The sequence below is a fragment of the Pinus tabuliformis genome, chromosome 6, assembly GCF_031772625.1.
Source record: "Pinus tabuliformis cultivar Carrire ecotype Pingquan chromosome 6, CPIR1, whole genome shotgun sequence".
NCBI lineage: Eukaryota > Viridiplantae > Streptophyta > Pinopsida > Pinales > Pinaceae > Pinus > Pinus tabuliformis.
The window spans coordinates 1,775,459,684-1,775,603,862 of NC_142292.1; the positions used below are offsets into that span (position 1 = coordinate 1,775,459,684).

The 144,179-nt window shown below is 37.9% G+C and overlaps 1 pseudogene; it reads left to right on the forward strand.

Moving 5' to 3' along the window:
- Positions 1 to 35,615: 35,615 nt before the first annotated feature.
- On the forward strand, positions 35,616 to 101,947 carry LOC149266077 (serine/threonine protein phosphatase 2A 55 kDa regulatory subunit B beta isoform pseudogene; annotated as a pseudogene).
- The last annotated feature ends 42,232 nt before the right edge of the window (positions 101,948 to 144,179 follow it).

Consider the following 144,179-nt stretch of genomic DNA (forward strand, 5'->3'; position numbering starts at 1 on the left):
CGATGCAACTGCTGCTGAAAATGATAATTATGACTAGAACTGAAGCTTGAACAAACTTCTACGGGAAAATCAAAAGAAACCCATTATGATGTTCCTCCAGCCCAAGGTTCATAATGTTGGTGTTCAACAAAATGGCTACTACTCTCTCTCTCTCTCTCTCTCTCTCTCTCTCTCTCTGGGTGAGCATATTTCTCTTGGATGTTGAGTTTTGTTGTTTCAACTATTGGGACAATGTTATCTCCTTGGACCTATGTTGTGTAAATTCTCTGTTCAGGGAAATGTTCCCCTAGGGCTTTTGGGTTGAAACCCTAGCACACTGAAAGTTGTCTATACAGAGAAACACACATTCACACAGCCATTATGCTATTATAAGAAAATTCTATGATAAGGGGGCGTACCTTAGGTCCTATGTTTGAGAAGGTCCTTTAGGGTCCAAACCCTTCTTTAAGTTCCTTTTGCTCCTTTGTCCTGCAAAACAACCAATTCCAAAGAACACAGCAGTATATGGACAAAACCTTACAAAGAAACCATCTTCATGTTATAAAGAAAAGGTAGTTAGTTATGAACTTTAAACAACCATTCACATATGAATTCCAACATGAATATCATAAACATAAAGAAGATTTATATCGGGAACCAAGACATGTGTTTCTTTTATTATAGACAAATAAAGTACAGAAAAGGAATAATTTCACCTGAGTCACCTTTCGCAGGCTCCAAGCAAAGCTTCCTTCCGGATTCGTCCAGCCTCAAGCCTTTAACAAACTCCTTCCATGACTTACTCCATGATGTCACAAGTGATGGATGAACATCAACACACAAGGAAACAAGGGTTTCCTGTACAAATGGGGGAAGTGCAGAAGGCACAAGGGTCTTCAGACCTGGTCAGGGGAAAAATCTCAGCATAATAACCTTTGTTTCTCCTCTCTCCTCCCTTAGGCCTTCCCATTGAGGTCTTTTTATACCTCTCCCAAAGTAGTTTTTTAGTTGGGAGTTGGTTGGGAACAGTTGGGCCACGGGCACTAACAGGTGATCAGAAGGTAAAACCCGCGATCTCCACCCAAAATTAAGGAGTTTTATATTTTTTAAGTGTTTTAATACATATACGCGGGTTGGGTATATACCTACCCGCGTATACACACATTTAACTTAGGGAAATGTCGCGTATAAGGGATAAACCATTGTTTTTTAAATTTTGGGACCAGGTCTGGAAGGAGGGGTTGCCCTAGGCCATGAGTGTAGCATCAAAAACCTTAAGAGTGAGATTTGGAGCTATAACAGATGCCCCCTAATATATGAGGTCAGAAGGGGTACATGATGGCTGAAATGTATTAAGCAAGTACATGGAAAGGAAATCTGTCAAAAGCCGAGGAGGACTTCACCAGAATTCAGCCTGCCAAGCCACAAAAGGAGATCAGAAAGAAACACTGTCTGAGGCGGGCATACCCATGCTCAGAAAAAGTAAAGCATGTCCGCATATCAAGTACAAGAGGATCCACTAAATATACAAGTATAAATGACTGGAAAATACATAATGGATCATCTGATCATGATTGAACAAGTACATGTCTGAATATCACATATAATACTGTCAATGATGTTGAAAGATGCAACGGATCACTGATATCAAAGACTGATCCCAAAAGATACCAACTGAACAAGATGGAATAGGATGGTACTACACTGCAAACTCAGGTGCCAGCATATAGAATGTCGTCATGACTGATTACAACATATAAGGTGAACCAATGAATGCTGACACAACCTAAGGTCTTCACCGACTGTCGTGGTACATTTATACACCATGGGAATAAATGATCTGAAGTCGAACATGTGAGAAATTGTTTGATTACCAGACATTGTGTATACCATTAAAAAACACGAGACTACTCACTGATAATGATAATGAGCATCAAGGTACCCAGTACAATCTAACAAGTGTGAATAGATGAGCTGGAGTCGAACACCTGTAAGAATCTATCGATCAGGAGACAATGATGGTTTCCCACTATCGATAGCGAAGGATCTGCCACTAATGACTGCAACCCCAAGGTGCTGCCAAATGGACTCTAGATCTTTGCCCCAGAGCAATGAGTCGGGAAATATTTGCTAGAAGGAAGGCATTAAGGCATCCTTCATTAATCTAGCGCGAGTGTAACCCGTAGGCCAATAATGTGGAAGGAATCAGACGAAAGAGATGTAGTAACCCAACCGAAGTACGTTTTCGGCGTACACAAGATGTGGCTAGCGCACGATAGAAACCCTCTGAACCAACCAATAATGAAAGCTGACACAGAGGCTAGGTATCCACCAATAGGGTCAAATGGAAACCAAGGTACTGCACGAATCCCAATGTGTGATAATGTAAGCTGATGTCAAACACAAGGGAAATCACTCAGTCAAAGACCCATGATACTGATCGATGCTGAGAACAAGGTGACCTATCAATAATGAAAATAGGGCTAGCATGCAGCTCTAGGCCTGTCCTCAAAGCAAGGTGTGTTCGTCGATAAGGACAAGACCCACTAGCAAGAAGTCAATGGGGACCTTCTCAAACTGGCACGAGTAAAGGACCAATATAGCTGATGTGATGATAGACATGATACTGAAAACCAGAGATGGTCGACTGAAAAATGAGTCAAAAGACATCGCAGAGAGGCCGACTCAGGCTAACTTCCCTTGAACAAAAGCACGACTCAATGTGACTATGTGGCAGCATATGATGACTCTGCATAAGTTTGTCATGCAGGAGGCACGAACGAACCCTCCATATGATTGGAAGAGATAACCAATCGGGGGAGAACTGACTCAATAACAAGGTTAAGTCATACCTAAGTCAAACTAAATCCCGCCCAAACGGAGGATACTTTGCTTTGAGTGCTTTGTTCAAGGGCAGCACGACTGACTCTAGCTGCCAACAATAAATGGAAATACTGTCCCGTTCCTGCTCTTTTTGGAATATTTAATTTTTTTGTCTTTTTCTGTTAAGCTTGAAAAATAATAAAAGAATGCTATGGTATAGTGGAAAGAACAAGTGTCGGTGAAACAGATGATCTAGTTCCTGGGAATGGAACGTTCCTATGCTCAATGCAAGGAGGTGAAAACTGGTCAGTGACACTCAAAGGTGTGTTCCTTCCACGGGTCAAGGTGTGTCAAGCTGTAGAAGTTAAAGGTATGCAAGGTTGATTTTTTTAGTCGTCATGGTCAAAAGTTGGCTTAAACACGAGTCCAAGTGAAGCCGGCTCTAGGCCAAAAGGTGCAAGTGGTCAACATGCAATGCAGTAGTGCAACTCAACACAAAGGAGCCTCTAGGGTATAAGGCTAGAACAACGCGAAGAAGCAAAGAGGAATGAGTCTTCAACGCATAAGTCATGGCGGGACTACAGAGGACTCCCGAGCCTACTCAAATCGGAGCAGCATGGGCAACAACTGTCATTGGGGTGCTAACTACGATGCCCATGTAAAGGATGGCTCTACCATCGTGTCATGATTTAAAGAATCGGCGAGTGAAGATGGCTTACGAACCATAACACGAAGGGGTCAACCCTATGGCAGATGTATCGAAAAATTGAGGCTAGTATGCATAATGCAACGAAAAAATGGTGTCCCTAACCTATATGCCAGTGGGAAAACGATACCTGCCATGACGGGTCAGCAGTCATGGAACCATCTCGAAACTGTCGAAAAAACGTCCAAAATGTCCTGAAAAACAAACCAATCTCTACATTCCAAGCTCCTAAGTTAAAAGTCACATGAGGCCAAACAAAATAAAATTTTGAAAAAATTTTGCATTTTCAAAACCTATAAAAGGGATTTTGGACTCACAATTTTTACCATTTGAGTTTGAGAGCAAAGAGCTGGAGCAAAAGGAGCAAATTTTCCGTACGCCAAATTCAACCGTTCAAATTCTTCAAAAACCTCCAGGTAACTCTTATACTTAGCTTGCAATTGATTGTGACTGGTTTTAAGATTTTTAATTGATGTTTCAGCGTTGAATTTTTTGCCAAAAATTTCACCGCGACGTATACGCGGGTTGGTAATTTGAAACCTACGTACACGCGGGCCCTATACGCGACTGTGTGCACAGGGACTCGCGTATACGCTGCGAACATTTTTGACCAAAAAACTAACGGTTGAAAATAATTTTTTGCTCAGAACGCCCATCACGTGGCGAGAAAGGGAGCATGCAGCGGTGGATAATGAAGTCATGAACAATCCTGATGCTTTGGAAGCCCTACAGGGATGTGGTTTGCTTAAATTCTTCAAACTGCCGAATATGAAAGAAGACACACGTCTGCTTGAGATGCTAATTGATTATTGGGATGTTGAGGAGGAAGCCTTTATGATTGACCAGATGCCACTCACGGTAGAAGTGGAGGATATCTATTTCATCACGGGCCTTTCCCGAAGGGGAGAGGTAGTACATTCCAGGGGCAGGACACGGAGCAATCTCACGATAGAGGACTATGTACAGATATATTGCCTGAGACATCCCAAGAAGGTTGGGAGCCAGATTTCCATCACACATGTGGCGAGTTTATCACTGAGGATAATCATGTTCACCATAGCTCGAGTGAACGGATCGGCCTCTCTGCATCAGGCATCACGGCTAACCATGAGTGTTGCAGTTGACTATCTCACCACTGTTTTTGACTAGTGTACTCCTAACCATGAGTGTTGCGATAGAATCAACTAAACAATTATGAGATCTTGGAATGTGAAAATAATTAATATAAGTAAATGATCTTTGCAACAACCTCAACCTTAAATACTGGCGATATAAACAGGGATCCCTTACCTGATAAATGTTGTTTAATTGTGACATTATCAATTGAGAATCAAGATAAACTACCAACGAGTCGATCCCATGAGAGATATCCTCGGATAATAAATTAATAACGGCAGTATACTCAGCCATATTGTTTGAAGCAGGACCGATGCATACGCCTCTTGATACTATCAATTGACCAGTTGGATAATAGAGTACCCAAGCTGCGAAAGCGAGATTCCAAGTGTGCCGACTAGCACCATCAGCGAATCCAAAATAGACCAAGTCATCCATCAACACCTGCCACAGCAGAACAAAAAGTGTTGATATCAAAAAACCCTCGATGATATATGTACAAATATAAATAATGTACAAAGAAGCCATTGCCTAACTTCTACTTAAGCAAAGTACTTCTTTAGGTAGAGCCCATTTCGGGGCTCCGCCAGCTTGTTTCCCTCAAAATCGATTAACTCATACGACCCTTTTTCTAAAACTCGTTTAATAATGAAAGGATCGTACCAAATAGGCTTAAACTTGCATGCCCCCAAGGTGTCTTTATCTTGGTCATAGACCAAGACAAGGTCACCTTCAGAAAAAACTTGAGGACGGACAGATTTATCATGTTGGGTTTTAACCCTTTTCTTATGAGACTCATTCATCATAGCGGCATCTCGACGCTACTCATCGAGATGTTCCAAGTGCAGGAGGCGCTCTTTGAGACTCGAAGTCTCTGGAAGGAGCTCAACAACTAACTTAAGATATGGAATTTCACATTCAACCGGAAAGATAGATTCCATCCCATAAACCAACTAAAAAGGTGTAAAACCAGTAGCAGTCTTTACGGAGGTTCGGTATGCCCAAAGAGCTGAATACAACATAATGTGCCAATTGGACCGATTTTTGTCGATTTTCCGTTGGAGGATCATCTTAAGAGTTTTATTGACTGCCTTTACCTGTCCATTGGCCTGAGGATAATAAGGAGACGAATGCTCCTGGCGAAAACCCAATTTGAGGGCCAATTCAGACATCAGTTGATTTTGGAAATGATTGCCATGATCAGTGACAATCTCTCTCGGGATACCGAATCTTGAGATAACCTGATTAAAAAGGAACAAGGCTGTCGTGTCACTATCATTTTTATAAGTGGGCATGGCCTCATCCCACTTCGTAAAGTAGTCTATGGCCACAATAATGTACCTATGATTCGCCGCTGAAGGCAGATTACAAGTCGTAAAATCAACACCCCACTTAGTAAAGGGACCGACTGTGACAACGGGAAAAAGAGGAGCTAGATGCGAGCGCATCTTCCGAGTAAAAATTTGACAGGGGTGGCAATGTTTGACCGCTTCCACACAGTCTTTAAAAAGTGAAGGCCAAAAATAGCCGACACGTAAGATGCGCTAGGCTGTAGAAAGCCCTGATAGATGACCACCACAAGCTCCACTGTGGCAGTCATTTAGAACTAACTCTGCTTCCTCTAAGGTCAAACAGCGCTGAAGGATTGAATCAACCCCTCGATGGTATAAGGTATCACCAATGATAACATAATTTTTAGCCAGGTGACATAATTTTCGACGTTCATCCTTGGAGAAAGTAGAGGGACACTTCTAAGTCTCGAGATAAACAATGATATCTCCATACCAAGGGTCGAGTGAAGAGATGAGGAATAAATGTTCGTCAAGAAAACTTTCCTCATAAGCAATATCCTCTCCACAAGGCAGCTCAGAAATTAGCTCAGCGAAAACCATGGATTTCTTAGACTTGGCAGACAAGAATTCGAAATCAAATTCTTGCAAAATGACTATCCATTGATTATATTTTCCCCCAATCACTCGCCTACTGAGGACAAACTGAAATGTATTGACCGCCGCTAAGACAAAATTTTTGCGTAGCAGGATATAATGACGGAGCCGCTGGACAACATGGACAGCTTCCAAGGCCAACTTCTCAACCAGAGAATAGCAAAGTTCAAGACCTATTAAGCCTCAGCTCAAATAATAAATCACATGCTCAATGAGAGCATCGTCCTCCTGAACAAGAACCATACCAATGCTTGATTCTGCTACAGCAAGATATAAAAGGAAGTCTCTACCATAATCCGGTGGACTCAAAAGTGGGGCAAAGACTAATGCCTTTTTCAAAGCATCAAACGACCGCTACGCAAAGTCATCCCACACAAATGGAACTCCTTTCCATAGCAAATGCATGAACCCTTTAGTAATCTCGGCATAGTTCGCTATAAACCGTCTTAAGAAATTAGCCTTCCCTTGAAGACTTTGAAGTTGTCGAATTGAGGACAGGGGAGGCAACTGAATTATTGCCTCAACCTTGAAGGGATCAACCCGAATCCCTTCATTTGACACAATGAACCCTAACAACCGACAGGACGTAACCGTGAAAATGCACTTGTTGGGATTCAACCGGATTTTATAAAAACGACATCGCTTAAAAACCATTCGAAGATGACTAGGGTGATCAGTTCTCTTTCAAGAATGAGCAGCGAGATCGTCCAAGTATGCTTCAATGACATGTTTGATGTCGTGGAAAGCATATGACATGGCCCGTTGAAAAGTGGCTCCAGCATTTTTAAGACCAAAAGCCATCTTTCTATATGCAAAGGTACCCCATGGACATATAAAGGTTGTCTTATGTTGATCTTCAGGACGGATAGAAATTTGATTATAACCCGAAAAACCATCCATGAAGGAAAAAATCGCATTACCCACACACTCGTCAATAATTTGATCAATGAATGGCGTGGGGTAATTATCTTTCAGACAAGCCTTGTTTAGGTCCCTAAAATCGATGCATACTCGGATTGTTCCTTTCTTTTTATCCACAGGGACTGGATTAGAAAACCAATCAGTAAGAGGAACAGGGTATATAAAACCCGCCTTTAGCAGCTTTTCAACTTCAGCTTTGATAGCTACTGCTTTCCTAGGGTTAACCGGCCGAAGCCTTTGACGAACCGGTTTGGCATTCTCATACGTCTTGATCTCATGTTGAATTATAGAAGGATCAATGCCAGGCATTTCTTCATAAGACCAAGCAAATACATCTCGAAATTCCTTAAACAAGTCGGTGTAAACTTGAATTTCTTCAGGGGAACATTCAAGTCCAATGAAGAGATTCTCGATCACGTTAGGGTCCCTAGAGATGTTTATAGGTATCGTTTTTGAAATCACCGACATATTACCTTCGGCACGAACGTGTGCTGGAGCCAAAGGATTTGACACCGTACAAACATCACTAGTAAAGAGCTAGGAGAATCTAGATTCTACTTCCTGCAATGGAGGAAGAAAGTATGAACGATGGTGTAAGTCTTCCCAAGGTCGATCTATACCCATCATTGATTCAAGGATTGCTTCTTCAGAAGGTAAAACCGAATATAAGTAGTCCAAGGCAGAGGTAGAATCAAGGCTCCAGGCCGGGGCCACATCACCATCTAACTCCTCTTTGGAAAAAGGAGTAGAGTGGTCATCTGCAGAGTTGACGATAGACTGATATCTAAGCTCAGCTGTAGATATAGGGAATTCCATTCCATTTACTTGTCCTTCAACTAATGTGGTCATAGGTGAAGGCAAGGTCCAAGGGTCTGAAAAATAACGAGTTCGGAAGAACTCTTCTCGAGGAGACTCCTTAGATGATGAAATGGCATTGATTCTAGCGAAAGGAGAGGGAAGATCAAAGGTACCCATCAATGAGGAATACATCCCTACTCCTAAATTCTCAGTAGGCGGACGAGGGTTATCCACTAAGGGAACAGTAGAGTCAGAGCTTGCTTGAGGATCGACTGGACAATAATCCAATTGATCAACCTTAACGATTTTCCCCTCATGAGGAAAGCAAATGACACGAAACAAAGTCGAAACAACAGCGTCCATTTCGTATATCCAGTTCCTTCCTAAGAGAAGATTGTAGTCTAGGTTAGCATCTATGACTTCTACTTCAATATTGACGACCTTCCCCCCAACACATATAGGAAAGGCTGGGATAATCCCATGCGGCTTGTGAGAATGACCATCAAATGCAGTCAAGACGGTAGGTGAAGGAACAGCTGAAGGTGATCCAATAGCCTTCCAACATGACATCGACATGACACACGTGGAAGCTCCTTCATCGATAACGTTACAAAAATGGTTAATTTTTCGGTATGTAGACTTTATTTGGAAAGCCATATGATGAGGGAGTCACTTTTTGACATTTAACATGTCAAAAGTGAGCTTTAAAGAGTTAGTTGGATCGACTGCCCCAATTGTGGAAAGTAAAGCGCTTCGCTGAGCTGAACACGACTGGAGAACATCTAAAGCGGACATGGCGCACGGACTCTGAGCCAGATCCTCAACAATGGAGTAATTCTGGGTGGCCCTAGCATTAGGATTAATAGTCGCGCGTTTAGCGGAACCTTTCGGTATCCATTGTATAGTCTCGATAGGGGGTCGTTCAATATGAAGGTCGGTATTTCCGGGAACAGTCTTGTCCTTGGAAGTTTTGGCTTCACCGTAATCACGTGACCGAGTAGCCACATGGACGTTAGAACCCATCATGAAAAAATTTGATGATTTTTCCCCTTCCTGGTTGCCCCCTACGGAGGTTCCAGGGTTTGAACTCGCGCCAGCAAGAAGTTGTTGCCCTTGGGGAAAAGGGTTGCTTAACACAGCTTGAGAACTAGAAGTCCCTTCCTGCCCTAACAAGCGCTGAGCGTCTTCAATCTTGGGGCAGAGGTGAGTTAAATGGTCTCCACTGCACAACTTGCATGGAAACTTGACTTTCTTTCTAGACTCATTTCTACCACCACTAGCATTATTGCCGGATTTATTTGTGTCAGCCTTCCCATCCTGATTCTTTTTCTTACCTCATCCTTTCTTTTTTCCATTGGAATTTTGATTTCCTTTGGGGTTATCAAATTGGACGGCATTAATCGAAGAGGTTTGGGAAGCCGGAGGGTTAGACGATGTGACTTGGTTGTTAGAAGCAGTTTGTAAAGACAACTGCTGCAATTGGTTCAACGAGTTCACCGCATTTGTGTCTACTGACCCAACGATACCATCCGCGTGGGGACCTGGCTTCGACTTAGCTATGTCAACCTTATACCCAAGAGCATCTGGCAAGTATTTTTGTAGGATCCCAGACTGAGAGTAGATCAATTCTAACTGTTGGGCCCTAAAAATGGCTTGCTCTTCAGAATAGACTCCAGACATGGAGACATCTTTAGAGATCTCAGGTTGTAAAGATTTCAAAAACCATTTGAGACGGTACTCTGGAGGGATTTTGGCTTTAATGAGCCTCTTTCTCCGTCTCCATTCCTAAATATGATCAGAAATGTGAGTTGCCTTATCCTAACGAAAAGTGGCCAGAAGTTCAGTTCCGGCTGTTAGGATATTCCGACACATAGGATATAGTTAAGTTCAACTTGGTCTAGTATAGAGTTAGGTTAGAGTTAGGTAAAGTGTGTTTCTTTACCGTTGTACATTTTGTAACTTACAATCCGACGGTCACGATATGTAGTGATCCGACGGTTCACTCTCACCTCGGTATTACCGACACTTGATCCGTGGCTTGACACCCGATTGGTCCATGAGTTCTATTTAAAGCGCATGGAGGGTCATTGTTCGGGTAATCCGTGCATGAGAGAAGCTTATGTAAATTTTCATTCTTTGATTAATAAATTGTCTGTACCCACGTTGGGACAGGCCGTGGACTGTTTCCCTCCTTGCACTCTGAGGGTTTTAACCACGTCAAAAATACTGGTGTATTGATTTGAGATCTGGTTGTGAGCGGTGTCCTTTTGGTATTCTTCTGTGGAACTTACCCTGTAAATTCCTACATGGTATCAGAGCAATTTGAGGGCCGCGTCCGTTGGTGATCCAAATCTGAAGCCGGTAGAACTGCATGCGGCTGTCGTTTCCTAGATCTGCTATTTCTGACTGCTTTCGGGCCGAGAGGACTGCTCTGTTGCATTCGGAGCATCTGTTTCAGTGAGGAACCCCTTTCGTTTCACGCGAAAAGGTTTCCGATAGCCCTAGCTGCGTCATTTTTCAGATCGGGAGGTATACAGTGTTTTTTTTTGCAGTTTACTGTCATTTTCTCTCTGCTTATTTCGGTTTCGGTTTATTTAGCCTTTTTTTTTCCCGGATCTATACCTTTCATTTCTGCGTATGCTCTTTGCCCTGCGACTCTGTGCGATCTGGGCAAATCAGAAACAGAAAGAAAGGATTTTTCTCATGCGTATGCTCTTTTCCCTGCACCTTAGTGTGATCTCGGAAAATCAGAAACATTGAGGAAAATATTTAGTTTTTCGGCTAAAAGCTAACTTTGAGATTTTTTTTTAAATTTCTAGTTTTTTGGCTAAAGCTAACTTCGAGCCGTAAGGTTCGTTTTTCTTTGGATATTCGTGTTGGGTTTTGTGTTTTGTGTTTTGTAGGGGAAAAGAGTCTTCCCAAGGCAAGCACGCAAATCGAGGCCCCCCCCCTCTCTCTCTCTCTCTCTCTCTCTCTCTCTCTCTCTCTCTCTCTCTCAAATCTTTTGTATAGATCAATTGGTTCAAAGACCTTTTAAGAGAGTAGAGGTCTTGGGTTCAAGTCTCCATTTTGTGGGGGCGGATTTTTTCATTCCCGCACATTCGCGCACTTTGCCGGCAACGTCAACAATTTTTTTTCAAAAAGCCATAACTTCTTCATCCGGAAGCCTTTTTCAGAGCCGTTTTTTTTAAAACCGCCTATTTTTTCGAGATCTATCCATTGGACCACTCACTTTCAGCATCTTCAGCTTCAGTTGTTTTTCAAAAATGGAAAGTCCATGCCAAGTCATTCTTGACAGCACTAACTACTTCCAATGGGTCGCCTACATGGGAGATTTACTTAGAAGTAAAGGTCTCTTCAGAATAGCCACAGACCAAGAGAAGAAACCCAAAGATGAAGACAAGGCCGAAAAATGGGAAAATCGACAAGATCAAGCACGTGGCTTGATAGGAATGTCTGTTTCTCCTGATCTTAGATTCCACATTGCAGAAATTGAAACTCCTCATGAAGCATTAGAAAAACTTGCTAAAGTTTTTGGGATTAAAAATGAAATTAGATCCCATCAACTTGAAAATGAGCTGCTTACTTTGGATCCTAATAATTTTTCTTGCATTGAAGATTTCTTGTCAAAATTCAAGAACCTTAGATATCTCTTGGAAGGTGTTAAAGTTAAGAAAGATGATGGTAACCTTATTTATTCCATCCTCACTAAGTTAGGGCCAGCCTACTCTGTATTTGTTTCCACTTTCCATTCTACCAGGGAAGCTTTCATTTGTCAAGGCAAAGACTACAAGCCCCCTTCCTTTGACTCCTTTTGTGATTCCTTAATAAGAGAACAAGAAAAACTCTTACACCTTGGTCTTCTTAATCTTGGAAACTCTTCCACAAAAGCGTTAGCCGCCCAGCAGTATCCAAATTCAAAGAATCCTAAGAAGTCTTATCCTCAAAGGAATGGTCCTAAACCAACTCAGCCTCAAGATGAAAGATCATTTCAGCAATATGATAAGCCCAATAAAAACAAATGGAAGAAGACTGAAAGACATTGTAACTTTTGTAATCGAGATGGCCACTTAGAATCTAAATGCTTTAAGAAGATGGAAGCCTTGGAAGCCGCAATGAAGAAACATAACATCCATCTGGAGCCTACTTCAACTTCAACTTCCGGAACGGCATTTTCTGCATGTCATCGTCAATCATCTCAGTCTAGTTATGCATTAAATGTATCTTCTTCTTCTTCTCATTCTCATGAGTGGCTCATTGATTCTGGAGCCTCTTGTCACATGGCCAAAAACCAAGCCATGTTTTCTTCTTTAAATGATTGTAACACCAAAAATATATATGTTGGTGATGATAGATCTCTTAATGTTGTAGGGACTGGAACTGTTCATCTAGACAATGGTCAGTTCAATGATGTATTATGTGTTCCAAACTTATCCTGCAACCTTCTATCTGTCTATCAGATAACTCATTCAGGTGAAGGTAAAATCGTTGAATTTTCACCTCATGATGTTGTAATCAAGGATCTAAAAGATCCTACACAGATTCTAGCTACTGGTCTTGCTGATGATTCCAAAAGGTTGTATAAGTTTCACAACTTTGGGTCATCCCATCTTCCCTCAGTATTTGTTGCTCATAATGATGAAGTGAGCAAACTTTGGCATGAGCGGTATGGTCACTTAAACTATCGCTCCCTTCAGCATCTATGTAAAGAAAACATGGTGACAGGTCTTCCTATGGTATCTTGCAAAGATGGTGTTTGTTCCGGATGTGTACTCGGAAAACATCATCGGGACAGTTTTGACAAACGTGCCTCTTGGCACGCCTCAGCCCCTTTACAGCTTGTGCACAGTGATTTATGTGGTCCTCTTCCTGTTGCTTCATTCTCTGGCTGCAAGTACTTCTTAACTTTCATTGATGATTTCTCTAGACGCACTTGGGTATACTTCTTAAAACTCAAGAGCGAAGTATTTACCACCTTTTTGGCCTTCAAAGCATTCGTTGAAAAACAATCTGGACATCAAATTCTTAAGCTAAGAACTGATAATGGTGGAGAATATGTTAAAAATGCATTCATCACCTTTTGCACCGAAAATGGAATTCAAATGCAACATACTGTTCCATACACTCCACAACAAAATGGTGTAGCTGAAAGGAAAAATCGCACTTTAAAGGAAATGGCTAATTGTATGCTGCAATCTAAAGGACTCAGTCTTAGTTTTTGGGCCGAAGCAATTAATTGTGCAAATTATATAATCAATCGCACTCCTACTAAGGTTCTAGAGAATATCACTCCAGAAGAAGCTTGGAGTTCCATTAAACCAGATGTAAGTCACTTTCGTGTGTTTGGAAGTGAAGCATGGGCCCATATTCCAGATGAAAAGCATAAAGCCTTAGAACCTAAGAGTGAGAAATGTACTTTTGTTGGATATTCTGAAGATGTAAAAGGCTATAGACTTATTCCATTTAAGTCCAAAAATGTTATCATTAGAAGAGATGTAAAATTTGATGAAAATAAATCGGCCTGCGAGCCTAGTCCGGCGGATGTGCCACCTCTTCCCATCTCTTCTATCTTTGAGAACATTTCTTCTTCTGATGATGAAAGCGAGGATGATAATCCTTCCCCACCTTCTCAGGATCCTCAACTTCCAAGATGGGTCCGTGCTACTCGGGATGCAGCAGGTGATCTTGCCGGTGATCCTACAGATCAGCGACGTACACGTTCTCAGTTTGAAAGAGCCTCTTCTTTACTGGCTCAAGCTCCAGTGAATCATGATCCTGACACTTTTGCAGAAGCTTCAGGCCATCCACATTGGGAAACAGCTATGAATGAAGAATATCATTCATTGATGACAAATGATACATGGGATCTTGTTCCTCTACCAAAGGGACGCAAACTTGTTAGATGCAAATGGGTTTACAGAACCAAGTATGGACCAGATGGGAAAGTTAACAAACATAAAGCTCGTCTAGTTGCTAAGGGCTTTTCACAGGTTGAAGGCATTGACTACACTGAAACCTTCTCTCCAGTTGCCAAAATGAACTCTATCCGCCTTGTTCTTTCCCTTGCTGCCTCTTTAAAATGGGAAGTACATCAAATGGATGTTAAATCTGCCTTCTTGCATGGGGACTTGCAGGAAGAAATCTATATGGAACAACCCATTGGCTTCATACAAACAGACTCCAGCCTCGTTTGTCGCCTTAAGAAATCCCTTTATGGCCTCAAGCAAGCTCCTCGAGCTTGGTATGCCAAAATGGATAGCTTTCTTTTAGAATCTGGCTTTTCTAGGTGTCATTCTGACAATACTGTCTACACCAAGAAAGTGGGCAACTCTCTCATCATCCTTGTTCTTTATGTTGATGATCTTATTCTTACTGGTAGTGATCCCAACCTTATAAACCATGTGAAGTCCAGCCTTAAAAAGAAATTTGAAATGACAGACTTAGGACACTTACACTATTTTCTCGGTCTTCAAGTCTTGCAATCCCAAGAGGGTATTTTCCTTTCCCAGTCCAAGTATGCTTGTGATATTCTTCGTCATTTTCACATGGAAGACTGTAAGCCAGCCCCTTCTCCCTTTCAGTCTGGAGTCAAACTTTCAGTCTCTTGTACTTCTCCTGAAGTTGATGCTACCTTATACCGTCAACTTGTCGGAAAACTCTTGTATTTAACCCATACTCGTCCTGATCTTTCCTTTGTTGTTGGCCTTGTTGCTCGTTTTATGCAAAACCCCCGTGAAAGTCATTGGAAAGCAGCTAAAAGAATACTTCGTTATGTTCGAGGTACAATACAGTTTGGGATTCATTACAGTGCCAAAGCAGCTCCTCTGTTAGTTGGTTTCACTGATTCTGATTGGGCTGGTGACCTTGATGATCGGAAGTCTACTGCCGGTTATGTCTTCACTCTTGGTTCAGGACCTATTACATGGGCTTGTAAGAAACAGGCTGCCATTTCTCTTTCGTCAGCAGAAGCAGAGTATCGTGGTGCCGTGGAAGCTAGTAAGGAAGCCTTGTGGCTTCGTCAGATCCTATCAGAGTTTGGCTTTGAGCAGCAGCATCCAACCACACTTTGGTGTGATAATCAAAGTGCCATTCAGCTATGCAAAGATCCAGTCCAGCATCAGCGCAGCAAACACATTGAACTACACATGCACTTCATCAGAAAGCTCATTCTTGACCATGTTCTTGAAGTGCAATATTGTCCAACGGATGATCAGGTTGCAGACATCTTCACAAAGGCTCTCACAGAGGCGAAGTTCACTAAACTTCGATATATGCTTGGAGTTCAGGAAGTTGTCACTAAGGGGGGATAGGCTCTAGTGCCTCCTTCCTTCTCCTATTGTGTCATATTTGTAAATCCTTCAATCCTATCCCAAGTTGTTCTTAAGGGGGGATGTTAGGATATTCCGACACATAGGATATAGTTAAGTTCAACTTGGTCTAGTATAGAGTTAGGTTAGAGTTAGGTAAAGTGTGTTTCTTTACCGTTGTACATTTTGTAACTTACAATCCGACGGTCACGATATGTAGTGATCCGACGGTTCACTCTCACCTCGGTATTACCGACACTTGATCCGTGGCTTGACACCCGATTGGTCCATGAGTTCTATTTAAAGCGCATGGAGGGTCATTGTTCGGGTAATCCGTGCATGAGAGAAGCTTATGTAAATTTTCATTCTTTGATTAATAAATTGTCTGTACCCACGTTGGGACAGGCCGTGGACTGTTTCCCTCCTTGCACTCTGAGGGTTTTAACCACGTCAAAAATACTGGTGTATTGATTTGAGATCTGGTTGTGAGCGGTGTCCTTTTGGTATTCTTCTGTGGAACTTACCCTGTAAATTCCTACACCGGCATCATAACGGACAGGCAACTGGAAATGATTTAGGAAAATATTAGCTAAGTCAGCGAAAGATGTAAAGCTACCCCCTGGAAACTCTATATACCATTTGGCCACATTACCAGTCAAGGTGCGTTGAAAAAGTCTCAACCTAATCGAGTCATCGATAAGGGAGTTCGATGAGCACCACAAATGGAATGTGGTTACATGGTTGCCTGGGTCTTCATCGCTCTTCCCTTCGAATTTTGGAATGTCCAAAGGGAGTTTGGTTGGGACCGGAGGCCAGGCTGGATTGTACTTGATTGGATCATTTGTTAACTTAGTGAGATCTGGTAAGTTCAAAGTTGCTAGAAATGGAAGCCTAGGAGGACCTTACGGATTCCACCCAGACTGGGCGGAGCTCCCAAAGTTCTAAAAAGATTGGCCTGGATTTTGGAAGGCACCAGGCTGACCAAAGTAACCAGCAAAACCGATTGAACCAAAAGGCAAGCCTTGTGATCTAGAAAAATTTGAAGTTTGACCAACTCCAGCTGCAAAGCCTCCATAACTAGCAAAGTTTCCTCCTAAAGGATTATAAGGAGTTGATAACCCTTGATACAGATTCCAAGCCAAAGCTAAGGGAAGAATACTTTGAAACGAACTAACTGTGGAGTACGGCCTATTCCCTTGTTGGCCGATAAACGGATTCCCAGTTCCCGCGCCACTAACCCCAGGGTTAGTCCAACCTTGGAAAGGATTGCTGCTTTGTCCTATAGAAGAAAAAGGCATGGATCCTATCATTGGGTTGGAATGTGGTATATGACCACTTCCAAAAGAAAAACCCTAGAATGAAGCCGATCCGCCCATCATGGACGTGGCAGCACTAAACGAAACTGATGGAATACCTTGTGAATGGGTGCCAAATGGGAAGAATCCAGAACCAAAAGCATTGGTTTGGGAATTTCCACTCATGGAAGGGATGGAGGTAGACCCAACTAAAGACGTGCTAGCAAAATATCCAAACAAAGAAGCAGAGGAGATGGAAATTGTTCCTCCCCCTTGTATCGATGTTGGAGTGTCATAGTTGTAGCAGTTGTAGTAGAAGCTATGCTTCCAGTAGTGGTCATCGATGGTAAGCACGTAGCATAACCTGGACTTGATGGTCTATGTGTCAGAGTCCCAACGTATTGTAATACGTCTGGATGACTAGATGGTAGGGGAGAATTCGGAGCCGCTAACGACTCTGAGAGTTCTTCTACCTCTATGTTATTCACCGCTTGAAAGAGAACTCGAGAAAGAACTGGAGTGTTCCTCTCTTATTCTGTGGAAGTGAGAGGCCTTGCTTGAACACTAATGCACCCGAGAGGAGGATCAATCCTCGATGCATCAACTGCCATGCGACGAAACCCACCAGTAGTATTACCTTTACGCCTTCTAGGAGAAGGCTCTAAACTTGGTGGTGAAAGACCACGAAGTCTTCGAGACCGTCTAGGAGATCAGTCAGCCACTTTGAATTTCTTGTTAAGATCTAACTAAAGACTCAAAAAATTGAAAGCTAGGGAAACTAAGAGCACAGAGCACACACTATAAAGTCAACAAAGATATCAGCCAATCAAACAACTTCCAAGTATTTCCGCTCTGGGTAATTAGGACCGGACACCAAAATACAAGAAACTGAATTAAGGGGCCTTCCGAAGATAGTCTGGGATGAGGGCCCAGTCCTATCAGCAAAGGTAACAGAGGAAGTTACGCTGACCTCCTAACAACAGCCTGTGTCGGTGCAAGCCCCCAAGCTTCGCAAGGGTGCCCTCCAGTAGTACCATTGAGAGTGATGCAACGTCGACCTCAGGTGCCACGGGATTCCCCTCCGCAACCACCTGTGTAGATCCGTAGGAGTAGCAACTATGGATACCAACTCGTCACAGAAGCCAGGCAGAACAGTCGTGAGGTAAGTTTGGACAAGTAGGAGAGGGGGTATCTCTCTTCCCTGTCTTCACAGACCCTCGTGCTTAAATCCCATATCCGGATCTTTCCTAGTCTTCCTAACACTATTGGATTTTTCACTCGCTATTTAGACTCCTACGTTTGACGTTTAAATGGCCTTGGAGAGTTAACTCTCCACTCGCCTAATCCAAGGCCCTAAAATCCTAAAACTTGTTGGTGTATCTAACTTAAAAAAAACGTTTTAGTGAATTTTAATTAGCGCTTGATTTTAAAATAGGCTGTTCTTTAAGTCATGGGATAATGGAAGTGAAACTAGTGGTGTTTTTGACGCAAAAGAAATTAATAAAAACCTAACTACATGCACATGCACTTGTTTTCGTTTTTCAATGAAAAGCAATTTCTACAGGGTTCAGAGGAACTTCTAATAAAACAAATTTTCTTTTCCTTTCTTTAATTCATGCTTCACACTCACAAAAGTTAACAAAGCTATGTATGCCTAAAAAGATATGCAAATCTATCCTAATGCAACAAATATATGTTGATGCAAGATTCAAAACTACTCTAAAAACAAGAAATGTAAGTTGCTTGCCTATCAATTTTTATTTTGCCACTTAAAATGTCTAGATGGAAAATGAGATGCTACCATTCATTTCGTCTAAACACTAAAAACAAGTTTCAAGACAAACATAAAGCACTTTCATTCACTAAAAGGAAACCAAATGAAAACAAAGTTCAAGAAAGCAAAACTAAGCTTTTCAAAAAGTTTTCTTCAAAAGGAACAACAACAATGTCTTTTCAAAAAATTCTCTCAACAAGACTGAAACTTTGTGATTGAAGAATAGGAAACAAACACTTTTGCAAGTTGACACCACACAATGGATGAAAAATCAACAGAAAGAAATGTGTTTAAGGATGCTCTTAACAATCAAAAGCAGTAATGAAATCTTTGGCAACAAAAACCAAAAAGATCAAAAAGACAAATTTCAAGAAAGTATCAATCAACAACTTTCATGAAACAAAGAAGTGGATGGTCACAAAAAGCGGTTTTGTCAAACAAACAAAAAGTCACCAAAAGCAAGATTTAACACAAAGATTGAGATCAATCTTCCTGCCCTGATGAATCAGAGCAGCCAAGATTCCTAGCAAGAAATCTTGCGTGTTTTAGCAAAAAACGATGACGCTTGCAACAACAAAAACAAGACCAATACTCCTTACAATCAAAGAGAATTTGGAACAAGATGCTTGCTGTAAAACAAACAACTAACACTAGAAAATGATTGTTTCAGACTGAATCAAACCACCAGACAGACCTTCAGAGACAAAAAGATTTAAAAATCTTGAAAATTTCAAGATATACGCGACTGTACTTATGTATAGATTGCGTGTATACACGATTGTGCCTAAGGAAACCTGCGTATATGTGGGTTCACTTAAGGAAACATGCGTATATACGCTTCTGTAACTAAGAAAAACAACGTATATAAAAGATTTCAAGAAAAATAAAAAACAAACTGAAGAAACTGGCAAAACTTAGAATTCAAGAACAGACCACACAGCAACAGCAAGCAAACAGGCAGCTGAGCCCTGATTGGCTTGAAAACACCCAAACTAGGAACAACAAGAGTGTTGTCCCCAGTGGAGTCGCCAATTATGTTGAGGGAAATGTTCCCCTAGGGCTTTTGGGTTGAAACCCTAGCAGACTGAAAGTTGTCTATACAGAGAAACACACATTCACACAGCCATTATGCTATTATAAGCAAATTCTATGATAAGGGGGCATACCTTAGGTCCTACGTTTGAGAAGGTCCTTTAGGGTCCAAACCCTTCTTCAAGTTCCTTTTGCTCCTTTGTCCTGCAAAACAACCAATTCCAAAGAACACAACAGTATATGGACAAAACCTTACAAAGAAACCATCTTCATGTTATAAAGAAAAGGTAGTTAGTTATGAACTTTAAACAACCATTCACATATGAATTCCAACATGAATATCATAAACATAAAGAAGATTTATATCGGGAACCAAGACATGTGTTTCTTTTATTATAGACAAATAAAGTACAGAAAAGGAATAATTTCACCTAAGTCACCTTTCGCAGGCTCCAAGCAAAGCTTCCTTCCAGATTCGTCCAGCCTCAAGCCTTTAACAAACTCCTTCCATGACTTACTCCATGATGTCACAAGTGGTGGATGAACATCAACACACAAGGAAACAAGGGTTTCTTGTACAAATGGGGGAAGTGTAGAAGGCACAATTGTCTTCAGACCTGGTCAAGGGAAAAATCTCAGCATAATAAACTTTCTCTCTCCTCTCTCCTCCCTTAGGCCTTCCCATTGAGGTCTTTTTATACCTCTCCCAAAGTAGTTTTTTAGTTGGGAGTTGGTTGGGAACAGTTGGGCCACGGGCACTAACAGGTGATCAGCAGGTAAAACCCGCGATCTCTGCCTGAAATTAAGGAGTTTTATATTTTTAAAATGTTTTAATACATATACGTGGGTTGAGTATATACCTACCTGCGTATACATGCATTTAGCTCAGGTCAATGTCGCGTATAAGGGATAAAACACTATTTTTTAAATTTTGGGACCAGGTCTGGAAGGAGGGGTTGCCCTAGGCCATTAATGCAGCATCACAAACCATAAGAGTGGGATTTGGAGCTATAACATTCTCTAGAAACTATGATTTTCTCCTGCTTATCTTTACATTCTCCCTCTCCTGGTGTCTGTGAGAAAAACCCAAGTTGGTGTGCCACTACCATCCCACAAAAACCAAAAAATTAACATATATAAATCATACATACTAAACTATTTAGTAGTAAGGCATAAAAACAAATGGAATACATAGAACCATACATGCCAAAGAAAAGATGTCCATTGTCGCCCAAGTCCCATACTCTTTCAACTTTATATTGACTATTTAGAAGATCTCATTTCAAAGTGATACAGGTGGTTGCCTTCTCTATGGGATTTCCAACTAGGATGTAAGATCACCTCACTTCTCTAGGTGCAATTATGGTTGAAGTTTCCATCAACAATTTATTAAAGGAATATCTTATACATCGCTCAAGATAGTTTTAGGTTGCACTATAAATATTTCACCTATGTAATGAATTTTTCATGGTAGTATGAGATACTATAGAATATTATTTTCATGTGATGAGTTTATACACATCTTAAGTTTTTGGGCATATTTTATTTCCGTGTATCAGAGAATAATAGGTTGTCACACAAAAAACATGTCCTCCTAGTTATAGCAAGGACCTTCCATAGTTTGAGGGGAACTCTTTTCCTACTTCCCCACATATCCTGGCATTTATGAAGCATAAATGGGAATTGATGGAAAGACATGAAGATTCCATGATAAGGTTATTTATGCTTTCTTTAGGACAAGGGCATGGTGGCTAGCTGAAGCATTATTGCATCCCAAAGAGCATACATTCTCTCAAATCTCTAATTGAAATCTTCCTCAAGCATTGCCACCAAGGTTCATAAATTTTATGGTACATATCAAGAGTTGTTGACAGCCCTACAAGAGGAAGGCCTCCTTGGTCTTTTTGAAGGCAATGATAACATTGTTGGGGATGAAAGTGGAGCATCTATGGAAGAGGGATTATGCTCAAAATTTGAATATGAAAACACTAGATATTTGTAACACGAACAACCTTGTGGCAACAATGACAGGAAGGAGGGCCATTTTAGCATCTAAAGTGATTGCTTAACACATAAATGAGTACCACCATGAAAATTGTGATGGCATTATTACACCACCTTCAAATTATACATGTGTCACTCTTTCTGGTGAGGATTGGCATCAAGTTGGTGATGTTTTTATTGGTTGCCCCATAGGAAATAGTGTTGCAGATACAGAAGAAGAAAGTAGTAGCAATTTTGAGATGAATTTGGCATGGGATTTATGCTCAAAACTAAAAACAAGAACACTCCCTTCTCTTATGGCTTATGTACATGATAATCATAATAATGAAAACATAAGCCTGGACACTCATAATGATCCTCTCATCAGTATGGATCAATCATCAGACCATATATTTGGGGTTGGGTAGAGGCAAGTCCTATACACTACTTGCATGGACCACTGATGTTTGGTGATCACGAAGAAGAGGGGAAGTCTGATTCTGAGCCCTTCACAAGCATTCGTCAGGAGAGTTTTGAGATTGTGTCATGTTATAAAAGTGTTGGACTAACCTCCCTAGACTTGTCACAAGATTTGAGGATAGAATATCCCTTTGAGGACAAGAGACTTTGCTCCAAATATGACAGCAATAATGATTTTGCACCAAACATTGGCATTGTTGATAATGAGTATCAACACTACACAAGTTATGAAGTCCTCGATGATGAATTTGTTTCTCTAGAGGAACACAAGTACTTCTATTTTTCACACCAATTTCCCCAAGTCTTGAACAATGAAAAGTAGAAATCAACAGAGTCCTCTTATCTCTACAATCAAGACTGAAAACCTTCTTTAGTAGAGAAAAGGTGTAAGGACCATATTTGTGAAGAGTCAAAGGAATTATCTAGCAGAATAATAGAAGCCACACCTCTTCACATTGGAGCGAAAAATAAAAAGGTTCCCCCTAGGTCTGCATCTTCTGAATCACTGAATTTATGAACATCTACGCAGACTTTGGTATGTAAATTACAGATTAGTGAAATTATTAAGAATGGATAGTTCTATTTTTGCAAGGCATTTAAGGCCCTCCTATTGGCAACTATATCAATCCTAGAAAGGAGTAAAACCCTCTGTCTATAGTTCAAAATTTGTGTATGGTTTTGTGCATAAGCCCTAGAAGGACAATCTCCAAAAAATCCACTCCTATGCATTAGTTGAAGTTCTATGTTGGGCATCAATCCTATTTTGAGACCACTATCAAAGGTTACCAAATTTTTGAAGCTCAAGATACATGAAGAACATTCTTAGCACATTTTGCAAAGTCAAAATCCAAATTGAAGAAGCTAAAATTTTGAAGTCTGAAGTCTATAGATTTTTCTTAAAAGAAGTCGAAATTGTGAGCATGTTTGTGAAGGAGCCAAGAGCATTATTTAAGGATGTACCTATATATTATAGAGATTCTCTAGGTAAAATATAATGCAACACTATGATCGGAAACACAAATAAACTGCTAATACTACTTGTTGCACTCCACAAAATGACTCCTCTGAATCAGCTGCTAATACCGCTTGTTGCACTCCACAAACCGACTCCTTTGAATCAATTTCTAATACGCTTGTTTCACTCCACAAGTCAACTCCTCGCCTCTTCTTCTGTTTATGTTGGGTGTTTGTAGAACCCATCATTTTTTAAATCCTTGATCATGAAGGTTACCATAGCTAGACAAAACACATTAATTTTGGGTTATGGACTCCCTCCGGAATGAGAATGAGAGAGTAGCTAGGTGGTTGGAAACAAGGTTGCTTGGTTGCAGAAGCAAGAAAACTATGCTCAGAGATTCGAATAAAAGCAGTAGGTCTCGCTCAGAGATTCAAAGCAGTACATCATTTTTTCTCTTGCTCAGAGGTTCGAATGAAAGGTGGTCTTGCTCTTGTTTAGTTCAAACTCAGAAATGCAAAAAGGATTAGGGTTCAAACACAGAAAGGCTTAGGGTTGCAGAGTGGTTGTAGAGAGTCTCGACTCCAAAATGCAACCTTCCCCACTCTTTCCCTCCATGGCTGATGTGTAGCCCGACATTCTCTAAAAATATGGTGTATTTTTCCCTTTGCTTGGCCAAAACATTGTATAAACAATACCTTAGAATACATATCTTATTGTATGGTATATTAAAACCCTTTAGGCCCTCATTATAACCCCAATATATTATTTTGTGTTTTTTCCATTTTTAATGCCCCAATATGAATGCACGTGATATAATATTGGTTTGTGAGTGACACCCCCGTGGAAGTTCCTAGAACTTCTTAAAATCATGTCTAATATGACGACGATGCTAAAAATCAATACTTAAGAAAGATATTAACAAATACATGCCTACTACATGATACACATTTAATCAAAAAGACAATAAGCGTAGAAGTTACCGGTCATGAATACATATCTGATCATAAACTTTTTAACTTCATCTAAGAATCACCAAGAATGCTCTATGCACTCTTAATCTAGCTGCAACAACACTTGTTATCCCATGGATTCATCAAACTTTCAATAACTTATCAAATCATGAACAAGAGTCGTAGCTTGAGCATATCATATGACCATGCATATAACCAATATGCAACCAGAATAAAAACCATGATAAATCATCCATAAGCTCAAAATAACAACCAGTACATGTTCTCATTAATCATAATAGAAAATAGCTCATATTAATGTATGCAAATGCTAACCAAGTCAGGGACTTCCATGTACCAACTATCCATAGATTGGGCTGAACCAAATATCTCTTTCAGCCAATAACCCCTACACCATATTCCAAGCATGAATGTGGGATCATATGGGTTAAACCAAAATAGAACCAACTAGATCTTATAGAGGTCAAACCACCTCAACCCTCAACCATAGTGATTTCACCTAAATGGTCTATAAATCACTAACACCAAACTAGATCGGTCTCACCCCAAGCTGTCCAGGGCTCCAATGACTCTTATCTCAACTCATAGCCTCTAGGGACCCAAGTTGTTACATGGCTCTAGAGAACTACCATATCAACCCACAGCCTCCAAGGACCCAAGCTATTCCAAGGCTCCAGAGATTCTATCCCAACCCATATCCATCGGGAACCTAATAACCAATCAGAAAATCCAAATGGGGAACCCACTACATCATTGTTATCTAGGAAATGGAAAGGTAGGGTTGAAACCACTATCAATCCAAGAAATCTCCATGCCAATGAAATAAAAATAATTGAAGAACCACATGCATATACCATGAATCAAAATACTAGCAAGGAAATCACACATACAACCTGCTACCTGCAATGCATCCCTATTGAAGTTGTTTCTCCAACTTTTTTTTTTTTTTGTGCACCAATTCCTTGCTTTTCCTTTGTTTTCTTTCTCCATGTCCAAGTGAATGTTAGAATGCTCCAATAATGCTCTAAGTTTACAAGAGTGTATGAGATAATGAAGCAAGAGTTGGACCCAAAATTGTAAAAAAGCTAGCAACTATTTCTCTAATGCCTTTTTATCATTGATCTCACATTTTATTTCATTTTCCTTCATTTTCTCTCTAATTTCCCTTGAATGCATATTTGTGTCTCTTCTCCTTCGTTTTCTCCTACTTTCCTTATTTCCCATAATTAAATGCCAAGTCTTTCATGTTCTCCTTTGCTAATGCCTTTGTGAGTTTCCATATCCATTAATAAACCACAATCGGTGCCCATTACATTGTTTGCTCGCCATTCAACTTGGAATAATTTTCCAATGACCTTGGTCTTATTTTATTTACATGGAAAATCAACCAGTGGTTGTTACAAAGCCATCCCCCTTAGGGGAACACCATCCTTGGTGTTATATGATGCTTATAACCAGGAAAACATGATGCCCATGGATATTTATAACACAACTCGATGCAACATTTACAACATACCAAATTGTTGAAAAATCATGGCCGCCATACTACTTATTGGAGCTTTATAATGCAGCTCGATGCATTATTTATAACATACAAAATTGTTGAAAAATCATGAGCATCATACTGCTTATTGGAGATTTATAACACAACTCGATGCAATATTTACAACATACTACTTGTTTGAGATTTATAACACATCTCATTGCAGTATATATATATATCTATATATATATATATATATATATATATATATATATATATATATATATATATATATATATATATATATATAGAAACAAAAACAAAAACACATATACCAAACACATTTGCTCAACTAGAAAATAAGCAAGGATACAAGGCCCGCATCTGATCATCCATCTCCCATGTAGCTTCATCGAGACCAAAGTGCTTCCACTGCACTTTAACCTGCTCTATTTCTCAGTTCCGGAGCATGAGTTGTTTCCACTGTAAAATGCATTGAGGCTTTGGCTAGAAATCTCCCTCTAGCTCCACCTACAGCACATACCAATGAATCACATTATCAACATCCTACATATATCTCTTAAGCAATGAATCACTCTATAAGTCATTGTTCCAATCCTCTCAAGGATCTCAAAAGGTCTGCAATACCGAGGTGCCAACATGTCACATGACCCAATCCTCTAGAAGCTCCTCTTGGGCTTGATGCGCAAGTATACATCCTCCCTGACTTGAAAATCCTTGAATGCTTATGCTAATCCGCATAGCTCTTCTGCCTATCCTATGTTGCTTTCAAGTTCCTTTTAATAACCTACATCTTCTATTCCATCTCAGCCAAAATATCTGGTCCAATAAACACCCTGTTCACTGGATCACTCCAACTAATAGGAATCAAAAGGACTCGTCTTCAAGGATTCCTGATGCCCATTATTATATTCAAACTTTACCAATGGAAAATAATCTTCCCACTTCCTCTACTGATGCATGGCATACATCCTCAACATATCCCAAAGAATCATATTAACCCTCTTCGTTTTCCCATCTATCTGTGATGATAAGTTGTACTGAAGGCTAAATGTGTCCCCAAGCCTACAAAAAACTCCTAAAACTTGGAAGAGAACTTGGTATATATGTCTAATATGATCTTCTCAAGAACTCTATGTAACCTCACTATCTCCTTGATGAAGATCTGAGCTACATCACTAGATGAATTCATAAACTAGTGTAATGAAGTGAGCTATCTTGCTCAGCATATCAACCACAACCATGATGGCATCATGTTGTATCGATTTCCTCAGCAAAACTATAACGAAATCCATGGAAATGACCCCCTATTTCCATTTTATAATTGGAATAGGCTATAATAGACTCATTGGGTGCTTACACTCAACCTTCACCTACTGACAATCCAAACATCTTGCAACAAACTCAACCACCTATTTCTTCAATTTTAACCAATAGTATAACTTCTTAACCACTATCAAAGTGTTTTGCTACCCTGGGTGGCCTTAAAATGGCTTGACATGAAACTCTCTCAAGATGAGCTTCTTCGACTCACTATTATCTGACACATAGATCATGTTCCTAAAACTCACCAAGATACTCCTCATCCCTATCACCTTCACCCTGTTGTTATAATCCCTGCTTCAATTATTGGTACTTCTCATCAGGTTTCCCTGCATGTAAGATCTTCTCATGTAAATATGTCCCATATGAACTCACAACTGAAATTTGGTTCACCCACACTCTCCTACTAAGAGAATATGCAAACCTATTCTCATTTCCTTTGATGTACCCGATCTCAAATTCAAACTCACTAAGGGTGGCCAACCATCTAGATTTCCTGGCATTCAGATTGGGTTGTTCAAACAAGTACCTCAACCCACTATTATCACTCATCAAGACAAACTTCCTACCAAGGAGATAATGTCTCTACATCTTCAATGAATTAATGAGAGATGCCAACTCAAGATCGTGAGTCACATAGTTTTTATCGTGCTCATTCAACGTCCTTGACTCATAGCATACCAACTTTCATTCTTGCGTTAGGACTCCACTAATTCCCTCTTTTCAAGCATCTGTACAAACCACAAACTCCTTATTAGGGTCTAAAATCTCATTCACATTTCTTGGATTCGAAGACTCCATGATAAATTTACTCTTTTACAGGTCCACTACTATCCCTTCCTTAGAAACAACATGTCTAAAGTAATGAATTTGAGACTAAAAGGAATTTCCCTTGTTAAGCTTGGCATACAACTGATGCTCTCTCAACAATCTCAATGTTACTGCCAGGTGCTCTGTAATATCTTCCTCGTTCTTTAAATATATCAATATATCATCAATAAAGACTATCAAAAACTTGTCCAAATAAGGATGCAACACATTCTTCATCAAACACATGAAAGTGGTTGGATCATTAGTAATATCAAAAGGAACCACCACAAAATCATAGTTCCCATACCTCATGTGGAATGTAGTCTTGTAGATGTATTCTTCCTTGATGTGCACCTGATGATATCCTCATCTGAGATTAATCTTTGAGAATACTATTTCTCCCTTCAACTGATAAAATAAGTCATCAATCTATGGCAATGGATACCTATTCTTGATGGTCACCTTATTCAACTTCCTGTAATTAATGCAAAATCTGAGAGTATCATCCTTCTTCCTTACAAACAACACTGGTGCACCCAAAAGCGACACACTTGGCCTTATGTGTCCCTTATCGATCATTTCCTTAAGCTGCAACTTAAATTCCACCAACTCTAGAGTGCTCATCCTGTAAGGTTATTTAGATGTTGGTGCTACTCTTGGCATCAACTCAATAGATAAGTCCACTTCCCTATGAGGTAGTAACTCTGAAATATTTGCAGGAAAAATATCCTGAAATTGTTGTAAAATAGGGTACTTCTTTAGGACTTCCTCATCCTCAACATCCTTCCCTTGATGATTGTTCTTTGCTTGCATAGTTGTGACACCCATTCTCATTGATGTAGGCTTCTTCTTTCCTTGAAATATTCTCCTTTCACCATCATCATCCAAACACTCAATAGCCTTATCATAGCATTCCACTTTAGTCTTGTGAATGATCAACCATTCCATGTCCAAGAGCATACTATATGAATTCAAAGTAAGTGCATTTAAATGTGTTGATGTAGGCATACCATTAAGCTCAAATACATAAGATTTCACCCAATGATGAACTCTTCTCTGGGTCCCTGTGGCCAACTACCCCAACCAAGATTCTACATGCACTTCTTTACTCAAGAAACACTTATCCACCAGATCAGGACTAACATAACTACAATTAGATCCAAGATCAATAAAAATGGAAGAAACTTCATCACAAAGCTTTCCTTACATCTCAGTAATGGATTCCTGGTGACCTTCCTGCCTATTATCAAGTCCTGCATAGATTCAAGGAATTCTCTGACCAACATACCCAACCGCCTGTGCCTCTTGGGCATTGTAGATCGGAGGCCTCACACCCTAGTATAATGTAAAATCCTTCTTGTGATGGTCTCCACCATAATTCCAACACCTCAAAGGCTTTCTACCATTGCTTTTGTTCTTCTCCTCAAGTTGAGACCCATGTCCTCTCTCAACTGCATTAAACTTGTTATAAGGAGCCACATTTTCTTTCTCACCTACATCTTGAGGTTTTCCCCTCTTCTTAGGTAATTTTCATTTATTCTTCTCATTTTGTTTCCAATCAAACTAAGCTCAGGCTTGCACTTTCACTATTCAAAACAATGATTCAACTTTCTGATGGCTTCCTCCAATAACCGAGGCTCATCAAACTCAAACTGCTCTTTAAATGCTACTAGCAACTCACTAATGAACCTTTGAATCTTTTCTTTCTCATCCTTAAGATAAGGTACATACCTCAAAAAATCCATAAATTTTGTTGTATATTATTCATCTGTCATAGAACCCATCTTGAGCTCATAGAAATCCTTAGCCTTTCCATCATAATACCTTTCAGACAAGTACTTATTTTTTAACAGTCTTTCAATCTCACTCTAGGTCAAATTCCTTTCTCTAATTCCTTTGACATTCTTCATGTACTCCCACCAAATATCTACTTTCCCTTTGAGATTGAAGGTGGTTATCTTGGCTTTCATGTTTTCTAAATAGTCGTGGAATTTGAAGAACTTCTTCATCCCAAGCAAGAATTCTTCTGCATCTTTATATTTCTTTAAATCCCCATCAAAAGTAGGAGGCTTGGCATTCTTGAAATCCTCTCACAAGTTCTCCTTCTCACTCCTCCTATAATGATGGTGGCGATGATGGTGATGAAGTCTCTCGGAACCGGAACTAGAGTGAAATCCATAAGTACTACCCCTCCTATTAGGTGTATCCAAAGATATACCACCTCTAATTGTATCATATTTGTCCATAATGTGTCCTCTATGAGACCTGCTACCCTATGCCCCATTAGTCTTCTCCTCCTATCTATAGTTAATCTCCATCTGTCCCTACGTCTGCAAATTTGAAAGACTCTAAATGATGACTGCATTAGCTTCTGCTAACTTTTCTTGAGTCCTGGAAATCCTTTCCTGAGCCTTAATCAGCCTATTATTATCTTCCTTACAACTTATGATCTCTTCCCTCAAACTTCTTAGTGTATCTACCAAATCAAGATAATACTATTCTCCTTGTTGCTCAACTGACCTTTCCCATTCCACTAAATTCACATCAGGCCTACAAGTGGAGTCATGTGAACTATAGTCCACCATTCTACTCTTCATCTCTGATCTTCTATTTCCTGCAAACGCGCCATGTTAGATAAACCAAATAGAAAAAGTAATCCAAAATCATACCTCACTATATCTCATGGGAGTCTATCTCATATCCATAAATCAGTCTGATATATATATATATATATATATATATATATATATATCAACATATCAACATCATGCATGATAACACAAAACTGTAACACTAACTCCATACATGATAACCATAACCACCACAATGCATGCACTGTAGATGTTGAAGTCTAAAATTGTTTCCTTTTTTACTACCCTTTTCCATCTCCTTTCACCTTTTTGTCACCATTTTTGTAGCAGTATCAACATGCTCAAGGTCAAATTAAAGTTATAAAAATGTATTTATCATCCATGTTTAGAATATTTGTTTCTTTATGAATTATAATGAAAGCATTCTTACAATAAAATAATCATAAACATTCCACAACTAATGTTGGATTCCGTGGCAATATCCATGGTTAAACAGGTTGCAATGCTTAAAAAAAGATGAAGAGTGTCTGGAGATGGAAAATTTTTACCACGTCGATGACCACCTATCGACATGACTTGGTAGGCTATGAATATTAAGAGATCTAAGAGTCAAACTCTGAGAATGATGGTGCATCCGTTAAGTAAAGGCAGCAAGATAATAGAATGACATCAAGAGAGCGTGTTGGAGACATGTTCAATCGTTAGGATATGGTTTGAGAAGAATCTCTTATGACTTCTCTTTCACTAGAAAGTCATGAGGAGATAGAGTTTTAAACTGAATCCATTTCGTAGATGCAAATTAGCTCATTTTGTATCAACATAGAATTCTTAAAAGTTGTTTAATGAAATTTGTATAACAGTCGTAAGGTGAGACCTAGAACACAGTTCGATTATTAAGTTTTAATTAGGTTTATTTTCAATACTAGTGATACTCTGTTCCATAATAATACAAGTACTTTGTTCTCAATGTGTGCATAAAAGATCCTTTGATTATTAGCATACTTGTGCTCATGGGAGGGCCCCCTGTCGAGTTATGAGGTTATTTATTTTGTTTCGCATTTCTAGTTTTCTCATAGCATATTAGTTTCTCTTAGAATTTTCTTAATCAGTTTCATCACAGAGATATTTTGATCAATTTTTGTTTTGATTTCAATATACTCATAAAAGGAAAATACCAAAAATAATTGATTTTTATATGCATTCTCTTTTCATATTTCATAGCTCAAGTTAATTTCTTAGATGACAATAGAAGTGTTATTTAGAGTTAACTACGCACACAAGTAATCATTTTAGAGTTACAAGTTTTCCATCTAATCTTTCTTCTGAAATTAGAAGTTAGCTCATTTTGATGCAATTTCCTTTTATGTAATTAGTATAGAAATTCCTTACTTGCAATTTAGTGTAGAAGTTCCTTTCTACAAAATAGTGATTGTAGTGTTTTCAATTTTGCAAGTAGCACTAGATTCTTTTTCTTGAAATTTATCATTTCCTTTTATGCAAGTAGAATTTGGTTTTGAGTTTTGCAGTTAAGATATATTTTCCATTATGCAAAATAATGAATTTCAAGTTAGTTAAGTAATTAGGATTTAATGTAACTTTAAATTGAAAGAACATGTGCATAATTATTCTCTAAATTTCATTAAAAACATTTGTCCATACTTAGGTTAATTTCATTTTTAGAGTCAATCAATCCATAAAAAGAATCCTAGCATATATGGTGCACATTCATCTCACAAGTACATGAACCTTGGTTGACAATTGATTAAGTAATTTAAGAACAATTAAGTTACCCAAAATTTTGGTGTCGTTGTTGGGGAGGTGTATATATGATTCTATTTTTTGTTTTCATATCATTTTAGGTACATTCAAATTTATATGCGTAATTAAATCATGGTAAAAATCATTTATGCATAGAGAAATGGATTCTAGGGGTAGATTTGTAAGTAGAGGTAGAATTTAAATTCCAACATCACTACTCACCCCTGATAGACCTCGTAGTGCCACACCACCCACTCATAGTTGCATTCCATCATTGGCAGGTAGACATAGACTTCCTAGGGTGCATAGATCTAAAATCCAACCAAAAGATTCACCAAATTCCTCTACCGAAGTTGTAGTTGAAGAACCTACATCCCCAATAGAAGGAGTAATTTTCCTCTCTTTAACATGAGAGAAACATCTAGGACAAGAACTAGAGGTTCCTAGTGAAGAAGAAGAAGAAACTTATTATAATATACCATTAGTAGAAGAACCATAAGAAGAATATCTAGACAATCCTATCATAGAACTTTATATTAGCTCTAAAGAATCTACAATGGTAGGAGAAGGAGAAGTTGGAGTACATAATGCAAATGGTGAGCCTAAGATTGGAGGTGGAAGAGTCAGAGGATGAAATAGAGGAGGAGGTGGAGGTCGAGGTGGTAGAGGTGGTAGGGGAGAGCCAGATCCTTATGGATTTCCCATATTTGATGAAGATGCCACAACTACAATGAAAAACATCTCACCCTCCATCTTTCCTAATTTCCATGGTTTGAGAAATTAGGATCCTGAAACATTTCTTTTTGAGTTTGAAGTTTTATGTAGAACTTATGAATACTTACTTGATCCTCAAAAATTGAAATTATTCTCGACAACTCTTAAAACATGGAGCACTTGAATGGTTCATGGGATTAGGAACACATACTATTAGAACATGGGAAGAAATGAAAAATGTGTTCTTAGAAAAATATAAGGGTTATTTCATGCCACATAACCTTAAGGATGAAATCTTTAAGATGATGAAAGACTTGAAGACCTAGTTGAAATATTTGCTTACAACATCAAAATGGAATGTATAATTTGGATGATGAAACACTAAAATCTCTTTTGTTAAAATCCATAGGATATGAATGGATTGATCTTCTTAATTTAGTGGGAAAGGGATATGTTTCACAACTTTCATTTGGAGAAGTTTGTGATTTGTGTAAACATATTTCAAGGGGTAAGGCTAGAACTGGCAAAAATCCAAGAGATCATGTGATGTCTATAATTAATAAATCTTCAAATGGAATAGTAAGTAGAGATGAAATAGTAAATTTTCTTGATAAATTCAAAACAGATATCCTAGGGAGTCTTAGTGAACAACTAGATACCCTCAAGATACAAAACAAGCAAAAATTCGAGAATGTTTCATTATCTATTTTATATCCCAAGTGAAGGAAGAAACATTCCTTAAGAAAAATTTCCCTTGATAGAATAGAAATTTGTGTCATATGAGCTGAAAATCATAATATGAAGGAATGTGCTTCGATACTTGGTCTTAAAGTTGTTTTTCAAGATGAAGCTCGAATGAGCCAAGTTGAATATCTTTGTTTTATTGCTAAAAGACCATGGAAAAATCAATAATCAAATATGACTCAAGGTTTCAATACTCAATCATATGAACAACAACAGAACAATTGGAATGTACCTATGCCATGGCAACCTTGTCCTCCACAATCTCAAAATCCATCTTGGGCATAAGGCTGGAAAAATACTTATGGTAAATATCCTCAATATCCTCAATTCCAACAACATTATCCTTCTTTTCCACCACAATATTATCCTCCTCAACCAACTCAACCTTCTCAATTTCAAAATCTAAATAACCAACTTTCATTACCATTTCCTCAAAAACACAATCAACTACCTGCTTTAACACTTCCAAATCTGAAACCCGGATGCGGGTGACACTTGTTGAAATGCATGTACAAGCAATGACAGGCAGCTGTAGGTTGCAGCCAGTAAGGCTGGACACTCCATTAACTAGCCCCTGCAAGTTATTAATGCGGATCGTCGTAGAAAGGATGGTCCGGCAGAAGGAAGGTGGCCTCAAGCGAGGCGAAGTAATGGCATTGTACGCAGTTCAATGGACCCTCAACTCCATTGCCGCCTTACGGTTCAGCTCTAATTTCTATATAATGAGGTATTTGTCCAGAGCTGTAAATTATACTCTGGTTCAGTGGTTAGAAGGTAAGAGTTATAAGAATCCCGGAGGAAGAGGGAAAGGCCATAGCCTACCCTCTGTTCCTTCCGCGTGGTTTGGGCAAGCTGTTTCGAGTGTTTTTGATTTGCTGTGTCGTCTGAGTGTCTTCACAGTGGGTTCTGGGCACTCTGTGTCTATTGTGTCTATTGCGTGTTCAATTGAGTCTCCAATCGTATATTCCAGAGGGTGTTCAATTCCCGGAGGAAGAAGGAACGGCTATAGCCTACCCTCTGTTCCTTCCGCGTGGTTTGGGCAAGCTGTTTCGAGTGTTTTGGATTTGCTGTGTCGTCTGAGTGTCTTCACAGTGGGTTCTGGGCACTCTGTGTCAATTGTGTCTATTGCATGTTCAATTGGGTCTCCAATCGTATATTCCAAAGGGTGTTCAATTCTGTGTACTCCGTTTCATAGGCGTCAATTATGTATTAAGCTAGAGGATAGTTCAGAGAGGAACCAGAAGGATGTTAGTGTTTCATCGGTGTGTTCTGTACACTCGGTGTTAATTGCGCATTCTTCGGGGTGTTCAATTGTAGGTTCTATTGTGTGGTCAGTTGGGTATTCTAGTGGGTATTCAAGTGGATGCTCAATTCAGTGCACGCAGCTTCATTTGTGTTCAATTCAGAGTACTCTGTTTCAGCTGTGCTATTCAGGAACAATGCCACCACGACAAAGGGGCGTCCCAAGACGTGGAGGGGTTTGGGGCATTAGTGCAAGACAAGAAGCCCAGGCAATTCAGCCAGTGGCCATAATGGAACCTCATTCCTCTCCCTCTGAAGAGTCCGATCAGTTGGACAGTCAAGTCCACACTTCTCGCTGCACCTTTCGATGCCGGAGAAATCAGACCCGGCTATCACTGCTTATTACTGTCCTTGCAACCGAGGAAGAGGACGACACGTCAGATAATGAGGAGCTGGAACAAACGACCCCTGCTCGGGCAATGAAGGACAATTCTGATCATGCACTTGAGGTTGATATTACTGTGTTGGAGCCTCCTTCGGATCTGAGAGCGCCCCAGCAGCCACCTCACGGATTGTCGAGGAATCTTGCTCCTGGCTCTCTTCAGCATCCTGAGTATTATGGCAATCAGCCCACCATCAATCTGAAGCCGAATGAAGAAATTCACCAACCAGAAATTGTTCCAGGTGAGCCATCAAAGGCTTAATTCATGCTTTCTCTGCTGTTTAATGCAACTGTTTTGGAATTTGGAGGGGACTCATTCTGGCATAGAAGAGTCAAGGCGTCGGTTTAGCGGTAGGGAGCCCTCAAGATATTTCAGCACTCCTAGTTTTTTGGAAAATATGGTCTCTGCAGCAAGCTACAGTGGAAAGGCAGATTTCTCTATTCAAAAGCTGTCATTTTGTATGGTTGTCGATGTCTGGTCGGATATGCTTTCTGATACTATCTCTATATGTGTAATCCAGGTCGCCTTGAGCACCTGTAGTTTTCTCTGACAGAAGATACTCCTTTGCATCTTCATAGGCTACGGCCTCTTTTGTAAAATATTTTCTTTTCCTTAATACAATAGTTTAGCCTTTATGCAGAAAAAAAAAAAACACTTCCAAATCTGAACAATAAAAATCAACAAGTCGTTTATAATACTGAAGGACAAAATTTTCAAGCTTGTATGATTACCCCATTAGGTCTAAATGATGTCAAACTTATATCTGGTAGGTTTTTACAAAATAAGTCACCAACAATTGCCATCCAAAAATCTAAAGGGGATGAAGTTCATGAAAAAGATGCAAATCTTGATCTAGAAAATATTTCTCTAAAGGAATATGTTCGTGTGCAATCAAGGGATGAGAAAATAAAGCAAGATCCTATGGTTCCCTATTATAACAACCTTATACTTCTTTACAAGATCCACCTTTTCCTGAAAGGATCAAAATTGATAAAGGAATATAAAGGAATTTTTTTTTACCAAATTATGATATGTTAGATGAACTTAAGAATATTTTCATTAAAAATCCTTTACTCCAAGCTATAACGGAAATACCAATGTTTTCAAAAACTATTAAGGAGATATGCATTAGAAAACCAGGAACAAAGAGAAAAGATGTTAAAAAAATCCAATAGGTAGGAAAAATTGCTGATATCGTGATGGGGAAACCTATTGCTCAAAAATATCTAGATCCTCGTAGTCCCATTATGAAAATTCATTTCAATGATGTTGACATTCCAAACACTTTAATTGATCTAGGAGCATTCATCAATATCATGAGTAAATAAACAATGGAGCAACTTAAGCTTCCTAATCTTCAATATACTCCTACATTATTACAATTACCATATATATTTGTTATCAAACCAAATGGAGTATTAGAAGATGTGTTTGTTTATCTATATTCTTGGGAATGTCTTGTAGACTTCATGATTTAAACTCCCAAGAATAATCAAGGAGGCCATCCGTTGATCCTTCGTAGACCTTGGCTAGCTATAGCTGATGCATTCATAAGTTGTAGATCTTGTGATATGTATATCTCTGATGGAAGTTCAACTAATAAATTTACATTTTATCCTCCTTCAAAAAAAATAACTAAAGTAGAAAGTCAAATTTGGATAGATGATGATAATGAATACTTTGATGATATGCAACCAGTTTATACTCTTTCAAAATTAGATGAAGAAGATCAATTGATAAATTTAATGAATAATAAGGATTCTTCTTCATACTGTGAGCAAGATCAAAGTTTTTAAGAACAATACAATATTGAATATCTATCATTTCACCCAATGGATTTACATTCTATGGATAAGTTTGGCAATTCTCAAGTAGAATTTTTTCCAGATAAAACACTAAATATTAATAATAATTTGGAAGAATTTCAAAAGAGGAAATTGATACAGATGCTATAAAAACACTCTTTTGCTTATGCATGGGAGTACAATGATATGAAATGGATTGATCCTAAAACTTTTATGCATCATATTTATATTCAAGAAAATGTCAAACCAGTTAGAAAACCTCAGAGAAGGATGAATCCTAATCTGAGAGAAATTGTTGATGAATTACAAAAGTTACTTAATGTGAATTTCATCTATCCAATATCAGATAGTCAATAGGTGTCACCTTTAGTGATTGTTCCTTAGAACAATGGAAAATTGAGAGTGTGTATTTACTATAGGGAATTAAATAAATCTACTTTGAAAAACCATTTTCCACTACCTTTTATAGATCAAATACTAGATACCTTGGAAGGAAAGAAGTATTTTTCATTTTTAGATGGTTTTAGTGGATATAACCAAATCCAACTAGCACCAAGAGATCAAGCTAAAACTAATTTTACATGTCCATGGGGAAAATATGCCTATAGGGTTCTTCCCTTTGGATCATGTAATACACCTACCACATTTCAGAGAGTAGTCTTAGGTATCTTTTCTAATCTAATACATGATTGTGTGGAAGTATACATGGATGACTTTACTGTGTATGGTGATACTTTTAAAGAAGCTATTAGAAATTTGGAAAAAGTTCTTATTAGATGTAAAGAGGAAAACCTTTCATTAAGCCATCAAAAATGTTTTATGATGTTCAATGAAGGGATTGTTTTAGGCCACCATATTTCAAGTGATGGAATTAAAGTGGAAACATCTAAAGTAGAAATAATTTCTAAAATTTCAATTCTTGTTTGTCAAAGAGATGTTAAAAGTTTTCTCGGATTTACTAGATATTATAGAAGATTCATAGAAAATTTCACAAAAATAACCTCTCCACTTTTCAAACTCCTTACAAAATAATGTGAATTTGTTTGGAATTCTGACTGTCATAAATAATTTGAGACATTGAAACAAAATATTACAGAAACACCAATTTTAAGGGGACCTAATTGGGCTCTTCCTTTTCACATTTCTATTGATGCTTTAGATATAGCTCTAGGAGCTGTGTTTGGACAAAAATATTTAACTTGTTATTCCATCTATTATACAAGAAAAAATTTGACTCCAACAAAGTTAAATTACACTGTAACAGAAAAGGAATTTTTATTTGTTGTGCATGGCATTAATAAATTTTGTCATTATATCACTCGTTATGAAACTTCCATTCATACAGATCATTCTTCCATTAGATATCTAATGAAAAAACTATTTACTAATGGTAGAATCACAATATGGTTTCTATTGTTACAAGAATTCAACATTACTATTCTTGATAGACCAATAAAAGAAAATATAGTTGCTAATTTTATTTCTAGAATGCAAAATAATAATGAGGATGTTCCTGTAAAAGATAAATTTCCTGATGAATATATTTTTGTAGTATTTACTAAAACACCTTGGTTTGCAGATATTGCTAATTAATTGGCTACAAGAAAGTTACCTCCACAATTATCATCCAAAGAAAATCAAAAAGTGATCAAAAGAAGTGCACCTTATTCTTGGGTAGATGGAGAATTGTACAAAACTGGACCTGATCTGATTATTCAAAGATGTGTTGGAGAAGATGAAGTACCTGAAATCTTAAAAGCTTATCATGATGAGCCACGTGGAGGAGATTTTTCTGACAAAATAACTCCTAAAAAAATCCTTCTTTTGGGATATTATTGGCCATCCATTTTCAAGGATGCCAAAGACTATGTCAAAATATGTGATAGTTGTCAAAGAATGGGGAATCCCATTCCATGAGATTAAATGCCTCTACAACCACAGGTATTCATAAAACCTTTTGAGAAGTGGGATCAATATTTTTTTGGACTAATAAATCATCCATATAAATAGAAAAGGTACATACTTGTTTGTGCAGATTATGTTACAAAATGGGTAGAAGCTAAACCTAATTTATTTGCAACTAAAAAAAGTTGTACTAGTATTTATTTTTTAGGATATTTTTACTCGGTTTGGTGTTCGAAGAGAAATTATAATAGATTGGTGTACTCAATTTACATCCAAGTTGGTGTAAAAGATCATGGAGCAATATAAGATCAAACATTAAAAGTCGACTCCATATCATCCACAAGCCAATGGACAAGTGGAATCCACCAACAAAGTACTTGAAGCAATTCTTACCAAGAATATGCATTTCTTAGGAAGGATTGGGTAGAAAAGTCTCTAGAATCATTATGGGCATATCGAACTACATGGAAGAATACAACTAGACATACTCCTTATGAGCTTGTTTATGGAAAGCAAGTTTTGCTTCCAATTGAGTTCCAAGTGGAGACCTTCATAACAACAGCTAAATTGGGCCTTGATCTATCAGAAGCTTAGAAATAGAGATTAGAACAATTGAATGAGCTAGATGAGATCTGGAAAGATGTTATTCAAAGAACTAGCATAGTTCAACAACAAAGATCAATGTGAAATGACAAATTCATCAAAGCTAAAAAGTTCAAGCAAGGTGACTGGGCTCTTCTTTTTTATTCCAAGTTAAAATATTTTCAAGGGAAATTTCAAACTCATTGGCTTAATCCTTATGAGGTTTATACTATTTTTTATAATGGAGAAGAAAAAATCAAAACTATTGATGATGAAAAAATTACTTTCCTTGTTAATAGTCATAGATTAAGGTTGTATCAATAAACCACTAATAAAGGAAGAATTTGTCAAATATTTGCAAGAGAATTATGAATTCAAGTTGGTCAAGAAAGGAGATTCTTCACCTCACTCTCCAACTTCATTGTAATTTTTCCAATGAAAAATAATAATAATAATAAATAAAAACATATATATATAGATATATATATATAAACATGAAAACCAACTATGTTGGCATGTTTATACAGAAAATATTAACTGAAAACCAAGATCTCTTAGTGGTTTAGATTTTCATAATCCTCTATTTCTTGTCCCTATTTCTTTCTACCCTTCTTTTTCTAATAAATTTCAGGTGGCAAGCAATATTTCTAAGGATTAGTACTTTCACTGACCACGGAAACCAACATTAGCAATAAAGAAGTCTTCTCCTGATCAAACAAGGAAAATTCAAGAAATGGTAAAGCAACAAACATAATTTATATCATTCTGCAACCGATCTTCAATTTTATAGCCAAGTTTGAATTTTACATTAGAAAATCCATGGCAAAAGAATGTAAAGGAATTCACAAAAGTAGGGGTATGTAAAATGTTGAAATTATTTTTCATATAAGAACTTAGGTTTTAATTCATGGATGATTTTATTAAAAAAAATGTTGAAGACCTTATAAAATTGCTATTACAGTCATGACCGTTATACCATACTCCCTCATCATTACTCTGTTGGTCACATCAGTCTGCTAAAGATCAAATACATTCCTTCGATCCTCTTAAATCAGATCTGAGAATTGTTGGAAGGTACAATTCAATCATAACACAACTCCTTCCATCAAGCACCTTATTTCTCTATCAGTTAACTCCATTTCATATTCATTTTTCTCACTTCAAAACCCCTATCATTCACACTTCGCTCATTCCCTTTCTCAAACTTCCATTATCCCTGTCAAAAGGAAACAATCAAAGACTGAAACTTCTTCTCTCCATGGGAACGATTGTTCGCTTTGACCCAAATGGAGTGAAATTTCTTCAAGCATACTCGAGGGTTAGAGACCAATTGTAGCAAGTAGGATGACACCAATTCTTTGAAAAAATTGACGGGCATGAGACAGAGGTTACCAAATTTTTTGCTTGAGCTTTTGATGAGGTTGAAGTAGAAATTAGAGACATCAAGCTTATTGATCTAGGTGGTTCTAGAGACCCTAAGAGGTCAAAGAGGGCTTATAATAGCTTGAAAATCAAAGTGGTTAGATGGCAGCAAAACCAGACCAGATCGAAGTGCTCATTGCCCGCATTCCAACGATGTGAACGACACTCCAATCGGAGTTCGTACGAAGGAGATAGGGTTGGTCAAATTTTTGGTCAAAGTGGGCATGTGGGCCAGGATTAATGATCCTAATAATTGACTAAGTCTGGGGCATGGAACTTGGCTCCCAAAAGTAGGCAAATTTGTCGAACACCTAATTTTTCTAATGACCCCTAGTTTTGGCCAAAATGACTATATATATATATATATATATATATATATATATATATATATATATATATATATATATATATATATATATATATATATATATATATATATATATATAGATATATATATATATATATATATATATATAATAAGGGGGGTGGTAGGCCACCACCCACGCCACCCCATGACACCCCGACATTGTATGACATTGAATTATAATGTGTGGGGTGGGCAGGCCTCCCCCGGTGGACCCGTCCCAACCTCGGTGGAACTCCAAAGCCCGAAGGCCATGGCAACGACATCCTAAGTGCAGTACCAGTGGGTTCAAACCTGCCCGGCCCACGTGGGTTGGCCCCCACCAAGCGGTCCTATAATTAAACTAACCACCAACATAACTCTGCACCAAATATAGCACATACTACAAAAATATAATAGATTTCAATGGTTATGCAATGACAGTCAACATTAAATTTAACATTTGGTTCAAAAAAACAACAAGGTGGGGTGTCGGTGGGATTGGAACCCCCGACCTCCCCGCCTCTACCTCATCAACTTAACCAACATGCCACGGTGGTGGCGTTGGTAAATTTGTAAGCATGCCCTTACTTAAACCCTGATTTTCATTCAACCGGGTAGCAAGAGGACGAAGGAGTGACCAACGAAGGAGAGTGGAACCGTGAAATGCAGAACCATGACACAGTTCCGGGAGGTGGAACCATGCCCAGTCAAAGATGTGGAACCTTGACGCAGGAGAATGAATTGATGCCTAAAAGATTCCTCGGGATGTAAAATTTTCACAGTGACAGAATTTGACATGCTTGTAGTCAGTTTTGCACGTTTCATGCCAGAAGTCCAACCGCACAGTCAAAATCTCCATCTAAGCAGCAAAATCGTAGATGTCCAGCAACTAAGAATCTTTAGAGAATCTTGTGGAATCTAAAAGATTCCTTGGAGATTTATTTTTTCCAATGTGCGAATGATGCTGACTTTATAGTCATTTTTCACAAAATTTTGTGAGGAGTGCAGTGGTGTGCTTAGAATCTTCATCTGAGAAGCAGATTTTTCGACCATCTTCAGGAAGGAATCTTTTGGGGAATCTTGAAGTTTCCCAAGGGTATAAAATTTGACGGTGTCAGAATTGGACAAGTTTAAAGTCGATTTTACACCACTCATCTCTAGGAATTCAATGGTGTAGGCCATTTCAATAGCTAACATTTGCATTTTTCGGCCATCACCAAAAGTGGGGGTATATGATACCATTATGTCATGTTTTTCTTCTTGAATTGCTGAGATTATGTATTTAGTGTGAGATCCCTAATTACCATTATGTTGAAGGATACTTGTTTCCACATCATGTGAGATTTGCTTAGTTTGTCATGCTGAAGGAGAACCCATTTGAGTGAGATTCATATAGGGAGAACGTCTAGTGGAGAGACATGCCACTTAGGTGGAGGGTATTTTTCCTTGTAATGACAAAGAACGTGCCATGTACATCTTCATCATTTGCAATATTTAATGAAGAAACCTCCCCAATCTTAACACCAGGGCCTAGAGACGTAGCCCACACTAGCTGAACTCTGTTATCAATGTGTTTTTGTTCTTGATTTAATGGTCGCCATTATGATTTCTTTCCTTTCCAGCATGTATATGTGGTTGTTTAATGTTCTTTCACATGAAATTATGCAAAAATCACAAAAGTAAAATATCTTGGATAATTCCAGTAGCTGAAGAGATCTGGATCAAGTTTGGTATCAGAGTGGTCTTCTCATTGATGTGAATTGCGAGTGTGAACGATTGAACGTGAAAAAATAAAGAAAATGGAGGATGAAAGAGATATGTACAAGGACCTCCTCGGGATGTCAAAAATGGTGGACATAATGTATGAAGCTTATGAGAAGAAAATGCAAAGAGAGGGATGGGAGAAAGAAAGAGTAGCGAACAATGCTCCATATACCCCCTTGAGTGTACATTCATCTTCTTCATCATCTTATCAACATTCAAATGAGGAGATTAGTCAGAGCATTCAAGTAGAGAATGATAAATTTAGGAGACTCCTACAAGAAGAAAAAGAGGAGAAGCAGAGATTACATCTTCAGTTACAAGCCGCAGAAGATGCCTTGAAATAATTGAAGAGTGACAAAGGCTTAACAAAGTGATCATCACCTATTTTAGAATTGATAGTTGAGGTAAACAATGTTGATCATTCTTCAGTTTCATATTCACATTATGTTATTTCTGTATGAAACGTTGAGGTACCCATTTCAGGAACTGGCATGAGACTCCTTACCAATGTAGAAATTTTGAATAATATGACACATATTCAATGGAGATTATCCTGATCATGTACTATTGCGGAATACATACACAATACATAAGCTCCTCTATGTTGATCATCAATTTATAGAAGCATAAAGATTCACAGGCACACATAGAAGCATCAATCAAACTTATTAACACGGTATGTATCCCATGGAAAGCATCTCGCTAAAAACCCCAAATATCTGTATATTATATTGATTGAATCATGTAACATTACAAAGTACAATGCTTATCACAAGAAATCTAGTACCAGCTCCACCTGTTACACACAATACAGCTCAAATCTGATCTCCAAATCTATTCCACTGCTTGCCTGCCTCCACAGCTCAATACCTGCTCAAGAATGAATGAGAATGGTTTACCAAACTCGTATTTAACCTCCAAAGGATCACTCACACTGGGAAAGACGTGAGTAGAGGCTATAATACTTGGTATCGGCCAATTCATTGGCATACTCAATCCCTTTGATTGTGCAAATCATCATGCACAACTATAGTCACAACTGATAGCAATCTAATCCTCTAACACCTGTCCCTGCTGAACTGAACATGCACTGACATGAAACTGAGTTAACTAATGTATTCTATAGTTACATTATGAATCAATAATTATTTTAGCAACTCATAATTAGTCTATTTGCAGTTAGACTAATTACAACTAGTTTAACCAAGTCAAACTGAACACAACTCCATCAACTCTACAATCAACTCCACCAAACTCAACTGATTGAGTTCTAACTGAAGTCATGCATGCAACAACTCAACTGACCCACAAAGAAAGCGTACTTCCTTCTAACAGCTGCATGTGCCACCTCTGTAGCTCAAACTGAAGTGCTCCAAGAGAATAAGATCAAGTTTATAGTCCAAATATTATTATGAGACAATAATATTTGACTTTTCTATTTTGGACACCCAGTCTAAAAATAGACTTTGATCACTCCTGTTGTGATCACTCCTGCTGTGATCACTCCTGCTATGGTCACTCCTGCTGTGATCATCCCTATTGTGGTCACTCCTGCTGTGATCATCCCTGTTGGGATCCAAAAATATAACTTGCGCCATAATTTGCCTGCGGGCCCACTTAGTGAAGGCGACTCCCTTCCACTAAGCTCCGTCATCTTGTTGCATTCTCAACAAGCATTTCTTGTTGCACACTTTTCAACACTCCCTCTCAACAAGAAAGGCTTCCTATCAAACCCGATCCTATAACTCTGGAATTTTCTCCATGCAACACATCTGGCCGGTCCACTTGCTCTATCATTAAAGTCTCTGATTGCTATTGCCTCTGTCGACTGAAAACTCTGCATCTCTGTGCTCTTCAGTATCTGACTGCTCTAGCCTCTATCACTTTGATCTCTGACTGCATATGTGCTGCTGCTAGTTCTATCTCCCAGCATTGCATCTGCACTGCACCTCCCAACTGACCTCCCTATTGGGCTAGAAACATCCTCTGATGCTGAAGCTCTACCTGTTGCTGACAAGTTCTACCTCTCTGACATCTGCGCTACTGCAACATCTCCATGCATCTCGCACCATTGCACACCTCTCTGTGCCACCTAGCACTGTGCAAAACAGTTGTGCCTCTCTCATTGCTGCAGCCTGCTAGCTATGTGTTGTCCTGGGATTCCATGCACTGTCGCTCTCTCTGCCACTCCATCTGAATTTGTCTCTACCCAATCAGTCAATTCCTGCTACTACACATTGGGGCTCCCATAGCAAGGTCTCATCCAAGAGGTTGGGTACCTCAAGGATCCTGCCCCTCCTCCTTGGGATGATCAATCCACATAACCCCACCTCCTACCTGGAGGTATGGCTACATGCGATCCCTCAGCCCACCTGGCTCAAAGTTCCCCCCTACTAGAGGTCTCTGCATGAGTAGATGTCTCTACTCGATCTCCTCTCAGCTTCCCTTGTTGTGGCTCCTCCACAACCTCCTGAAGCTACTGCACCAATCGTGGCTCCTCCATAATCGTCTGAGACTTCTTCTAGCTCTGCATGTTGAAAGGCAACATACCTTCCCTCTCAACCACCAAGTCTCCATCAATTGCCTCGCTTCTCAAGGCTTTGCATGCATCTTGAACCTCAAGAGCATACGGGTTCTTGACCCGTGAACCAATCTGCTTCACGTGTCTAGTGATGACGTCTCTAAGGAAAACCTTTCCCTTACTGAAGACTACATCATAGCCTCTGTCTTCCAGCATCGCGATCGACACCAAGTTTCTCTTCAGTCCTGGTACATACTTGACATCGGTCAAGGTAAGGCGAGCTCCATGCTCCCTCTGAAAAATAACCGTGCCTACACCTGAGACACTATACTTCTCATCATTACCCATCCCTATGAGTATCTGGAGATCTTTCTCCTCTAAAGTACTGAACAAACTTTTGTCACCGGTCATGTGGAAAGAAGCTCCACTGTCAAGAAACCAACCACTTCCCACCATGGATGAAACCATGCATGCGAAGAGTGTGAAGTCCAACTCAAACTGTGAAGCAAGTGAGGCTGCCTCACCTTCAGATCCTTCCCCGGATCCCTTCTTGGACTTCTTCTTTGGGAAATTAGTAGCATAATGGCCCAACTCATGACAATGAAAGCATCTCACCTTCAACTTTTCAACCTTCTTCCCACCACTGGAAGAACTGGATTCGGAAAGAGAACCCTTCTCCTTCCCCTTCTTCACCTTACTCGCTAAGGCACAGTTCTCCTCATCCTGCATGGATGAAGAACCATCTTTGGTGCTTCGTCTAATCTCCTCCTGCACAAGATATGACCAAAGTCTCTCCCATCTTGGCAGTTTCTCCCTTCCATTCACCAAGTCCTGGTAGTTATGCCAACTCCTAGGAAGGTCAAGGAGTGCTAAACTCACAATCCTCATCCGACAGTCACCCCCACACTTCCCAGCTCATCCCGGCATTGGGTGAACTTCGTGAGATACTGGGGCATACTGTCTCCATTCTCACACTTAATGTTTCTAAGTTTCGCCCTTGCTTTGGAATTAAATTCGAATTCCACCAGCTCAAAACTCAACCGCTTCTGATCTAGAATTCGTGAGAACAAAGTATTTCTTGTACGAAGATCGACTGTATGGGCATTCATCGGATATCTCACCTTCCAAAAGAAGGATGAATCCAGAGGCTACCTGGCCCGATCGCAGACTCTGCCTGAAGAAATAAAATGTAAACACTTTCTGAATAATAGATCCGATGATCAATCCTCGTTTGATATCCTATAAAAATCTCTTCTACAAATCAAGCAGCTCCAATACCATGTAGAAATTTTGAATAATATGACACATATTCAATGGAGATTATCCTGATCATGTACTATTGCAGAATACATACACAATACATAAGCTCCTCTACGTTGATCATCAATTTACAGAAGCAGAAACATTCACAGGTACACATAGAAGCATCAATCAAACTTATTAACACAGTATGTATCCCGGGGAAAGCATATCGCTAAAAACCCCAACTATCTGTATATTATATTGATTGAATCATGTAACATTACAAAGTACAATGCTTATCACAAGCAATCTAGTACCAGATCCACCTGTTACACACAATACAGCTCAGATCTGATCTCCAAATCTATTCCACTGCTTGCCTGCCTCCACAGATCAATACCTGCTCAAGAATGAATGAGAATGGTTTACCAAACTCGTATTTAACCTCCAAAGAATCACTCACATTGGGAAAGACGTGAGCAGAGGCTATAATACTTGGTATTGGCCAATTAATTGGCATACTCAATCCCTTTGATTGTGCAAATCATCATGCACAACTATAGTCACAACTGATAGAAATCTGATCCTCTAACACCTGTCCCTGCTGAACTGAACATGCACTGACATGCAACTGAGTTAACTAATGTATTCTATAGTTGCATTATGAGTTAATAATTAGTTTAGCAACTCATCATTAGTCTATTTGCAGTTAGACTAATTACAACTAGTTTAACCAAGTCAAACTGAACACAACTCCATCAACTCTACAACCAACTCCACCAAACTCAACTGGTTGAGTTCTAACTGAAGTCATGCATGCAACAACTCAACTGACCCACAAATAAAGCATACTTCCTTCTGACAGCTGCATGTGCCACCTCTGTATCTCAAACTGAAGTGCTCCAAGAGAATAAGATCAAGTTTATAGTCCAAATATTATTATGAGACAATAATATTTGACTTTTCTATTTTGGACAGCCAGTCTAAAAATAGACTTTGATCACTCCTGCTGTGATCACTCCTGCTGTGATCACTCCTGCTGTGGTCACTCCTGCTGTGATCATCCCTGTTGTGGTCACTCCTACTGTGATCATCCCTGCAGGGAACCAAAAATATAACTTGCGCCATAATTTGCCTGCGGGCCCACTTAGTGAAGGCGACTCCTTTCCACTAAGCTCCATCATCTTGTTGCATTCTCAACAAGCATTTCTTGTTGCACACTTTTCAACAACCAATACAGGGTATAAAGGAGGAGGAATTAGTGTTAATGGTCGAGGCATGACTCAGCCATTAGAGGTGGTGCAAAGACCTCGATTTGGTGCTTCCAAGACATTATTGAAACCGCCAAGGAAAGATAATGGTGGGAACACATCACCATCCTCCCATGACAGGGAAAATCACAGAGGAAGAGCTAAGGAAAGCTCTCATCACCATAATTACACTAGAAATAACCAAGAGAGGTATAAAAAGTCTCATTATTCCAAGGTTCATCTTGAATATAAGCATGTTAATGATGAACATAAATCATGGCGTAGAAAAACATGTAGTTTTTGTGGTTTACATAATCATGTGTTTATAGAGTGCTGGAAGTGAATGGCAGCACGAAATAGGATGAGGCATGAAAGGCCTTCTCCACATCAGGGAAGGAAGCATGCTAAATAGGTCTGGAGGAAGAAGACTTTTTGTATTCATTACAACAAAGGTGGTCATCAAAGATCCACATGTTGGAGGCTCCATCTAGAGTAGTGTTTTAAGGACAAATCACCCGTGCAGAAACCAGTCAATGAAAATGTTCAACAAATAAATTCGCCACATTCATCGTGGTTCACTTTGTTGAGTAAGAGACGGTTTTTCTATATATGGTAGCTTGTCATGGCCACATTTTTGTAAATCATGTGTTGCGATATAAATGTAAAAGTGATGATGTGTTTTCCATCACCTGTTGAAGCAACAATGATGTTTTGGCCTTGTATTGATAACTGGGGTATTGTTTCCATTTTGATGTAAACTTGACCACGGAGTATGTGTTACAAAATCGTGGAAAGTATGGGATGATGGGGTCATAATTGGTCATGTAATTAAGCATGTAATTTTCAAAGAATAGAGGTGAAGGAGAAGGAAGGGTGACCTATCAGGACACTTATGGTGCAAATATTTTACACATCAGTTGTAGATTTTGTTCATGATTTTGGAGGACCGGGGATTTTGGTGCAGAGTTATCTACCTCATCAACTTAACCAACGTTCCACGGTGGTGGTGTTGGTAAATCTATTAGCGCGCCCTTATTCAAACCCTAAAGTTCATTCGACCAGGTAGCAACAGGAACGAAGGAGCGTCGAGCTACCAACAGAGGAGAGTGGAACTCTGAAGTGTGGAACCATGACATAGTTCAACGAGGCGGAACCATGCCCAGTCAGAGATGCGGAACCTTGACGCAAGAGAATCAATTGATGCCTAAAAGGTTCCCCGTGAGGTAAAATATTTACAATGATAAAATTTGACATGCTTATAGTTATTTTTTCATGTTTTCTTATCAGGAGTCCAACCGTGTAGTCAGAATCTCCATCTGAGAAGCGGAATTGCAGGTGTCTAGCAGCTAAGAATATTTAGATAATCTTGTGGAATCTAAAAGATTCCTTGGAGGCTGATTTTTTCCAGTGTCAGAATGATGCTGAATTTATAGTCATTTTTCACATAATTTCACAGGAGCATAGTGGTGTGCTGAGAATCTTCATCTGACCAGCGGATTTCCCAGCCATATTCAAGAAGGAAACTTTTGGAGAATCTTCAAGATTATCAAGGGTCCAAAATTTGACGGTGTTAGAATTGGACAAGTTTATAGTCAATTTTACACCACTCATTGCCAAGAATTCTATGGTGTGGGCGATTTCTGCAGTTGAGCTTTGAACTTTTTCAGCCATCACCGGAAGTGGAGGTATATGATACAATTATGTCATGTTTTTCTTCTTGATTTGTTGAGATGATATATTTATTGTTGAGATCCCTGATTACCATTATGTTGATGGTTACTTGTTGCCACATTGTGTGATATTTTTTTACCTTGTCATGCTGAAGGAGGACCCATTTGAGTGAGAGTTCTTGTAGGGAGAACGTCTCATGGAGAGACACACCACTCAGGTCAAGGGTATTTGTCCTTGTAATGACAAAGAACATACCATGCACATCATCATCATTTGCAACATTTAATGAAGCAGTCTCTGTACTCTTGACACCAGGGCCCAGAGGTGTAGCCCACAATGGGTGAACTCTGTTATCAATGTGTTTGCGTTCTTGATTTAATGGCTGCCATTATGATTTGTTTCCTAGCATGCATATGTGGTTGTTTTATGTTCTTTAACATCCAATTTTGATAACATCATAGAAGTAAAAGATCTTGGATAATTCTGGTAGCTGAAGAGATCCAGTTCACTTATCCTAATAGAGTCCATTGTGGCAGAAGCTATGGGATTGCCTAGAAATGGAGAAAGTTGGTTAAAGAACAAAAAAATTAAAGAGAATGACTGGATACATTTCCTCATAGAACTAGGTATGGATATATCCATCTTTAAAAAGGGAATTCCATTCACTTCATTAAAAGGGGAATGGAGAAATCTATTGTTGGCTATCCAAAAGTTTATAACTTATGAAGGTATATTTGGAACTATATTTTTCTACCATCCAAAAGTATCCAAAAGTGGAACTATATTTGGAACTATCCAAAAGTTTGTAACTTGTGAAGGTATATTTGGAACTATATTTTTCTACCATGCCCAACTCCTGATGCATTTTATTGACAGAAATGAAATCAATTTTCCTTACTTCTTGCTCCAAAGTCTTAGAAAAATGGCATCTAGTATACAAAGAGAGTTTATGTCCATTGATAATTGCCTTTATCGCCATGGACTCATAAAAATTCTTATAGAGGCACATATGGAAACCAAGGGAGATAATTGGCAAGATTTATTAGTCATAAATCATTGTGTAGAAGTCTAGGAGGAAGATGTTAGAGCCTAGATTTGTCTCAGGTTGAAAAGACAAGGTTCTAGGTCCACATCAAACCACGCTCAGCCTCGTAGCTAGCCCTACGAGGACAGGAGAGGGCTCTCTCCGGGTCAATCTCGGCAAAAGGTAATCGATGAGGCTCAAGATGACTAAATTTGCAACTGATCTTAGGCTAGGTATTAAGTGCAGGGATTTTACTTGGTTTTTTGAGGGTTTTGTTGAAAAAATGGGAAAGGCAAATTTGGGCTCAGGGATGAGGCACAGTTTCTGCAGAGTTCCAATTGGGGCAAGGAAGGCAATTGTTTTGATGCTTTAAAGTGAGTGAGATGGATAGATTAGACCGGTGAGGAGCTAAGGAGAGCAAGAGAGTTTCAAGAATTCTCCTTAAACAAATGAAAACATGAAAATTTAAGCAAATTCAAAGGCAAAGCATAGCAGTTATGAATTCTACCTTAATAACTCATTTGTTCAAATTCAGAAGAAGAGGCAAGAAAATGATACACATAACACTAATGAACTTACAATTACTCAAAGAAGCACACCATCAAAACATAAAGCCACATGGATCCCAAACAGTGCTGCAAAACCCTGGTCTTTCCTTAGCCAAAAATGCATAGATAGAATGTACAATAGAGTGCCAAGCTTTTACCAAGAGTCCAACCCTGAAAATGACTTAGAAAATAAATGATATAGACTAGCCCAACCCATTCCCTTGCCTCTAGGGGTCGAGCTCATCATTCTAGGAGTTGTTTGAACCAATTCTAAACAAGGAAGTGAAAATTAGGTAGTCAAACAGCTTACCCCTATATGCTAGGAAACTGATTCATTCACTCACATTTCACCTTTTAGTGAATGAATCTTCTAGAACAAGTAAAAATGTGCCAATATTATATCACGATTGTCAAATTACATCATGAAAAGTCAAGAATAACTTCAAGAAGCAAAACTAGTCAAAACTGGGCGAATTGCTGAGCTGAACAGTGAAAATCAAGCCAAAATTCTCTGTGTGCCACGCCAATTTCTCTATGTGTCACGCCACTTTGAGGCTGAGTTTGAGGCACTTCCTGAAGTCCAAATTAAGCCCAAGTGTTCTTGTTGGAAATCCCTGCCTATCTACTTTCCAACCCAAATGGAATTTTTGAATTTGGTGCCAATTTGCCCCTCCAAAAACTCAATCTCCCAAGACTGTTTTCTGTGTGTGAAATTAGGGGCAGAGAGGTCATTTTTAGGGTGTTTTTGACCTTTTGAGGACTCAAAACTTGGCCAAACTTCTTGGCCATACACTCATGATTTTTCATGAAAAATCCAAAACTATAAAAAAAATTGCATTTGGAGCCTCCTATCATAAGCGCGCGCCACATGGCGCGGCGCACTAGGCTTGAGGCGCGGCGCATAGAGCCTGTGCGTGGCGCTTTTTGTAGGAGACGGTTCGAGGCCTTCCTAGTGTCAAAATTGGGCGCAGGATAGCTCGTTGGAAATTTATTTGAGTCTAATTTCCAACCCAACTATAATTTTTCAATTTTGAGTTCATTTTCCCTATCAAAAATCAAATTTCCCAAGACTGGTCAAAATGTGCCAAATGAGGCTGCCTAAAGGCAGAGTGCTGTTACAGTCAACTTTTGGATGCCTTCCTCAACTCCAAATTGAGCTCATGATAGCTCATTGGAAATCCCTTTATGTCTAGTTATCATTTGACTCATCAATAAAGTAATTTTGCCAACAAAGCTAGGAGAAAACTTGATTTTCCCAAGGTCACTTTAGAGGTGCATTCAGTTCTCATGAGGCAGCGGTATTTTTGAAATTTCTCTAAAACCATGACACCTGTGTAAAACGTGAAGGAGGTTTTTCTTCCTTGGCCTGTTTTGGACAAAAACCTCTCTCATTTTTTCCAAATTCATCTTTCCTTGCTCAGAAACATCATTTGAGTAAAACCTACCCTGATGTGTGGAACAAGATATTTGTCGAAATGAAGCGAAATGAAGGGGATAGGGAGCTTTTAAATTCTTGAGGAAATTTTGGGAAGTAGGGAGGGATGTTAGGAAGTAGAGGAAAGTGGAATCTCAGAAATTGAGAGAGGGGAAAGGGTCTAAAAGGGCAAAACACAGGCCCAACCTAGAAAATAGGGTTTGTAGCAAGAAACTAGGGTTTGTGCGAAAATGAGGAATTTGGGGAATCTCAGTGATGGGAAGTGTTTAATAAGGTACATTAAGGATAGGGGAAGGTGGATGAACATCAGGATACAATTTTTGCAGATGATTTGACCATCCAAGAGAAATTGCCTTCAAAACCCTAGGAGAGGGAAATGAACCTTATCTAGGCGCAACTGAAGCATGAGCAAGGTGTAAAATGACCCAATGGAACTTAACATCATGATGAAAACCCTCTGAATGACAGTACACTCAGCTGAATGGTGACAAGGACTGACATTTGGACAACTTTGACAGGAGTAAAAGCAAACCCTAGACCTAATGCCTAGTGACCAAATTTTGCTTGAAGACTCACTGAAATGATAAAATTTGACCTTGACACTTCAAAATCACTTTGTAAGAGCACGTTTGATCACTGGAGGAAGTTTGGAAAGACTAACACTAACATTGGCTCCAATGGGGATGGTAGCTCCTTGGAGGTGCCAAGAACGGCAGATCTCTGGAAGAGCTAGACCAGTGCCTTATCCATTGGGCAATGGTGTCATTATTTCGACAAAAAACACAAGACTTTGACTCATTTATTGACTGAAACTTGATTCAAACCGACTCAATTATGAAACCAACATGACTGAAAACTGACTCACAAATGACTCATGACTGACTTAACTAAAACAAGAACTTACAAAGCTTATTGAAGGGCAGCAGTCCATCAAGATTTCAAATCATGATGACAACCACTTGCGTACTAATGAAATATGTACAATCATGTGTAATGAGCTTTCCAATGTAACCAATCCAACAGATGCCTTCTTGATTGATTCTCCTGATCAGATCTTCTGGTCAACAATAGATACTTGTAACTGGGCATCCAGAAACATAATTGACCATGATCTCCTTCATCACTGAACACTGCAATAATCACCTTCACTGCTGACTGCAGCAGATTTGCCATTGGATCCTGAAAAACATGAAGATTTGCCATTGCCACCTCCTGCTGAGAAAACAAGATGTCTTTTTCTTTTGATTCTGATCTTCCTTCATAATGTACTTCAGAAAAAGTATGGTCCTGGTCCTCAAAAAATTTTGAACAAGTAGATGAGCAGATCTCCTCTTGAAAGAACATTTCAAAACATGAGACATATGAAGAAAAAGTTGAAAGGGAATCCTGAATGGTCTGATCTTCGGCAGTCTGAATATATTGTAGATCATCTTCATATGATATGACAACCGGATTCTCATTACATTCATCAATCATAAGAAAAGAAACTTCAGATGTTTCGTGAAACCCAACACTATCATTTATATCATCTACCAACGATGCATCCAAAGAAACTTTTTCACTTACTTGAACAAAGATTTCATCTTGTTTTTCATGAACTGACTGGATTACCTCGTTATGAAGCCTGTGTTCTGATGAGATGAGGGCAGTTAGGTCTGTAACTCTATCTTCTTCATATGAGGTGGCTCCAACAATGCAATTCTCTTCTATGAGATCTGGAACAACATTTTTTTCCTCATCACAATGTGTCTCTCGATCTGATTTATCATCATCGTTTTATGAGATTGGAACATCATTTTCCTGCGTATCCTCTTTTATTTCAACCAGATCTGAAATAAAAATTCTTCTTTCATCATTTTCAGCCATATGGAAATCTTCAGCCTGCTGATCTATTTCATGTAATTCCTGTTGACTGTCAAGATGCAAAATTCCTTCAACTTCCACCGTACTAAGATCTTGATCCTGCTGCAACTTTTCATGATTGTCTTTTTGCTGCTGAAACGGATTTTCGTACAGGGCCTCCATGATCTCATCATCCATGAAATTATCATCCTCATAATATTTCTCAAGGCTTTCAATAAAAGTAGAAGCATGTTTGCAGCAGTCATGAACTAAATTTAATGATGGATAAGAGTCTTTATATCTTTCAATGAACATGGCATGAAAATCCTTTAAACAGTAAATACAAGCAGGCGGCAAACTTTCATACCAAGATTGGGCTTTACCTTCCAGAGTGGCCAAGAATATCTTCATCAAGCAATCTTCAGGAAAATCAACCTTCAACTTGCGAATATGCATGTGAAATATAACCAGATGTAAAGTGGCATCCTTCCTACCATCATCTTTAAATGTAGGCAAATTCCTTGACCAATCTACCTTCGGAATCTTATTTGGAAAGCCTGGAATGTGATATTGGCAAATGGGAGCATATCTTCTTGCAACCCAATCCATCTTGAAAAGCTCAAAGCTACTAATCTTCCTGCAGTGGAGTCACCATGAATCATTGATCTCTGGATTTTTTAGTGAATGAAGTTGCCAGGTGAATGATTTCAGCCTTCTTATGCCTGATCATTGTCCACCATCAACAATCAGATCTGAACTTCATACATGTACTGGGGCAATTAACAAGTTATATGTCACGTTTACAAGCTAGACCGAGATTGACTGAAGCAGCGTTTATCTACTTGCGCTAATGCAAAGCAAAAGCGTTCCGAAGGCTACCTGGCATAACTTCAGGCTCCGTCCGTAGCTTAGAAAACCAATGACATCAACAAGCAAACAATTTTCTTTCCCAGTATGGTCGCCACTATGTTAGAGCCTAGATTTGTCTCAGGTTGAAAATACAAGGTTCTAGGTCCACATCAAACCACGCTCAGCGTCGTAGCTAGCCCTATGAGGACAGGAGAGGGCTCTCTCCGGGTCAATCTCGGCAAAAGGTAATCGATGAGGCTCGAGATGACTAAATTTGCAACTGATCTTAGGCTAGGTATTAAGTGCATGGATTTGATTTGGTTTTTTGAGGGTTTTGTTGAAAAAATGGGAAAGGCAAATTTGAGCTTGGGGATGAGGCACAACTTTTGCAGAGTTCCGATTGGGGCAAGGAAGGAAATCATTTTGATGCTTTAAAGTGAGTGAGATGGATAGATCAGACCAGTGAGGAGCTAAGGAGAGCAAGAGATTTTCAAGAATTCTCCTTAAACAGATGAAAACATGAAAATTTAAGTAAATTCAAAGGCAGAGCATAGCAGTTATGAATTCTACCTTAATCACTCATTTGTTAAAATTCAGAAGAAGAGGCAAGAAAATGATACGCATAGCACTAATGAACTTACAATTACTCATAGAATCACACCATCAAAACATAAAGCCACATCGATCCCAAACAGTGTTGCAAAACCCTGGCCTTTCCTTAGCCAAAAATGCAGAGATAGAATGTACAATAGAGTGCCAAGCTTTTCCCAAGAATCCAACCCTGAAAATGACTTAGAAAATACATGATATAGACTAGCCCAACCCATTCCTTTGCCTCTAGGGGTCGAGCTCATCATTCTAGGAGTTGTTTGAACCAATTCTAAACAAGGAACTGAAAATTAGGTAGTCAAACAACTTACCCCTATATGCTAGGAAACTGATTCATTCACTCACATTTCACCTTTTGGTGAATGAATCTTCTAAAACAAGTAAAAATGTGCCAATATTACATCATGGTTGTCAAATTACATCATGAAAAGTCAAGAATAACTTCAAGAAGCAAAACTGGTCAAAATTGGGCGAATTGCTGAGCTGAACAGTGAAAAACAAGCCCAAATTCTCTGTGCGCCACGCCAATTTCTCTATGCGTCGCGCCACTTTGAGGTTGAGTTTGAGGCACTTCCTGAAGTCCAAATTGAGACCAAGTGTGTTTTTCGGAAATCCATTCCTGTCTACGTTCCAACCCAAGTGGAATTTCTGAATTTGGTGCCAATTTTCCCCTCCAAAAACTCAATCTCCCAAGACTACTTTCTGTGTGTGAAATTTGGGGCAGAGAGATCATGTTTAGGGTGTTTTTGACCTCCTGAGGACTCAAAACTTGCCCAAAATTCTTGGCCATGCACCAACACTCATGAAAAGTCCAAAACTATAAAAAAAAAATTCATTTGGATCCTCCTATCATAAGCGCGTGCCACGTGGCGCGACGCACAGGGAGAAGGCGCGGCGCATAGAGCCTGTGCGTAGTGCTTTTTGCAGGAGACTTTTGGAGGCCTTCCTGGTGTCAAAATTAGGTGCAAGATAGCTCATTGGAAAGGTATTTGAGTCCACTTTCCAACCCAACTAGAATGTTTCAATTTTGAGTTCATTTTCTCTGTCAAAAATGAAATCTCCCAAGACTGGTCAAAATGTGCCAAATGAGGCTGCCTAAAGGCAGAGTGTTGTTACAGTCAACTTTTGAATGCCTTCCTCAACTCCAAATTGAGTTCATGATAGCTCATTGGAAAGATATTTGTGTCTACTTATCATTTGACTCATCAATAAAGTCATTTGGCCAACCAAGCTAGGAGAGAACTTGATTTTCCCAAGGTCACTTTAGAGGTGCATTCAATTCTCCTGAGGCAATAGTATTTTTGACATTTCTCTAAAACCATGACACTTGTGTAAAACTTGAAGGAGATTTTTCTTCCTTGGCCTGTTTTGGACACAAACCTCTCTCATTGTTTCCAAATTCATATTTCATTGCTCAGAAACATCATTTGAGTAAAACCTACCCCAATGTGTGGAACAAGAGATTTGTCGAAATGAAGCGAAATGAAGGGGATAGGGAGCTTCTAAATTATTGAGGAAATTTTGGGAAGTAGGGAGGGATGTTAGGAAGTAGGGGAAAGTGGAATCTTAGAAATTGAGTGAGGGGAAGGGGTCCAAAAGGGCAAAACACAGGCCCAACCTAGAAAATAGGGTTTGTAGCAAGAAACTAGGGTTTGTGCGAAAATGAGGAATTTGGGGAATCTCAGTGATGGGAAGTGTTTAATAAGGTACATTAAGGATAGGGGAAGGTGGATGAACATCAGGATACAAGTTTTGCTGATGATTTGACTATCCAAGAGAAATTGCCTTCAAAACCCTAGGAGAGGGAAATGAACCTTATCTAGGCGCAACTGAAGCATGAGCAAGGTGTAAAATGACCCAGTGGAACTTAACATGATGATGAAAACCCTCTGAATGACGGTACACTCAGCTGAACGGTGACAAGGACCGACATTTGGACAACTTTGACAGGAGTAAAAGCAAACCCTAGACCTAATGCCTAGTGACCAAATTTTGCTTGAAGACTCACTGAAATGATAAAATTTGACCTTGACACTTCAAAATCACTTTGTAAGAGCACGTTTGATCACTGGAGGAAGGCTGGAAAGACTGACACTAATAGAATAAACAAGTAGTAGGCTTAAGACAAGTCGAGAAAAGTTAGTACCAAACCCTAACCCTGAAAAAAGAGAAAATTGAAGAAGAAATTCAAGAACAGAATGCGACAGAGGTACTAGAAGAACCATTTGAGGATGATACTCCATTTTCTCAGTATTTTTAGAAATGTAAACAAATAAATGAAAAACAAAGTCTTAGAAGAAATAAATCCAACTCAATCTCTAAGTTACTTGAAGAAAGTGAGAAAGCAGAGAAAATAAAACAAGAGGTTAGTAAAATAAAAAAACAACACATTGGAGGATCAGTAGAAAAATTGAGAAGAAGCAAATGAATTTCAAAACTTTCAAGTACACAATCTTCATAAATGATAGATATTGAAGAGGAAAGATACAGAACACCACCTCACACAGTCAGCCCGACAAGAAAAAATCTAGATATTGACCCAGTCCAATAGGAAATTTATGATTATGTAGAATTTCTAGAACAAAGAGAACAAGAGAAGGAAAATATATTTTAGTATCAAAAGAATGAAATTAGTGAAATTTCCTTGAAACAAAATACTCGAGAACAAGAACGTAGAGTTGAAGATGCTTTGACATAGGACATATATGAGCTAGAGGTTCTAGATAAACAACTGATATAGGAAAGGGAAGAAACAAAAGTTCAAAATTATATACTTAGAACCCAGAATCGTAATATACTTCTACATATTTTCCATTGGTATAAGAAAAATAAGAAACTTTAGGCTAATAACAAGTTTCTTAAGAATAGAATCAGGGGTTTGTAGAGTAAAATTTTGATGAAGAGACCAAGGGCCACCTTCAGCATTAAGAAGAAAAAGGAAATCACTAGTTTGGATGTGCTTGCACAGGCTTCATAAATCATACATTGAAGGAGAAAAAAAGAACCAAATTTGAATTTCTGGTGCATGAGGACATGCAATACCTTTGGTGTGGGGGAATGTTGAAGTCTGAAATTGTTTCCTTTTTTACTACCCTTTTCCATCTCCTTTCACCTTTTTGTCACCATTTTTGTAGTAGTCGTAGTATACTCAAGGTCAAATTCAACTTATAAAAAGGTATTTATCATCCATGTTTAGAATCTATGTTTCTTTATTAATTATAATGAAAGCATTCTTACAATACCATAATCATAAACATTATGCAACTAATGTTGAATTCTGCAACAATATCCATGGTTAAACAGGTTGTAGTGCTTCAATAAAAGGATGAAGAGTGTCTCGAGATGACCAATGTTTACCACATGGATGACCACCTATTGACACGACTTGGAAAGAGATGAATATTAAGAGATCTAAGAGTAAAATTCAAAGTCAAACTCTAAGAATGATAGTGCAGTGGTTAAGGAAACATGAGAATAGAAAGATATCAAGTGAGCGTGTTGAAGACCTATTCAATCATTACGATATGGTTCGAGAAGAATCTCTTATGAATTTCTCTTTCAGTAGAAATTCATAAGGAGATATAGTTTTAAACTAAATCCATTTCATAGATGTCAAATTAGCTCATTTCGTATCGGCATAGAACTCTTAAAAGTTGTTTAATGAAATTTGTATAAAGGCCATAAGGCGAGACCCAGAAGATAGTTTGATTATTAAGTTTTATTGTGGTATATTTTTAAGGTTGGTGATACTCTGTTCCAGATTAATACAATTACTCTGTTCTCAATGCATGCATAATATATCTTTTGATTGTTAGTAGACTTGTTCTCACGGGAGGGCCCCCTGTCGAGTTGTGAGGCTATTTTATTTTGTTTTACATTTCAAGTTTGCTCATAATGTAGTAGTTTCTCTCATAATTTATTTAATCAATTTCATCACAGAGATATTTTTATCAATTTTTGTTTTGATTTCAAAGTACTCATAAAAGGAAAATACCAAAAAGAATTGATTTTTATATGCATTCTCTTTTCAGATTTCATAGCTCAAGTTAATTTCTTAGACGATAACAAAATTGTTCTTTAGAGTTAACTGCACACCCAAGTGATTGTTTTAGAGTTACAACTTTTCCATCTAATCTTTCTTCTGCAATTAGTAGTTAGGTCATTTTGACGCAATTTCCTTTTATGTAATTAGTATAGAAATTCCTTATTTACAATTTACTGTAGAATTTCCTTTCTGCAAAATAGTGATTGTAGTGTTTTCAATTTTGCAAGTAGAACTAGATTCTTTTTCTTACAAGTTAACATTTATTTTTATGCAAGTAGAACTAGGTTTTCAATTTTGTAATTAAGATAGATTTTCCATTCTGCAAAGTAATGAATTTCAAGTCAGTTAAGTAATTAGGATTTAATGTAACTTTAAATTGAAAGAACATGTGCATAATTATTCTCTAAATTTCATTAAAAACATTTGTCCATACTTAGGTTAATTTCATTTTTAGAGTCAATCAATCCATAGAAATAATCCTAGCATATATGGTGCACATTCATCTCACAAGTACATGAACCTTGGTTGACAATTAATGAAGTAATTTAAGAACAGTTAAATTACCAAACAATAGACACGTATACAATTAGCATGTATGCATAACAATATGCATTTAGCCCATCCAGTCCATGTGTTTGAACCTGGAATCTCTGATACCACCGTGTGGTATCAAATATCATCCAAAGAGAACATAACCCACTCGGATACCACCCTGTAACAACTCACCCCACATTTACCCACTTTTACAAGCTCTCCAAGGTAAACATGAGCTCAGTGCCACTATGATATGACATGACCTCAAAGTTCCAGTTATGGAAGTGGGGCCTACAAATCGAAAGCTTAGTGATACCTCTAATGAGCGTCAAATCACTCAAAAGTCAGCCCACAACCTTTAATGATCAAATCCTAAGATGAAACTTCTTTATCATAACCTCACCCACAACACAACATGCATGCAGTTGGGAGGCTACAGCCACACCCATAAGCTTGTCTCCATGTGGTTATGATGCAAATTCCTTAGTTCTGTGAGAGTGGTTGTGAGATTTGTGCTACATTTTCAGGGATGGCCTTCAATCCACGACATAGAAGTGCCCAAAACTTTTCAGAATCATGTCTAAGATGATGACAATTCTAAACAATCAATAGTCAAACAAGATCTTGACCAAGACATGCCTAATACATGATACACATTTCGTCAAACAGATAGTAAGCATAGAAGTTATTGGTCATGAATGCATATCTGATCATAAAATTCTGAACTTCATATCAGAATCACCAAGAAGGTTCTATGCCATCTCAAGTTAGATGTAACAACACTTGTTATCCCATGCATTCATCAACCATTCAATAACTTATCAAATCATGGACAAGAGCCATAGCTTGAGCACATCATATAACCTTGCATATAACCAACATGTAACCAAAAAAGAAACCATGAAAAAAGAGTCATAAGATCAACAAAAAAACTAGTACATGTGCTCATTAATCACAATAGAAAATAACTCATATTAATGTATGGAAATGTCAACCAAGTCAGGGACTTCCATGTACCACCTAACCATAGATTGGGCTGAACCAAATCTCTCTTTCAGCTAATCCCCCTTGCGCCATATTCCAAGCATGAATGTGGGATCATATGGGTTAAACCAAAATAAAACCAACTAGGGCTTCCATAGGCCAAACCACCTGAAATTTGAGTAAAACCATAGCAAAATAAGTTGAAAATACGAGTTGAAAAAGTAGTTTTTATTTATTTATTTATTTTTATATTTTTTTACCTTTTTACTCCAAAACTGGTGAATGATCCCCCATGGTTGACATCATCATCTTGAATCCTATTGTTTCTTATAAAGTTGATTTTGGTTCTACAATTTTGTTTGATGCCCATTTTTTGCCTCAAAATTTCTCTAATATAAGTCTGTAATTTAATTAGAGGATTTTTATGATCTTCAACGTAGGATCAATAATTTTGTAAATACTAAAACCAATATTTCCACCATGATTTATGAAATCATCAATTTAGGTAGAGACTAAAATGCGCAAAATGTCAATATTGGATTAGGATGTCTACCTTTAGAAAGAAGCACTTTAAGCAATCTTCTTAAATGGTATAAGGATGTTTTTTCTTGGCCATACAATGATTTAAAAACTTTTGATACATCCATTATTCAACAAATAATCCCAATCATGCCACAATCAAAACTTGTTCAATAAAAGTTACGAATATTCCATCCAATCTCGACCCCGAGATTAAGGCTGAGCTAAATAAATTGTTAAAAGCCAAAATTATCTTCCTTGTAAGACATTTCAAATGGGTTTCTAACTTAGTTCTCGCTAGGAAGAAGAATGGTGATATCTGACTATGTATCGATTTCTGGAACCTGAATAAGGCTTCCGAAAAAGACAACTTCCCACTTCCTCCTATGGAACAAATTCTTCAAGTCATGTTTGGATCTAAGATGTTATCTTTTCTTGATGGGTTTTTCGATTACAACCAAAACCTAGTTCAGCCAAACGATAGGCTTAAAACAACTTTCCGAACTAAATGGGGCACATACACATATCAAAAGATGCCTTTTGGGATCATCAATTTGGGTGCAACTTTCCAAAGGGAAATGGACATAGATTTTAAGAGATTAGTTAAAAAATATGTTGTTGTTTACTTGGATGACATCACCATCCACTCAAAGAAGTGATCTGATCACTTGCACCATCTGAAACAAATTTTCTAAAGATGTCAAAGATATGGAATCTCAATGAATCCTAAAAATTCATTCTTCGCGCTCATTAAAGGTGAATTACTAGGGTTCATTGTGTCAAGAGAAATTATTTCAAGTGATCCTAATAGAGTTGAAACGATATCTAAAATTCCACTTCCTAATAACAAAAAATCCATGCAAAATTTTCTTGGACAAATCAATTTTGTTAGGATATACATTCCTAATTTTATTGAAGTTGTACTACCTCTCCAAAACATGATTAATAAAAACAACACATTTAAGTGGAACAATCTCGAAAAGAATGCTTTTAATTCTATTAAAAAATCCATCATATATGCTCTTGCTTTACTCTCTATGAATTATGAAAAATAATTCATCTTGTACACTTTCACATCTAATTTATCGTATGCAACTATACTAACACAAAGAAATGATAAAAATGTTGATCTACCAATTACTTTTCATAGTTATAGTTTCCATGGAGCAGAATTAAAATACTTTGATGTTGAGAAACACACATATGTTGTATTTAAAACCATTAAACATTTCAGGCCTTTCTTAACTAAGTCACACATTAAAGTCATTGTTCCATTTTTTTTCTGTTTGAAATTTGTTGGTACAAAAATATCTTGGAGAAAAACGGACCCATTGGGTTACTTCTCTTCAAGAATATGATATTGAAATTAAACCTTCCAACATTATGCGTGGTCAAGGGTTATGCAAATTAATGACTAAAAATATGGATTCTAGCTCTGATCATGTGACTGATGAACAAGAAGTGCAGGAAATACAATAGGTAAACTCAAACCCTAAATCATCATATGTTGATTTAATATATTATTTGACTCATGGTAATGCACCTTTACATTTAGATTCTACAAAAAAGTGTGCTTTGATATTAAGAGATAATCAGTATCAACTCATTAATGGTGTTTTATTTCGAAGGAATTATGATTCTGCATTGCTTCATTCTGACCTCGCTCCCTTCACTCAATTGCGAAATTAAATACTAAAAGTGATTCTCTAAATTAAATATCAAAATGGTGGTAAAAGAGAGTTTTGGAAAGTGTATGTAAACCCGTCATGCCTATGGACGCTCACTCGCCACGGGTAAATGAATGCATTATATTAAGGCAACTTCATCAGGGCTATGGACACTCACTGACAACGAAGCGATGCCAGGTTAAGGAAGTCAAATATGAACAAAGTATTCATTTGATTGGTATTAGATATTTCTAAGTAGTCAAATGTTAATCCACTTCTTCGCATCCAATTTTCATGTTATTATATTACAAATAAATATAGATTGTAAAGTATTTTGAAGATCTCTTTTCCTATCTTTTTAATGATCATAATTGATTTTGACATGAAAATATTTAAGTTACAAGTTTCTCTTTTTACAAGCTAATCTTTATTCTCTTCCTTTTGGTGTGAACATATATTCTGGGTTCTCCCATTTTGTCACCAATTGTTGTGGCGGAGACAACCCCCCCATTTTTTGGTTTTATCTTTTCATAATAAATGGAGGCCTTCCTCCTATTATATCTTCATCTCGTTTCCAGATTGCTTTTGCTCTTAGTTTCATTTCCATTAGGTGTTATCTTCCTCCCATGACCATTTTCTCATGTAAAGACACTTGCAACACTTTACTTCCTTACTCCTCTCTACAAGATGACGCTTGTGCCACTGGTCTCACTTTGCCACTTCACTTTACATTTTTCATTTTCCATGCTTGTGGGTGTTTTCCTCACTTTACATCCACTTTTGATTTTGTGGTTTGGCTAACTTCTCCCTACACAATCATAGGACTAAAATGTTGTATTAGTTGTACATATTTCAATTGTAACATAAATTTAACATTTTGTCCATTTTTGTTAATACTTTTGTAATTTTTCTTAACGTGTTTTTTCTTAATGTATTTTTTCTTAAATATTTTTTTTATATAAAAAATATAACAATAAACCATTAATAACAAATATAATTTTTTTATATATTATATATCATATAAATATATAATACTATATATCAAACATCAACCAAAAAAAATTATTGTATATTATTATGTAATATACTAATAATATTATACGTAATATTATTATAATAAATTTATTAAAGAGATTATTTTAAACCAAAACACAAGAAGAAATTAACGTTTCATAAAAATGACTTTTGTTTGTTTTAAATCACAAACCCAAGCCAAACCAAATTCTAACGAAGCTCTGACGTGACATTACACCATTAGGAAAGGAAACCAAGGTCATATATGAGCATTAAAAAATCTAATTTTTGAACATTAAAAATATTATTTCCTGCAAACTAAAGATGAAAACATAAATCGATGGCCCTATTGACTTTCACCCATACCTTTTAACGCACATAAGATCCTAACAAACCAATGCTAAAATTGCGACATTTGATTATGATGTAATTTCATATAAACCTATATTTCGAACAAGGAAAATGCATGTGGTATTACCGGTACCTAAATACAATGTTCATCCATAAGCCTTGACAATTCCATAACACTTGTGGTCATAAGAATTTACCAATAGCTAGTAAATAAACCAATGAAAGACTGTTATCCAGTTGCATGTGGAATAATAACACACAATCAAGAATGCAAAGTCGTATGTTAACCACATGGCATCCACGATGTCAACAATGGTCCAACCAAGACTATACACTTCATTTTAGTCAACAATTATTTGAATATTCTATTTTATTTGTATATGCATTGACTATCAGTTATCTTCGCATTGTTCGAAGATTTAGGAGGTATATTTAGTCAGTTGGTCGCATGTAATGACAAACTATTTCATCCTTGACATCACACCCAAATTCATGAGAATATCTCAGTTTGCAAGACATTGTTGGTGCATTTTGGAGATAACCACATCATACGCTAGAATTTGGATCGACATATTCTTCATCATTAAAATGACACACCAAGAAGAGAGATATACTTGCACGGCCCAACCATATCATCCTCCCTCTTGTAAAATGAATGGCGTAGCCTATGCAAGTATTTTCAATTAGTTTCACTATAACTATAGTAGAATCTTGAAGTAGTTCCAAAAAAATATAAAAACCAGTGTCTATTTTTAGGTCTGGGTTCAAAATTTTCTCCATTCTAGTGTATGAAGTAGCATTCATTGTAGCTCATTTTCCCCTGTCTCAAGCCCCTGAACCGATTCACTTAGAATATGGCTGAGAATTTGTACATTTGCATAACAACCTCTTCCCACATTTACCCACTTTTACAAGCTTTCCGGGGTAAACATGAGTTGAATGCTACTATGATATGACCTGAACTCCAAGTTCCAGTTGTGGAAGCGGGGCCCACAAACCAGAACACATACTACCATCCCTCAGGGACATTAGATCATTCACCAGCATGACAACCACCCTTGGTGATCAATCCCTAAGATGGAACTCATATTCACAAACTTGACACCCCAACCACGCCCATAACAGAGTGTGCATGTGGTTCAAAGGCTACGACCACACCCATAACATAGTGTGCATGTGGTTCAGAGGCTATGACCACACCCATAAGCCTTCATGCATGTGGTTATGATCAAGATCTCCCTATTTTGTGCCAGAGGTTGCGAGACTTGTGCCACTTTTTCAGGACTGGCCTTTAGGCCCCTGCCCAAAAATGCCCAGAACTTTCCATAATCATGTCTAAGATGATAGCAATTCTAAACAATCAATACTCAAGCAAGACCTTGACCAAGACATTCCTAATATATGATACACATTTTTTCAAACATATGATAAGCATTGAAGCTACAAGCCATGGAAGCATATCTGATCATGGATTTCTTAACTTCATAAGAGACTCATCAAGAAGGCTCAATAACCTCTCAATTTAGTTGCAACAACACTTGTTATTCCATGCATTCATCTATCATACAATAACTTATCAAATCATGAACGAGATCCATAGTAAGAACAGATCATATAACCATGCATTTAACTAACATATAACCAAAATAGAATCCATGACAATTCAAACATAATATAAACATAGTAACCAATACAAGAGTTCATCAATCACGAGAGGAAACTAACTCATATTAATATATGAAAATGTTAACCAAGTGAGGGACTTCCATCTACCACCTAACCATAGATTGGTTGAACCAAAATCTGTCTTTCAGCTAATCGCCCTCACACCATATTCCAATCCTGAATGTGGGATCATATGGGTTAAAAACAAATAGAACCAACCAGGGCTTTCAGAGGCCAAACCACCTCAACTCTCTACCACAATGATTTCACCTAACTGGTCCAAAAATCACTAACATTAAATTAGATTGATCTCTTCCCAAGTTGTCTAGGTCTCCAGGGATTCTACCTCAACCCACAACATCTAGGGAACCCAAGCTGTTACAAGGATCTAGAGAACTACCATCTCAACCCATAGCCTCTAGGGAACGCAATTTGTTCTAGGGCTCAAGAGATTCTATCCCAACCCACAACCATTAGGGAACCTAAAAACCAATCAAGAATCTAGATATAGTACCCAATACATCATGGCTATCTAGGAAATGGAAAGAAAAGTTTAAAACCACTATCAATCCAGGAAAAACTCCATGCTAATGACAACAAATAGCCAAGGAACCACATGCATGTATCATTCATTCAAATCTCAATAGGAAATCACACATGCAACCTAATACATGCAATGAAATCATGTTGTATTTGTTGATCCAACCCTCTTTTCCGTTCTCTGTAATCTCATTTTCTTTCCCTTTGATTTCTTCTCTCCAAGTCCAATTGAATGCTAGGAAGCTCCAATAATTTTCTAAGTGTGCGAGAGTGTATGAGAGCATGTAAGAGTGTAGAATAAGGGAGCCAAAAACTAAACCGACCAAAAGTTGTGAATTGTTTCTATGATGCCTTTTTATCAATGATGTATAGTCTCTTCCTTTCCTTTTTTCCCTTTTTATTCATTTTCCTTCATTTTCTCTATAACTTCCCTTGCATTCATATTTTTGTCTCTTCACCTTCCTTCTCTTCTGTTTTCCTTTATTTTCATAATTAAATGCCAATTATTTCCTCTTTTCCTTTGCTAATGCCTTGTGCCATTTCCATAGCCATTAATAGACCACAAGTGGTGCCCACTATAATTATTGCCCACCATTCATCTTAGAATACATGTCCCATGACCTTGGTCTTATTTTATTTACATGGAAATTCAACCAGGGGTTCTTACAGACCCCTTCCCCTTGGGGGAACACCATCCTCGACATTCTATGACACTTATGACCAGAAAATACATTGCCCATGAAGCTTTATACCACAACTCGATGCAACATTTACATCATGGAAAACTGTTAAAAAAACATCACCATCGTATTTCTTATTGGCTTTTTATAACACAACTCATTGCAGTATTTACAACACACACACACACACATATACATATAAAACCAAAACACATATACCGAACACATATGCTCAACCAACAAATAAGGAAGGATATACAACCCTCATTTGATCAACCATCTACCATGTAGCTTCATTGGGCCCAATGTACTCCCATGACACTTTAACTTGCTCTATTGCTCGATTCCAAAGCATGATTTGGTTTCACTACAAGATGCATTTTGGCTCTAGCTGGAACTCTCCCTTTGGTTCCACCTGCAATACAGACCAATCAATCACATTATCAACATCTTGGACATATCTCTTAAGTAATGAAACATGGAAAACATCATGGAATTTTACTATTGGCGGCAGTGCAATTCGGAAGGCCATTAGTCCAATCCTCTCAAGTATCTCAAAAGGCCCACAATACCAAGGTGCCAACTTGACACATTATCTAATCCTCAAGGAGATCCTCTTTGGCTTGATGCGTAGTTACACATGCTCCCAAACCTAAATCTCCTTGAATGATCTATGTTGATCTACATAACTCTTTTTCTAGTCCAAAGATTCCTTTAAATTCCTTTTAATAACCTATTCACTAGATCACTTCAGTTGATAGGAGTATTACAACTTCACCTGTCAAGAACCTCAACTAGACTCATCCTCAAGGATTCCTTATATCCATTATTATATGAAAAATCTACCAGTGGACGATACTCCTCCCACTTCCTCTGTTGATGCATGACATACATCCTCAACATATCCTCAAGGATCATGTTAACCGTTTTTGTCTGTCCATCTATCTGTGGATGATAAGTTGTATGAACTTCTAACTTTTTCCCCAAGCTTGCAAACAACTCCTTCCAAAACTTGGAAGGGAATTTTTCATCTCTATATGATATGATCCTCTTGGGAACTCCATGCAACCTCACTATCCCCCTGGTGAAGATCTCAACTACCTCACTAAATGAATTAGTAGACTTCACTGTAATGAAGTGAGCTACCTTAATCAATATATCAATCACAACCATGATGGAATCATGTTGCCTCAATGTCCTCGACAGAATTATAATGAAGTCCATGGAAATGACCTCCCATCTCCATTCTGGAATCAGAATAGGCTGCAACAAACCAGCTAGATGCTTACACTCCGCTTTCACTTACTAACAGTCAAACCAATGTAACAAACCCAACCACCTCTTTCTTTAAGTTTGGCCAATAATAGAACTTCTAGCAGTTTTCAAAGTCTTCTAGTATTCCCGGTGGCCTGAATATGGATTGGCATGAAATTCTCTCAAGATGAGTTTCTTCATCTCACTGTTATCTAGCACATAAATCGTGTTCCTGAGTATCACCAATCCATATTTCGTGAGGTTATACTCCTCATCTCTATCACCTTCACCCCACTGTTGTAACCTCTACTTTAGCTGCTGTTATTTCTCATCATTCTTCCTTGCATGCAAAATTTGCTCCTATAAATATGTCCCATATGAACTCACAACTGAAATGTGATTCACCTGCACTCTCCTACTAAGAGCATCTACAACCTTGTTCTCCTTGCCTTTAATTTACCTGATATCGAATTCAAACTCACTAAGAGTAACCAACCATCTATCCTACCTAGCATTCAGAATGGGTTGGTCAAACAAGTACCTCAACCCACCACTCATTAGAACAAACCTCCTTCCGAGGAGATAATGTCTCCACATCTTCAATGCGTGAATGATAGCTTCCAACGCAAGATCATGAGTCACATAGTTTTGCTCATGCTCATTCAAATTTCTTGACTCATAGCATACCACCTGCCATTCCTGCAGCAAGACTCCACCAATTACCTACTTGCAAGTATATGTCCAAACAACAAACTCTTTATCAATATCTACCATCTTCGAAATCGAAGCATTTGTAAGCTTCAATTGCTCAAAACTAGCGACACATTCCTTAGCCCATTCAATTTTTTTTCCTTTTCTTCACAAGGATGTGATAGGATAGCCAATATTTTAGAAGTTCCTAATGAACCTCTTGTAATAATTTTCTAGTCTCATGAATGATCTGACCTCATCCACATTCCTAGGAGTTGGCCACTCCATGACAGCTTTAATATTTTTCGGGTCCATTGATATCCCTTTCCTGGAAATAACATGTCCCAAATAGTGAATCTAAGACGGGAAATAACTCCACTTTCTGAACTTGGCATACAACTGATTCTTTATCAACAATCTCAACAATGTTTCTAGGTGCTTTGCATGCTCCTCTGTTAGGTAAAATTGACTTGAGGTTTGAGTCAAGGTTGACTTGGTTAAATAGTAGTGGTTTTGGTCACATGGTATAGTATACCCATGGTATTACTACCCATTGTATTGCATGTAATGGAGCCTATAAAAGGCAGGAAGACTTCAACATAAGGTAGGTTAGGGAGGTGAGTGGTGTAGGCTCACTTGGTCGGGTTGGCCAGGGTTTTCGCCAAGGATAATGAAATTTCATTATGTTTGGTTTTTTCCCAGATAAACATGTGTGTTTATGTGTTTATGACTATTGTTGGTTATTATTCAACTCGGTAAATCTCATGAATTAATTTATGTTCTATGGTAAATTTTTAACAATTAGTATGAGAGGCCAGAATTGGCTTCAGAGAGACGCTTTTGTCACCAAAGGTTTATGGCATGATAAATAAAATTGGGAATATATGTTGCATTGATACTATTTGGGATCAAGAAAGGATTTATGTTATCTTATACATGGTGAAAGCACTGCAGTAGAAAGGAAAATGAGTCATGGAGCTGCAGCATAGGGTAAATTTTTTTCTTGGGTCTGTGTCCAAAAGAGGCGATGAAGTCTTGAGCGTTATCAACATAACGAGATGCCCAAGTGTGGATTTGAGTGGAAGAGCATGCAGATTGTGTTTATGGTCGTAACTTGCCATCACTACAGATATCAAGGTCAATAGTGTGATCAGATCTGCTAGGCACAAATCTTGGAAGCAATGGTTGTGGCTCTCATAGCTGCGAAGAATATTCAAAGGGAGAAACTTGTTAATGTCTGGCTAGAATTAGCAGGCCCATGATGTCTGGTGGGAGAAGAATGTGCGGTGGCATGGAGGTATGCACAGAAATCTCTCCATGCTCGGGTATCCTGCGGATTTGTCATGGAAAGGAGAGGAGGCGCGCTGGCTACCGGAGGGAACATGATGGCATGAAAAAGAAATACAATGGTTGAAAGATGAAGCTTCTGGGGACATTGAAAAAAAATCCTTCAAGAAAAATGGTGTGGATCTATTTAGAAAAGCCTAGATCTGAGTAGTGAGCATTGTGGTTGGAGCATTTGAACTGTTAAGACACAATTTGGGTCTCAAAAGATATGATCTCGATGCAGTGCGCGAGATTACTATTGTAAATGGTGATAAGGGTGCTCATGGTGCAGAATGATGTTGATGATTCAGTTGTGGTTTATAACATCTTGGGTATGTGAAATGTGTTCGTTGTCGAAATCTATTCAATTTCTATACAACAGATCAAAATATGGTCTCTTATTTCTTGTAGCCGAACTCCATCACAATGGTCAAAGAATTGTTGATGTTTTGGGAAGAGTGGAAACAACTCTAGAGCATGTCCTGATAGAGGATCCCATGTGAAAGAGACCTGGAATGCGATGTGGGTGAGTGTGCCACGACCATAGGAAGTCACGTTGAAATGTTGCTTAAATCGATGGGATGTGGACTGAAAGGGCAAAGTAGACCAGATGGAAGAAAAATCAATAATGGCAGCGCAACACAATGAACATCATGTCGGGTTTCCTAAATTGAAGGGATGTGTTGGGGATGGAGATGACCCTCCATGTGGTCGTCTAGATTGAAGATCTCACAACTGTGGAGATGATGATGGCTGTCAGGGCTAGAACCAAGTAGGGATGATGGTGGTGTTCCAATCGATGATTAGAGACGTTTTTAAGGTACCTCGTGGATACCATGCAGGTTATGGTGAGAGATGAAAATAGTTAGGCTCACACACTGCAAAAGCGAGATGCTCAATTTGTACTAGTGAAGGAATCCATAGAATGTAGCTGGGCTAGGAGAGAATGAGGCATGAAGTGTGTCAAGTTGAGAGGATAGTTATACAAAGAAACAAGGAAACAAAAAAAAAATAGTTTTATAATGGAGTTAATATTTATTTTTACATATAAATGGGTATACTATTGTAAGACCTGGTAAGGCATGCGTACCCCTCGGTAATCACCAGTAAATTTTGGGTTAGACCTAGGTGATAGGGTGGATTTCAGGTTAACAATATCCCGGATAAAAACTTTGAGGGGGGTAAGGTCTAGAGTGAGCAGGGTTGTCTCACTTAGTAGGTTTGGCTAGAGTTAGTCAAGGAACCCCAAGTAAAGTTTAAGGGGGGAATTGTTAGGTAAAATTGACTCAGGGTTTGAGTCAAGGTTGACCTGGATAAACAATAGTGGTTTTGGGCACATGGTATAGTGTACCCATGGTATCACTTCCCATGGTATTAAATGTAATGGATCCTATAAAAGGCGAGAAGACTTCATTGTAAGGTAGGCCAAGGAGGTGAGTGGTGTAGGCTCACTTGGCCGGGTTGGCCACGGTTTTGGCCAAGGATAATGAAATTTCATTATGGTGGTGATCCAGGTGGATTTTGGTGGCCACCTATCTATTCCACTTGGACCCACACCATTGTCTCTTTCATTTTTTTTAGTTTCCTTATTTGTAGCACAATTTACTATTTTTGGCATTTTTCGGGTCCTGAACTTCCGGAGCCATTTTAAGGCCCTAAACGATGTTTTTTCTGGGAAAACGGGGGCCAACGTGGCTAATTGATTGACGTTGGCCACTTGAAAGTTTTAGTCCTTGGATATATCTTTCTAACGAGGTATTGTACGCGTCAAACGGAGATCGTATGCCAAAGTTACGACCCCGGGAAATTGATGGAGCAATTTACCCAAACGGGTCCCATAGTTTGGCGCTTCATCTCCTAGGGTTAGGTTTTTGGATGTTTAGGATTTTTCGTTGTTTCTCAAAAATAAGCAGGCCTTTAAGCCTCATTGTAACACAGTTCAGAGGCATGTAGCCGCCACATCTCTTCTCAGAGATAAGCTACCATCGCTCGAGCTAGTCTTATTTCCATTTTGTTTGTAAGCATATTTCAGTATTTGATATTAATGAAATTAAGTTTTATTTTTGCTGCATATCTGTATTTGTGGTTATATTTGTAATTTTTTTCATTCTTGTTTAAATCTGGATCAGGTGGGTTTTTTCCTAGATAAACATGTGTGTTTATGTGTTTATGATTGTTGCTGGTTATCATTCATCTCAATAAATCTCAGTAATTAATTTATGTTATCAGGTAAATTCTTAACACTCCTCCTCATCCTTAGAATATATCAACATATCATCAACAAATACTATCACAAACTTGTCCAGATAAGGAAGCAACAGATTGGTCATCAAACACATGAAGGTGGTTGGAGCATTAGTAAGACCAAAAGGAACCACCACAAACTCATAATTCCCATACGTCGTGCGGAATTTTGTCTTGTAGATGTCTTCTTCCTTGACGTGCAACTGATGAGATCCTGATCTTAGATCAATCTTTGAAAACATTATTCGTCCCTTTAGCTGATCAAACAAGTCATCAATCCTTGGCAATGGATCCCTGTTCTTGATGGTCACCTTGTTCAACTACTTGTAATCAATGCGCAATCTAAGAGTATTGTTCTTCTTCCTTACAAACAACACTGGTGCACCCTAAGGAGATACACTTGGCCTTATGTCTCCCTTGTCAAGAATTTCCTTAAGCAACAACTTCAATTCCACCAACTCTAGAGTGCTCATCATGTATGGTGCTTTATATGTTGGTGTTGCTCCTAGCATCAGCTTAATATAAAAATCCACTTCCCTATGAGGTGGTAACTCTAGAAATGTATGCGGGGAAAACATCTTGAAACTACTAGAAAACATGATACCTCTTTAGGACCTCCTCATCCTCAACGACCTTCCCTTTATCACTGGAAATATGCACTACAAATAACAAACACCCTTCCTACTACTGTGCTTTGCTTGTATAGTTGTAACCATTCTCACTGATGTAGGCTTCTTCCTTCCCTGCAAAATTCTCCTTTCTCCATCATTATCTTGGCACTCAATAGCCTTGTCATAGCAGTCCACTTTAGTCATGTGAATGAAAATCTAGTCCATTCCTAAGAGAATGTTATCTAAACCCAAAGGAAGCACATTTAGATGTTTTGATGTAGGCATACCATTAAGCTCAAATGCACAAGATATCACCCAATGATTAACTCTTCTCTTGGTCCTTGTAAACAATTTCACCAACCAATATTTTTCCATGCACTTATTTACTCAAGCAACATTTATCCACCAGATCATGACTATTATAACTACAATTCGATTCAGGATCAATCAAAATAGAAACAACTTGATCACAAAACTCACCTTCCATCTCGATAATGGGTGTCTGATGATCTTCTTGCCTATTATCCACCACTACATAGATCCAGGGAATGCTATGACGAAAATCCCCACCTGTCTGTGCTTCCTAAGCACTATAAATCTGAGGCCTTCCACCCTAGTGCGATGGGCATTCACTCCTGCGATGCTCTCCACCACAAGTCCAAAACCTCAAATTATTTTTGTCATTTCCTTTCTTCTGCTCCCTAGGCTGAGATCGTTGTCCTCTCTCAACTGCATTGAAATTATTATAAGGTGCCACATTCTCCTTATCACCTACATCGTGAGGTATTCCTCACTTTTGAGGTTGCTTCCATTTAGTATTCTTATTACCTTTCCAATCATGCTTGAAGTCGGACTTGCACTTTGACTTCTCACAACAATGCTTCAGCTTTCTGATGGCATCCTCCAATGATCGAGGCTTATAAAACTCAAACCGGTCTTTGAATGCTACTTGAAACCCGCTGGTGAATATTTGAATACTCATCAACCAATTCTAAACAATCAATACTCAAGCAAGATCTTGACCAAGACATGCCTAATACATGATACACATTTCATCAAACATATGATAATCAAAGAACTTATAGGTCATAAAAGAATATATGATCATGGATTCTTAACATCATCAAAGAATCATCAAGAAGGCTTGATGCCCTCTCAAGCTAGCTATAACAACACTTTCTAGTCCATGCATGCATCAATCATTCAATAAATTATCAAATCATGAACGAGATCCATAGTAAGATCACATCATATAACCATACATTTAACCAGCATATAGCTAGAATAGAATCCATGAAAATTCAACCATAAGATCAACATAATAACCAGTAAAAGAGCTCATCAATCACAAAAGGAAAATAACTCGTATTAATATATGTAAATTCTAGCGAAGTCAAGGAATTCCATGTACCACCCAACATCAGATTGGCTTAACCAAAATATCTCTTTTATCCAATTTCCCTCGCGCCATATTCGAAGCATGAATGTGGGATCATATGGGTTAAACCAAAATAGAACCAACCAGGGATTCCAAAGGCCAAACCACCTCAAACCTCCACCAGAGTGATTTCACCTAACTGGTCCAAAAATCATTAACATCGAACCAAATTTATCTCTTCCCAAGTTTCCCAGGGCTCCAGGGATTATCTCTCAACCCACATCCTCGAGGAAACCCAAGTGGTTACAGGGCTCCAGAGAACTCCCATCTCAAACCATAGCCTCCAGGAAACCCAAGTTTTTTTAGGGCTCCAGAGATTCTATCCCAACCCATAGCCACTAGGGAACCTAAGTACCAAACAAAAATCTAGATAGAGAACCCGCTAAATCATGGTTATCCAGGAAATGGCAAGGAAAGATTGAAACCACCATCGTTCTAGGAAAAAATCCATGCCAATGACAACAAATAACCAAGGAACCACATGCATGTATCATGCATTCAAATCTTACCAAGGAAATCACACATGCAACCTGATATCTGCAATGAACTCATGTTGTAGTTGTTGATCCAACACTCTTTTCTGCTATCCATAACCTCATTTATTTACCCTTTGCTTGCTTCTCTCCATGTCCAAGTGAATGCTAGGAAGCTCTAAGAATAGTCTAAGTATGCAAGAGTGTGTAAGTGTGTAGAGGAAGAGAGCTAAAAAATGAACTAACCAAAAGTTGTGAATTGTTTCTCTAATGCCTTTTTATCATTGATTTCTAGTTTCGTCCTTTTCCTTTTTCCTTTTTTATTTAGTTTCCTTCATTTTCTCTCTAATTTCCCTTGCATGCATATTTGTGTCCCTTCACCTTCTTTTTCTAATATTTTCCTTTATTTTTAAAATTAAATGCCAATTATTGCCTCTTTTCCTTTTCCAATGCCTTTGGCAATTTCCATAGCCATTAATATACCACAAGTGACACTCACTACAATACTTTCCCACCATTCATCTTGGAATACATGTCCCATGACCATGGTCTTATTTTATTTACATGGAAAATCAACCAAAGCTATTATAATTTTCATGTCAACATTTTTGTGTGCACAACACCGAAGTCTGCCACTATTCACCGCGGTCGCTACTAGCTTTGGAACAATCACAATATTTTGCGTTGCATATCTCTGTGTTGATCGTGTTTCCAAAGATTAGTTAACATGGTTGTATATATACATATTGCTTCCCTTTCGTTTTGTATAAAGATTTGCATCACACTTAATCGAACGTCACCTTTTGTTTATTTTAAATATATACATTACATTTGCATATATATATATATATATATATATATATATATATATATATATATATATATATATATATATATATGCAATCTATGTTCATTAAAAATGCAATATCTTATAAAACAATAACATAATACAATATAAATAATAAATATAACACAAAGAAAAAAAGAAGGGAGGAACTTGTTTTACAATATTGTTGCTTTTTATTTTATTTATTAATTCTTTTTAAAAGAAAAAGGATATTTGCGTGAAATTTTTCTATTTTTTATGAAAGGTTTTTTCTAACCCGTTCTCATTAAATGGAAAAACATGATATTATATTGACTCACAATTTCAAAATTTCTCTTACAATTGTTCTTATCATATTCCTTACACGTATTGATGGATGAAATATTAATCGATTTGAATCTATTGGTAATTTTATTCATCTTTTTACTTCACACATACATGTTACTATTAATTTGTGCATGGATGCTTCAAGTAGTTATGCACTCTTTTAAAATGATTTGACTTGAGCCTCGCTAACTTGTAGGATAGAGACAAAAATAATTGTAAGACTGTCACTGAAAGAAGTTTTCTTGCGTTCATACAAATGTCTTTTCATTATTTTGGATTCTTTTGTATGTTCTTGGAAATGTTTTAGATCTTGTATTTGCAATTATGCTTTCGATAATAGTCTTTCGATTAATATTCAATTGTCAAATTTGTTGGCATTCATGGAGAGTTTGTTGGCATGATGGTGTGCATGGATCTAGTTAGCTGACATTGGAATGGTTTATGATGACAGCTAGCTCATGTTGCCATTGATGTCAGCCATTGTAGACTACCTTATGTGTAGATGTCATTCATTGTAGTATGGTTGTAGCTTTCTAAGTTGGCATTGGGATCATTGTGTGTTGGCATTGATGTCAACCTTATGAGGTCATGCACTTATGTCAACCTCATGATGATGTAGTTTGATGGAGAAATTGGTGCACGTTGGTATGTGTTGGGGATGATGATTGATCATATTTATGATAACACACTTGATGGCATGGTATCAGATGATGGCATTGGTGGATGGTGATCAGACCTACATATGATGGTTGATGGTTTGATGGCACACTAGTTGAATTTTCAACTAGGTATTCATTAGGTCCTCATGTCTATGCTTATGAGGATGACTTGTTGTAGTGAGGTGATGACTTGATTATGGTGCTACAGAAGTGTTTGCAGGTCTGTCAGAGGTGTTTCACCTTGTGGAGATGATTGTTGGAGAGTGGAGGACTTATTGGCACTCTTTCCAAGCTTGTTTGTTGTCCTTTTAGGAAAACTAGGCAAATGACACTTAGGAGACATGTTTGATCCACTTGTAGATGTGTCAGAAGCTATTTCAAAGGTTTGGAGGCTTGTACAGGTGCTTAGAGAAGAAGAGAATCAGTTTCAGGAAGTTGGGAGCCAAGAAGTGTGGAAAACTTGAAGTTTTCTGGGTATACTCTAGTTTCCCTCATAGGAACCAGGTGAATACATAGGTTTACTTCACATGAGTAGTGCATCCATTATGGGAGTGATTTTTCTTCACATTTCTCTCGTTGTTTGGGTAAAAATTGACTTAGTAATTCCCAGAAGCTTCAAAATTAATTGGATAAGGTCGGAAATGGTTTGAAAAGGTCCTCCAATGACGTGAACACCCTTAGCACACAAGTAGTGATGTTAGTGGATTGATTTGGTCCAATTTGTGCACCTTTGATCCCAATCCCAAGCTCAATTTCACCCTACAAGTTTTATATATTTTATCTTGGAGCTATGTCATGGTTGGTTGAGTATGACAGTGAGCTGGAGAAGGTTGTATACTGATATTTTTCTTCAAACCTTGAATAGAGCATAGGTTCTTTGGTCTATGAGTGTTAATGGCTGAATAGTGAGTAGATCTAAAGCATGATTTAGAATAGTTCAAATTTGATGTTGTTGGATTAGAGATTGATTGGAGAGTTTTGTATGCTTCTGGTTAGAGCTTTTTATGGTGATTATCACACTTGTTTTGCAGGAGTTGTTGATGCATTTAGAAAATTAACCATGTGTATTATGATGTTATTTGTATTATGTATCATTTTATTTTTGTGAGGATTTGATAGTTTTCAGATTTATTGTTGTCACAATTTTTACTACTGGAGAGCATATGTTTTGTGGAGTTTGTTATTGTTTTGATTTAATGATGAGATTTGGTTGTTGAGAGCATGTATGCAAAGATGATTTATTATTGAGCATAGTTTCTTGGATCTAGTTTTAAAATATATGAAATGAGGTCCGCATAATGGTAGAGGAGCAGTGACTTCATGAGATAGGAGAAAGGATATCGAAGCTTTAGCAAAAGGAACAAGTTTCTCAATCCAATGGTGGTTAGATAGTCCAATGGTGGTTGGATCGTCCAATGGTAGTTGGGAGAGGATCGAGTGATCACAGTGGCCTTGAGTGGATGGTATTCCATAGATATCTGTAGACAACAGATTCTTCTGAGTTTATCAGTAGTATCGAGTCTCCTAGTCGATGGGTGTTGGCATTATGTATATCAGGTCGAATCTCCATGCTGATGGCAACCAACAAGCTATGTAAAAGACCAATTGCATGACTAATAGAAATTCAGAGAAGAGAAACAACATCAAGGGTGGTTTTTCTCCTAGAAGGGTTTCCACCCAAAATCTTGTGTCTCATGTATGATGATGATATATTTGGTTGTGCTTTGATGGTTTGCATTTAGTATATGTTTCTTATATGTTTATATGTTTATTGTTTACTCATATGCTACTAACATATTGTGAGTTGTTAAAATAAAAAGTGTGTAATTCAGTAAAAGTAATAATTAGAAAAAATTATAAAGAAGACCACACTATTGATTCACCCCCCCGCCCCCTAGTAGTGCTCAAAGGTTTCCCATAATTAGTATTAGAGTGGGGCTCTTGGTTGCAGCTTGATCGTTGGAGAGTAGATTTACATTTTGTTGGTAGAAATTTGAATTTTTTTTCTCTGAATGGGTAAGAGCAAGAGGAAACAATTTCAAAGAAAGAATGACCTTCAAAATAAGGAATATCAGCCACAAGAATCTCATCTTCCTAGTGCAAGAGGTTCAAAAAATAAAGTGCAGAAACCAAAAGATCAAGAACCAAAAGTATTGCAACAAAATGAATCCAAAGATATAATTGTTAATGATTTTCTTTTGAGTTATAATTTTGAGGATTCAGATTTTGATGAAGATGGGAATGTTGTTAAGAGACTTAGATCTGATATTTCTAGACTAACAGCTACATGCAAGGATCAATAAAAACTATCGCAGATATGTGATGATAAGGGGGCCAATTTCAAGGAAGTGATTGTGAGCTTAAAGGTTAAATTGGCAGAATTTGAGAAAGTTGAGCAAGGTATGTGGAAGAAATACCAAGTGAAAGTTGAAGAGGTTGAGAATTTAGAAGCATAAGTTGTTTCCTTGAGAACGCAACGAAAGATGGAGAAGAGTACATTTTCCTTCGATAATTTTCTTAAGATCCAAAGATCACCATTGGATAAATATGGTCTTGGATTTCAAAAGCGCAAGTTTAGTTTGCATGTAGGTAAAAACACCAAAGAAGAACCCAAGAAACTTATAGCAAACATTACCAGCAGAAAAGGTGAGATCCACGGAAAATCAAAAACAAAGAAGAAAATCTCAAGGAGCACCTACATTCAAAAGATCCTTTGCTCCTAGCGATGATCATGAGAGATTTGTAAAGTTTCAAAGGAATCAAATTCCTTTTGTTCCTTTTGTGAATAATGTAGAGTGTTACAAATGTCACAAGTTTGGGCATTTTGCATCTAATTGTTGTAGCAAAATATATAGACCATATCAATAGAGATTCCAATAATATTAGTAGTCAAGGAGAATGGCCAACATGTATAATTGTGATTTTTATGGTTATTGCTACTCAACATAGTTATCGATCAAACATGAAAATGACCTAGTGCCTGTTTTTTTTAGGTAACAATAAATCACTCAATTTTGAAAAGTGGTGGTTCAGAATAAACATTTTTTTATCATATTTTTGGCACTTTATATTTTCTTATGTATCAAGTATGAACATTTTTTTAAATGTTAGTGATTTTCATGTTGATTTTGAAAAGTGTTGATATAGCATCAACACAAATTTTTTTAGAGGGCTTATTTTTGACACTTCAATTTTTTTTATGTATCTAGTATGAACATTTTTTTTGTTAGTGATTTTCATGCTGATTTTGAAAAATGTTGATGTAGCATCAACACAAATTTTTCTAGACGGCTTATTTTTTGACACTTTAATTTTTTTTATGTATCTAGTATGAACATTTTTTTTGTTAGTGATTTACATCTCAATTTTGAAAAGTGCTAATGCAATATCAACCATTTTTGTTTAAAGGGCTTATTTTTTACACTTTAAATTTTCTAATGTGTTAAGTGTAGATTTTTTTTTTTAATGTTCGTGATTTTCATGTTGATAATAAAACATAAAAAAATAAAACATGACAAAAAAAAAAAAAACTTGTTAAAAAAAACAATAAAAAATATCAAAAAATTCAAATATTAAAAATAATAAAAAAAATACACAAAAAACAATGCAAAAGAAAACAAATATTCAAAAAAAATAAAAACAATAAAAAAAAACACAAAAAATAATACAAGTAATAAAACATAAATAAAAAATAAAAAAACATGACAAAAAATATCAAATATAAAAAATATATAACAAAGACAAAAAACTATAATCTGTTTAAAATATATATATATATATAGTCGTCAAATTTAAAAATTTTAAAAATAAAAACAAAATAATAAAATAAAAGAAATAAAAAATAAATGGAAAATATTTAAAAAATACAACACAATTTAAGAAAAATAAAATAAAATTAATAAAAAACAATTTTTTTGAAGTTAAAAATAAATAAATAAATAAAATAATGAAAAAATAAATAAAATTAATATTAAAAAGAATATATATATATATATATATATATATATAAACAAAAAATAAACATTAAAATAAAAAATATTTAAAAAACAAAAATTAAATATTAAACAGAAACATTAGAATATAAATCATTTAAAAAAAAAATTGAAAATAAAAAGGTTGTGGGGTGGCAGGGGCCGATTCGACCCTGTGGCCGACTAGGCTGCGGGGTTGGGCGGGGAGAGAGCGGGGTTGGGCCCAAGGGCGGCAGGGGCCGATTACGGAGTCAGCCCCTGCCACCCCCGGGCCGCTGGTGCGCGGGGGAAATAAATATTTGAAAAATAAACAAAAAAAAAAGAACCTGTGGTAGCAGGGGTCTATTCCGGGAATCGGCCCCTGCCAGCCTAGGTCCTTTTTGTCGGTATTTTTTTTTTAGTCGGGCTCTTGGGTGACAAGGGTCGATTCTCGGAATCGGCCCTTGCTACCTCAGGACCTTTTTTTCGATTTTTTTTCAATTTTTTTACATTCATTTTCATATTTTTATTATTTTGTGTTTTTTTTTAACTTAAAAAAAAAAGGTGTTTTTCATTTGTTTTTGTTAATTTTTTTTTCTTAAATTATGTTAAATTTTTGAAATATTTTCCTTTTTTTTTTGCTTTTTATTTTTTATTTATTTTGTTTAAATTTTTAAAGTAAATTTTGATTTTCTTTTACATTTTATAGGTTTTTTTTAATACATTTTTTATATTTGATATTTTTTTTGTTATGTTCTTATTTTTTATTTTATTTTTTATTACTTATTATTATTATTTTCTAAATTTAGTGTTTTTATTTTTTTGCAATATTTGAAAATTTGTTTTCTTGTATTATTTTTGTGTGTGTGTGTGTTTTTTAATATTTGAATTATTTAATATTTTATTTTTCTTTCCTTTTTTAAGATTTTTTTAGTCATATTTTTTTCCATAATGTCATGTTTGAAATATTTTGAAAACTTAATTTTTTTTGTAGTCATAATCTTTGGTTTTAATTCCATGGTTGAAAATTTGTCAATATTTTAATGTTTTTCTAAGTCATGAATATTTTATCTTTAATGTTATGGTTGAAAACAGTTATAAGTATTTTTTCTCAAGTTCATGCTTGAAAATTGTTGGAAATTTAAAGATTTTCAGAGTCATGATATTTTATTTTTAATGTCATTATTAAAAAATGTTGAAAATTAACACTGAAAAAAAAAATGTTATTCCAGCATCAACATTTTTTTTCGAGGGTGTTTTTTGCACACAAAAATTTGGTTAAAATTTGGTTTTTACTGCCATTTTTAAAAAACATTGAAAATGTACCCCAAAAAAAAATTGTTATCCCTGCATCAACACTTTTTGTTTTCAACCTGTTTTTTCATGTTTTTTGGGGGTTGGACTAGAGTGCCTGTTTTGAGGTAATAGTTCTCATTTGATCGGTAACTATGTTACTCATGTAACTTATTTTTCCATAAGGCAATAGAGTGCAAGTCTAACTAATGGAGAAGAAGCACATTGCATGCATGATTTAGATCTTGCATGAGAAGTAGGAGATCTAGCCCTCTTGCTACATATCTTGGCCATGTCGAGTGTTATATTTTCCATAGATTTGGCCATATGGAAAAAGATTGTTTGTTGCCCCATTATTCAAGCCAAAATCAACAAAGGTAGTAAAAGCAAAGAGGATCTAACACAAGGCAAGTGAAGAAAGAAAGGAAGAAAGTGAAGGAAGATAAGAAGAAAGTCAAGGAAGAGAAGAAGCAACCCAAGACTCTGTGGAGAAAGAAGGAGCAACAACTCTTCAAGTGGCGAAAAGCATTCCCTCCTGTAGTCCATCGTTATTTCATGCATATTCATAGAGGACTACATAATTCATGAGAGGTGCACAACCTCATGGGGAGTTTATGATGGAGTTTGCAGTAGCATATGATGAGTTCATGTTAGCCTTCATGCACTTTCAAGTCCACAGGATCAGTCTATGTTTTGGAGGTATATTGAACTCAAGGTGAGTTATGAATGGTTTTGAGATTCATGATTTATTTTGTCTCTTTAATTCCTTTTTGTGCATGTGTTTGTAGAAAATTTATATGTATTTCATGAGTAGAAAGAAGAGAACATTTTTCAACCATGTATATGTTTTTGGTTTCCACTAACATCTGGTTGAAAAGATGTGCAACCATGCATAGATTGTGATCATGACTCCAAGATGTATTGAGATGACATGTGACATGGACCAGCCATGTATAAGATGTTATATGATGATTTCTAGAACCATGTATTTTCCATTTTTCATCATTATGTATTGGTTGAGAGTCCATACATTAGTATGTTGAGTCATCATGGTGATAGACTTGTTTTGGAGGAGTCTTATGGAGTCATTTTGTAGCCACATGTATGGGCTAATGATAATGTAATAATCATGATGTATTATGTATTTGAGTCATTGATCCATAGGAGATGATTAGAGAAGCCATGTATTTCATTAATATATTCATGTAGTAAGCTCATGGAGCCATGCACTTATGTTGTACTACATTTTGGGTCTTATAGTCATGAATCATGAGGTCATGTTATGGTCATATATGATTTATGTATGAGGTCTTATGTCACTGCTACAACCATGTATTTATCAATGTATATGTCACTTGAGTCATGGTCATGTGGAGTCTTGGTCCATATGGTGCTTCTATTTGTTAAAGGAAGCATTGTTTATAGCGGAAGCGGACATTTCAATCCAACAATTGGTATCTCTACAGCTTGGAGATGGCACGTGTTGAGCGGGAGCACTATTTTCTCTTATTATTTTCGTTGTACATTATTGGCTTTACGATCCGCTTGGAGGTGTTCATGGTATGTCTCATGCTATGCTATTACAGTTGGGGTTTTTGGCCTCATGTGATGAGATATTTTGGTAGTTGTTGCTATGTAGTTATGGCAGAGATTGTGTGTGGTTGCCTTATGTGGATGGTGATGCATTTTATGATGATGATCATATGATGTTGCTATGAGGAGGAGAGATGGATTGATGCTTATGTGCATATTGATGCATGTACTTGATCTTGCTCATAGTTGCTATTATGATGATGTTGATGGTTGGATAAGTTACTCTAAATGTTGCTTGGATATATTTGTTTCTTACTGCTTCTGATTTGTGGAGAGATAGAGGATATTTCTTGCTGCTTGTATGGAGACATGGATGACCTCTGATGCATTATTTTTCAACCATGTTAGTTGCTCCAATATGTACTTCAGTTCTTGCTTCCTTACTATATGGATTTTTCCATTTTCCATTGATGTCAAGGGGGGAGAAATAGAGGATGATGGTTTGGAGTTTGCATATGGTTTACATCAATGCCAAAGTGGGAGATTGTTGGCATTCATGGGGAGTTTGTTGGCATGATGGTGTGAATGGATCCAACTAGTTGATGTCGGCATGGTTTATGATGATAGATAGCTCATGTTGGCATTAATGTCAACCATTGTATACTAGATTATGTGTAGGTGTCATTCATTGTAGTATGGTTGCAGCTAGTTGAGTTGGAATTGGTATCATTGTGTGTTGGCATTGATGTCATTCTTATGATGTCAACCTTATCAGGTCATGCACTTATGTCAACCTCATGTTGATGTAGTTTGATGGAGTAGTTCGTGTGTGTTGGTATGTGTTGTGATTGATGATTGATCCTATTGATGATGACACACTTGATGGCATGGTATCATATGATGGCATTGGTGGATGATGATCAGACCTACATATGATGGTTGATGGTTTGATGGTACACTAGTTAACTTGTCAACTAGGTCTTCATTAGATCCTCATGTATATGCTTATGAGGATGACTTGTTGTAGTGAGGTGATGGCTTGATGATGGTGCTACAAATGTGTTTGCAGGTCTGTCAGAGGTGTTGTAGCTTATGGAGATAATTGTGTTAATTTTTGGTAGCATCGAATGTGCTCTAGCCTTGAAGTTTGGTGGAGATGCTAAGGCACATGAGATCTCCAAGACCCAGAAATCATTTGGAGAAATTCCACTTGAATGGGGAGTTATTATAATAATTAATATTTTTAATGGTTTCCTAAGTCTAAACTTAGGAAAATTAAAATATTAATGGGTATTAATAAAGATAAGGGTGATAAGTTTCTAAGATACGAGGATCAAGTTTGTTTTAATCTTAGTCGTTGATTAGAAACTTAATCTTGGTCATTGATTCATCAACAGGAAAAGTATAAGAGAAGATTTGAGGATCATTTGGAGACACACTGGTAGATACTTAGTATCTCAAGGAAAATCGATTCTCAAAGAGAAGGAGATCGGTTTCAAAGGCAGAGTTGTAGGCTGGAGGAAGAGGAGGGCATCAACAACAGTCAGTGACTAAGGAGGAGGTGACACAGGGACATTGAGAGACACTGCATAGGGAGACACAGTCCAGGGGAGACGCAAACCTCACGTAGGATGAAGTAGAGGGACGCAGAGCCATGCAAAGCCACACAAAGTGACGTAGAAGTGACACAGAAGAGGGAGAAGGGTCTCCAAGGTGTCAGAAAGTTTCCATGGGAAAGTCTCATGTGTTTTCTCTCAGTTTCTTTGTAAAATAATTCCTTGTAAAAGTGATTGTTGTTGAAGATTAATAAAACTCTCATCTGTTGCACCGATTTTCCCGCATTGGGTTTTTCTAGGGACAATTGTCCAAAAACAACTGTGTTGATGTGATTGATTCTTGTGTATGTATTTTCTCTGTGTAATTATGTGATAACTGCTATAGAATTTATTTTAATATTTTCTGAAGGGATTTCGTAAATAAATTATTGTGAAGAATAAGTAGGTGAAATAAATCAGTAGTTGCAGTAGAATTTCAGGTTAGAAATGTTCACATGGTATCAGAGTAGAGATCTAGAAACAAGAGAGAAGAATCGGCTATGGGTCAAGCGCATGATGCAGAGGCATCAACTCAAAGGGACTCACGCAGATTTCCAGAAGATAGCACAAGGGACATGGATCACAATTATTCTATGTTAGCTTCCAGACTGGAAGAAGAAGTCACTTTCCTAGCAAGATTTGTCTCCTCTGAGGTTTGGTACTGTCACACGGAATAAGTCAATCTTGCGGACAAGATAGACCTTCCTAGAATCTAAAGAAGACCTAATAACAGGCAAACCAACCAGACACTATCTTTCTCTAAATATGCTTTTATAAACAAAGGAAAACAAGTGTTTTAGGGCCTACCTTAGGTCCAACGCAAGTTTGTGGAAGCCTTCGCTCCTTCGATCCAAATGAGCTCCTTTGTCGCGAATCTGCAAACACAAACAAGCAAACAAATTAAATAGCACCTGAAAAGCCAATATAATAAAACATATTTAACATGAAAGTCAAGGAGTTCATGAAACAAATAACATGAGATACTTGTTGAGAAAAATGAGTTTGATTGTATTAATGCAAAAGAAGAAGAAATTTACAACCTGTGCCTTGACGCTGTACAAGCTCCTCCCGGGGTCCAGCAAGAAGTATCCTCTACTTTGACAAGTTTCACTCACTTCCCAATGAAGCCAAAAAGGTATATGATCTCTCCTCTTAAGCTCAACTAGGAAGTCTTGATTTCACCAGCATTTACCCTAAAAAACGTTCAGCTTCTAACCTCTCTAGCAACCAACCCAATGCCTGAATTTATAGTGCAATGGAGGGAAGTTACTAGGTCCTCCTTCAAAGGGATAAAGCCCTCCTTCAAAGGGATAGCTCCTCTCATCAAGGGATTAGCTCCTTTTCTTTTGGGATGCATGAACCACCTAAGAGCAACAAATCCACGTCAAAATTCCTTCTAGAATCATCTAGAATTAACCCAAAGTGAGTTTTTTAGAATAAACTTGCGCCACAAACAGGCTCATTTTTCTCTCTTTTCCCCCACCATTTCTGGCAAGTACCTCTTTATTTTTGACAAGCTTGAGGAGGATAACATTTTCTTGATTATAAACTCATCCTTCGGATGAGTCCAACTTAGTTTAAATTCGAACCCTAAGAAGGAGTGGTTCGTTCCTGTTTGTAATTGAACAGGTCCTTTACTGTGAAATTTTAACGAGTCCAATATAGGAGAAACTTGGCGTTTTTAAATTTTAGAGAGTCTGAAAAAACTTAAGAAAACTCCAGGGTTGAATTTTTTCGTAAATTTGTGTCTCCCAAGCTTGAAAAAGTATAAAATAATACTTGAGAGAACCGCTTGATCTTTTACAACCAAGGAGTACTTTTCGTAATTAGTGCCCTTGATCCGGAAAAGTAAAAAAGCGATCAACGACACGTCATTTTATAACCAATATCGAATTTGAAATGACAAAAATCCGGCAAACTTTTCATGTTTTTACGGTCAGAAAAGCGATGTAAGTGGACTGTCTTTTAATTCCATTTTAACGAGTTTAAAAGAAAAACTTGGCAATCTTTTCATGTTTTAGGAGTCAGAAAAGAGCTTAAAGATGACTCTAAATGTTTTTTCGTCGAAAGTGATAGATTTCACCTGAATAATCTATTATCCTGAACAAAAACGCAAATATTACTCATACCTGTTTGAAATGGGTACAAATGTTGCAAAAATACCTTTCCAAAGTGAAACATAAACAAATTTGCAATTTATTTACTAAAAAAACTTATAAAAAGGGCCTTTATCAATTCATTTTTACCATTTGAGTTTTGGGTGAGAAAATAGTGCTTTTGTTCAAAAAACTTCCCATGAAGATTGCGGAAAATCCAACCGTCGGAATCGAACGTCGTCTTCTCCAGGTAATCCACATCATCCTACTCTTTATTTTTAACCGTTTCATTTCTTGTTTTAGGCTTTCATTTCATTTTTTGGAGGGTTTTTAGGCTTAAAACCCGCGCGCGGGGGCCCACAGGTGTACCACTGCTGGCCTGCGGACCCTGACTTTTTCTCCATTGGGAAAAAGTCAGGGGTCCGCACCTTCCATGTAGACAAGGTGCGGTCCCACGCACTGTGTCTAACCCGGAGGGTGCGGTCCCCGCTGCAAGGGTTTTTAACCCAAAATTTCTCAAAATTGGCCCAAACAAAATAATTTCTAGCATCCTAATTTATCTTTTTACTTGATGCAGAGAGTACATCATGCTAGATTGGCGTGAACGAGAGCATGAGGATGTGGATGCTGCCGCATGGAATCGTCAGGCTTCGCTTGATGCTTTGAAGGCGTGCGGCCTGTACAAATTCTGGGCCATTCCTGGCATGAGGGCTCAGGTGGATTTCTTACAGTGGTTGGTTGACAAATGGAGCATACAAGACCAGTGCTTCTTCATTGGTGGCCACCAGCTCGAAATCGAGCCAACGGACATATATTTCTTGACTAGTTTACCTAAGAGAGGCGAAGACTTGACTCTATTTGGGGCTAGGCCAGGTGGCCAGTCTGTCGATAGCCTCCGGCTAGAGTTCTGCAATAGCTAGGCTAGAGACAAAGGGATAGACATAAAAACCATATCCCGTCCTGAACTCATGGTGATCGCGTTTACTGTCACCAGAATTTGCGGGAGTGGCGCATTACATATTGCCACCGGATCCCAGATGTGTATGACAGTTGATTGCTTTCGAGGCACTATCTTCAACTGGTGCGATGCTGTGTTGGCCAATGTGAAAAGCCAACTGACCAGGGACAAGAACAGACAACTAAAGACCTTTGGTTATGGGGCTTTGGTTGTGAGTTTTGGTCTGAAGAGGGTTCCCATGTTGATCCTGCAGCACCTTACTGTTGGAGTTGGGCTTCCTCGAGAGCCCAAACTAATGCGATGGGTCGCAGTTATGGCCCGTCACCCAGACGAGAGGACAGAGGTTACTCGATTCAAACTGAGTATTTCCAATGGTTAGAAAACCAGGCCTTTTCTATTCAGGACTTCCCTTACGCTAGGGTAGATTTTCGTGGTGACCTAGACATGGCTCTTCCACCAGGAGAGCAATGGGATGACTCAGGTAAAATCATTTTCAACATTTTTTCTATTTTAATTTTTTTTTATTTTTCCATCGTTCCAAAACTGATAGCAAAAGTTTCAAATGCAGATGTGGGTCCACAACGACCAGTCGCTCTCCAGCCTTACAAGAGGAAACAACCATTTGCAGCCGCGCCAGCTCCACCGGACGAATCAGCAGAGGTTTTGGCCGAGTTGGAGGGTCATCTCGAGCGCTTGACAGGAGATATTCCGGAAACCACTATAGATGACATTCCTCGTCGACTTCAGCGCTATGTGATTGGGTCCCAGGACATTTTAGGAGGTTCCTTTGCAAGGTGGCCCATGCAGTGGTTTCTTATCGAGATCATCACCAGTGATAGGATGATTGCCTATTGTGGGCACATATGACATTTTTGTTTTTTGTACTTATCATTTTTGTCGATCATAAGGTGTTTTTCAACCTATGATTGAGGACGATATATTTTTTGACACACTCCTATATATATATATATATATATATATATATATATATATATATATCACTATTACCGGCTTATCTTGTAAATCATGTTATGGAATGGTTTTAAATTTACATGTATGATTATTGCAAATGTCTACTTAACATTCGAGAAGAAATTGCATCTGCTAATGTATTTAAAGATCTTGGAATATGCTGATATTAAATATAATAAAATTCACGTTCCAAGAGACGCACTCTCAAAAATAATCTTAATAACACTGGATTTCTAATGGCATACACTCTATTAAGTTGTAATACAACGAGTTCAGAATCTAACCTCACTATCAAACTCCGAATCCCAAATGAAATAGATTCAGATAATAACTCAATCACTGCACTATACTCGGCAATGTTGTTCGTTGTTTGAACGAGGCTTACCCCATGCATAGATACTAACTCGTCAGAGGGCGAATAGATAACCCAAGCTGCGGAAGAAATGTTCCTTGTATTACGACAAGCACCATCAACGAAACCAATGTATGTTTGGAGAGGCATCGAAATCTGCAATATCAAGAGTAAAACCAAGATAAGCAGGAATAATGACGAAACAACACTCTCTAAGCTAAGCACACTGTTTAAACTAAAACACACCAGATAGAAAGAAAAGATATCCTAACTAAAAATCTCCATACCCATCTTTAAGCATAATACCTCTTTAAGTAAAGACCATTTCTAGGTTTACCTAAAGAGTCCCTGTCAAAGTCTACCAATTCATAGGCCCCTTTTGCTAGCTTTTGCTTAACAACATCGGGACCATGCCACATAGGAACGAATTTTCCAGCACTTAATTTATCATTAGCTTGATCGTAAACTAAGACTAGATCTCCTTCCGAAAAATTTCGAGGGGTCACATTTCGATCATACTGAGCTTTCATACATTGTGCGTGAGTTTCGATCGCCAATGCAGCATTACGTCGATTCTCATCTAATTGCGCCAAGTATAACAAACACTTTTCCTCTTCGGAAGTTACTAGAAGTAACTCAATGGCCATTTGCAGTGATGGGATTTCGCATTAAATGGGTAACGCAGCTTCCAAACCATAGACTAGTTGAAAAGGAGTGAACCCTGTTGATGTTTTTACTGAAGTTCGGTACGCCCAAAGCACTGAAAATAGCATGTTATGCCAATTCGACCGATGAATCCCAATGATTCGTCGGATCATGATGACTAAAACTTTGTTGATGGATTCAACCAGACCATTAGCTTGTGTAAGGGGTTGAACATCGTGACGCAAACCAAGCTGGCCTGTAAGTTCGGTCATCATAACGTTTCGAAAATGATGCCCATGATCAGTGATTATCATTTGTGGGACACCAAACCTAGCAATTATATGATTGAACACGAAAATTGCAGCTGTCTTGTCGTCTGCCTTAAATGTAGGCATCGCCTCGACCCACTTGGTAAAATAATCAACTGCAAGGATGATATACGCATGCCCCCCGACCGAGTGAGGGTTACATGTAATAAAATCGATACCCCATTTGGCAAAAGGACCAACAACAATTATAGGGTGGAGAGGAGCAGGTGGAGCGTGCATCATTCGATCAAAAATTTGGCATTTGTGGCATTTCGAACCGTAGTAATACAATCTTTAAACAAAGACGGCCAGAAGTAGCCAGCGCGCAATATCTTTTGGGTTGTGGCATACCCAGACATATGACCGGCACACTCTCCAGAGTGACAGTCATTTAGAACCCTTTCAGCTTCCTCATGATTTAAGCAACGTCAAAAAATAGAGTCCGCCCCACGGCGATAAAGAGTATTTCCAATAATCCTGTATTGTTGGGACTGGAATCGTATTTTCCGATGTTCTGACCTTCAAATTTCTGGCCGAAAGGATTGGGTCTAGAGATAAACGATGATATCCCCATACCACGGATCTAAAGTGCTGATTAGAAACAAGGATTCGTCCGCAATGGGCTCCTTCGCCACAGTTTCCGTATCAGTACACGGGAAATCACACATTAACTCCGTAAAGACTAAAGATTTCTTAGACTTACATTTCTCAAATTCCAAGTTGAACTCCTGCAGGATGACAATCCATTTAGAGTACTTGCCCCCTAGCAATTGCTTGGTCAAAATGTAGATCATAGGGTTGCAATCCAAAATTACTGTAGTTTTACGTAGTAAAATGTAGTGACGAAAACATTGGACAGCTTGAATAGCTGCCAATGCCAATTTCTCCACATGTGAGTATTTTAGCTCAGTTGGATTTAAAGTTCGACTAAGGTAATATATCACATGCTCAGTTCCGAATTCATCTTCCTGAACTAAGACCATTCCAATGGTGGAATGAGAGGCGACGAGATACAAGAAGTAATCCTGGTTGTAGTTGGGAGGATGCAATAACGGTGCATGGGTCAACGCGTGTTTGAGTGCATCAAAATATTTCTAAGCTATCTCATCCCAATAGAATGGAGTATTCTATTTCAACAACCGGGTAAAACCCTTTGTAACCTCGGCGTAGTTAGGAATGAATCGTCGTAAAAAGTTTGCTTTCCCTTGCAAACTTTGGAGTTGGCGAAGACTCGAAGGAGGAGGCAATTTGACAATAGCTTCGACCTTCGAGGGATCGACGCGAATGCCGGCTTTCGAAACTACAAACCCCAGAAATCGACCCGTTTCTATACAGAAGACACATTTGTGTGGGTTCAACCGAATCCGATAATGCCTACACCTCATAAAGATTGCTCGTAAATGGACAAGGTGATCAACTCGATGTAATGAATGAGCAGGCAAGTCATCGAGATAGGGTTGCACAATGTGCTTGATGTCATGAAACGCATAAGACATGGCCCTTTGAAAAGTTGCTCCAGCATTCTTGAGCCCAAAAGGTAACTTGCAATAAGAAAATGTCCCCCATGGAGAAATGAAAGTCGTTTTTGGTTGATCAGCAGGTAGAATGTTGATTTGATTGTATCTGGAAAAACCATCCCTGAAGGAGAATATTTCGCTGCCGGCACAATCATCAATGATTTGATCGATATAGGGAGTTGGGTAATTTTCCTTTGGACAGGCTCGATTGATGTCCCTATAATCGATACATATTCTTATTTTTCCCTGCTTTTTGTTAACCGGAACAATATTCGATACCCAATCCGTTAACGGGATCAGATAAATGAAACCTGCGTTGAGTAATTTTTCAACTTCTGCTTTAATTGCAGCAACTTTTCTTGGGTGAATCTGACGCAAACGTTGCCGAACGGGTTTAGCGTCCGGGTAAGTCTTGATCTCATGAACAACAATCGCGGGATCAATTCATGGCATTTCCTCATAGGACCAGGCAAACACGTTGCGGAATTCTTGAAATAGGGCCTTATATATTTGAATTTCGTCATCTATACACGAGGCACCTATATGAATGTTCTCAACAATTCCAGGCTTAACCGAAATGTCAATAGGAATAGTTCGAGAGATGTTTCCCAAATTTAACTCTGAATCGGGATGTTTCATTGGATTCTAAGGTTCCTTGACATATTTAGTTGTAAAAATTGATGAAAAATCATTTTCAAAACGATCATTCTCGGGTAAAAACGAAGATCTGTGATGGAGATCTTCCCATGGTAAATCATCTACACATAGGATTTCACGAATTTGCTCATCAGAGTGAACAAGTTCAGAAAACGTGATCGAATCCGAGCTTGATGTGAAAAGTGATTCTTCACGGACCATATTCATTAGGTCAATTTCGGTTGAAAATGGGTTGGTGAACGATTGCACGGCCTCATATGCAATTTCATATGGACTCAAAGGCATGACATCACCAAATGAGTCTATCTCAGATTCAGAAGGAATGATCCAAGGATCATCATAAACAATGGTTTCTGACGTAATCATATGAATGGTTGCAAATGAAGACGATGCGTTGATCGGAGGAAAAGGAAAAGTTCCCAGTAAACCGGCATCTTTAACTAGTCCTACTCCAACATCCTTATACGAGATAGTCGTTTTACCGACATGCTGAATACTAAGTAATTTAGACTTCTGTGATCCATAACATTGTTTAGAAAATCTTCGGCAAAATCACATAATCAATCTTTTGTCGACGCGTTTCGAACCAACCAGTGTGGTTCATCGTCAGGACAAGTTGAAGGACTGATCTGGCTAAGCTTGATTAAATAGAGTGTGTAGAGATCCCAACGGTTATATTGCAACAATAACCGAGGAGTCTCTGCAACGTTTAAGAATACTTTCTAAACAATGCTGAATACTTTCAGAAGAGGCTGGGTCGGATGAAAAGTAAGTCAGCTGGTCTATTGTTACGATCTTTCCATTATGAGGAAACTTTATAACCCGAAAGACCGATGAAACGACTGCTGTCATAGCATAAGACCAACTTCGACCCAAGAGAAGGTTGTAATCTAGAGGGGCATCAACCACCTCCACATCTAGATTAACGATTTTTCCTTCAACCCCTATAGGAAAATCTTGTAGAATGCCAAAAGGATGAAACCCACGGCCATCAAAGGCCTTTAGAGTCGTCGGGGATTGATTTAGCGAAGGAGAACCAATCAATCTCCAACACTGTATCGAAATAATACACGTTGAGGCTCCCTCATCAATTACAGTCCGATGAATAGGCTTGTTTTTTACTATCACTGAAATCTGGAAAGCCATTTGATGAGGTAAGCGCGGTGTACTGTTTTCTAGATCGAAAATCATTAGGTTCGAGTCCTGAATGTCACAGCTCCTATAACCGACAAAAGTAATTTACGCTGTGCCGGACATGATTGAGCACCTCCAAAGCCGACATTGCTGAGGGTGAAAAAGTTAAATCCTTAACGATGTTATAGTTCTGATCCACTCTCGCATGTGGATTGAAAGCTGACTTTCGAAGTATACCCTTGGCGGGCGGTTTGATTACCAAGTCTGGATTAGGTTTCTCGATCTGTAGTGGATCGGAACCGAGAGCTGAGGTTGATGGATTAGAATGAGAAGATTCTGCTTCTTTACCATCAACAAGACTTTTACTACCATAATCATGCGATCGAGTCACAATCCTAACATGGGACATCATCAATATGGGTTCTTCATTGGCATTTGAGGAAGAACCTATCATCTTACTGTCTTGAGCTGGAAAAGGATCCTTCAAAACAGCAGGCGTTTGGGAACCTTTGACAATCTTCGCAACCTCTGCACGATGAGGACAGCCTCCTGTAAAATAACAATGTAAACTATGAAACGGGAACTATAAACTCAAAATGGGAACTCTGGCCAAAAAACCTCGAAAAAACATCAAAAATAGTGCTAAAAATGAAAAGTGTTGATGCTGGAATAACACCTTTTTTTTTCTTGGGTAAATTTTCAACATGTTTTAAAAATGGCGGTGAAAACAAATTTTTTGAGCAAAAAATATCCAAAAAACACCATCAAAACGAAAAGTGTTGATGCTGGGAGAACACTTTTTTTTTTCAACAGTAAAATTTCAACATTTAGAAATAATGGTGTAAAATATTTTATCATGAATCCGAAAAACATTAAATTAAAAAAAATAAAAATAAATAAATAAATTTAAACAATGAAAAAACACAAAAAAAAAGTTTAAAAAAAATAACAAAACATAGATTAAAATATATACTAAAAGGAAAATATAAAATAAAAATAAAAAACGAAAAAAAAAAAACAGTCAATCATAAAAATGTAAAAAAAACAAAATTAATGATAAGAATTAAAAAACTAAAAAAAAAAAAAAAACTATAAACAATTAAATAGTAAAAAAAATATTTAAAAAAATGGAGAGAAAAAAAGAAAAAGATTTATCTTGTAAAACATAAAAAAAAAATTGCCCAAAAAAAAAAAGGAAAAGAAAAAAAAAACATTAAAAAAAAACAAGAAAATTAAGTAGGTCAAAAAAAAAAAACTAAAAAACTAAAAATTAAAATTAAAAACCAACTAGATCTACAAAAATAGAAAATTAACAAACAAAAAAAAAATTACTAAAATTAAGATTAAAATGTTGATTACTTAAAAAACAAATATAAAAATATATATAAAAGATAAAAATAAAAATAAAAAAAATGTTAAAAAATATTATCTCACAAACCATAAAAAAATTCGGAAAACAAAAAAACAAAATTATATATATATATATATATATATATATATATATATATATATATATATAAACTAAGTAAGTAAAAATAGAGAAATAAAAAATAAAAAAAACATTAGCAAAACTGGAAAAAAAAATAATTAAAATTTAAAAAAACTAGTTTAAAAAAAAAATAGAAAATTAACGAAAAAATTTAAAAACTACTAAAATTAATATTAAAAAAAAAACAAAAATAAATTCAAATTATAAAAACAAAAAAAAACAAAAAAATACGTAATTTTTATTAAAAAAAAAAAATGTAATTATTTTTTAAGGAATTTAGACTGCTGTGATCCATAACATTGTTTAGATAATCTTCGGCAAAATCACATAACCAATCTTTTGTCGACGCGTTTCGAACCAACCAGTGTGGTTCATCATCAGGACAAGTTGAAGAACCAATCCGGCTTAGCTTGATTAAATAGAGAGGCCCTGGAGATTGAGAAAAGGCCGAACAATCTTAATAGGGATGATGGCTGGAAGATTAGCCGTTGCTGGGTCCCAGCCTTGTCTTCCTAGCCTCCTCATTCCCCTTTGTGTTAGGTCTTAGGGTTTCTGTCTTCCCCTCCTTTAATTTCTCTTTTGGCAGGTTTGTCCTATTATTATGGAGTGTTTAAGTCATTAATAGGTTATAATTTAGTTTCGGGCTACCTGGTGTATTAACCTTAACCTGTTTTTGATTCTATTGGACAATTTATAATTAGATTTGATTTTTTCCATAATTTCATTATTATTTCTATTATATCCTTAGAATCGAGTTTCCCTTTAACTAATGTCTAATAAAACCTTTTTAAACCTTTTTTATAATTATATATTTACCTAACCTTAATATTTTTATTGGAATAAATAATATTTGAATAAATATGGATTATTAATGGATATAGAATATTTAAGGATAAATTATGATATACCAATATTATTAGTGTTAATATATTTAAACTTGAAATATTGAATTTATATTGAGTATTTGACCATTATGTTTAAAAGATATTTATGATATACCATTAATATTAGTTATACTATGATTATTAAACATGGACTTTAACAACCCTAAAATCTTATATTTACCTTAGGGAGCAAAATTCTAGGAATAATTATGATTTAACAATTTGGTTGGAATTGTAAATTATTAAGTAGATTATTTAATAAACATATATAACTTACTATTTTAATTTTGAATGGACCATTATTTTTAAATGATAGATAAAAATAATATATTCTAAAGATCTAACTTACCATTATTACCAATTACCTAATGTTAATAGTGTTTATTACTTTTTACTTGTAATTAAAAAATATATTGGAATAATATCAAATATAAATTATCTATTAAATGTGAAATGACCATTATAACTAGATTATTAGGATATGGTTATTACCTAGGAATTCTCTTAATATTTAATAATAAATTTATTTATTTTTAAATTAACAAATGAATTCCTTTATTAAAATTTTTTTAAGAATATCAATTAACTAATTTGACTAAGGTCATTGGTCAAAATTAGCCGTTGGCATTATAAACGTTGGAGTCTCTGCACCTCTATTTAATCAAGCTAAGCCGGATTGGTTCTTCAACTTGTCCTGATGATGAACCACACTGGTTGGTTCGAAACGCGTCGACAAAAGATTGGTTATGTGATTAATTATTTTTTATTAAACATACATATTTTATTTAAATATATATATATATATATATATATATATATATATATATATATATATATATATATATATATATATATTAAAATTTAATTCTTTTTTTTAAACAACCTTTTTTATTATTTAAAAAAAAATTATAATTTTTTTAAAACAATTTTTATTTTTATTTTTATTTTTTCCTTAAAAATACAAATTATTAAATCTACGTTTTATATTTAAAAAAATAAATAAATAAATAAAACCTAAATTTAAAAAAAAAAAATTTACATTTCTTTTTTTATTTAAAAAAAATTAATAAAATTAATTTTCTTTTTTTATTTAAAAAAAATTAATAAAATTAATTTTCTTTTTTAAAAAATTCTTTTTTTATTAAAAAAAAATTATAACTTTTTTTTAAACATTTTTTTTGTTTTTTATTTAAAAATATAAATAATAATAATAAATGATTTTTAAAAAAAAATTATATATTTTTTTATTTCAATATAAAAAAATTATTAAAAAAAAATTAAAATTTAAAAAATTTAAAAATTAACATTTTTTTTAATTATTAAAAAAAAAAAATTTATGAGCCCCGACCGCGCCACCACGGGCGGCCGGTGGGCGGCCCGTCAATTCCGGGAATCGACGGGCCGCCCACCGGCCGCCCGTGGTGGCGCGGCGGTGGGCGGAGGGGCTGCCCGTCAATTCCGGGAATCGACGGGCCGCCCACCGGCCGCCCGTGGTGGCGCGGCGGTGGGCGGAGGGGCTGCAAGTATTCTTCATGGTTAAATTGTGCAAAAGGTGGCCGAAGAGAATATTTATATCAGTAACATGTTTCAAGTGGCTTGATGGGATGACAAGATGGTGCGTAGTGAAATCAGAGTTAGTTTATCAGGCATGGTTGTGTTGCATAATTTCAAGAAGTTCTTTATGAATGATGCCCATACAGGAAAGGACATATTTGGGTGCATGTATAGCTATTTCTATCTTCTTTCTCAAGGGTTAGCAAAGATTGTGGCTAGCATGATGCCAGTCAAGTTTAATAAGAGAAGCTTAAGGGGTCAAGTGTCAGGTCATGTGTCATCTGGACTTAAACCAAGTAATTTTCATTCTCTCGTCTGCTTGACTACCGATCACCATTGGTCAAGGTCAAACCAGTGGAATCTAAGAAATAAAAAGAGGAAGGTGAACATCTTTGGCATGTCCATCGCTGATAGCCAAAGAGGAACTGCTAAGAAACCAACGTTGATGGCATGCTTAACTGTCATTGATGAACTGTCATCAATGGGGTGCCAAAAAAACAATTAGCATATCTTGTGTGAGAATTAGCATATCTTATGCGTGGGTGAACTTACTTCTTGTAACACAATTTATTCAAATGGCATCCATCAAGCTTTAAAGGTAAGAAAATTTGAATACATGTAGATACATCGATTGTGGTGAAAAAAAATATATCAATCATTATCCAAACTTTCTCTCATTCTATCTGGAATGATTGGAACTATTAAAACATAAGAATCAATGATTGCATAATGTTTGGTTCATACTTGTGTGCCTTTCCAACAAAGCTTCATGGGCTGTAGTATACAACAATTAAATGATGATATTCCTTTCAATTTTAGTAATATCTACAGAGAATACACATTATCATAAATAAAAGAAGAGGATAAATTGGTTTGAGGTGGAAATTACTGATACCTTGAAGAAGTCAACTTCTCTGGAGGGATTGGCGGGGCTTTGTTTAGTTCATACACAGCCTCTTCCCGTTGCATAAATTGATTGAAGAAATGGAAGCATGCTTGAATGCAGTCACTGCCATGTCAACTGGCCATCTTGCTTCCAGTATGCAACAAGATTCTTGCACAAGCTCATGGCCTTAATGATGACAATATGCATGTTGCTCAGTGCAGCACTGATCCTGGCTCTTACTCATACTACACTTTTCGTGGGATGGGAATGTGCACTTGTTGATTACAAACCAAACGTTTGATATCAAAGGCCAAAGCTTTCTAATGAATCCATAACATTGGTTGTTTTACATGTGGTTGCAGTTATTTACATAATTATTTTTACAAATTTTAATGATGTGATGAGTGCAGAACATGCTACCACCATCGTGATAATGTGGAAAAATGGGGGTTGATCCCAACAAACAAGAGCTACTCGTAAAGATACAGTATTTAAGGGGAACTCATTGGATGTCAAAGCCTACAATACTCCGGGCTACTGGCACATGCAGCTATATCATTTTGTGCAGAGAAAACCAAACTGCCTGATTTAACCTGCTGGTGGTCCTTAAGGGGCAGACTTGCACTCCTGCAAGGTTTGGGCCCTGTGTTGTTAATATGTTATGTTACATCTGGGAATGATGAGATTGGAGCTAACTAGAAGCAGTTTTAGGTCATATTCCAAGACCAAAAATGAGGTTTCAGCCTGGATAGTATCTGCAAGAAAGTCAATATCCCATACAGTCATTGCTGAGGCTACAGCCGTGGGGTAATTATAGTATCTAATACTATGAAAAGGTGGAGGAGGAAGAAAGAAGAATCATCCCATTCCATCCCCCAGCAACAAAGATGACAGAGGCCCTACTGACATCGCTCTCTATGGAGAATCACCACAACAATAATCACCATCATCATCACAATAACAATCATCACCACGCCCCCTCGACGCTGCTCTCCATGGATTCTGGTGCCCACGAGGAGGAGCAGCACAAACCCCCGGACATCAATTTGCCGCTCTCCTCGGTCGAGATAAGCTCCCCGCCTTCGTCATCGTGGCCCGGCGGATATGAAAATCTAGACGTGGTCCTCGGCTCCTCCCAGATCCATGAGACCGAGGGCTTGTTGAACCTCTCTAAGGTAGGCGGCAACAGCAGCAACATCGTCCGGGGTGCCGCCACCTCTCGATTGGAAATTCTCTCAGGTCTTTGGCGAACGCGCAGCAGGAGAAGATGTTCAAGAGGTTGATATCATCTCAGCAATTGAGTTTGATAAGACTGGTGAGCATCTTGCTACTGGAGATCATGGTGGTCGTGTTGTACTCTTTGAGAGGACAGATGGAAAATATTTACATTCTCAAAAAGAGTTGGAGAGAATGGATTATCCTATTACAAGGCATCCTGAATTTCGCTTCAAGACAGAGTTCTAGAGTCATGAGCCTGAGTTTGACTATTTGAAGAGTTTGGAGATAGAGGAGAAAATCAATAAGATCAGGTGGTGCCCGTCAGCTAATGGTGCCCTATTTCTTCTTTCGACAAATGACAAAACTGTCAAGTTTTGGAAGGTTCATGAGAAAAAGATAAAGAAGCTGTGTGATATGAACATAGACTCATCAACACCTTCAGGAAATGGAAGCATGATTATGGAGAGCTCTGTGATAAATCCAATATCACATACATCATGTTCTTCCAATGGTGGTCCTTTGGAGCAGACTAGTGGTCACCCTAGCAATGACTTTGTATTTCCTCCTGGGGGCATCCCTTCACTCCGTTTACCTATGGTGGCCAGCAGCGAAACAAGCTTAGTTGCTAGGTGTCGGAGAGTATATGCTCATGCTCATGATTATCACATAAATTCTATTTCAAACAACAGTGATGGTGAAACTTTCATATCAGCGGATGACCTAAGAATAAACTTATGGAACCTGGAAATATGTGATCAAAGTTTCAACATTGTTGATGTCAAACCTGCCAACATGGAAGACCTGAATGAAGTTATAACATCAGCAGAATTCCATCTGACTCATTGCAACTCGTTAGCATATAGTAGCTCAAAGGGCACAATACGACTGATTGATATGCGGCAATCAGCTTTGCAGGCCCTCCGCCCACCGCCGCGCCACCACGGGCGGCCGGTGGGCGGTCCGTCGATTCCGGGAATCGACGGGCTGCCCACCGGCCGCCTGTGGTGGCGCGGCCGGGGCTCATAAATTTTTTTTTTAAATAATTATAAAAAAAATGTTAATTTTTAAATTTTTAATTTTTTTTCAATAATTTTTTAATATTTAAATAAATAAATATATATATATATATATATATATATATATATATATATATATATATATATATATATATATATATTTTAAAAATCATTTTCTTTATTATTTATATTTTTAAATAAAAAACAAAAAAAAATGTTTAAAAAAAAAGTTACAATTTTTTTTTAATAAAAAAAGAATTGTTTAAAAAAGAATATTAATTTTATTAATTTTTTTTAAATAAAAAAAGAAATGTAAATTTTTTTTTTTAATGTAGGTTTTATTTATTTATTTATTTTTTTAAATATAAAACGTAGATTTAATAATTTGTATTTTTAAGGAAAAAAATAAAAATAAAAATAAAAAGGTTGTTTTAAAAAAAAAAAAAAAAAATCAATATATATATATATATATATATATATATGTTTAATAAAAAATAATTAATTTCTTTTTTTAATAAAAATTACGTTTTTTTTTTTTTTTTTTTTTTCTTATAATTTGAATTTATTTTTGTTTTTTTAATATTAATTTTACTATTTTTTCAATTTTTTCGTTAATTTTCTATTTTTCTTTCTAAACTAGTTTTTTTTTTTATTTTTTTTTCCAGTTTTGCTATTTTTTTTTTTTGTGAGATAATTTTTTTAACCCTTTTTTTTTAATATTTATTTTATTAGTTTTTTTAATTTATTTTTTGGTTAATTTTCTATTTTTTTTAAACTAGTTTGTTTTTAAAATTTTATTCCTAGTTTTTGCTAATGTTTTTTTTTTTTAATTTCTCAATTTTTATCGACTTAATTATTTATATATATGTGTGTGTGTAATTTTGTTTTTTTTTCCAAAGTGTTTTATGGTTTATAAGATAAATTTTTTAACACTTTTTTATTTTTTATTTTTGTCTTTTTTTATATATAATTTTATATTTGTTTTTAGAGACAATTATTTCATTTGGATTGAAAATTTAATTAACGATGTATAAATATGTAAAATATGGAAAATGCAAAATATTGACGTTCTTTTTTAAATATGCAAATCAATAAAAACCTCACTACCAAAAAAAATAAAAATAAAAATAAAAACAAGAAAATATGAAGAAGAAGACCACTTCCAAAATTATTAAATTTAGAAAATAATTATTTACGTTACATACATTAGAAAAGTTAAAGTCAAAAAATAGGTCTTTTAAAAAAAGGGTCTGATGCAGAATAACCACTTTTTAAAATCAGCATGAAAATCACTACCATTCTAAAACACAATGTACATAAAAAAAAATTAAAAAAAATTAAAGTGCCAAAAACTATGCTCTAAAAAAAACATGTGTTTTGCATCACCCCTTTTCAAAATCGGGTCACTTTTTTGCTATCTCTACAAAACATGTGTATTTTGCATCACCCCTTTTCAAAATTGGGTCACTTTTTTGCTATCTCTACAAAACGGGTAACAGTATCAGTTCCCGTTTCGAAGTTTACATTGTTAAATGTTCATCGTCACAAATGAGACAAGGATAACGAGGTTTGCGTTTTTCATCATTGGATTCCGATTTTTCAGGTTTCTCCTTTGAATTTTTGTCCGTTTTATTCTTCTTCTTTCCTTTCTTCTTTCCACCGGATTTTGATTTGGCTGCAGATGACTCTACAACGTGAATATCGGCGGAAATCTCTGTAGAAGAATCTCCTGTCGGAGAATCAGGCAAGGTTATGATAGGAGAAGAATTCTTGGAAGACTTCTTCTTACTTTTAGTGTTAACCGTACCAATCATACCATCAGCAGCATGAGATCCCGAAAGAGCTGCAGCAATTTGATTTTGCTTGGGAAGATCGGGGATTTTCTCGTGTAACGTACCTAACTAAGTATAGACCAAGTTAAGGTACTGTGCTTGAGCAATTACTTGCTCCTCAGTAACAACTCCGACTTTAGCTACATCTTCAGTGATCTTTGGCAACAAAGATTTTACAAACCACTCAACCAAGATCTGATCCGGAATAAAAACCTTCACTAAACGCCGTCGATGTCTCCACTCATGAATATGATCTAAAATGTAAGTGGGTGTCGATTGTTTTAACGAAGTTAACAATTCCGTGCCATTGTCATATCGGACTGGCAACTGAAAATGAGTTAAAAACGAGGTAGCTAACTGAATAAAATTATAAAAAGTGACTCGTGGTAAATCAATATACCACTTGGCCGCGAGACCAATTAGAGTGCGCTGGAAAAGTCTTAGACGGATTGAATCATCTGAAATGGAGTTAGCAGCACAACAGAGATGGTAAGCCATCACATGGTTCGACGGGTCCTCTCCTGATTTACCTTCGAACTTAGGAATGTCACTAGGCAACTTATTCAGCATTGGCGGCCAAAACGGAAGATAATTAACGGGATTGTTCGTTAGGCGCGACAAGTCAGGCAAGTCCAAAGTTGCGATAAATGGTAACTGACTATTAGGGTCCCTAAAACTCTAGGTCATGAGACCAGCCCCAGGAGGAGGATATCCGGGATAACTAGGAATAGGAATTGCATTTGGGATCTTGTATCCTCCCTGAAAACTAGGATTAACCGGACCGTATTGGGGTTGCTGAGGTTGTTGATAAGTGTACCCAGGGTACGGTTGATACTGATACACTGGCTGCTGCACAGCATGACCGAATTGGTACTGTCCCTGGTACGGTTGATAAGTAAATTGTGGTTGACTTGTGACAACCGTACTTGAACCAGGTTGTCCTACAGGCATCTGAACCGAAGTTTGAATCGTAGATCCAGACGGTGGTAAAGATGTCTAAGGAGTAGATACAGGAACAGTAGAAACCGGAGCTGTTGATAATCCAGAAGTAGGTGGGGTAGATTGAACAGATGTTGCGGCAGTTGTAGCAGTCGCTTGAGGTGGAGTACGAGGCGTACTAAGCCCAGGCTGAGAAACTACCGAAGGTACAGAAGTTTGAATGTTAGACTGGACTGGTTGCTGGGGTGTACCAGAAACTAAGGATTTTCCAGTTTCAGATGACAACTGTACATTTGGCTGCAACACCTGTTGAGTTTGCGATGGATCCCACACTATATTCATTCCGGGGTGCAGACCCATAACAAGTTGAGTATATTGAGGACCATAACCGGGTTGAGGGTAGGATTGATAATTTAAAGGTACATTTCCTGTTCCTTGAACATATGTTTGACCGGAGGGTGGTTGGAAACCTTGGTTCGAGTACTGACCTTGGGGTTGATACCCTTGAGGCACGTACTGATACTGGGGTTGACCTTGAGGTATAAATTGATATTGGGGTTGACCTTGGGGTACATATTGATTCTGGGGTTGACCTTGAGGAACGTATTGTCCCGTAGGTATGTACTATCCTTGAGGTTGCCCCCCAGATGCAAATTGAGAACCTTGAGGTTGCCCCCCAGGTGATAATTGAGGCTGCCCGCCAGGCAGTAACTGGCCACCTTGAGGTTGAGGATTGGGAATAGAACCTGACATCATGAGAATATCTTCTATGCTCAACGGCTTAGTACCATTGCTTCCAGTTAATAACCCTTGCTCAATGGGTTGAGGAGATGCTCCCGAAAAAGTACCAGAAAGTGACTGATACCCAGAGGGAATAGAAGGACCGTCGTACAATAAGGATTCGGGCGATTGAGTAAACATGGACGACTGTCTTGACATATTTAACGGAGGATAATAACCTCTAGGTGTTGGGTGATAAGGAACACGAGGTGGTGAAAAACTTAACCCTGGGTTTTCTAAGAAATTAGTCAAAGAAAGATACCAAGTACTACTCCTAGGTGGACTGTAAAAAATTGATTCACGCTCCCTTAGTTCAATAACAGGTTCATTTTCAGGGATAGGGATGCCTACTTCTTCTCTGGAGTAGCAAGTTCTTCATTAGCTATAAGTCCAGAAGGAAGATCTTGGGTGATTACTCTTTCTACCTTAGGTGAACCAGGACCACTAGAAGCTGGAGAAGCAAACCCCGATGTTGGAGTAGCAGCAAATTCACTTTCAGGCTCGGATATTTCAGGTTCTTCACCTATATCACTAGTAGATGAAAAGCTACCAGTAACTTCGGAAACATACACTGACTGCGGATTATAATCTGCTACTAACGCTTGAAAATCAGGATGTACCACCAAAGAAGACTCTCCTTCTTCAGGTGACCCAACTCTACTGTCTCTAGGAGTTACGAGGACTTTCAAGCCTTCAAGCTGGCTCGGTGAAAACTCAGGAGGTTGGCCCCGAAGTCTACGGGACTTCCTCGATAATTCAGCCACGGTTAAAAACTTTTAACTACTTCACACAGAAACAAAGTAAAATCTCAATGAAAACCACCTAAAGCCTCTAAAGAACCAAACAAATTTGAATCACACGCCAAAAGAATCTAGGAAATCAAACACACAAAAACAGTAACTTTCCGTACTGAAAACACTAGTTGGTGATGAAATCCAATGTCGCAGAGTTCAATACAGAAATGGCGGTTGGAATAGTTACCCCGGAAACCTGCTTAATGAATAGACTAGCACAAGTTCCTCCACTTAACCGTCTCGAGTGAAGAGAACCCCCAGAAAATCCAAGTGAGTCTAGCCGACGTATGCTCCAGGTACAGTGGGATCTTCCCACCACTGTCACCTCAGGAAGAATCCTAAAGAATATGGCCACTAAGGTTACCAACCGAAACAAATATACCTGGGGGAACAGTCTACGATCCAATACGCACGCAAGGGCAAAGTAGCAAGCTCAATCCCCTTGAAGGCTCCTTGACATAATCCAAGGTTTACCAACAAGTGACCCCAGGCTCCTCGACAATGGTTAATCTGAGGTTTACCGTTTTTAATACGTGAATATCTGGCGTTGTTCCCAATGAGGAAGGATTGATTCCCACACTGGTTCGGACACGATCTCATGCTTCTCCTTTAAGAGGAGCTTTCCCAGAGCATAAATGCAACAATTGGATTTCTTCCCTACCACAAGATACAGCGACTTGTTTGTTTTTACTGTCTTGGAGAGTTAATTACTCTCCTACTCCAAGACACTAGCCTAAGCTAAGTTGGTGTATTAGAGCCCTAGAAATAAAAATATTGCTAGATGAATTTTACTTTAAGCGTTATTTTTTATTGGTTTTTGTTTAAGTCAAAAGGTACGGAGATGAAATTCGTGGTATGAAGACTCGACTTCATCAACAAGGGGAGATTTCATAAATGGTCAGACTCATAAGAAGGCTGGTAGACACCAAGGTGATCTGAGGTCCCTACAGCTTCTAAGCTCAGAACCACTACAAGACCAAAATGAAAAAACCCAACAAGCAAAACTCCTAGGAATTTCACCTAAAACCCTAACACTAATGAAATCAACCTAAGGAAAGCTTCTGACAGGTTATATGCAGGTCTGGGCAGTAGATAATAACTTTTAAACAAAAAATAAGCTAACTAACAGAGGAAATCTTAGGTTTTTCAAAATTTTGATAGGGTCCGCAGGCCCACAGTTAACACAGGTGCGGTATCGCTCTGTGCTAAAAGCAAAGGTGCGGATAGGTACGCACTATGTCAAAAGGCTAGGGTGCGGTCCTCTCCCAAAGCTATGAAAAACGAAAAATAACCCTGGATCTACAAACTCTACCCAATTTTACACACAACAAGCCAAAAACAGAAACAAAAACACAGTTTCTCAGGTCAAAGTAAAAACAAGGAAAAAATCAAGTCCCCAATGGAGTCGCCATTTTGTCACACGGAATAAGTCGATCTTGCGGACAAGATAGACCTTCCTAGAATATAAAGAAGACCTAATGACAAGCAAACCAACCAGACACTATATTTATCTAAATATGCTTTTATAAACAAAGGCAAACAAGTGTTTTAGGGCCTACCTTAGGTCCAACGCAAGTTTGTGGAAGCCTTCGCTCCTTCGATCCAAATGAGCTCCTTTGTCGCGAATCTGCAAACACAAACAAGCAAACAAATTAAATAGCACCTGAAAAGCCAATATCATAAAACATATTTAACATGAAAGTCAAGGAGTTCATGAAACAAATAACATGAGATACTTGTTGAGAAAAATGAGTTTGATTGTATTAATTCAAAAGAAGAAGAACTTTACAACCTGTGCCTTGACGTTGTACAAGCTCCTCCCAGGGTCCAGCAAGAAGTCTCCTCTACTTTGACAAGTTTCACTCACTTCCCAATGAAGCCAAAAAGGTATGTGATCTCTCCTCTTAAGCTCAACTAGGAAGTCTTGATTTCACCAGCATTTACCCTCAAAAATTTTCAGCTTCTAACCTCTCTAGCAACCAGCCCAATGCTTGAATTTATAGTGCAATGGAGGGAAGTTACTAGGTCCTCCTTCAAAGGGATAGCTCCTCTCATCAAGGGATTACCTCCTTCTCTTTTGGGATGCATGAACCACCTAAGAGCGGCAAATCCACGTCAAAATTCCTTCTAGAATCATCTAGAATTAACCCAAAGTGAGTTTTTTAGAATAAACTTGCGCCTTTTTGACTTTCACAGGGATCTGCACCCACCCCTTTAGAGACAGAGCTGGCAGGTCCGCAGTTTTTGTAAACAGAAGGTGCGGGACCGCAGGTAACAGTGAGAGAAAGTGCGGAACCAAAGTTTCATTGATTTTTAATGTCTTTCTCTTATTTTCAAAGCTTGACTTGAAGATTTGAGGTCTGAGACTTGCTTAGGAGGATAGTACAAGTGATGATAGACTCATACCGACTACAAATAATCATGGTGACGATATTTTTGTGTAACAGGTACATAGATAGTGGAGCTTCCTAGCATATGACAGGAATTCGATACTGTTTTTCAGATTATCAGGAAGAAAGGATGAATTTTCAAATCACCATGGAAAATAAGGTAAAGTGTACCCCTGTAGGAAGAGGTATTGTAGTCTTTCAAACCGAAGCAGGAGGGCGGCTTCAAGCAACCAATGTGCTGCATGTGACAGGATTGGGGATGAACTTACTCTCTGTATCTCAACTTCAAAACAAGGGTTGTGACATTTTCTTCATTAAGGAGAAAGTATATGTAAAACACTCGAGTTGGAAAAAGAAGGCCCAGGTTGGAATCAGAAGTAACATGTTGTATATATTACAGCTAGAATCTCCATTGACAGTGATAGGAAGCAATGGGGATAAATATTTGAATTAACTATGGAACAGGAGGATGGGACGCTTAGACCATGGGGCTCTAAGAATTCTCACGAAAACAATATTAGGAGTTCCAGAACTAAGTACCAAACGAGATGATGTAAGCAGAGGGTGTGCTCTAGGCAAGTATACTAAAGCAGTGTTTTCCAAAAGTAACAATAGAGCTAAGAGTGTTCTAGGATTGATACACTCAAACATATGCAGACCGATGTCCAGAAAAGCTCTTAGTGGTGTCAAATACTTCGTCACCTTCATCGATGACCATTCCAGGAAGACTTGGATCTACTTTCTAAAAACCAAGGATGAGGTTTTTGGTCGATTCAAAGAGTTCAAGGCTTTAGTGGAGAATCTGATAGAAAGAATATAAAATTGTTGCACTCAAACAATGGTGGAGAGTATGTTGACAAGGACTTCACCAATTTTTGTGCTAGGGAAGGCATCACAAGAGAGTGGACAACTCCCTACAATCCAGAGCATAATGGAGTAGCAGAAAGGAAAAATAGGACAATTGTGAAAGCAGCTAGGGCAATGCTATATGATTAGGACATGTCCAAATTCCTATGGGCAGAAGCATGAAACACGACAGTTTATGTCCAGAATAGGACTCTGCACAAGGCATTGGGAAAAATCACTCCAGAAAAGGTCTTCACCAGGAAGACACCTAAAGTCAATCATTTCAATATATTTGGGAGTTTGGCATATTATCGTATACCCGAAGAAAAGAGAAAGAAATTAGATGAAACTGCTGAGAAAGGATATCTTATGGGATATAATGAGAATTATAAGGCATATAGAGTCTATCTTCCAGGGAGTAGGAAGGTAGTAGTTCGGCGGGATGTAAATTTCATGGAGGACAGAGCTTTCAAGAAATCTCGAGAAATTCCTTCGGAGGAGTAGTCAAAAGACGATTCGTTGGTCTAACCACTTCGACCAGCAGAAATTAGTACCAACAATTCTCCTAAAGGAAAAGCTTCAGAACATGAGGAATATTAGGAAGAGGAAGAGTTGATATATGTACCCACTACTAGTGGAAGAACGAGTCAGGAACTCTGATAGATTCTACGGGATGCAGAGGAATTCATTGGTGCACCCAGGAATGATAAAGGGGAGCGAAGACAACCAACAGATACCAGGCCCTAGTAGCTCAGGTTGGAGAACCATCTAGTCTTTAGGAGTTCGTTTAGCATCAAGTATGGGTAGATGTTATGGTGGAGGAATACATTTCTATAATGGTCAATGATTTCTGGGAACGTACCTAGGCCTCAGGACAAGTCAGTGGTAGGTTCGAGATGGATCTACAAAGTCAAATATGTTGCAGACGGTAGTGTGGAGAAATACAAATCCAGGTTTTTGGCTAAGGCATATGCTCAGAAGGAAGGGATAGACTACAAATAAACCTTCACCCCAGTAGCCAGGTATACTTCTATTAGAACCGTGATATCCCTTGCAGCATAGATGGTGTTAGGGTCCCACCCTAACCCCCTTATTTGTGTAGTAGGATCGAATCCTAGTTATAGTTAAGCAAAGAGTCAATAAAGCCCATATTAATAATTGTAAGTGGTTAACCCGCATTGAAAATGGGCCATGGTATTAGATAGATGGTCTTAATAAGAACCATGGTATTGATCCATGGTATTGCATATCTGAGTCATATATAAAGGATAGAGACTCCCTGTGAGGAGCATCATGTCTTATTTTGTAATCGAGCTCTGCTCTATTGGAGGTTGCCCCTTCGAAGAGGCAAGTGAACATTGCTTTCTAAATAATAAAATACTTGTCGTTGTTTCTCACTATTCTATGTTCTGGGTATATTTCTTTGCATATTTGGTATTCGGGTATCGTCTTGTAGGTTAAGAGCACAACAAGTGGTATTAGAGCTCTTTCCAGGGCTGGTGGGATCTCCATTTCTTAGCAAAAAAAATTTTGGCTAGAGACGTGTTCTAGCGTCTTTAAACCATGGGACCTGTTGTTGAGCGCATAAACCTATGGATTTGGGGAGGCATGCACGCAGGAAATACAAGAGGTGGTCACACTTGTTGGACTCCGTTGTAACCCCTGTGGGTACCCCTTCGAGTAGTAGCGCATTAGACAGAACCACGCACGAACTGTCTTCCATGTGCCCTCTGGGTATATCGGAATCCCCATAGCTCCTTTGAAACCTCGCTATAGATAAACCATTGGTCGTCTTGTTGCTACAGTACACCGAGAACAACACTCGGAGAGATTACTCACCCATACGATAGGGTAGTCGGGTTGTACGGCTAAGGGTACGGTTGATCCTCCTTAGTTAGAGCCATGAAACATTGGGCCGAGTACTACTGTCAGACCCTTATGTATATTGCGATCTGTAGCACCTGACACTCCTCGAGACCATAGTTCCCTTTTCTATCTCTGGATCACGCATAATCTCTGCGAGATCAGATCTCGCCAGTGGGGTTTGCAGCAACAGCAGACATCAGTCCCGAAGTTCCGAGTTCACAGAACAGCAATTCAGATCTAGCAGATCTGCAGCAATCTGTTCCGCCGCTCAGAGCTATCTGATCAGCCATTCAAATCTCTCAGATCCACCAGATCAGCCATCCAGATCTGAGTAGTTGTGTGGGGTTCCTATACCGGGGCAGGATTTTCGCAGGACTTTTGGCAGCATTGACATTTCGGGGATTCGGCTACTGCAGTATTCCTAAGCAAGGAGTAAAACTCCGTTAGGAGTTTTCAGAAGAAAAAAAAAAAACTGAGACGCCCCGAGGTGCTTATTGGTGATCTAGCCCATAAGAATCAGGATGACGAGCTGAGCAAGGTGGTACCATTCAATTGTTAGTGAAAAAAAAAATCGAGCGGTCTCAAATTTCAAGTACATCGGATCGATGCATGGTAGAAACTAGAGCTCAAGCTATGGCCAATGAGAATATCGACAAACTTGAACAATCCTTGAAATACATCCAAGATTAGCTCGACAAACTAACTAATGCACTCTCTAAGGGCAAGGCGGAAGCCCGCGAGGAGGCGTATATTGGCAATGAACACAGTGAGGGTGAGTCTAGCCACTCTCTTCACCTCTGGGGCACCCACCAACAATCCCGTCCGCAACCTCCCAAGATGGATATGCATAAATTTTATGGTCCTCACCCCGCAACATGGGTAGCACAAATGGAGTAGCATTTCAATCTGAATTACATCTTAGATAATGAGACTCAGCTTATGGTGGGGAGCATGTACTTGGACAATGAAAGATGGAAATTGTGGCAATGGCATCAACGTTGCAATGGAAGTTTTTTGACTTGGGACGCCTTCAAAAAAGCTCTTACAAAGTGCTTTGACCATGACTCTACTTTTTTGGGTCGTCTCACTAAGCTCCGACAGACTAGCACAGTAGATGAATATGTTACAGCCTTTGAAGCCTTAGCTTTCCGCACTAGGGGTCTCCCATATGAGTTCTACACAGAATGTTTTATCAGCGGTCTTAAAGAGGCCATACAAGCCCACGTCTGACTGCGCCACCCTCCCACATGGTCGGAGGCTTGCAAGGTAGCTCATAACATGGAACGTGCGTTAGCGGCCCAATCCATTCGCCCAAATTTCCCTGCCAAGGGTCGCCCCCCACAAGCTCACAGCACAACTCAAACACTTAAGGTTCAAAAGGTGTCACCTACAGAAATGGCCGAAAGAAGAAAGCAGGGATTATGTTACTACTGTGATGAAAAATACTCCCCAGGTCATAAATGCAAGGAGCCTAAATTCTTTCAAATTAATTCCACTGATTACATCTCATCGGAGGAAGCCCCACCACTTGAGGAACCTGAGGAGGCAGAATAGGACAACCAAAAGGACAATGTCCCTGACGAACCAGTTATTTCGCTGCACGCTTTGGCAGGAATTTCTTCACTTCAAACTCTCAAAATTAGAGGTTTTATTAAGCATCGCCTAGTAGTATTTTTGATTGATAGTGGAAGTACACATAATTTTGATCCATCAAAGAGTCACGGAAGCAATACATTGTTTTGTACGAGCAGTTTCTAACTTCCAAGTCAAAATTGCGGATGGGGGAACAATGAAATGTGAAGGCCATTGTGAAAATGTCAAACTTCAAATGGGGGATTATCAGTTGAAGACCCACATGTTTGCCATACACATGGGAGGGTGCAACATTGTCCTCAGTGTTGAATGGCTTCGCAATCTTGGGCCAATCACAATGGATTTACAGGAGTTATATATGAGCTTTAAGCAGAACAACTCCACACATACGCTCCATGGACTCCAGGCGGGAGCTCCCTCTATCATCAGCTCACATAGGATGGAAAAATTGTTTAAAAAGTGCCATCATGGAGTTATAGCCCAATTTAATTCCATCCAGGCCGTCGAACCCAATTCTCTGTCGATTCATCCTGAGATGCAACAGATTTTAAATAACCATCTGCCAATCTTTAACAAGCTTCATGAGATTCCACCCTCGAGAGGGGAACATGATCATAGCATCACCTTGGTTCCAGGACCCAACCACCAAATGTGCACACATACGGATATTCGTTCACCCAAAAGAATGAAATAGAAAAAATAATCAAGGAACTTTTGGAAGTAGGCATCATTCGTCCCAACATTAGTCCTTATTCATCACCAGTGGTCATGGTGCTCAAGAAATATGGGGAATGGCGTATGTGTCCAGACTCTAGGGTCCTCAATAAGCTGACAGCCAAAGATAAATTTCCCATCCCGGTTGTTGATGATTTGTTGGATGAACTCAATGGGGTTCAATTCTTCACTAAGTTGGATCTTCGCCTAGGCTACCACCAAATTTGCATGAAGGAAGTCGACATTCCAAAGACTGCTTTCAGAACTCATGAAGGCCATTATGAGTTCCTGGTCATGCCATTCGGTCTTTGTAATGCCCCATCTACTTTTCAGAGCCTTATGAACCACCTTCTCAAACCATATCTCAGGAAATTTGTCCTTGTTTTCTTCAATGACATCCTCATCTATAGTTGCACTTGGGCCGCACATCTTCAGCATGTAGATCTGCTCTTGCAACTACTCCAAAAGAATAAATTATTTGTTAAGATGTCCAAGTGTTCTTTTGGCATGGAAGAAGTTGAGTATTTGGGCCACATTGTGGGGCGTGAAGGTGTCAAGGTGGACCCCAAAAAGATCCAGGCCATGCAGGATTGGCCTCAACCTAAGACCTTGAAGAGCCTGAGAGGATTTTTGGGTATCACAGGCTACTATCGCAAATTTTTCTGCAATTATGGTCGCATTGCACGGCCCCTCACTCAACTCCTCAAGAAAAATTCATTCTTCTGGAATGATGAAGCACAACAGGCATTTACAACTCTCAAAAATTCCATGTGTTCCACTCCAGTCTTAGCACTACCCGACTTCACCAAATCTTTTGTCATTGAATGTGATGCTTCAGGTATGGGTATTGGGGCGGTCTTAATGCAGGAAGGTCGACCCTTGGCTTTCACAAGCCAACAACTAAGTGGAAAGAATCTGTGACAGTCTACCTATGAGAAGGAAATTATGGCCATCTTACATGCTGTAGATACCTGGCGACCTTACTTATTGGGGCGACATTTCCAAATCCGCACTGACCATCACAGTCTTAAATATTTTTTGGAGCAATGCCTATCCTCCCCACAACAAAATAAATGGCTCGCCAAAATGCTGGGATATGATTATGAGATCATTTACAAGAAAGGGCGCAAAAATATTGTAGCAGATGCATTATCTTGCCAATTTGAGGAGGAAAGTACCCTGCTTGCAATTTCCCTTCCCATTCCAGAATGGATTGAAGAGGCTCGCAGGGAATGGTTTTCACATCCCTGGTTCTCCCAACTCATTACTCAATTGCAGGCGGATCCAAATTCCACCAAGGGCTACTCGTGGCAGGATGAGATTCTTCGCTACAAGGACAGAGTCGTAATATCACCAACATCCACCCTCAAAAGCCGCATTTTGGCAGAATTGCACTCATCCCCCACGGTAGGACATTCAGGCTTTCAAAAGACGTATGCTCACACTAGAAGATCATTTTTTTTGACAGGCATGAAAAAGGACATCCTTACTTTTGTAGCGGAATGAGATATCTGTCAGCGCCACAAAGGGGAGACAGTCAAAGCACCAGGCACATTACAACCATTGCCCATCCCAGCATCAATATGGACAAAGCTTTCTATGGATTTCATTACAGGTCTTCCAAAGTCATGAAACAAGTCAGTCATCATGGTGGTTGTGGACCGACTTTCCAAGTATGCTCATTTTTGCGCCCTACCCCACCCTTTTACACCGACTTTGGTCGCTCAATCTTTCATGGATCAGATCTTCAAATTGCATGGCATGCCCACTTCTATTGTGTCTGATCATGACCTGATCTTCACTAGTAATTTTTGGTAGGAATTCTTTAGGCTACAAGGCACCCAACTAAAACTTAGTACTTCCTATCATCCACAAACAGATGGTCAAACTGAAGCCGTCAACAAATGACTGGAAACCTACCTTAGGTGTTTCACTTCATAAAAGCAACATCTTTGGGTATAGTGGTCACCTCTAGCTGAATGGTGGTATAACACCAACTATCATGATGTAGAGTACCAAAGAAGGTATGATTTTGGTAATTATTTCAGCATCTTTTCATTAGAACTTACAAATCTTTTGCATCATGAACTAGGAAAATGATAAGGGATTGCAATAAAACTTGTGAGATTAAGGTGCAAAACGAAAACATTGACAATTGTCATTTTCTTATGCAGGAAGAAGGAAAAACGAAAAGCTGTCGTTCCAAAGGAGAGGACAAGGACGGGTTAGCCACTGTCCCTTTGACAAGGAACCATATGCAAACAAGGCAAAACAAATCAAAGCAAATCAGCCCTGGAAAGGAAGTGGAGATATCGGGTCAGCGCAAGAAAGAAAAGAGATAACTAAGGACTAACGGTTCGGCGAATCCCTCAAGATCCTTTGATCCTGAGGGATCGCTACTTTAACTATTTTTTGCACCTAGACATCTCCGCCTTCACCATTATAAAAGGGGTAGCACTGTTAGCTTGAGGGGGTGGTCGAGTCCTTATGTTTTATGTAATTTCTCTTAGATATTGAAACTTTGATCATCGAGTCTCGTTGAGAACTGATCTACTGTAATTCCATCTTATGCATTAATACAAACTCGGTTTCTATTTCATCTCTGAGTCTGGAATAACTTCAAGCGGTGTACCCCTAGAGGCTAAGGGCCCGGCCCTGGAGGGCACCTGCTCCTGTACTATTAGGTTTGGTTTATGCATGGTGTGCTTATCAGTGTTATTTGGTAATCTGATATGTTTTGTTAGTTTACATCACATGCTCTGTTATGTTTGATTTGTTAAAGTTTCTGAAGACAGAACCATTGTATTAACTTTGCAACGTATCACTGTTCTTTTAAGTGTTGATATAATATTGTCGGTCTTTACAGAATATTGTTGTTGTTCAATTACAGAGCCTCTGTGCTGTGCACTTATTTATTGATATTACGGAATTCATCTTAGCAACTATGTTCTTTGCGATTGTTGGATCTATAGACATTGTTGTTCCATTCTGAAACATAGTCGTAATCTTTTATAACTGAGATTGATAACTAGTTTACCAAGATCAGGTTACTATTAAGGTGTGCCATGTGCATATATGGTTTTTAAAGCGTTGTTCTATAATTCATCATTAATCAATGTTGTTCCATTTTGGTGTGTTGTTCGATTCGTCCTTAAGAGTGAAGGATTGTTGTTTGATTCCTGTAGGTCACAATTCGTGCATTTGATCTTGTAGACTAAGGTGTTACTGCTTGTTAGACTTAGTTGCTGTTACAGTTCCTTGTTTGCTGTTCCATTTCAGATTTGTTGTTCTATTTCTTATTTGTTGTTCCCTTTCTTATCTGCCGTTCCATTTCCTGTCAATTGTTATTTTGGTGTGAAGAGCGATCTAAGGCTGTAGTGAGCATTGACATTTACTGTCTGGCTCCCAGATCCATGATCTGTTCTCTGATTTCTTTTAGTTCCATCAGTTTACAAAGGGATGAGTTACTGCTACTGAACCCTTGACTGATAAATTGCTTAGTTCCCTGAATGTGTGGTTTAATATTTTGAAGTAGTTTGCTGTAAACAAGCATCCGTTTACTATTCTATTTGTAAGCACTGTACTACTAGCATTACTCTGGCAAATGATAGCCTCAGATTGAGACACTCTTTGAAATAACAAAACATTCCTGGATTGACAAACTAATGTGAGGTAATTAGAGGTGAAAGAGACCCTTTTTATAGCTCGACATTTTGGCGCCGTTGCCGGGGAAAGAGTGTAGCCATTTGTTTCTTTCCAAAGTAGTGTAAGAACCTGTTAGGGAAGAATTGGGTTTTAAAAACGGAAGGTAAGAACCTACGTGTGGAGCATGTAACAGCCCTGCTCCTCTGCCCGCTTTCCTACAGATTTGTTGTTGTTTTGTTTGGGTAGAATCTAGCAGTTGATTTGTGTGCATGACTAAGCAGAAAAAGCCAGAAAAGAATTCCAAACCTCTACCCAAGCCAGAAAAAGCTAAGGGGCCAGTGACCCTTGGCCAATCAACCTTCATAGATGAAATCTTCAAGAAAGCAGAATCTCAGCCTTCAGTAGGACCCAGAAAAGTTATTTCTAGACAGCCTACTAGTTCCCTTCAGGCCACAGGATCACCATCTATAGCCTTTGCTGAGGTGCATAGTCAAACTGAAGAGCAGGACTTTCAAGAAATTGAAAATTCTACTCCATAACTATTGCAAGAAGGGAATTTTAGCAATCTTTGTGAAGGAGGAGGAGAGACAGGGGAAACTGAGGAACTGAGGTCTCCTCTTGGGACAACTCAACCATTGAACAGCCCAGACAAGGGAAGTGCTGCAAAAATCATTGTTGAAGAAACTCAAACTCCTCAGACATTAGGCACTCTCATTATCCCAGACAGAGGAAGTGCTATTAAAACCATTCCTGTTAAAGCCAATCATTCTCAACCTAGGAATACCCTTCCAGATATCCCAGAAGGTTATTGGCATATATTCGACCAAATGGCTCAAAACCAGCCAAACACCCAAACCTCTACATTGCAATACCCCATAGTGGATACTGCAGCAAATGCGTCCATGAAAGCAATCCCTCTTCAACATATCCCTACATTCCACGGTCTTACATCAGAAGATCTGGATGCATTTCTATTTGAGTTCGATGTGCTGTGTAGGGAATATGATTACACCACCGACCCCAAGAAACTAAAATTATTTCCCTCTACATTAAAAGGGGCTTCCTTAAGATGGTTTATGGGATTAGGTGGCGGGGTTATAAATAACTGGGATCAAATGAAAGAATTTTTTCTAAAAAAATATTAGGACTATTACAGGTCTAGAGAACTGAAGGACGAAATATTCCAGATGGTAGCTAGACCAAATGAAACATTAGAGGAGTATGTGGAACGTTTTCAGTATAATCTTCAAAGATCTCCTTATGCATCACTACCGTTACCTGATAATGTGTTAAAAACAACATTGATTAGGGGCATGAAGGAACAATGGATTGAAACATTAAACATTATGGGAAAAAGAGATATTTATCACGAAAATTTTGCTGACATTATTGACTTATGTATTAGGAGCTCGAGAGGTAGTACAAGATTAAAACTGGCAGAACATGATCTGTTTGTAAGAGATAATAAAATTTCGACAGAAGGAGTAACGTGTGCAGAAATTGGAAATTTATTGGAAAATTTTAAAACTGATATACTAGGGACGCTAACTACATAACTTGATGTTATGCAGGCCAAACAGAAGCAAATGGAGGCAGAGTAGAATTTGGCAATCTTCTATCCCCGATGTAGGAAGAAACATAGCCATAAGGAGTGTCCACTAGATGCAGTCTGAACATGCGCCATCTGCACAAAAGATCACCTTACAGAAAGTTGTCCCTCACTTCCGAGATTAAAAGCAGTATATAAGGAAGCAGAAGAAGAGCCTGAATCAGTATATTTTCTCAACCAGCGTCGTCAGTGGTAGCCGTGACAATCTGGTATGTTTTCAGATCCAACCTCTTCTTTTCAGTCTCCACAGTATAATGCTCAACAATATAATATGTGGCAAAGTCAATCCCAACCCCCGTTTCCAAAATGGTCACCACAGTCGTTTCCTTCATCAACCCCGTGGCCGAATCAGGTAAGCCAATCTAGTTGGACAAATTTTCCCTATGCCCCGCCATATTGGCAAAATAACCGATATCCAGCACAATGGACTCCCCCTACTTCACAAAGTTCAGTCTAGCAGACAAAATGGCAAAGACCGATGCATCAGCCAGTAGGAACAATGCCGCTCCCTCAACCTACACTTGCCAGCCTTACAACAAAATCCCCAGTCTAATCTGAGACCGCAACTCCCAGCCCAACCCAATCCCAATCCAAATAACAGACCAATCCAATCTGTCCAAATAGTAGAAACATCAGAAATAGGGGCTGATCTAAGGGAGTGTAATGATCTTTAGCTAAGATCTAGATGTATTATTGAAACTGAGGGAGATAAGACAGCCCATGCTGAAAATCAGTTACCCAGAGAACCCCTGTCACAAGAGGAGGATGTAAACAAATAGCAAACTTACAACCAAGCAACCACATCCTCTCCCCCGTTCCCAGAACGATTAATCATACTTCGACCTACACAATATCCTGATTTTGACATTCTGGGAGAATTACAAAATTTGTACATAAAAATTCCATTCCTCCAAGCCATTCAAGACATCCCGATATATGCAAAGACTATCAAAGAATTGTGTGTAAAGAAACCAAGGAGAAATGCAGAAAATAATCCAAGAGTCCAAGTAGTTGACACTCTATCTGACTTATTATCAGGAAAATAAACACCCATTAAATACGAAGACCCAGGAAATCCAATAGTCACCGTAAAAATTTATGGTCAAACCTTCCCTAATGCCTTAGTTGATCTAGGAGCTGCAATCAACATCTTAACAACTACTACTTGCCAAAAGCTAGGAATTACATCTGTAGAACCCATCTCTACCTTGCTAGAGCTCGCTGATCGATCTGTGGTTAGGCTAGAGGGCACACTACATGATGTCATGGTATCTGTTGACTCCTGGGAATATCTGAACGATTTTCTGATAATAAATCCCAAAAGCCAACTTGATGGACACCCATTGATTTTAGGTAGACCTTGGCTTGCAACTGCCGATGCCTATACTGGCTGCCAACAAGGCAATATGACCATAACGAGGGGAGCGAATATCAAGAACTTAGCCTTATATCCTCCAGCACAGCCAAGTGTCACAATGATCAAAACTAATAAGCACCCTGTATCATACCTTACTGACAACATTAGATCTCCATTAACTATACAAGAGGCACTTGATTTTAAAGATCAGATAGAGGACAATGCCATTAATAAATTTATTAGTCAAACTGAATTCAAATCCCGCACACAGTGTCACATGATAAAGGCAGCATTCGATAACTAATTAGAAGAAGATCCTCTTAAAGATACACATGATCAAACGATACATGTTACCTCTGTTGCAAATAGTAAAATTGTGGAAATCGAACCAGGAAAAACCTTAAACATTAATGCCAACCTCACCTCCGAACAAGAAATGAAGCTCATCCATTTGTTGAGGAAATATAAAGAAGCATTTGCATGGAACTACCCTGATATGAAAGGAATTGACCCCCAATTATGTACCCACCACATTTACATAGAAAAAGATACGAGACCTATTCGCCAGCCTCAAAGGAGACTTAATCCTCATCTAAAAGATGTGGTAAAAGCTGAACTTCAAAAACTTTTAGATGTTAATTTCATCTATCCTATCTCCGATAGTAAATGGGTCTCTCCACTCGTGGTGGTACCAAAAAAGAATGGGAAATGGAGAATTTGTGTGGACTACAGAGAACTAAATAAAGCAACACAAAAAGACCACTTCCCTCTCCCATTCATCGACCAAGTATTGGACACTTTGGCAGGAAAGAAATTCTTTTCTTTCCTAGATGGCTTCAGTGGATACAATCAGATTCAGATTGCCCCTGAAGACCAAGACAAAACCACTTTTACTTGTCCTTGGGGAACATTTTCCTACAGAGTTCTACCTTTTGGCTTATGCAATGCTCCTGCCACATTCCAAAGGGCTATCCTCAGTGTTTTTGCAGACTTAATAAATGAAGGACTTGAAGTATACTTATATGACTTTACACCGTATGGAGACGATTTCGATCTGGCATTGGATACACTAGAAAAAGTCCTACAACGATACATTGCTACCAGGCTTTGTTTAAGCCACGAAAAATGCTATATGATGATGACTGAAGGACTTATTCTAGGACACTATGTTTCAGCAGCTGGCATTCAGGTAGACCCAGCCAAAATCCAAATAATTTTTCTTATTCCCACTCCCACCACTCAAACGGAGGTACGTAGGTTTCTTGGATTTTATGGTTATTATAGGAGGTTTATAGAACATTTTTCGCATATTGCTGCACCTCTGTATGCACTAACTGGTAACATTGGTTTTCTTTTGACAGAAAAATGTGAACGTGCTTTCCAAGATCTGAAGAAGCTTGTGTCCACAGCCCCAGTCCTTCGAGGACCAAATTGGGATTTCCCATTTCAGATATCATCTGATGCCTTAGATAGAGCCATTGGAGCAGTCCTTGGGCAGGAAGAGGATAAAAAACCATATGCAATTTATTATATTAGCAAAAATTTATCCCCTGCTGAATTAAATTACACTGTTACTGAGAAAGAATTTCTAGCTGTAATACATGTTGTCAATAAGTTTAGACATTACATTACTGGATATCATGTTATCTTGTATACAGATCATTCTGCCATCAAATATTTAGCAAACAAGCCTATCACAAATGGCAGAATAACTAGATGGCTTATTTTATTGTAGGAATTTGATATTACAATCAAGGATCGACCTGGAAAAGAAAATCCTGTAGCCGATTTTCTCTCAAGAAAGCCAAAGCCAATTGATGCAGCAGCAGTGGAAGATCAATTTCCGGACGAGCATCTGTTTGATGTGGCTGTTCAAACATCCTGGTATGCTGATGTTTCCAATTACCTAGCAGTAGGTAAACTACCGAAACATCTAACCCCTAATGAGCGAAAACAGATTGTTCAGAGGAGTGCTCGATTCTCATGGGTTGGAGGCTACCTGTTCCACGCAGGGGCAGATATGCATATCAGAAGATGCGTTCAAGAGGATGAAATCTTCGACATTTTAAAAGCTTGCCATGATAGACCATGTGGCGAACATTTCGCCAATCGCAGAACTGGACATAAGGTGCTGCAAATAGGGTATTATTGGCCTACAATTTTCAAAGATGCAAAGAAATTCGTCCAAGCTTGTGACAGTTGCCAGAGAGCAGGACACCCTAGTCAGTCTGATGAGATTCCCTTGAACCCGCAGTTATCCATTGAACCATTCGAACAATGGGCCCTTGATTTCATCGGACCAATTAACCCACCCTCAAACCAGAAAACATATATTCTTGTGGCAACAGAATATGTCACCAAATGGGTTGAGGCAGAGGCGTTGCCGAGAGATACAAAAGATTCTGTCATACAGTTCTTGTTCCATATATTTGTGTGTTATGGCCTTCCAAGAGATATAATTACAGATGGTGGACCATAGTTTGCTGGGAACAAAATAGCTGCAACACTCAAAAACTATCATGTCCAGCATAAAATCACTACTCCATACCACCCACAGGCAAATGGTCAGGTAGAAAGTAGCAATAAAATAATAGAAGCAATCCTAACAAAAAAAATTGCGTCACATAGACGTGATTGGGCTGCCAAACTACCAGAAGCACTATGGGCTTACAGAACAACATGGAGAAGTACCACTGGTTACTCACCTTATCAATTAGTGTTTGGAAAGCAACCCATTTTTCCCATAGAATTTGAAATCCAAACATTGCGAACAGCACAGGAAGTTGGCTTAGATCTAACTGAGGCACAGATTAATCAATTACAGCAGATCAATGAGCTCGATGAAATCAGGCTCTCTGCACTCCAAAACACTGCACTTATCCAACAGCAGCGAGCTAAATGGCATGATGCTCTCATTAAAAATAAAGTCTTCCACGAAGAAGACTGGGCACTTTTGTACGATTCTAGGTTTCAGGACTTTCCCGGGAAAATTCAAACTCGTTGGTTGGGACCATACGAAATCCAAAAGGTACATGACAATGGTACTCTTACTCTAATCACTATCGACGATTTCGGATATGCATTCAAGGAAAATGGCCACCGAGTTCGTCTTTATCGCAAACCACTCACTCGGGAGTCCTTCTGCCAACAGCTACGCCAAGTCTCTGATATGGAAATTTTGGGGGAGGGAGAGAAGTATTCCTCACCTGTGATTCATTAAGTAATTTATCTCTTTTCACAGTTTGTACATAATTTCTTTTGTTTTGTTTTTGTACATATTTTTGAATCAAACGCTTTGCCATTACTTTTCGAAGCAGCAGCAATGTTATTATTTTTGTTGTTCCTTTTTTCAAAGGAACGACACTTGAGTGTCTTGCTATCCCTTTTCCAAAGGAACAGCCGTCATTTTGCTTCAATTTTGTTCTTTTTCTTCATTTTTGCTTTCTACTGTTCCTTTTCCAAAGGAACAGCACTTTCGATTTTTGTTGTTCCTTTTCCAAAGGAATGACACTTGAGTGTCTTGCTATCCCTTTTCCAAAGGAACAACATTTTTCGATTTTTTCTGTTCCTTTTCCAAAGGAACGACATTTCTGCGTTTTGCTGTTCCTTTTCCAAAGGAACAACATTTTCGATTTTTGTTGTTCCTTTTCCAAAGGAACGGCATTTCTGCGTTTTGCTGTTCCTTTTCCAAAGGAACAGCATTTTCAATTTTTGTTGTTCCTTTTCCAAAGGAACGACATTTGTGTGTTTTTCTGTTCCTTTTCCAAAGGAACAACATTTTCAATTTTTGTTGTTCCTTTTCCAAAGGAACGACATTTGTGTGTTTTGTTGTTCCTTTTCCAAAGGAACGGCATTTGTGTGTTTTGCTATTCCTTTTCCAAAGGAATAGCGTTTTCGATTTTTGTTGTTCCTTTTCCAAAGGAACGACATTTGTGTGTTTTGTTGTTCCTTTTCCAAAGGAACAACGTTTCTGATTTTTGCTGTTCCTTTTCCAAAGGAACGACATTTGTGTTTTCTGTTGTTCCTTTGGAAAAGGAACAACATTTTTGATCTTCGTTGTTCCTTTTTTCCAAAGGGAACACCACTTGTATTCTTTTGCTCTTCCTCTTTGAAACAACAACATCCTCGTATTCCTTTTACTTATGCTTGCTCCCCTTGTTGTTTTAAATTAAGGATGCTTACTGTTCCTGTTCTTTCAAGTCTTTTGGAATACAGCTATGCACTTATGCAATGGATACAAAATCACAACATACTGAAATTAGGTGAATTATAATATCGTTATTTTTTAAAGAAATTGCTCTGAATTGGTAAAAGGACAGAGAGAATGACACACTTACCCATTGTCTTTTGCTGTCATTATTTCACTAACTCTGCTCTGATTGGTTATCTTTATCATGTTGGTTCTTTTTAAATCCTCATTGATTATTATTCAGGAATAGGAGCAAAGGGTTTATATCTTCCTATTGAGATGTTAAGACTTCTTCCACCATTCCTACTCTTAAGGAGTGTTGAACCACCCTTTGTGTATAAATGGGAAAGTACTTTATGAAAAAGAAAGAAAAAAGAGCAAACTAACTTGTTTATATAAAGATGTCAAATGCAGGATAAGGGGTCTCATCAAGAGCCATTCTACCATGATCATAAGGAAGAAAGTGAAGTGGCATTCCCCCTATGGCCACCACACCAAGGATATGGTCCAAAAGGTATATCAAATAAAGAACCCTTGGAACAGGAGGTCTAATCATGAGCCGGCCTACCCACCTTTCGCTCCTTTCTCGTGAATGGCATTATGGCTAACTGGTTACCAAGCCAGCATAATGGCCTACATTTTGACATCATACAACACTTCCTAAGCATACACAAAGGATCATGGTTCCATGGGTGAAATAAACAACTCTGCCAACATTATGGACACCTGTCGGCAACAGATCACTGTTAATGGTATTGAAGTCATAATTACTTACACCAATAGGCGTTATCAACACCCTTTTGTTTCTTATACCTTAGTAATCAATCGCATAAGGCGGATGTATATTATTTTCTGAACCATATAACGCATGTAAATTTATTATCACCAATCATGACAGAACAATTGACAATGACCGCATGAGACTCGGTATGTACGGTAGATGTCCTATCCTCCCATCCTCGCATCATATCACAGCAGTCTCTTACATATTAAGCAATCCAACTTGACACCTCGATTTCGGTAATCTGCTACTTTTGTAAACATGGCATATTGCCATACGCTGTTCCTTTATGACTATGCTTCAAAACAGACCGGCACGCCACTCCTTTATTTGATGGTCGGGACGGCCTATCACATTACCGGGGGGGAGGTTAACCTCATCATTCCTTGGATGACATGTCGGACTGCTATTCAGGAAACTGCGTACTTGGGAATAGCACGGCTCAATGGTATACTATTTTTTATTTTTTGCATGACTTGCTGTTCCTAAGCCATTTCCATTGTATACTCTGCAGCATTAGATTTTGAGCGAGTCTTGCATCTGTCAGCCTCTCTGTGTTTTAACAGCATGAACAACTGTCGTTCCACTGTCAAAATTCTGAAATTTACAGCAAAACCATAAACATGGGAGGAAGATTGATTCGGAGAGAACCGTAGGTGTTAATAGTCTCTGATGCTACACGGGAAATCCTTGCAAGAGCAGGGTGGCTGACTTATCTCAATCGCTTACAGGAATCCAACGAGACTGTAGCAATTGAATTCTTGCAGAACTTGCAAGAGGATCACTCCACAGTGAGGGGGAGACACATAGCAGTCACCGATGACATAATCGCAGAGGTCTCAGGACTACCAACCGCTGGACCTGTATGGACGCTAAAGAAGGAGAGATTGCAGAAGATTATAGAAACCTTCCAGGAGGAAAGCCAGAGCCTGACAATTAGAGGAAAGGAGGTCCTGCCAGCAGCATTAGGAGAACCGTGGGCGGAATTGGCAAATACCATTCAAAGCTACATCACCTGTGAAGGAAGAAAAGACGTGGTAAGACCACGGCACCTTAAACTTTTAGTTGTGTTAAAGGAAAAATGCTCTGTAAATTTACCTGCATTTTTTAATTCATTACTGCATGATGTTGCACGGAGCATGAAAAAGGCACAGCATGTAGAATCAGTTGTTAGTCATCATGGGTTGATATGGTTAATAGTCAGCCATAGCCTTATCAGCCATAGCCTTACCCAGCAGCAGAGCAGCTGGGAAGAGCTAATTGCCATGATAGATGGAGGATTGACCACACCATCCCCAAAACGTAAACATGCTACCAGTACACCTGAGCGTCTAGAAAAATGAAGGAAATCGGTCCGACTAGCACGGCTACAAGGGAGGCTGGAGAAGCCCCAAGGAAATACCAGCCAACCGGTAGAGATAGAAGATATAGGGGATGAGCAACCTCCACAAGTAGAAGGAGAAGAAAATGAGAAAGTAATGCAGGAAAATGAAGAAGAAGAAATGGAGGAAGAAATCAAGCAATCTGAGCAGGAGGAGGAAACGGAACAGCAGGAAGGCAGCCCAGTGCAGGATCCATTGAGAGAAGATGAATTGGCCAAAGTTTTGGCCAATATGGGCGAATATGGCCAATCTTCCAGCCCATCAGATTTCCATGTTGAAGAGGAACCAAAAGAACACTCTGCTCAGGAGGGAAATCCACCTGAAGAATCACATGCAGAGGAGGTATAAGAGGAGAGTCAGACTGTTCATGATGAAAACATGAAAGGAGATGCAGAACAGGAACAATCCGTTCCTAGCCAGACGACACCAAAGGAAACTTCGGAAGAAGGGGGGCAGAAAAGGAAGTCACCCAAGAAATAATAGAACTAGCTAGGGTTCTTGCCCCGGAGCAACCAGAGAAGAGCAACAAAGAAGCACCCCAGGGAGAAAATCAGGAAATTAATCCAGGTCATAGTCCAGGCTGCAGCGAACAGTCTTTTGTTCCCTCTAAGGAAATTGAGGAAAATAAGAAATTACGGAAATAACAGCAAAGACTACTAAATGTAATAGTTCAAGTTCGACAATAGATTAGGATTTTGAAAGCAAGGAAAAGGGTAAAAAGGACTTCAGGAAGGAAACATGCAATCACTCCAGAAAAACCCCTCAAGGCAAAGGATCGAAGGACCAGAGTCCACCCTGCTGTTCAAAACCCTGTCGAAAAGTGGGCTGCTATTCCAAATGTTGTTGAGAAGGAGACTGTTGTTCAAATTAAAAAGGAACAGAATTTGACTGTTACCCACATTGAGATACAAACGGATGATATATTGACCTGCGATAAGGAAATTCAGACAGAGGCACCACCCTCGGGAGTGATAAGGGCCATGAACACAAGACAACGCAATAGGAAAATTCAGGGAAAACTCCTAGTCTCCACCGCCGCATGGGAAAGAGATCCGAGAACGGTAACCCTACGGGAGGGTTTGACACAAGCTCAGTAAGCAGCAGAAAAGCTCATAGAGCAAATGATCCCTCGAGAAAGGTATGAAGAGCTATAGCAATAACTTAGGAACGTCAATCTATCCGAAAGCCAGGCCTTTGAAGGGTGGCGAAGGGAAGAAGAAAAAGTTTCGAAGGTAACTCGTAGGTTAGATATAGTTATCAAGCAGATGGATACCTTATGTTCTTTGTACAATGACATCCTAGCATGTAGAGCCCCTGCTAAGAATTATGCCTTGTTTTTAATGGAACGATATTTGCAATTGGAAATAAAGGTTGTTAAAGAAGGTGCTCCCATACAAATTAATACCATTGATGATTATATAAACTTTTGTAAGCACTATGGGGTAAAAGTTCAAAGACTACTGTGTGAGTTTTATTTGCATAACCTTGTATTAGATCAGGAGACCGAGCTGAACCCTGGCCCTTTTGTTGGGGATATCCAATTACAGGCATTTATTTCATTTGGGGTTAATCAAATTAAATGGCTTAAAGCCTATAATGCTTTCCAAAGGCAAGAAAACGGATTAGATTTGTGGGTAAGAGCTGAGCCTAGGGATCCAGTACAGTTGTGAAGAGAACATAGGAACCTCATGAAGACTCCAGGTGTAATTGAAGCATTAGGACCCATTCACGCAGCAATCAATCAGCAAGGAATAGAATACTTTTTCACTATTAAAGACCTTGCCATTGATGCGGCTAAATTTCGATATCATATCTCTAATCCGAAAATCCAACTCAGGGAGACATTTAAGTATGAAAATTTTAAGTTAGCCGCCAGCCGCTTGCACCTCTATGGTGAAGTCATTTTGAGGGCAGGGCCATCCTGGTTAGGATATAGGTTCTGGAGTCCAATTATTTGGCACCCTTCACTTGGGTACCAAGCCCTCTATGAGATGCCTAAGGGTCAGACAGGCCATTTCTTTGAACACCTAGTTATGCATCATGGTTGTAGACCTCCACATGAGATTCCATCTCTAGCCTACTCTCTCATAGCCTTACATGTCAACTACAATGTTTTCATGAGGGCATGAAAAAGGGTAAGCAGGGGGGTGTGTGGAGTACCAAAGAAGGTATGTTTTTGGTAATTATTTCAGCATCTTTTCATTAGAACTTACAAACCTTTTGCATCATGAACTAGGAAAATGGTAAGGGATTGCAATAAAACTTGTGAGATTAAGGTGCAAAACGCAAACACTGACAATTGTCATTTTCTTATGCAGGAAGAAGGAAAAACGAAAAGTTGTCGTTCCAAAGGAGAGGAAAAGGACGGGTTAATCGTTGTCCCTTTGACGGGGAACCGTATGCAAACAAGGCAAAACAAATCAAAGCAAATCAGCCCTGGAAAGGAAGTGGAGATATCAGCTCGGCGCAAGAAAGAAAAGAGATAACTAAGGACTAACGGTTCGGCAAATCCCTCAAGATCCTTTGATCCTGAGGGATCGCTGCTTTAACTATTTTTTGCACCTAGACATCTCTGCCTTCACCATTATAAAAGGGGCAGCACTGTTAGCTCGAGGGGGCGGTCGAGTCCTTATGTTTTATGTAATTTCTCTTAAAGATTGAAACTTTGATCATCGAGTCTAGTTGAGAACTGATCTACTATAATTACGTCTTATGCATTAATACAAACTCGGTTGCTATTTCATCTTTGAGTCTGGAATAACTTCAAGCGGTGTACCTCTGGAGGCTAAGGGCCCAACCCTGGAGGACACCTGCTCCTGTACTATTACGTTTGGTTTATGCGTGGTGTGCTTATCAGTGTTATTTGGTAATCTAATATGTTTTGTTAGTTTACATCACATGCTCTGTTATGTTTGATTTGTTAAAGTTTCTGAAGATAGAACCATTGTATTAACTTTGCAACGTATCACTGCTCTTTTAACTGTTGATATAATATTGTCGGTCTTTACAAAATATTGTTGCTATTCAATTACAAAGCCTCTGTGCTATGCACTTATTTATTGATATTACGGAATTCATCTTAGCGAATATTTTCTTTGCGATTGTTGGATCTATAGACATTTTTGTTCCATTCTGAAACACAGTTGTAATCTTTTATAACTGAGATTGATAACTAGTTTACCAAGATCAGGTTACTATTAAGGTGTGTTGTGTGCATATATGGTTTTTAAAGCGTTTTTCTATAATTCATCATTAATTAGTGTTGTTCCATTATGGTGTGTTGTTCAATTCGTCCTTAAGAGTGAAGGATTGTCGTTTGATTCCTGTAGGTCATAATTCGTGCATTTGATCTTGCAGACTAAGGTGTCACTGCTTGTTAGACTTAGTTGCTGTTAGAGTTCCTTGTTTGCTATTCCATTTCAGATTTGTTGTTCTATTTCTTATTTGTTGTTCCCTTTCTTATCGGAGTTGTCTATAATGCGACTTTTTGGAGATTCCGGTGACGAAATCCATTGAGGTTAAATATTGATTTGTTGCAGTTAAAATGGTTTTTTAATTGCATAATTGGATTCAGCACCCTGAAAAACCCCTGGGACGCTTTGATTGTGCAGAAACTAGCTATAAAACTTGTGATTCCAATAAATTACTGCCGGATTTTGACCGGAACAACCCACCAGAAAGGCTTCCAAAAAGTCGCATTATAGACAACTACTTTCTTATCTGTCGTTCCATTTCCTGTCAATTGTTATTTTGGTGTGAAGAATGATCTAAGGCGATAGTGAGCATTGACATTTACTGTCTGGCTCCCAGATCCATGATTTATTCTCTGATTTCTTTTAGTTCCATCAATTTACAAAGGGATGAATTACTGCTACTGAACCCTTGACTGATAAATTGCTTAGTTCCCTGAATGTGTGGTTTAATCTTTTGAAGTAGTTTGTTGTAAACAAGCATTCGTTTACTCTTGTATTTGTAAGCATTGTACTACTAGTGTTACTCTTGCAAATGATAGCCTCAGATTGAGACACTCTTTGAAATAACAAAACGTTCCTGGATTGACAAACTAATGTGAGGTAATTAGAGGTGAAAGAGACCCTTTTTATAGCTCGACACATGCCACCACCAAAGTGACTCCCTATGAAGCAGTTTATGGTCAAATCCCTCCTTTCCCTACTTATTATATCAAGGGGTGCTCAAAGGTACAAGCAGTGGATAAACTCCTACAAAACCGCATAACCATGCTCGCCCATCTTAGAGAGAATCTTCATCAAGCTCAAAACCGCATGAAGCAACAGGTAGATCATCATCGCTCAAAGCGCCAATTTCAAGAAGGGGATCAGGTATTTTTGAGGCTGCAACCATATAAGAAAATGTCACTCAAAGACAAGGGTTGTCAGAAACTATCTCCAAAATTCTACGGACCGTATCAAGTACTTCAGTGCATTGGAGAAGTGGCCTACAAGCTAGCTTTGCCACCCACTGCAAAAATCCATCCATTTTTCCATGTATTATGCCTCAAGAAAGTGATTGGGAACAATTGCGGAATTTAAACCAGTCTACCTGAATTGGATGAAGAAGGGTCAATCTGGCTCCACCCTGAACAGGTCCTAGACACACGAGCATGGCACCTGTGTGGCCGCATGATCAAGGAAGTCCTCGTCAAGTGGAAAGACACCTCTCCGGAAGATGCAACCTGGGAACCAGCCACTATTCTTCAGCAGTTTCCGCAGCTTCAGCCTTGAGGACAAGGCTATTCTGAAGGGGGAGGGCATGTTAGGGTCCCACCCTAACCCCCTTATTTATGTAGTAGGATCGAGTCCTAGTTATAGTTAAGTAAAGAGTCAATAAAGCCCATATTAATAATTGTAAGTGGTTAACCCGCATTGCAAATGGGCCATGGTATTAGATAGATGGTATTAATAAGAACCATGGTATTGATCCATGGTATTGCATGTATGAGTCATATATAAAGGATAGAGACTCCCTACGAGGAGCATCGTGTCTTATTTTGTAATCGAGCTCTGCTCTATTGGAGGTTGCCCCCTCAAAGAGGCAAGTGAACATTGCTTTCTGAATAATAAAATACTTGTCGTTGTTTCTCACTATTCTATGTTCTGGGTATATTTCTTCGCATATTTGGTATTCGGGTATCGTCTTGCAGGTTAAGAGCATAACAGATGGGGTGGTAAATTCACCAGATGGATTTCAAGATGACATTCTTGAACGGGGTGATAGAACAGGAAGTATACATTGAATAACCAGAGGGTTTTGAGACACATGAGAAGAAATACCATGTATGCAGATTAAACAAATCCTTGTATGGGCTTAAATAAGCACCTAGAGCATGGTATGATCGAATTGATGGCCACTTGCAGAAGATGGGGTTCATCAAGAGTGACGCAGATCCTAATCTTACTATCTTGTCGTAGAGAATGAGCCTGCAATCCTAGTGTTATATGTGGATGATCTTTTCCTAATAGGATCATCCAGGCTCATCAAAGACTACAAGAAGAACCTAGCCACAGAATTTGACATGAAGGATTTGGGACAAATGCATTATTTCTTAAGGTTAAAAGTTTGGAAGAAGAAGGGTGAGATCTTCCTTGGACAAGGGAGATATGCTACAGATATATTGAAGAGATTCAGGATGTAGGATTGTAGACCTATGGCTATTCCAATGATCACCAACTAGAAGAAGATTGATGCATCAGAAGACAAAGACGTTGATCCCACCTTGTACAGGCAGCTTATAAGGTCTCTGATGTATCTGGTTAATACCAGGCCAGACATTTGTTACACTATCAACACACCCAGTCAGTTCATGGTGGAATCCAAGAGGGTGCACTAGGCAGCAGCCAAACATGTTCTCAGATATATACAAGTAACAATCGAGCATCGACTATTGTACACCCAAGGCAATGACATCAGGTCGAGTGGGTTCACTAATGCAGATTGGGCTGGAAGTTTAGTAGATCAAAAAAGTACAACTGGGTACTGTTTTAACATTGGATCAGGAATGACCTCATGGTGTAGTAGAAAATAGAATTTCATGGCTCTGAGCTCATCTGAAGAAGAATATATGGCAGCTAACACAGCTTCGTGCGAAGCCATATGGTTTAGGAAATTGATTGTGAATCTATTTGGGAGAAGGATGGAAGCGACCGGGATTTTTTGTGATAATCAGAGTTACATAAAGCTCTCTGAAAATACAGTATTTCATGATCGGTTGAAGCACATTGATATCAGGTGTCACTTTGTCAGAGACTGTGTCCAAAGAGGGGCAGTACAGTTGAGGTGCACTCTTATAGGAGAAGAGATGGTAGATATCCTCACCAAGGCTATAGGAAGAACAAAGTTTGTTTATTTCAGGGAGAAGATGGGGATGGTGAAGAATCCATTTCAGTAGCAGAAATGGATAGGTATCAGGAGTTGCAGTGCAACAGTTAGCAGTGGTAGTGCTATGGGTAGCATGATGCAACATGTTGAGAGGGAGTTGCAGTAAAGATGCAATAGTGGCAGTGGCAGTTTCATGGGCAGCAATACAGGAAGCAGTAGTGCAATGGATGTGGGGCAACAGGCCAAGCATTAGCACAGATGACCGATGTGGAAGATCAGTGTGATGCTTCTATGGTGAAGCATTGCTAGAGCACATTCCTCGCTAAGAGAAAGTGTTGATTTTTGGTAGCATTGGATGTGCTCTAGCTTTGAAATTTGGTGGAGAGGCTAAGGCACATGAGATATCCAAGACCCATAAATTGTTTGGAGAAATTCCACCCAGATGAGGAGTTATTTAAATAATTAGTATTTTTAATGGGTTCCTAATTCTAAACTTAGGAAAATTAAAATATTAATGGGTATTAATAAAGATAACGGATAGAAGATTCTAAGAGATGAGGATAAAGTCTATTTTAATCTTAGCTATTGATTAGAGACTTAATCTCAGTTGTTGATTCATCAACAGGAAAAGTATAAGAGAATACTTGAGGATTATTTGGATACACAGCAACAAATACTCAGTATCTCAAGGAAAATCGATTCTCAAATAAAAGGAGATCGATTTCAGAGGGAGAGTTGAAGGGTGGAGGAAGAGGAGGGAATCAACAAATGTTAGTGACTGAGGACGAGGTGATGCAGGGACATTGAGAAATAGTGCAGAGGGAGACACAGTCCAGGGGAGATGCAGTGCTCATGCAAGATAACACAGAGGGATGCTGAGCCACGCAGAGTGACGCAGAAGTGATGCAAAAGTGGGAGAAGGGTCTCCAAGGTGTTAGAAAGTTTCTAGGGGAAAGTCTCAGGTGTTTTCTCTCAGTTTCTCTGTAAAATCATTCCTTGTAAAAGTGATTGTTGCTAAAGATTAATAAAACCATCATCTACTGCATCGGTTTTCCCACATTGGGTTTTTCCGGGAACAATTGTCCCAAAACAACTGTGTCGATGTGATTGGTTCTTGTGTATGTATTTTCTCTATGTAATTATGTGATAACTACAGTAGAATTTATTTTAATATTTGCTGAAGGGATTTTGTAAATAACTTATTGTGAAGAATAAGTAGGTGAAATAAATCAGTAGCTGTAGTAGAATTTCAGGTTAGAAATTTTCACATATTTTTTGGGATTTTAGGACTTTTTGGCACTCTTTCAAACCTTTTTTGTTGTCCTTTTAGGTCAACTAGGAAAATGACACTTAGGAGACATGTTTGATCCACTTACAGATGTGTCAAAAGTTATTTCATAGGTCTGGAGGCTTGTATAGGTGCTTAGAGATGACGAGAATTAGTTTCAGGGAGATGGGAGCCAAGAAGTGTGGAAAACCTAATATTTTTGGGTATATGTTGGTTTCCTTCATAGGAACCACATACATACAAAATTTTACTTCACAAGAGTAGCGTATACATACTCAAAGTGATTTTCCCCCACATTTTTTGCGTTGTTTGGGTAAAAATTGACTTAGTAATTTCCAGAAGCTTCAAAATTATTTGTATAAGGTCAAAAATGGTTTGAAAAGGTCCTCCAATGATGTTAACACCTTTAGTGCACTAGTAGTGATGTTAGTAGATTGATTTGGTCCAATTTGTTCACATTTGATCCTAGCCCCAAGCTCAATTTCTCCCTACATGTTTTATATATTTGATCTTGGAGCTGTGAGATGGTTGGTTGAGTATTAGAGTGAGATGGAGAAGGTTTTATAGTGGAATTATGCTTCATACCTTGAATAGAGCATAGATGTTTCAGTCTATAAATGTTAATGGATGAATAGTGAGCAAATCTGAGGCATCATTCATAATGGTTCAGATTTGATGTTGTTGGAGTAAAGATTGATTGGAGAGTTTTGTATGCTGCTGGGTAGAGTTTTTGATGGTGATTCACACACTTGGTTTGCAATATTTTTTGATGCATTTAGCACATAGCCATGTGCCTTATGATGTTATTTGTATGATGCAACATTTTATTGTTGTGATTGTTTGATAGTTCTAGATTTATTGTGGCCACAATTTTTTCTATTAGAGAGCATATGTTTTGTGGAGTTTGTTATTATTTTGATTTGATGATGAGATATTGTTGTTGAGAGCATGTATGCAGAGTTTATTTCTTGTTGAGAATAGTTTCTTGATCCAATTTGAAAATATATGAAAGGAGGTTCACATATTGGTAGAGGAGTAGTGACTTCATAAGATAGGAGTAGGGATATTGAAGCTTCAACAAAAGGATCAAGTTTCTCAATCTAATGGTGGTTAGATAGTCCAATGGTAGTTGGGTGAGGATCGATTGATCATGGTGGCCTTGAGAAAATGGTACTCCGTAGAGATCAGTAGAGAACATAGTCTTCTAAGTTAATCAGTACTATTGAGTCTCCTAGCCAATGGGTGTCAGAATTATGTATATGAGGTTGAGTCTCCATATTGATGGTAGTCAGTAAGCTATGTAAAAGACCAATTGCTTGACTTATAAAAATTCATAGCAGAGAAACAACAACACAGGTGGTTTTTCTCCTGAAAGTGTTTCCACAATAAATCTTGTGTCTCATGTGTGATGATTATCTTTGTGGTTGTGCTTTGATGGTTTTCATTTAGTATATGTTTCTTATATGTTTATATGTTTATTGTTTACTCATTTGTTTCTAACATATTGTGAGTTGCTGCAATAATATGTGTGTGATTCAGTAAAAGTAATAATTGGCAAAAATTGTAAACAAGATCACATTATTGATTCACCACCCCCCTTCCCCCACAGTAGTGCTAAAAGGTTTCCAACAGAATGTAATATCCATTTTTTATTTCCTTGGACATAAGTTTGAGTCTAGGCCTATATATATATTAGTAAACATACAATTGCATTTAGAGTAGGTTTAATCCACTACATTCCCCTCTTATTCTAAAAAAATAAAAATAAAATATTTGTATCACATCGAGTCTTCATTGCATGGAGCATCACCTCATGAAGGGTAAAATGGTACCAAAATTCTAGTTAGGACTGCCATTAACAAAAAATATCAGGACTCTAATTAGGTAGTTCCTCTTGTGTTGAACCAGGACAATTCAAGACATCAACAGGAGGTGATTTTGAAGAAAAAGGTAAAGGATCTAAGTGTGTAGGGGTAGGTTGTGGTACAATATCATTGTTCGAATGGTCAGGAGTCTCCTCCTCATGTCTTTCCTCAATGATAATTGTCAATTTTGTTTTTCTTTTTCCATGACCCTTCTTGGTCTTAGTTATACATTGTGGACCTCAACTGGCATGATCTGATAAGTAGGGAAATGGGGTGGTTCTATAGGAAGAATCAGTTGCATTGATTTATTGTTGGGGTTGACATTGGCTGCACGGGTAATAGTGGTGGCCCAAAGCATGTAGGAAATGGTAAGTAGGGTGGCATAGGTTGCACTTGTTGTGGCAGAGAAACTAACAATGAAGGTTGAGCGTGGGTATGATGTATATTGTGTAGGGTAACACTGATGTGATGGAATTGGATATGAAAAATGAGGATGTGAATGCCCTCTCCACACTTGTTTCCATGGGGTATTTTGGAAAAAATGTTGGGGATACCCTTTCCATGGGGTATAACAATTCCAATTCTAAAACGAGCGTTGTTATTGACCATGAAAACTAGGAAAATACGGTGCAATTTTAGGATGCATATCTAAACTTACATGATGTCAAGGTTTCCTCACTCCCATCGCATGTTAAGGTTCAGGTGCTTGGTTACCCTCTTGTAATATTACTTTAAAACCAAGTATGGAGGGGCATTCATCCATAGAGTTTTCACCTACACAAATAACACAACTTTCACTGACATTTGTATGGAAATCACACAATCGATGTGTTTTTCTACACTTTGGGAAAAAATAGATAATGCATCTTTTTTTTCTTGTTGTTTCTTTTTAGATTTTAGAACATCTAAATGCAAATTAAAATTCTTGAACAATTTAGTTTCAATATTTTCTATTAAATGTCCAAATTAATCTCTAATAACATCAGTTGTTCCATATTTGATGCTTTTAAAAGAACTGCCTCTCAAACCCCTACCAAATCTAGATTGGTTGCGTGAATACTTCTTGCATAAATCATAAATTTGATCAAAAGTCAGTTGGGATATATCTCCTTGGCCTAGTAAATGCAAAAAATTAATTGACTCATCCAAAAGTCCACATGAAAATAGAGTCCTGATAGTTCCAAGATCCAATCTATGTTTGGACCTTTGGAGGCTATACAAGAACCTTTCAAGTTAATCCTCTAGACTTTCATCTTCACATTGTTTCATCCTAAAGATCCCATCCTACATGTCACAGAATTTACAATACTCTTGATATTTCCTAAGAAAGTTCTTTTCATTTCATCCCAGGGATATATGGTGTTTCTCCCCAACCCCATGAACCAACACAAGACTGAGTCCTTAAGGATAGCGGGGAAAATTTTATGTTTCTAGGCGTCTAAAGAATAATCATAACTCCTACATAATATATCAAATTCAAAATGGAAAGCATCATGACCTTCATGAAACTTACCATAAAAATGAGGGAGAACTGAAGAATGGATTTTTTTCATTTAAGAATAGAATCGAGATCCACGATTAGAAACCCAAAAGTAAGCTCTCCCTATGGGTTGTTCTCACCAACTCCTTCACCATTTCCATGTTCATCTTCTGCCATGTTTTTAACTCCGAGAAAATTTTACCATGTGTTTAATGAAGGCTAACTATTTTATGAAGAATCGGTCATAAGGGGAGAATTCATTGCAAAAGTCACCTTATTTTCCCCTGCTATTTGAGAGACACCCTAACTACTATTTCTAGAATCCAAATGTAGAGTACCATCCTCGTTGATCTAAGTGTACCCAAAGTCTTTACCTTCAACAATCCCAACATGAGAAAAATGGCTTTCCAAATTATCAAATTTTCCTCTATCCTTCCTATGTTTTGGACCTTTAACCCTAGTCATTCATTTTGAAAAAGAAAAATGAAATTAGAAAACTAAGTAAAGACAGTAAAAATTCATTTGTTGGCCTATAATAATTCAATCAAATGTTGCAGCTATTTCAAAAAAACATACCTTAAAAAATACTTATAGTGAAAAAAAACTAACCCTCCTAATAAGAAGAAAACACAGGCACACCTGTTGAAAAAAATAGCACAAAAACTTCCTCTAATGTTGAAAAGAATTCACCCAAAAAGTTTACCAAAATCCTTTCCTAGCGTGTCCTCAACAACAATGCCAAAATATTGGTTGTAATATTTTTTATATCTGTGACCCAACATTTAATATCAATATGGGGTCTATAGACTTCGAGATGCGGCACTGGAAATTCCCGAGGAAGAGTCTAGGATCTTGCAAAACAAATCCTTACTCTAACATATTCATCAATACTCCTTTGAGTTCATGCAAATGCTAGTTAAAGTATTGTATTTTTCCTATAATGAAATGGCACTATTAAAGATCCAAACCCTACCTAACAATAAACTGGTAGCATTAGCATTGAATGCTAATTAAACTAAGCAATTCAAATGTTAAGACTAATAAATTCCTAGGCAATCCACTCATTATCAAAGAGAATGTAAGATAAATGATCTCATACTCAATAGAGAACTCAAACAACCAAGCCTATTATAATATTTCACTCAGTTGTATTGAAAACTCTCTGTGCAAACCCAAGGGAATAAAGAAATAGTTCCAAATATATTTATGGCACAACCACTCCAAATATGATGCACTAGCTATCTAAAAAAGCTTCAAATATATACGTAAAATTATTCTTCATTCAGTCCTAATGTTACTTTTACTTATAAGCTTTCACAAACTAATGAACTTACAACCTCAATTTAGAGATCAATTCTAGAAATGATACATTTATAAAAAGAACGCACAAGGAATAGATATCAAGGAGAAGGCTATGTAACTTTCAAGGATACAAATCATTAATGCATCTGCAACAACTTAAAATGAGTTGCAAAATTGTGGCTTAACAGCCCAAACTCTTTTTATAAACTAATTCCTTAACTCTAGTCCTCATGGAATGAACATGCATCGAATAAATAGAGAGCAATACATTTAGTATGTTGGAATGTCACAGTTGGGAAACCTTGGATTTCATAAGTCAATCAATATTTTACATATGCTCTGTTCCGATATGTAGACATAAACAAGTTAAAGGATAAAGATATTAGTTTTTCTTGTGAAGTCTTAATTCAACCCACATCCCAAATCACAACAAAACTTGATACAATCCTTGTTACTGATCAATAAAATTCATATTCAAGAGGATCTATAACAATTCAATTTATTATTTAACAAAGGGTCACCAAATATCAATAGGCTTGTTTTGTTTAGATTGTATCTTGATAGAGGACTTGGATCATAATGGATTTGTCTCTCTTATGTCATAAATTTGACAAAGAGATTCAGATCTCAAGGGATCTGGTGTACCTTTGTAATGTCACTCAACAAATCACCCCAGATCATAACCATGACGGTGAGTTATGAAACAGATTATGGTTTAATCCAATCACTACATACACATATGAAAATTGTTTTATAGATCATGAATAATATCCATGCAATGATCAATCACAACAATGAATTATAATAATGTTTATCATAAAAACTAACCACATGCATAGTTAAAACATTTCTAGATCTGAAGATATAAAACTGGTATAAAATGATGAAGTGTGTATCAGAGATAGAGTATATAGTTTTCACTCCAGAAACCTTTAGATCTGACATCAACCACTCTAGTTAGTAAACCAAATCATAAATAACAAACCAATCAATAGATATGCAACCTATTAGATAAATGGAAAAAAGAAAGGGGTGTCGTGCTGGATTGGTGGGCCCAACCAACCATCTTGTCCCCTCTGTAAGAAATTTAAATCTCAAAGAGGAGATTAAACATTGAACGCACAAATAAAGAAAACATAACCTAGCAAGAGTATTTGATATTAAAATTTACTCAATCTTTACATCATAATCCAAATGCTTAGGGTCCAACCAACTGAGGAAGCGACACACATGAATATTCCACTAGCAATATGAAACTAAAATAACATCGTTGACTAGGCCCAAGGGCCATGGTTCCTTTCTTATACAAGTTACATTACAAGTATAAGCAGTAACAGTCAGAACTAACATAGATAGAATAAGTGTGAAGATCACAACAACCATAGGAGGGAGGCTTGATTTGGTATAACCACAAGCTAACTCAAGAAATCTGCAAATCTGAATCGAGGATGAGCTTGGAATAAATCCTCCTATCTCATCCTATGAAAACTGTAGCCTCCTTTGAGCGTTCAATCCTTGACCTAATTTCCATGATGACCTTCGACAGGTGTGCAAGATGGTGACTAGTCAGCGAGCCCACATGGTATCTCAATGTCCAATCTATCAACACGTACTCATTCCCTTGGTTGTGGATCTCTACAGGAGGTGCATGATCTGCAAAACTTCATTAGCAAGTCCTTTAACCATCATAAATCCTATAAAATGCATAAAATGGAGTTTGGGTAGAAAAAATTATTTACCTTCCAACTTTTTAATAGAATTATAATTAGACGCATTTCTCCAACATTACATTAAAAAGGTATGGATATGCGGGGTAGGAGGATTTGGAAAGTTAAAACAAGGGTAGAAAATAGGGTGTCATAAAGGTAAAAATGAGACAATTTCCGAGCCTAAAAATAGGCTCTTTGGCAATGTAATGTAAATAAATCAAAATATTAATAAATTATTCGAACTTTTGTGACACGTAATGAGATTGAGTTGAATATCACAAGTAATACATATCTCAAATGGTTGAGTATTATTATATTGTGTTATTTATTTCTGTCAAGGTTTTGGGCCTCATTTTATCTAGTGACTAGTTCGTTACTCGGACCATGGATAGGGTATGGTCTAAAATAGAAAACCATATTAGCAAATTGATTTTTGATTGTGTTACCGTAGGATGCATATCAAATTAAAGTATGAAATATTTTTTCCTTAGCCAAAACCTCACTTTTATCCTTATTGATCACTTTAATTTTAAGTGATACGATTTCATGTGTACTCCCTCCCGGGGTGAGGATAATAATTGAAAACCCATAGTATAACTCATTACATGGATTCTTAAGCTCTGAAAGAAGAGCATAGGAATTTGAAAAAAAAGAAACTGACACATATTAAATTTGTTTAAATATAATATATTATATGATAATGATGGGTATTTTCATTTAATAGGTGTGTGGATGAATTTATTAAAATTTTTAAATATGCATTATGGAGAGTGCGGAAGAAGAAAGATTGACTTTATATAGTCCCTACTCTTTAACAAACTCCCCCGCACATAATTTCTTCGCACACCTTTTTTCCTAGACTTCTCACACACCCTTTCTTCGCACAACAAAATAGTAGTAGTTTGATATTAAATTAATATATAAAAGCTTCCTCCATGTATTTTTTCAAAACCTTCCCTCCCTAACCCCCCTCGCTCCATGCCCTCACTTACATAAGGGATCTAGAATCCTATTATTTCTAGCATCATTGGGCAATCTAGCAGTAGCAATTTCAGGGATAATAGTGTTAGAGCACCACCAAAAAATGACCACTCACAAAATTAGACCTTTTTTTAATTATTTTAAAATGCTTTTGTCAAGAACTAACAACTACCGAAAATAAATCTCCCTCTACCAAGGGAATTATGTCACATCAAGGCTTTCTCAGCCAATGGAAAATTAGAAATAAGATTTCCAAAAATTAGAAAATTATTTTTGAACTTACAAAAAAAAAAATCAGCATTTTCCTGAAACTTTGGTTAAAATTGCTCAAAATCGAAAAAAGTAATCAAGATTCAATAGACTTTAACCATGAAGCAAGTGTTATATTCCTTGGTGAGGTAGGGACTAACAAGGGTGATAATTTCATAGAAGCATAGTCCCTCCCTCTTTGTGTGGGGTCTGCATTTTGTCGTTATTTGAAAATTCTTTGTTTTCGTTATTGTTTCTGCAATTTATCATTATTCCTACCTCTTCACATAGTTCCTCCGCACTCGACATAATGAAATCCACGTACTCACCTCTGCAGTTCACACAATGAAATCCTCCTCTACACTCTGCACTTTGCACAATGAAAGCCACCATTGCACTCCACACAATGAAAGCCAGCTCCACACTCTGGATAATGAAAGCTTCATCCACACCTCTGAGGAAAGATTATAACACAACTAACAAAAAAACATATTTATGATAATCTGAGACATTTTATGGAAGGAATCAATGGGTGGTTGCAAACTTGCACATTAGGATTTTAGAATTGTTGTATTCATGTGACAAATTTATCAGCTACGGACTTTAGCATTCCAGACTCCTTAGGAAATATCATGTCGTTGTCATTTATTTGTCTACTTGAAAATGAATTAAGTGGAGTTTTTCCATCTTCTATAGGACGTCTGGTCAATTGCAGGGCATTTCGCTAAGCAATACCAATTTCGTGGGCCCCTTCCCACCTTCGTAGTTTGAATTCATTCCCACCTCCACACACTTCTTCCATGCATCACCACCCTGCAGATGACTTCTTCGCATATGCACTACTCCAAGTAATTGCTTTCCCGCATTTTTTATCGATATGCTCGCGCTAATTACATACATCAAAATATTTTAACTTTCTATGTAGTCATGTGCTCATGTATTTTGATTGATCCTTCCTACGATTAATTTATTAAATCACAATTCTATAGGATCGGTATGATCTCTTTTGTTATTTATTTATTAATGTTCACACAATTATGCGAGTACAGTAGAAAAGGTATGCGAAGTTGTTTTTATTCCTTGCTCTGCACATGCATTCCCCGCACACCCTTTCTCCCACACTCCCTTTCTCTTCACACCAAAATAAAGCTTCCATGAAGGAATCAAAATTTAATCCCAAATTAATTCTCTAGAGTGAAGTCGTTAAATATCATGAATCTGTGTGCAATACGAAAGTAATCTTTCCATAAATATTCCCAATATGTTACTCGTATTTAATTCAATGGTTGTTTCACATGATGTGATAGATATAACAATTCTACGGTACATGGGGGAGAGACACATGTGTCCAAATGAAGTTAATTTCAACGTGTTGTAGGATATCATGTTTATCTTCACAATATTAAAACTAAAAAAAATGTTCAAAGGCTCCTGAAGTGACTATTATTGTTAAACGGTGGAATGAAATTGAGAATGAGTGTGAGGAAGTGTGGAGTAAACACTCAAAATTTTATATTCAGAGACGAAGGTCTACACAAAACACTCGTTTTCCTTTAACTTGTAGTTTGTGTTTCTTAAATATATCTATATTTTTATAGAACATTCTCACACTCCCAATGAAGTGGCACCTTTGATTTTGGTGAGATGCCTCACATTGCAATTTGTGGAGTGTGGCAGTGCGGAAGTGTTGAGGAAGCACAGTGAAAGCTTCCTTCGTATTCAAGATAATTTTTTGTGTCATTAATGATTGTTAAGATAGTGATGTCTAGGGATCAAATAGGTTTTTTTTTATTATATAATATGGGTATGGATGAAAATACCATGGCATAAAGTTCCACATAAGGATGGAAATTGGGATCCCCAACCAAGCATTTGTCTATAGGAAATTGGAGTAATCAATCAGACTCACCTTTGAGAATCTCCTGATAATGTAAAGGAAATACATCAAAACATTAATAAATTATTTGACCTTTAGTGACATGTAATAAGATTGAGTTGATTGTCACAAGTAATACATGTCTCAAATGGTTGAGCATTCTTATATCATGTTTTTTATTTTTGTCAAGGTTTTGGGCCTCATTTTATTTGGTGACTAGTTCATTACAAGGACCATTAATGGGATAAGGCCTAAAATAGCACCCCATATTAGAAAATTTATTGTTGATTGTGTTGCAGCTGCATGCATAACACATTAAGCATGAGATTTAGATTCTCAAATTTAGTCACTATCTCTTATGATCAAATTTCCCTATGCGTAGGTTTTAGCTAAATTGTACGGAGCACGGAGGAATCTGTCATTATACTTTGTTTTCACT